At 34.6% G+C, this 113,524-nt stretch overlaps 17 protein-coding genes across 27 annotated transcripts; 9 read left to right on the forward strand and 8 right to left on the reverse strand.

The window, feature by feature from the left end:
• Nucleotides 1–8,312: 8,312 nt before the first annotated feature.
• LOC125212412 (histone-lysine N-methyltransferase ATXR6) lies at nt 8,313–11,203 on the reverse strand. Its single transcript, XM_048112579.1, has 6 exons — nt 10,819–11,203; nt 9,866–9,946; nt 9,549–9,778; nt 9,190–9,290; nt 8,894–9,106; nt 8,313–8,739 (listed from the first exon to the last, which is right to left on the reverse strand). Exons 1-6 carry the CDS (start codon nt 11,090–11,092, stop codon nt 8,580–8,582), a joined length of 1,059 nt encoding a protein of 352 aa, XP_047968536.1. The 5' UTR covers nt 11,093–11,203; the 3' UTR covers nt 8,313–8,579.
• A 1,246-nt stretch (nt 11,204–12,449) lies between these two features.
• Nucleotides 12,450–15,465, forward strand: LOC125211433. The gene is made up of 8 exons (XM_048111223.1): nt 12,450–12,854; nt 13,264–13,395; nt 13,499–13,622; nt 13,920–14,320; nt 14,472–14,548; nt 14,678–14,813; nt 14,880–15,083; nt 15,212–15,465. Exons 1-8 carry the CDS (start codon nt 12,483–12,485, stop codon nt 15,293–15,295), a joined length of 1,530 nt encoding a protein of 509 aa, XP_047967180.1. The 5' UTR covers nt 12,450–12,482; the 3' UTR covers nt 15,296–15,465.
• Nucleotides 15,466–16,304: 839 nt separating this feature from the next.
• LOC125210102 (glutathione S-transferase T3-like) lies at nt 16,305–17,219 on the reverse strand. The gene is made up of 2 exons (XM_048109680.1): nt 17,039–17,219; nt 16,305–16,903 (listed from the first exon to the last, which is right to left on the reverse strand). The coding sequence occupies exons 1-2, from the start codon at nt 17,217–17,219 to the stop codon at nt 16,305–16,307; spliced, it is 780 nt and encodes a 259-aa protein (XP_047965637.1).
• A 12,444-nt stretch (nt 17,220–29,663) lies between these two features.
• Nucleotides 29,664–30,696, forward strand: LOC125212382 (dof zinc finger protein 2-like). Its single transcript, XM_048112543.1, has 2 exons — nt 29,664–29,784; nt 30,016–30,696. The coding sequence occupies exons 1-2, from the start codon at nt 29,761–29,763 to the stop codon at nt 30,520–30,522; spliced, it is 531 nt and encodes a 176-aa protein (XP_047968500.1). The 5' UTR covers nt 29,664–29,760; the 3' UTR covers nt 30,523–30,696.
• Nucleotides 30,697–32,311: 1,615 nt separating this feature from the next.
• Nucleotides 32,312–34,729, reverse strand: LOC125212545. The gene is made up of 5 exons (XM_048112748.1): nt 34,281–34,729; nt 33,286–33,491; nt 33,009–33,107; nt 32,796–32,869; nt 32,312–32,717 (listed from the first exon to the last, which is right to left on the reverse strand). The coding sequence occupies exons 1-5, from the start codon at nt 34,558–34,560 to the stop codon at nt 32,492–32,494; spliced, it is 885 nt and encodes a 294-aa protein (XP_047968705.1). The 5' UTR covers nt 34,561–34,729; the 3' UTR covers nt 32,312–32,491.
• Nucleotides 34,730–36,832: 2,103 nt separating this feature from the next.
• Nucleotides 36,833–38,707, reverse strand: LOC125211699 (protein yippee-like At4g27745). Of its 5 annotated transcripts, none has more exons than XM_048111605.1 (3): nt 38,438–38,696; nt 38,016–38,123; nt 36,833–37,170 (listed from the first exon to the last, which is right to left on the reverse strand). In XM_048111605.1, the coding sequence occupies exons 2-3, from the start codon at nt 38,106–38,108 to the stop codon at nt 36,940–36,942; spliced, it is 324 nt and encodes a 107-aa protein (XP_047967562.1). In that variant the 5' UTR covers nt 38,109–38,123; nt 38,438–38,696; the 3' UTR covers nt 36,833–36,939. The 5 variants fall into 5 exon arrangements, 2 of the variants coding, with proteins under 2 accessions (XP_047967562.1, XP_047967560.1); XM_048111603.1 differs by lacking the exon at nt 38,438–38,696 and adding an exon at nt 38,212–38,430; XR_007174556.1 differs by having other exon boundaries at nt 37,034–37,170; nt 37,969–38,123; nt 38,438–38,707.
• A 2,122-nt stretch (nt 38,708–40,829) lies between these two features.
• LOC125208930 (nuclear speckle RNA-binding protein A-like) lies at nt 40,830–46,324 on the forward strand. 3 transcript variants are annotated; one of them, XR_007174266.1, is made up of 8 exons: nt 40,830–41,069; nt 41,726–41,850; nt 41,937–42,288; nt 42,367–42,428; nt 42,517–42,598; nt 43,018–43,138; nt 43,254–43,379; nt 45,657–46,324. XR_007174266.1 is itself a non-coding variant. In XM_048108462.1 (7 exons), exons 1-6 carry the CDS (start codon nt 40,976–40,978, stop codon nt 43,122–43,124), a joined length of 822 nt encoding a protein of 273 aa, XP_047964419.1. In that variant the 5' UTR covers nt 40,830–40,975; the 3' UTR covers nt 43,125–43,138; nt 45,657–46,324. The 3 variants fall into 3 exon arrangements, 2 of the variants coding, with proteins under 2 accessions (XP_047964419.1, XP_047964418.1); XM_048108462.1 differs by lacking the exon at nt 43,254–43,379; XM_048108461.1 differs by lacking the exon at nt 45,657–46,324 and having other exon boundaries at nt 43,254–43,561.
• A 4,698-nt stretch (nt 46,325–51,022) lies between these two features.
• Nucleotides 51,023–52,573, forward strand: LOC125213474 (F-box/WD repeat-containing protein pof10-like). Of its 2 annotated transcripts, none has more exons than XM_048114042.1 (3): nt 51,023–51,254; nt 51,692–51,851; nt 52,164–52,573. In XM_048114042.1, exons 1-3 carry the CDS (start codon nt 51,176–51,178, stop codon nt 52,366–52,368), a joined length of 444 nt encoding a protein of 147 aa, XP_047969999.1. In that variant the 5' UTR covers nt 51,023–51,175; the 3' UTR covers nt 52,369–52,573. The 2 variants fall into 2 exon arrangements, with proteins under 2 accessions (XP_047969999.1, XP_047970000.1); XM_048114043.1 differs by having other exon boundaries at nt 51,030–51,266.
• Nucleotides 52,574–53,038: 465 nt separating this feature from the next.
• LOC125213473 (molybdate-anion transporter-like) lies at nt 53,039–56,879 on the reverse strand. 2 transcript variants are annotated; one of them, XM_048114041.1, is made up of 8 exons: nt 56,587–56,879; nt 55,266–55,410; nt 55,014–55,182; nt 54,456–54,726; nt 53,921–54,186; nt 53,622–53,840; nt 53,366–53,468; nt 53,039–53,282 (listed from the first exon to the last, which is right to left on the reverse strand). In XM_048114041.1, the coding sequence occupies exons 1-8, from the start codon at nt 56,735–56,737 to the stop codon at nt 53,218–53,220; spliced, it is 1,389 nt and encodes a 462-aa protein (XP_047969998.1). In that variant the 5' UTR covers nt 56,738–56,879; the 3' UTR covers nt 53,039–53,217. The 2 variants fall into 2 exon arrangements, with proteins under 2 accessions (XP_047969998.1, XP_047969996.1); XM_048114039.1 differs by lacking the exon at nt 56,587–56,879 and adding an exon at nt 55,957–56,249.
• Nucleotides 56,880–66,815: 9,936 nt separating this feature from the next.
• On the forward strand, nt 66,816–69,753 carry LOC125214936 (2-hydroxyacyl-CoA lyase-like). Its single transcript, XM_048116173.1, has 2 exons — nt 66,816–68,415; nt 69,285–69,753. The coding sequence occupies exons 1-2, from the start codon at nt 67,012–67,014 to the stop codon at nt 69,597–69,599; spliced, it is 1,719 nt and encodes a 572-aa protein (XP_047972130.1). The 5' UTR covers nt 66,816–67,011; the 3' UTR covers nt 69,600–69,753.
• A 1,214-nt stretch (nt 69,754–70,967) lies between these two features.
• Nucleotides 70,968–74,131, forward strand: LOC125213565 (metal-nicotianamine transporter YSL3-like). The gene is made up of 7 exons (XM_048114186.1): nt 70,968–71,091; nt 71,607–71,966; nt 72,054–72,226; nt 72,302–72,399; nt 72,485–72,619; nt 72,698–72,887; nt 73,004–74,131. The coding sequence occupies exons 2-7, from the start codon at nt 71,609–71,611 to the stop codon at nt 74,033–74,035; spliced, it is 1,986 nt and encodes a 661-aa protein (XP_047970143.1). The 5' UTR covers nt 70,968–71,091; nt 71,607–71,608; the 3' UTR covers nt 74,036–74,131.
• Nucleotides 74,132–76,132: 2,001 nt separating this feature from the next.
• On the reverse strand, nt 76,133–76,942 carry LOC125213567. Its single transcript, XM_048114189.1, has one exon. The coding sequence runs from the start codon at nt 76,883–76,885 to the stop codon at nt 76,268–76,270; it is 618 nt and encodes a 205-aa protein (XP_047970146.1). The 5' UTR covers nt 76,886–76,942; the 3' UTR covers nt 76,133–76,267.
• An 8,490-nt stretch (nt 76,943–85,432) lies between these two features.
• LOC125213568 (cytochrome b5-like) lies at nt 85,433–87,234 on the forward strand. Of its 2 annotated transcripts, none has more exons than XM_048114190.1 (4): nt 85,433–85,538; nt 85,664–85,780; nt 86,688–86,754; nt 86,834–87,234. In XM_048114190.1, exons 1-4 carry the CDS (start codon nt 85,437–85,439, stop codon nt 87,088–87,090), a joined length of 543 nt encoding a protein of 180 aa, XP_047970147.1. In that variant the 5' UTR covers nt 85,433–85,436; the 3' UTR covers nt 87,091–87,234. The 2 variants fall into 2 exon arrangements, with proteins under 2 accessions (XP_047970147.1, XP_047970148.1); XM_048114191.1 differs by having other exon boundaries at nt 85,449–85,538; nt 85,675–85,780.
• Nucleotides 87,235–87,276: 42 nt separating this feature from the next.
• LOC125213566 (rab GTPase-activating protein 22-like) lies at nt 87,277–92,027 on the reverse strand. The gene is made up of 5 exons (XM_048114187.1): nt 91,310–92,027; nt 89,752–89,887; nt 89,546–89,595; nt 89,067–89,120; nt 87,277–88,767 (listed from the first exon to the last, which is right to left on the reverse strand). The coding sequence occupies exons 1-5, from the start codon at nt 91,465–91,467 to the stop codon at nt 87,531–87,533; spliced, it is 1,635 nt and encodes a 544-aa protein (XP_047970144.1). The 5' UTR covers nt 91,468–92,027; the 3' UTR covers nt 87,277–87,530.
• Nucleotides 92,028–104,381: 12,354 nt separating this feature from the next.
• LOC125208902 (F-box protein SKP2A-like) lies at nt 104,382–107,419 on the forward strand. 2 transcript variants are annotated; one of them, XM_048108422.1, is made up of 6 exons: nt 104,382–104,591; nt 104,945–105,000; nt 105,185–105,339; nt 105,630–105,869; nt 106,284–106,368; nt 106,818–107,419. In XM_048108422.1, the coding sequence occupies exons 4-6, from the start codon at nt 105,820–105,822 to the stop codon at nt 107,082–107,084; spliced, it is 402 nt and encodes a 133-aa protein (XP_047964379.1). In that variant the 5' UTR covers nt 104,382–104,591; nt 104,945–105,000; nt 105,185–105,339; nt 105,630–105,819; the 3' UTR covers nt 107,085–107,419. The 2 variants fall into 2 exon arrangements, 1 of the variants encoding a protein (XP_047964379.1); XR_007174265.1 differs by lacking the exons at nt 104,382–104,591; nt 104,945–105,000 and adding an exon at nt 106,484–106,674 and having other exon boundaries at nt 105,191–105,339.
• Nucleotides 107,420–109,111: 1,692 nt separating this feature from the next.
• LOC125212078 (ubiquitin-60S ribosomal protein L40) lies at nt 109,112–110,303 on the forward strand. Its single transcript, XM_048112118.1, has 5 exons — nt 109,112–109,272; nt 109,410–109,496; nt 109,576–109,678; nt 109,957–110,023; nt 110,116–110,303. The coding sequence occupies exons 1-5, from the start codon at nt 109,170–109,172 to the stop codon at nt 110,140–110,142; spliced, it is 387 nt and encodes a 128-aa protein (XP_047968075.1). The 5' UTR covers nt 109,112–109,169; the 3' UTR covers nt 110,143–110,303.
• Nucleotides 110,304–110,610: 307 nt separating this feature from the next.
• LOC125212077 (pyridoxal reductase, chloroplastic) lies at nt 110,611–113,260 on the reverse strand. Its single transcript, XM_048112117.1, has 7 exons — nt 113,069–113,260; nt 112,768–112,996; nt 111,714–111,807; nt 111,488–111,611; nt 111,137–111,390; nt 110,969–111,062; nt 110,611–110,890 (listed from the first exon to the last, which is right to left on the reverse strand). Exons 1-7 carry the CDS (start codon nt 113,186–113,188, stop codon nt 110,705–110,707), a joined length of 1,101 nt encoding a protein of 366 aa, XP_047968074.1. The 5' UTR covers nt 113,189–113,260; the 3' UTR covers nt 110,611–110,704.
• Between the last annotated feature and the right edge of the window lie 264 nt (nt 113,261–113,524).

The following is a 113,524-nucleotide window of genomic DNA, read 5'->3' on the forward strand; positions in this document are numbered from 1 at the left end:
ACTCCTAAACAGTACCCTGATGGGATAAACCTTCTATTCGCTGATCGACGTCCATAGATCAGCGATCGATAAATATCTATTGCGGGCGAGTGCCCGACTTGCCCGTCAAGCAAGACGGTTTTCTCACTTTGGAGAAACCAATGAACGATAAAATAATAATGATATTCTTGATTAATTTCAAATGATTACAATGACTCCTATTTATAATGCTAATAAATAACTTAATGAACAAGAAAACAAAGATACGAAAAAAATACGTGAATCCCTAAAATATCTAAACAAAATAGTAGTATAAAATATGCTCCTATCATACCCTTACATTTATTCAAAAAGAAAAATAAAAACAAATTATTTAATGAACTCAATTTAGAAAACATGAATAAATTTCAAACAGGTGAGACATAATATTTTTTTTTGATAAAAATAGGCTCAAACCAAAAGATGGTGAGCAAGAGTTCAACAACACCACCCAAACAAAAAACAAAAAACAAACCTACCAAGACCAACGAAAAAAAACTAAGCACCAACAAAAACCAAAAGCAAAAACAAACAAACGATCAAAGCTCACACCACCTCAGCTCACACCAAAGCAAAAGCCACCAAGCAACCAAGCAAGCAAGGCCAACAAAGCATTACATCAAACCGAGGGCAAGACGAACCTCATTAGTGGTCTTTGATTGCAACCTTAGCCTTATGTTTGATGTCAGTCCATCTTCTAACCCGGCTCAGCTCCTCATAAATTTGTTCCGGTAAAAAAGGAAACTCTGGACATTATCCCTTAGCCCACGAACCTAGCCTCCACAACAAGAGTCTCTTCTCAGTTTCCCAGCTTGAAACAATCTTCTCGAAAGCAGCTGTCACATAGAAGAGGGAGCACCACTTAATATGATTGAGAAAAACAATAATTGCAACCAGTTACATATAGATAAGTCGTTGTCCAATTTAATTGCATGATAGTGATTTTGCCAACAAAAGTTATTAGTTTTTCCTTCAGGAAGATAAATTTGAAATTATTTACAATTAACCATAAATAGACCAATAATGTTCATTAGATTTATTAATCCGATAAGAATGAGTAATTTGGGCGTCTAATATTCATTTCGTTAATAGTAGTTGGAATCAGTTTGAATTTTATACTACCTAATAATTATTATTGAAACTTGAAAGAAAGTGTATAAATATTTATTTATTTTAACTTTTTATATAAGAAACTCAAATAAATTTATCGAAACCACGCCGTCAAGAGGCGGCAAATAAATTAAGGAATCCAATTTGAAATTTCTTATCTTATTTGTAACTTATGATATTTTATTTTATTTTTACACAAATAACTAGGCATTGTGAACATGCATGGATTTTTTGGTTGCTTATTACGTAACAAATCTTAGATTTGAGAAATGAAATATATATATTATCTTCTATAATTGATGCATGTTAATTATTTCGTTACACGTTGAATTTGTTCTTCTATCTCAAACACATCCACATACTCTTAACTGTTGACCTTTAAAAAAAAAAAAAAAAAAAAAAAAAAAAACCTTTAACTTCATTTAATTACTAAATTTGTCAATTTATATGCATGATTATTGCCTTGGTAGTAGTGTTGTCAAATGGTTGTATATCAGTCTGTCACTTTATGTTATGCCAATGCATCTTATATGTGTAAATTGTAATAATTTTAAAAACGAAATTAGTACACTAGATATTAGAGATGACGTGTCCAATTCTAATACATCTAATTAATCAAATACTACTACTATTAGAAATTTTAGTGGGATTTGATTTAAGATGTCTTAGATTGGACGTGGTCTTGTAGGAATCAACAATTTGCATTTCACTTTTCTTCTCTCACTCTCTTTATGGACTACTTATGCCTAATTAAAAAACAAACAAAATTTGCTGGAATTATATTTTGGGCGAATTGTAAAAATACATCGTCAAAATTGATCAAACTTTGGTCCATTCTATAATCTTGAAAGTAATTCAAAAATATCATCATGTACACGTAATATACTGTTATATTTTTTAACTGAACGATATTATTTTCTTTATAACTAGACACATTATTTAATTCAACGATGATGACATTTACATATGATTTTTTGACCATCTGTCATAGTATAGTTTTACCATAAAAATTCACCATAAAATAATTGAGAACAAATATTCTAAATATAGTGCTTACTAATAGATTTTCTAGCTAGTTTTCAAAGTTTATCGAAAATTTGCCTTTATATTTTTGGGTCAGCATCACAAAAGACTGTTGACTCACAGAAAAAGCAAAAAATAAATAAATCAAATGAGACTGTTTTGTAAACCCCAAAATTGAGAATGTGAAAATCACCTGATATGTTTCTTTTTCTTATTACAGGAAAATAAATTTAGGGGACATTTAATAATCGTGTACGGCCTTTGATGTGACACAAACCCTTTTGTTGTAATGAGCATCGTATGGAGATGACATTTTGTATAAATTTGATGGATAAATTAAATAAATATATAAAGTAAAGTTTAAAGATTGTTATTCAATAAGAAGATTTGAAAAAGATATGAACAGACATCCAATATTGAATTTCAGCCACAAAAAAATTGGACGAGAAAGAATAGTCAATTTTCATGTACACCAACATCTTCTAGTACTATTATGTTCGAGTTATTATTTTTTCAATTAATACTATATAGTATAATATACTTATATCTCACATAGATATAGAGAGTTGCGTGTGTGTAATTAGAAATCTACTTATATAAATAGTAGTATTAAGTCTTATGTCACGAACCTATAACATAAAATAGTTATATATATATTTAGTGTTTTCTCTCTTAATTTTGAGTTATTTCAAAAGGTTTGACTTTATAATGTATAAGTTTTCATTTAAATACCAATTTAGGTCGTTTTAACAACAGTTGTGTGTTATGCTATGGATCGATAACATAACATAGTATATCTATATAATCTCAAAGACCATTTGAGATGTCTCAAATAGGATCACATTCTAAAAATGCAAACCAAATCGATAGTTCGAGAAAAAAAGATTGTTGTGGCGCCTAGAAACGTGGTTGTGGTCTGGATTTTTCATTTTCATCAAAACATTTAATAACTTAGGTAACACCAGGACTGACAAATTCTAATAAATGCAAAACGAATGTAGAGTCTTTCACTTGATTGCTCAAGTATGTGTCTTCGCATTGCTTTCGATTATCTTTCTTTTCTGTGACTTTGTTGGTTGTGTGTCTTATATTTTTTTCGATGGATGTTAAATGTTGCTGCTAGGGCTACCCTTATACTATGACTCTTTGTTGGTATCTTTTTAGTGTGTTATCGATTGTGATGCTATTTTTTGGATGTCTTGTTTATTGTTGTTAATTTAAATTATTTTGGAGAACTTCTATTCATTAGCTCCATGGTAAATTGGTGATTGGAGTATTTTCTTGTTATATAAAATTAACAATCACGGATTTTATAAAAGAAAAAAAAAAGTGTGCCATATAATGTAAACAATCTTGTCACACAAAATCACATTTACGATTCTTCAATGTTAAGTGCATTTCTCAATCACAACCTAACTAGTCATGTTTGGTTATACATATTCTTGTACAAACGAATTATGATGCATTAATTTCAACTTAAATAAATACAAGCAGAAACCATAAATCCATATTTGTGGTTTCTACAAATACACAATTACAAATTGGATAATTATAGACAAATAATTGAAGAAAAAGCAGTTAGTAGGGAATGTCTATTACTATTTAATTCATTTATATTCGCCACCTCTCAAAAAAATAATTCATATTCACCAACTCCTCGATTATGCTAGATCGAATTTCCCCCTCGAATTAGGGGAACAATGCCATTTTTCTGCCCCAAATAATTGAAAATCCCTTTTTAATAATGTATTTTTGCTATATAATTAGAGGTGGATAAATTAAATATATATACGTGGTCACAAAATGGTGATGAACGAACCTAACATATTATAAATGTCCTTATTTATTTTATTACATGATTGCTAGACATAAATTATTTAAAATTAATAAATTAACATAGTATAATAATAGAACGAAATTACTAACTCCATTAAACATGTAGCTTGACAGTCCATATTGTGATAGAAATGAGTTGGAGAATCCAACAATCTACTAATATACTTATTTTAGGATAAGTACAAAATTAAATCGAATTTGAATAGTTATTACTAATTCCATTATTGGATCGACATGCCTTGAAATTACTTTAAATAGCCATGTTCTCTTATGCTGATGTCACAAAATTAGAATAGTTATCAAATGTTAGAAATGAAAAAAAAAAAAAATCAATTATAGAGTTGCAAATTGTCAAAAGAAAGACATTTTTTTTCACAAATCACGAGGAATATAACCTTGTTTGATATTACTAATTTACGATGAACATGATGCAAGAGATTAGGTTGGAATATAACACCAACTCTCTTTTTTATTTTTGAGGCTAAGGAGATTTTATCTTATAATTAGATGAAATTTTATGGAACCAAGTATCAAGTTTTATCCTCAATAAAAAAGGGAGGGTATCCCTTTTTCGTTTTTTTGTAAGCTAGTGGATGGATGTTGGAATAGTCCAATGTAGCACGAGTGGATGGATTTTTTCACAGAGATTTGAATTAATATTATTTGTAAAAAGTAGAAATAATAATTTATGTAGCATAATATGGACAGTGAACACCAAACAAGTTTTAGGGGTGGGCCTTCGATGGTTGCATTTCTATGAAATAGGATTAATTAGGGATGGGTACCCACTAAACTTTTTGTTTTTAAGCTTGGATTGGCCCTTTTCAACATCTACTTTTTAATCCGTCATGTGCACTGTCTCCGTCTTTCGATGCCAACAACAATCATTATAACTGTATTCGATTCCACGAGTTCCATTTTCTGAATCTGTCATTGCATATTATTGTATGTCCGAATCTTTTCAATATCTTCAACTTTTTGTGATTTTTTAGCGAACGCACATGCGGATGGGCGTACTTAGTTGCACTGGATATATGATTGCTATACTCCACATTTTTATTCTATGTTTTGAATCTCTTTGACTCTTAAGTTATATATGGGCATACTACAATGCCATGTCTAAGAGAGATCAATTTAAATACATAATAGTCATTTCCCTTATCATCAATTAATTTTAGAATGAGACCTTACTAGAGTTTGGTTGTGTCCTTTCACATATCAGGTAAGATTCAATAAATGAGATTGTATCTAACTACATTAAAATCTAACATAGTATTTTAGCAGAATCCATGCTCAAATTGAATGTGTGGCGAGGTTGGCCTCATATTGAATCTCATGTTAAATGTGAAGTAAGCGAAATCAACTTATATGGAGTACCTAATAAGTCATTCCATATATCTCATAATACAATCTAACATAGTATAGAAATTGTCGAATGTGTCATCAAATGCTATGAGACATAGGATCAGAGATCGAACATGAAAATAAAATATTTCACCTTAAATGCCTAGTGAATTACTCAGAAATTCGAAAAAAAAGGTAATTGGGCATGCACACATGACACATCTAAAGTTTGGATAATGTTAAATGAAACATACAGTCTCATATTTTCACATAAAATCAGGGACGGATCCAACATGTATCAAGAAGGGGCAAATGCCCCTCCTCCATTTTCCTCACATATATAAAATTTATATAATATAAAATTTATTTAGTTTAATTTCTCACTAATTGCCCCATCTAAAATACTTGAATTTTGCCTATATATATTTTCGCCCCTCCCTGTATAAATTCCTGGCTCCGTCCCTGCCTAAAATAGTTTCTAATATTGTCAATCCATATACATTATTGAGAGATAAAGATAGTATTAAAGGGCAACAAACTTTCGATTGTGGGATTTAATTTTCTATACTATGGATGACTATTTGGGCAATTTGAGTGGATAATTATTGAATGTCCATTGGCTGCCAATGATTTTCAGGATTGGATGAAAGGCAGGGGAGCATTATTCAATTTTATGGTCTATAATGGCTCCATTATTAGATTTCCATTTCAATATAAATCTACACTAATATCTTAATAAAATATGACCAACGTTTTCATTTAACAAGAATGACAAATCTTGAGCAAAATAAAGATAATTATGAGATTTTGCAAAACGAGTTAAAAAAGTAAATGTAACCATTTCAATATAAATCTACACTAATATCTTAATAAAATATGACCAACGTTTTCATTTAACAAGAATGACAAATCTTGAGCAAAATAAAGATAATTATGAGATTTTGCAAAACGAGTTAAAAAAGTAAATGTAATAATTAATGCGGGACGGACGTAGTATTTTATTGTAAAATAGAGGGCAATACATAAATTGTTGAGTAATAAAATATACTACTACTCCATAACGAAAGAAAAAAAAAACTTCAGATCTTTGTAAGTGGGCCGAAATCTTAAATGTGGTACCGATTTCTATAACAATTTCTCAAGAGTCCAATAAAATAAATCATGCACATTTTACTTATAAAAAAATATAAGAAAATATGATGCAAGAAATAAAATTGCTTGAAATGTACTGACAATTAAGTATCAAGAAGATATACTTGAGACCCTAGTGGAAGAAGAAAACATAAACAGTTGATTTAGAAAAACATTAAAAATGGTCTATAAATGAGTTTTAGGGATCTGAGCCCTTGTAAATCCTAAATACGTACAACATCATTAATTTTCCTACCAAAGAGGACCACTATAATTCATTTTCCGAATTAAATTGCATGCTACATTAAAGATTTTAATCATTGTCTTTGGCTGTATAGCATAGCAAAGTCAAAATCGTGATGTTGCAAGTCCCCATTCCCCTATTTATATCCAAAGTGATAAGAAAATCTCAGTTGGGTGACTAAATAGTTGGTTTGATTATAGGGTAAATTGTCAAAAAAAATTTAGAAAATTTGATCAAATTTTAGTTTTGTTTCGCAACTTTAAAAATCAGTTAACAAATCATAAAATTTGAAATTTGTTCTTGATTATCCTATGACAAGAAATTGGGATGAAATTGTATCTTGATTATCATATGCAGACAATGCCGCTAATAAGTTAAATGATGTTGTATCTTCATAAGCAAAACATCCCTGTTTGTTTGAAAAACTGCATCAATATATTAGATGTAGTCAATCATAATTTTTTGCTGTGATATAATTGAGAATAAATTCAAATTTTAAGGTGATTTATAAAGTTGCGGGATGGACTTAAATTTGACCGAATTTCATGATTTTTCTGATAATTTGGCTTTCAATATAATATGGTACAATTGGTGTGTGAGAGAGAGAAAACAAAGGGTTGTGACTAGAGGAAAAAAGACCTTTAAATGGACCACCCTATAGAAATTCAAGATTTGCATAAGGTGGGATTGATGTAGACTAAGAATAGTGTGGTCCTATAATTGATTCATAAATACTAATTAATTGGGTGTTTGATTTTTGTTTATTTTATTGGACTGCCTGCTCCTTCTGTCACCTCTTTACCTTGTTAAAACCATACTACCATTAATTAATTGGACATTTCAAGATTAAGCATTTGGGCTAGATATGGAGTGAATTTTGATACTCCATTAAGGACTTTTCTTGGGCCTTTATTTCTAGCCCAATTATTTCGTGAAAAGCAATGCCTTATGTAGCAGTAGTACTAATATTTTTTGATTAATTCAATTTGATCGAATTAAAGTTATGATACATTGCATTTGTTGAATTACAAAATTAATAAAATAAAAACCATAAGAAAAATGCAATTACTGAATCTCGTGATTCTAAAATATAGGTTTATGTTAGTTGAGAAATTTTATTGGCCAAAATTAGTCAAATTAAATTAGTACTACATTTCAACAAAATATATAGCTATTTATTTGGCTAATTAAATAGATGATTAGGAAAAATCAAATTACTAATTAGCGATGCAATGCAGCGTGACTATTAAATTTATGTTCAGGTGTAAAGGTAAAATTTAATTAGAAATCTACGTGGTAAGAAATGTGATTTATGTGAATAAACTTATAATGAGTTAGAATAAGGAAAAAAAAAAAGAATGATGATATTCTAGACACACCACCACTTCGGAAAGGAAAAATAGAAATAGAATCCCCTAACCTATTATTTATTCTTCAATTTGATCTTATTTTTGACATTTAAGTGCTCAAGATATGTGGTGTGCCACAAAAAATTTCATCTACCAATGTATTTTACTATGATTAGCTTTGAACTAAGTTGATAATCTAATCCATCAAATATTCAAATCATATATTTTGTCAATATACACAAAATGAATCTGTAAACTAAACAAAAAATATGCAGTGTGGTTTCTGCAACAATTTCATTGCCTGTAAATGAAAAAATTATGTTCATCTTCTTTCAATGGCAATAGATAATGTCAAGAATGCTTGTGCCAAATTATAACAAAAACATTACAAAATGGTTATGTCAGCACCAGCTACAGAGCCTCCTTCGTGGAGGTGAGCGCGTTTCAAAATAATTTTAGCTGTTATGCATCCGGAATTTAGACCGGAGAAGGCAAAAGGTGGTAACAGAAATACCACGATGGGGTCAGACAAAATGCTCCGTAGGATACTCATTTTCATATCCATTGTAGTCGTAGTATAGCCTCTCCCCTTTTCTGATGTCACGGCTTGCAATCAAAAGAACACGACACTCACCATTGACATCAAACCTCAAACACTTCACATTTTGCTTCTTCTTCCCACCCCTGAGTCAGAGAGATGTGAATGTCAGCAGAGGTCACTACTATAATGCTTATTATTTCAAGGGATAAAAGAAAATTGACCAAAAACCAGCGAATGAGACAGTTATTCAACTTTTTTCAGTCATATATAGGAATATGCGAATAAGTATTAACGTACTGCACATGGTTGTTGATTCCATTGATGAACCGAGCAATGTTGCTTCGCTTATCCGGACAGATAACGAGACTTTTAGAAATGTCAGCAGCAGTGAGAAGAGTCATCATGCTATCACCATCATCATGCTCTCGATTTTTCAGGAAATCGACATCTCCAATATACTCAGTGATTATTGTCAAATCTCGAATGCATCTATCTGCTTCCACAGTGAATCTATTCCAATCGAGAAAAGAAAAACAGTTAAGGCTTGCAGCATTACCACAATAACACAGGAGTGAGCATGAAAGAATACCCACCCTTCGCGTGGATCAAACACAACCATAAGAGGTGGCCATTCACCTCGTTCCATCATAGTCTTACAGAGATTCAGAGTTTCTGTGTCATCTTTTGACATAACCTAATAATTCAGGAAATGAACAGTGATTAAAATGCCATTACTAAAATTAAAAACTAACAAAGCAGATTGTAATATATCTAGCTAATGACAAAATGAGGTATGAGATTTCGTATGGAAGGGATATCAAGGTCTATAGACCAAGTTGATGATTGCATAGCATCCCATTCTCTTGAGACTAAATCTTGTTTTTCTTGCAACGAATAATCTGACCAACAATCTTAATTCCAGACAAGATAGATAAATAGCATTTGAAAGTACCTGCATTCCATCTCTTTCCAGAGTAGCACAATTTGCTGATCTTGGAGCCATGCCCGGAATATAAGTCAGCTCATTGCTGAATTCCGCCCCAGTTGCATTCAGGGCTGTAGCTAAAGATGCCATCTGTTCCAATCTCCTATCAGAATCCTCCGTTGGAGTAAAAGGCAATAACTTCCTTCTCTTCTTTGACATCACTAAGCCACCAGTTCGCCTTCTTTTTTTTTTACAGTCTAAGGATGATAGACAGAGAACGCATATCATTAAGAGCCAAAAATTCTAACAACTATATGAAGATGTAACCAAGTGATGCCTTTTACCTTGACTGAGCTTTTCGGCAGGTCGTGAAGACCTTTGTATGCGGAAAAAATCAACTATTTTGGTTTGCACAAGAGTCAAATCTGCAAGCCAAACCAGCCTAATTATAATGCATTCTCATGATCTAATACAATCAATAACAACATAACAACCTGGAAATTGGTATTTTTTCCAGCCAAGTCACATAACATGGCCAAGAGAAATAAAATACTACAAGAACAAACCACAAACATGACAAGTTATGACTTGAGAACTGCACAAAATTACATTCGATCATTTCGATGGAGCTTGTTAATGACATGTAAAGCTTTGTACTAATGCCTTCCTGTTGCAAATTCATATTTAGCAGAAGATACTGATCAGTTCCTAGGGACTAAAATCTGTTTAAAGACAAAATCAAGTCCCACTCAGAAGCAAAACATACACTGTCCAATAGAAAAACAGTGATTTCTCATAAACCACATGCCAAAAGTACCAATCATGCCAAGTGTTGAATTCTAGTAAAGTGATGCGACTCTAAAGATGGATAATGTTTCTCAATAGTCAACAGAGAGTGGATAATGTTCAAAAGCACATACTCTAGAACAATATAAATCAAAATCAATAAAATGTAAACAATCTCATTGGAAATAGCACAAAACTAAACTCTAAAATATGCATAAAACATGGCAAAAAGACCTATGAACAGAATTAACACAGTAGTAAATTACACTCCATTTCGCAACAGACCTACAGAAATCAATAAGTACATTGAAAACAGCAATAGCCAAAGGTAGATATGTCACTCAATCTCAATTTCATTGCAAAATGTATACTTCCCCTTGCGAATTAACGATTTTCCGAGCAAAAGGTTGAATCTTTACACAACTGGGAAACTCAATTTTAAGAAATGACGCAAAAAAACACTAAATCAGCCCCAAAATTCATCAAAATAAAACGAGACCAATAAACATACTTGGAGGATTTTGTTGATTGGAGCAAGAGGGGCAGAACCAGCTGCCTCTGGGCACGGCGACCAGAACCGGCCGGAGGCAGAAGAGGTGGAATCCACGGTCACATTCATCGCACAACAGGAGCTCCGACGGGTACTCGCCCGACCCGCATTTCTCGCACTGCGTGTCGCTGTAATCCTCCGATTGTCGCTTCTTCGATCTAGGCCCATTTTTGGGAGCGATCTTGGCGTCATTAGCTGGCTTCGGAGCCTGGGTCCTCTTCCTCAGCGACGCCATTCCAATGGCGTGGAGAATTCAAGGAGGGAGAGAGAAATGGAGAAGAATGAATGAGGGTTTTCGCATTTGGTTTAAGAAATGGGGGAATTTAAGGGAGAGAAAGGGGGAAAAGCTGTGTGCGCGGGTAAATTGATTTTCGCGGTATTACTTGCTATTTTAGCGCCCAATCCACGTGTCGTGACGGACTATTATTTCTAGTAAATTGTGATTTCTCTAAATTTATTATTAAATGTAAATTATGTAATTTGTCTTGTTACGGAAAATGGATATAATTGCTTTTTTCCAATTCGGTCTACTTTACCTTTTCTGAAAAGGTCGAATATCAGGAATATTGCTGGTGGATAAAGTCGTATTTAAGAAATGAGAGAAAATAAATGAACACTATATATTCTTAATTACAATTACTATTTCCATATATTTTCAGACACAAATAAATAGAGATTTCAAAAACAAAGAAAGCCACATTAAATGGATGGTTAGTATTTTAGGTTATAAGTTTTAAAACTATTAAATAGTTCTACTAATTTAATTACGGTGGTGAACATGAATACAATGTATTTGGACAAGTGGAGCATATAGTCTTATTTCATCGACATGAAAATAAATCAATACTCCCACCGTCCCATTTTAAGAATTCCAGTTTACCATTTTTGTTTGTGTTTCACTTTAGGAGTTCCAATTGAAATATTACATAAATGATATTAGGCCTCATATTCCACTAATATTTTTTCACTCACATTTTATTATAAAACTAATATAAAAAGTAGGACTTATATTCCATTATTTTTTTTCACCAACTTTCATTTACATTTTTTAAAATCCAGGTCAAACTCAATCGAAACTCTTAAAGTAGGACGGAGGGAGTATTATTTATTTCTTGAGAATATATGTATACTATAGTACTAACTTTTTAAATGCATTTTCACGATACATTATTTTATCGTTATGGCATTTTTCCAATAATATTTGTGTGCTAACAACTTTGGCGGTTGAAAAGGTGCTTTTGTAACGAATAACAACGTCAATTATAGAGTGGCTTTAATTTATGGGAATCTTTTGTTCTTGGTTGATAAATATTTTTCATAAAACAAAATAAAATGAATTTCGTCACTGGTTAAAAACCCATTCCTAATTATTTTGCCATCATTAATAAAACTTCATTCATTAATAACCCACAACTTATTTTTACTTTATGCGGCTCACTGCGTATAATCCTTTTCTCATCAACTCGATTTCACTAGGACACATGAATAATTTTTTATATAAATAATTTTTTGGTAAAAATTGTTAGTATAGGAATATATTTAAAAAAATAATAAAATAAAAACTTAGACCCAATCAAGCCCATATATCCCAATAATGAGTCAATATTGATATTCAAACTTTATTGATGGAAGTAGAAACACAAGAGCAATCTATCCACCTAGTCACCGCCCATGACTCGCCCGAGTTCGCTCACCTGACTCACGCCTTGACTCACTCCTCCGTCATCGGACTCGACGCCGAATGGAAGCCCAATCGCCAGGCCTCCACCTTCCCCGCCGTCTCCCTCCTCCAAATCGCGTGCCGACTCGTCGACGCGCCCGAGTCGCCGGTCTTCCTCATCGATCTCCAAACCATTGACATTCCCCCGGTTTACGAGCTGCTGAAACAAGTGTTTGTAGCGCCCGATGTTTTAAAGCTGGGGTTTCGATTCAAGCAGGACTTGGTTTACCTTTCGTCCACGTTTTGCGACCGCGCCTGCGCTCCTGGTTTTGATAGGGTGAGTAATTTTTGTTGCATTTTCGGTGAAATCATTGATTTGGTTGTTGATATTTGATTTCGATTTATTAACCATTAATTAGGCAGTAAATGATTTGGTTTTTGTTATAAATTCGCACATTATCCAATTGTATTGTGTATTGAGCTATTCATGTTTGATTTCAAGCTTCCGCTTTGAAAAATTGTGAATTTCTTTGAATAATCATGCATTTGCAGATAGAACTATGACGAATTTGCAAAGAGATTAAGCACTTGTTTTGGTTTTGCCTTATGATAATTCTTTGCTGCATTGAGGAGAAGTGTGTGAGAATTAGCTCAATGAGTGATTTGTCAAATTGAGTTTGTTATCATATAATGTTGCTGGTTACAGTGTTTGTGTTGTTTTGAGGTTAATGGATTATCTTGTACAGGTCGAACCATTTATCGACATCAGTGCAATTTACAATCAATTACAAACGAAGCAACAGGGACGAAGGACACCCAAGCAAACAAAGAGTTTGGCAACAATCTGTGAAGAAGTTTTAGGGATTTCTCTCTCAAAGGTGTATATTGTTGTCGATTGAATTATAAGATACGTTGTGTTGTATTAGCTGGATTATCGGAAGTAGATTTTATAATTTGTATACTTTTCCCACTGTTTTTCAGGAACTTCAGTGTAGTGATTGGTCGCAACGTCCTCTAACAGAAGAGCAGAAGAAATATGCTGCTGCAGATGCTCATTGTTTGGTCGAGATATTTAACGTGTTCCATGCAAAGGTTGTCAGAGAAGGTTAAGGCTCCTCTGATTCATGTAAACATTTGTTTGGAATGCCTTTATGTGATGCTACATGATACTTGTTTTGAAACAAGTTTGATATTTTTTGGTGGACGACTTGCATTCGTCTGTTTAAGTGCTCATCTTTGTTTCTTCTTGAAGTTTGTGAAAGAGTTTTGAACTTATTGTAAAGAAAACTAATTAACTTTGCTAAGTTGAGAGCTGATTATGCATATAGAAAATATTAGTACATCGCTTTCACTCTAATCTGGATGATCTAATATTTTTTATTTTCTTGCATGTTTGGAGCAGGAAAATCATCTCAGCCATCTGAACCGGGGTTGAAGCAGATGTTCCAGACATCAAGTGGGGATAACATTGTAACAAGAGCCACACTTGTTGAAGCTACCAATATGATCCGCCCAACTATGCCTGAATTAGATAGCATACAGACGACTGAGGAGGCTGATTCCATGAAGTCGAACAATCTTAATAAACAAGTAGATGATAGCTTCTTGTGGGTTGTCAGGAAGCATGGTGATAGAATATTGTTAAAGGATTCTGACCGGAAGCCCAAAACTTCCAAAAACAAAGCTAAAAAGAGTGTATCGAAACCCAAAACCAGTGAAATTATAGAAGACTGGCAAGGCCCTCCTCCATGGGATCCATCTGCAGGAGGTGACTCTTGCCCCAAATTTCTGTGTGATGTGATGGTACGTGATTACTTATATTAGTTTAAACACTGTATGATATCCACAGCAATTTTTTCTGGTTATATCATACCCTTATATTCTATATAAATAATACTAGCTGTGTAAGATTTCCGAATGCTCAAAGTGCGAATCTGATATGAAAAACTGTCAGGTTGAAGGTTTAGCAAAGCATTTACGTTGTGTTGGGATAGATGCTGCAATTCCGCATTTAAGGAAGCCTGATACAAGGTGCATTTCTCACTAGTATTTTATAATGCATTTTCTCGAAAAAGCCATAGAAAAAACTATCTTATCTTTTGTTACGTAGAAATCAGAAGATACGTGTACTTGACTAAATCTTCCATTTATTTTCACCAGGGACCTAATTGATCAAGCACAAAAGGAGAAGAGAGTGCTCTTGACTCGAGATGCCAAGATTCTAAGGCATGAATATTTGATAAAGAATCAAATATACAGGCTAAAAAGTCTCCTAAAGAATGACCAGCTACTCGAGGTAACCCTTATGTACGTCCAATGTAGTGGCTTGGTCGTCTTAACATGGTCTTCTTGAGATCTACAGGTGATCGAGACATTCCAGCTTAAGATTTCTGAGGATCAATTAATGTCGAGGTGCACTAAGTGCAATGGGAAGTTCATCCAGAAACCTTTAACAACTCAAGAAGCCGTTGAAGCTGCCAAGGGATTTCAAGTGATTCCAAACTGCTTGTTCAACCGAAATTTGGAGTTCTGGCAGTGCATGGACTGCAATCAACTTTATTGGGAGGTAACATATCAGTCGTTGTTAGTTAATCGTTGGTATCAAGATTGAGGCGTTATGTTCTGCTCTATCAGATATGTCACCAACACTTGTGAGGGCAGCACTTCTAATATTATACGTACTTTATTTTGCAGGGTACGCAGTATCATAATGCAGTCCAGAAATTCATCGATGTATGTAAGCTAAACGAGCAACCTGAAGGTGATGATGCTCTGTAAAGTCGACCATACTCTTTCTTCGTACCAAGCAATTGTTGTCATGTTTGTATGCCATGGTTCATTAGTTCTAGCAAAATTTTAACTTAAACTGCTACGGTGCTCGTCTTTTCTCCTTTGTAAACTTAGAAAAGGGCGTACGAACTAGAAATTTCATGAAACCATCGCTCATACACGTTGATCCTGCTTTCTCTTTACAGAGTTGTGCACATAATTTAGAATTTACACCTTCACTATGTGATATTTGAGCAGAATTGAAAATGCTAAAGCTAGGCATTGTAAGAGTGGTTGATTAACATACTACTTGGAATAACTGCAGATATTTTTTAAGAGCGTCTCCAGTGGGCGGTGGCGCCCCTCCCACTAGCCCCTCCCACTAGGACTTCCCACAAAACTGCCTGCCACGTCATCACTAGCTCCTCTCATTCCACTGCTACATCACTAGCCCTTCCCACTGCACTAGGACTTCCCGCAATTATTCAATTTACGGTTTATAATTTACGGAATTAAAATGTCGACACGGAATACGGGAAAATTCAAAAACTTCATTAAAAAAATTACATAATTTAAAAAAAATTACATATTATCCTTGGCTTTCACTTCTCCTCGTCCTCGTGCCCGTCCTCGTCCCCGTCGCCCGTGCCGCTGCCGCCTCCGACGTGCCCGTCCCCAATCTCGACGCCATAATCATCAATGGGTGGCATTCTTAAATCGCGGCGACATTGATCGACCACATCCTTGCACAGCCTTTTGTACACAGGATCGTGGGTGTTATACTCCCTCCGTTCCATAGTAATGGAGGCAAAACTTTTCGGCACGGAGATTAAGAAAAATTGTGTTAGGTGAATTAAGTAAAGAGAGAATAAAGTGGAAAATGAAAAAGGTAGAGAGATGAAGATAGAAAAAAGTAAGAGAGAGTAAAGTAGATGTGGAAAAATGTGTTGACTTTTACTAAAAAGGGAAATGACTCTATTACTATGGAACAGACGGAAATGGAAAAACGCCCCTATTACTATGGAACGGAGGGAGTACCTTTTCGCTTTGCCCCATCGGGCGACGACGGCGGCGGAGTCTGTTCGTGGTAGCGGGGCCACTTCCTCGGCTTCGGGGAGCTCGTGCGAACCCGGCACTGCTGCTGGTTGTACTCACCGGAAGAGTTGATCTTCGTTCGCTTCCAGCCCGAGTCGACACCCACAGCAAACTTTTGCGAGTCCTTGACCACGAGAAAGGCCTCCCATTGGTCAAACTCTTTGAACTTCAATTCTTTGTCGGGGTAATGGGCCAAGGCTCGTCTCCGGACATCATCCTCAGACATGCCGCTGGTTGCCATGCGCATGTTGTTGTGGTAGATGGCAGCAAAACGACTGAGCTTAGGCCTCAACCGAAGCCACTGTTTCCGGCATTGCTCGGAAGTGCGAGCCTTCGCCCCAGACAATTTGCAGACGCGGTAGGCCTCACTAATGCGATGCCACAATCGATCAACATACTGGTTCGGCCCGACATAGGGATCCTCTACTACACCGACCCAGGCCTTCGCAAGCGCGGCATTTTCCCACACGGTCCAGATCGTCCTCCTCTCCTCCGCCTCATCCTCACCCTCCTCCTCTGCCTCTGCCCCCGTGTGTTCGAGGAAGAGCTCGGGACTTTGCCCTTGCCCCTACCCCCGCCCCTACCTCCGCCCCTGGTCTTGCCCTTGCCTCTGCTCTCTGCTCCTTGCAGCAGGCTCCGCCTCATCGGGAGTCTCACGGATCGGTGATAGCCCCAACTCCGCTCCCAGCTCCTCAAAAGAGAAAGTCTCGATGCCGGCGTACTGAGTCTCCGGAACAGTACTAGGGGAATCGTCGGCCAACAAATCTATATATGGGCGATAGACAGATTCCCTAGGCGTCCTCGGGCTCCTGTGCTGCATCGACCCACCCACCGCCATATTTGGCGGCGTACCGCCCATCCCCACTGCTCCGGGCATCATCCCACCCACCCCGTCATATTTGACGGCATACCGCCAAACCCCCCGCTGCCCCTGGCATCATCCCACCCACCCCCGCCATATTTGACGGCGTACCGCCCATCCCCGCTGCCCCGATCATCATCCCACCCATCTGACTCATCAACTGGAACATATTGTAGAACATTTGGGGATTCATCCCCCCCATCCCCGCCATTTGGGGATTCATCCCCGCCATCTGGGGAGTCATCCCCGCCATTGGATATTCATCCCCGCAAAGTTTCCCTCTGTTCCGGTGGGAATTGGGGGTGTGTTTCCGCCGCTCGTGGTGGGGGAATTCCTATTGTACTCCATTGTAGTAGAAATGAAATTTGTAGATTTAGAGAGAGAAACTTGTCAATACAAGTGGTGTGAATGAAATGAAGTTGGGGGAGCCCTTTTTATAGAGTTTACAAAAAAAAAAAAAAAATTACAAATCTCGGACGTCTGACCTTCGCCACTGTGGCGGACATCCGATCGGACGTGCAAACGAGGGGCGAGCCCATGGGAGGGGCACTCGGGACGGGCGTGGGCAGACGTCCCGCTCCCTACGGCGGACGTCCGGTCGGACGTCGGCGAGGGGCGACCGGGACGTCCGCCGATCGAGACGCTCTAGGTCAGAATGATGCTTAATTAATCTTTTATTTCAACTGTTATTTTATGCATTTTCATAACAAATGATATTTATATCTCCAAGAACTAGATAGATAAATTAAAAAAATGTGACAGTTGTTAATTCATGACATAATTACTCGGTTTCGAATTAAATGAGATATACTAATTGGTGTTTAACTAAAGCATCAACTGAAAATGACTTCATCTTCTTCAACGAACACAAAAAACAACGACGGAAATCACACTACTAGACGAAGCAAACCAAGCAGAACAAAATCCCCATAATCTCATGCACAAATTTCACCTCCCCTGTTCAGATCCACACTTCGGATGCTAAATCCACTCCGGATCCAAGCATCAGAACAAAAATCCAACCGAACACAACTTCAATACCACGATTCTCGAATCTCCTAAAATATTCAGCAACAAATTCAAGAGAACATCTCAAATAAACAAACCAAAATAGCAAGCATCATGAGCTAAAATATTTATATTCCTAAAGAATTAGAGTAATTGGACAAATAGGAGAGCATTAAATCAAAACATGAAAATGACGCAATATAGAAACAAATCTATACAGTGATTAAAAATACTAGGAATAGATGGTAATTTAGAATTAAGGGATAAGAGTTATCCAATATTGGCTCGTGTAAAGGTTAAAACACAACACTCTTTCAAATAATAAATAAAAATATATTCAAACTATCACCTATGAATTTCACTATTCAATAATATTTAAGAATATATTAAAGACATATTTCAACACAATTATATGAGAACCCACACTTCACACCACCACTCTTTTGTAAACAATAGACAAAATAGCCTAATGCTTATATAGAGGAGAAGAAGTCGGTTTATTTTGCCGACTTATGGAAATCCAGAAGCAAGTTTCTAGCTAATTCTAATATTATAATAATTTTAATATCTCCTCTATATTGCTAATTAATTTGATTTCTTTTACTCCACCAATGCTGATTGGTCTAGAAAAGTCTAGAAGTCGGATACAAATTTTAATAAATTTATTGAATATTTTGATTTTGGAATGAATTTGGAAGGAAGTTCGTAAAAAAATAAGGAACCTTTCTTTTGCATCCTACAAATGGAAAAAATGCCAATTATCAGTGTTTTTTTTATGTTGAAAACGCCTAACAACATTGTTGTCTTTATAAACACCAATTTGATTGGCGTATTTAAAATTAACATGGTAGTAAAAAAAATACATGAATATTGAGTTTGCCCATATGATATGGTGGAAGAAGTTAAGGGTTTTGTTGCTTCAGCATGAGTTCAAATTCCACATGGAGCTATTTGAACTCCATTTTGTTCTAAACACGAGTGAGTATCAGACATTGAATAGTGTTCGGAAATTGTTTGAATTATTTTGTATAAGGAAGCCGCGTTTTTTGTTGAGGAGAAAATGTAATATATAAGTATTTAGCAAGTAATAGCAAAAAGAATACAAGTTGGGAAGTAAAACTTAATTTATCCTAGCCCAGTGCCCTTTTAGGTAGGAGCCCAATTTTGATATGATTTGTTAAAACGTGGATGATGCATATTACTTTGAGTAGTAATATGGGGCCACCATTATTTAAATGCATAACTAAGATTAAAATACGTAGTTCACATAAAGGCGTTTTAGTTCATAAAATGGATTTGAAAATACAAAGTGAATCAAGATGTAATCACATTTTTTGTACTTTTCACTAACCATCACAATTTTGTACCAAAAATGCACCTAAGGCATGATTTGAAATCGCTAAATTTATGTGGATAAATTTCAAAATATGGTTGATTTCAGAATCTCTCATTATTTATAGTGGATATGACAGACTATTTATTTTGATGATTCATAATACGTGCAATTCGAAATCACAAAATTTATATTGTTAAGTTCAAGATATCTCATTATTTATTGTGGATATGGTGATTATTTTGCTTTGTAGATTTATCATAATTATGAGTTAAAAATTTAATGATATAGACTAACTACATGGCATGATAATATTGTGTATCTCACTAATTATTAGTATTTCACAAGTGGGAGTTGTAGGAATATAAAGATTTAAACTATATGAGGTATTTTATTTTTATGAATGAAATAAAATCTTGAAATCGAAAAACTTTCCAAATTGTTCTATGATTCATAATAATGTTTAATCTAAGCTATTATACACTCAATAATTTAAAAAAATTTATATTCCGGATGTTCATTAAGGATTTGATGAGACCTAGTATAAATATAAAATATGTACGAGTGATTTATGTCCTTATTAGGAATTGATTTGATTTATTTATGAACATGATATTTTGTTTGTATCCCATGTATTATAAATGTATATGTAGATTATTTTACAATAGAAAATCACTAAAGAAAACACAACATCTCTTTCGAATTTTATTTTCTTTATTTCAAGCTTTGCGTCGTCGTGATAGGCGAGGTCTGCCTTCTCCTACCGACAGGTATCTTCACAACTCATGAAAACTCTCTTGTTCTTTATCTCTAACTAGTATCATACTTGTGCGATACACAGAATATGATATGTTAAAACATTAGTTTTAAATTTTAAATCAATTAACTAAATTTAGAATCGATATTAATAATGAACGAAATAACTGAACAAAATTTTAGTTATATAATAACTGAACATATATAAAAATCAACATTGCAACATAATAAATTTGAAACAAATAACAGAATATAATGTTCCAATATTAAATCATGGAATAGAGATAAAAGCTATCACAAATTCACAATAAATAATTAAACAAATGGGTAATTATTCATAATTTTTTTTAAAAATCTTTGTACACTACATGAACTTTATAATCAAAAGAACCATCAACCTCGTCATTACAAACTAAAACCTTTCATTCTTCACAACTCGTCACTCTCTAGTAGAACTCAAAGGTAAAATAATTCGTTTCCCTTGTTTAAAGTCATTCATCTCACCTGAAACTACAATTAAATACTACCATAACTTTAAAAAGGAACAAAATTATAATCAATCACCAATATGCATAGCAAGTTTTGACAATTTGTATAATTTTCAATAAAATTAAATTAAAACTAAAAACAAATTACATTCAATTTTACCAATAACAGTAATATTTTCGTACAACTCAACCTAGAAATTGGCCGGTTATAGTTTCAACATAAATTTTATAACATGGATCAATTATAAAGTACTAACATAAATAGACTAAAAATCTAATAATTACTATTAAAAATATTATTATGATTAAAATATAAAAGAAAAAAATTGTGGTAACATCATCTAAAAGATATAAACATAGCAATTAATAAATAAAAGCAGAAGGAAGAAACGAAAATATAATTAAAAAGAAAAATTATCAATAAGTTCATATAATATTAAAAATATATATAATGTTTTATCAAAATTGATAAATGAATATGGTGAAAGATACGAAAAATATAGTTAAGAAAATGGAAAGGAATGAAAAACATAATTAAAAAATGAAAAGGAGCGAAAAATGTAATTATAAAGAAAAAATAACAATAAGATCATACTATAATATCAAATATATACATATACAATGCTGTTTCAAGATTGATTTCTACAGAAAATAAAAAGTATATCTATACAATATAAAAATATATTATTAGAGTTGTGATCAATGTCGAACCCTTCTTAAAGACCGAACTAGAGACCAAATTTGGGCCACTCATTTTTCTTTATCTTATGATTATTATTAATTTAGAATTAATTTAATATTTTATTTAAAATTTTTTAAAATTTTAAAAAAAAATTAGAAATTTTTTTTAAATTTTTTTTTTTTCGATAAAAACTTGTTGGAGTAAATAATTAACTATATTCACTACATAATGAACTAAATGAATGTATGTTATGAAGTAATTTTGTCGCATTCATTATATACTGAATTTACTTCAACTAAAAGATAATTATGTCATAACACATTATGAAGTAATAAACTAATAAAATGAAATAATAAACTAATGAAATGAAGTAGTAAACTAATGAAATAAAGTAATAAACTAACGGAATGAAGTAATAGCATGACTGAATGAAGTAATAAACTAACGGCCACGAAGACTAAAATCATTCAAGGTATTCATCCAACAGATTTGGCTCAGTGTTGTGTCGATTTTTGGGGGGTGTACTATTATTCTATAAAATAATCTATAAATACGTAATATTTTTCTGAGACCAAAACTCTGGTCGGTCGTTACAGATTAAACTCATGGTGTGTCACATCAGTTAATAATTATGCTAAATGATTGGCTGACAGTGTCGTCGAGTCGGAAACTGTCAGTTTTGGTTTCGAAGTGGACGTTACTACTCATCGGCCGATAAGAGATATGGTAGTAGCGATTTCTAGATCGAAACTGCATGGTAGTAGTTTCTAATTGAATCCAAATCGAATGACGGTTGTTTCTGTTCAAAATCGATGAATTTTGGCGGTATCGAATAGATTTGAATTTTTTATTTAATAAATAGAACATCAATTAGACAAACGTGATTAAGTTCCGACCAATATTGACAGGTTACCAGATTATTGAGTTAATGGTCGTTTAAGTTGTCGTTTTTTTACCAATCACAACTCTAATTTTAAATTTTCATATGTCATACATTTCTTCATGAAGAATAATAGCTTAAGAGTAAAGATTCATGTACTGAGTAAAATATAAAAGAACATCAATTAGACAAACGTGATTAAGTTCCAACCAATATTGACAGGTTACCAGATTATTGAGTTAATGCTCGTTTAAGTTGTCGTTTTTTTACCAATCACAACTCTAATTTTAAATTTTCATATGTCATACATTTCTTAATGAAGAATAATAGCTTAAGAGTAAAGATTCATGTACTATTATTTATTATTATTTTTAAAATAATATTTTAAAAATATTATTATGATTAAAATATAAAAGAAAAAAATAGTGGTAACATCATCTAAAAGATACTCCCTCCGTCCCCCATTACTTGACACGGTTTGACCCGGCACGGGTTTTAAGAAATGTAATGGAAAGTGTGTTGAACAAGTTGGTGGGATGTGAGTCCTACTTTTAAAGTAATAGTTTTATAATAAATGTGAGTAGGAATGAGTTAGTGAAATATGGGGTCCACTACCAAAAATGGAAAAAGTGAAGTGTGTCAAGTAATGGGACGGACCAAAATGACAAACTGTGTCAAGTAATGGGGGACAGAGGGAGTATAAACATAGCAATTAATAAATAAATGCAGAAGGAAGAAACGAAAATATAACTAAAAAGAAAAATTATCAATAAGTTCATATAATATTAAAAATATATATAATGTTTTATCAAAATTGATAAATGAATATGGTGAAAGAAACGAAAAATATAGTTAAGAAAATGGAAAGGAATGAAAAACATAATTAAAAAATGAAAAGGAAAAGGAGCGAAATATGTAATTATAAAGACAAAATAACAATAAGATCATACTATAATATCAAATATATACATATACAATGCTGTTTCAAGATTGATTTGTACAGAAAATAAAAAGTATATCTATACAATATAAAGATATATTATTAGAGCGGTACTAAACTAATAGTATGAAGTAATAGCATGACTGAATGAAGTAATAAACTAACGGAATGAAGTACTAAACTAATAAAATGAAGTAATAATATGAATGAATGAAGTGATAAACTATCGGAATGAAGTAATAACCATAAATCCAACTGAAAGATTATTATGTCATAACACATTATGTAGTAATAAACTAATGGAATGAAGTAATAACATGACTGAATGAAGTAATAAACTAACGGAATGAAGTAATAAACTAACAGAATGAAGTACTAGCATGAACAAATGAAGTAATAAACTAACAAAATGAAGTACTAGCATGAATAAATGAAGTAATAAACTAACGGAATGAAGTAATAGCACGACTGAATGAAATAATAAGCTCATAATAATAACATGACTGAATGAAGTAATAAACTAACGGAATGAAGTAATAACCCTAAACCCAACTGAGATAATTATGTCATAACACATTATCAAGTAAAAAGTAATGGAATGAAGTAATAGCATGACTGGATGAAGTAATAAACTAACGGAATGAAGTAATAAATTAATAGAATTAAGTAATAAGTTTTTATCGAATAAAAAAAAATTAAAAAAATTAGAAAAAAAATTTAAAAAAATTAAAAAAATCTAAAAAATAAAAAAAAACGTTTTTATTTAATAAAATATTAAATTAATTGTAAATTAATCATAACCATAAGATTAAGAAAAATGAATGGCCCTAATTTAGTCTCTTGTTCGGTCTTTAAGGGTGGATTTGTGGTTATATATATATTTTAAATCCTTTTCAATATTTGAATTTTAAAATATCCAAAATGGACCATATTAAAAATCATACGTATTTTCAAGAATATAACTGTGCTACCTCCTAATACCTCTAATATATGTATCATTTTGGGCTACTAGGCCCAAGGATCTAATGGGCTTTAAATTTCTCTTCTTCCCTATTTTTAATTTTATCATGATATTTTAAATTTATTAGTAATATTATTTGTATTTTTCTAAGTGGTACCAATGGAAGAATTTTTGGACATATATAGTGCTACACTCTTTTTGGCTCTGTCACTAATTGAGAGTTGACATAAATTTGACATCCTATTTTGCCGAATATGTGACCCGGTACACTTTAGTTTCCACTACTAATATTTTACTGATTTTTAAGAAAAAATGAAGACTTATACGCCAATTCATACTTATTAATACAGACACTTCTTCTGCAACGTTGTTATTCTTTTCAATACTTATGTGTGGCAAAAACTCAATTAACCTCACACCGTCACATACTTCTAGTCCAATAATTTTAATTTTATTTTTATAATCATAATCCGCTTAATATCTATGATACTAATTACTAATATTAAATTCTAAATCATGAAATATGGTTGATTTTGGGATAATTTCATTATTTATGATGGGTGTGGTGATTACTTTATTTAGACGAGGGTTTTGATCTATAAAGACTACATTTAAATACAGAAACGCAGAACAAAGTCATACGTAGGGCATTTTTATGTCATAGTTAGTTTATTTTTAGGTCATGCTAACAAAGCATTACCTAAAATATTCTTAACATGATATAAACTCAAATCTTATAATATGACCTAAAAATACTTAATTATGATCTTTCGTGTTTTAGGTTAATTATTGACCATTAGATCATCTAATTCCAGGGCCAAGATTTGGGCTACATTTCTGGATTTAAATACATTCTTATTTTGATCATCTCCCATTGTGATGATACCAAATTACGAAATATGATCAATTTTGGGATATCTAATTATTTGTGGTGGATATGACGATTATTTTCTTTAGATGATTCATAAGAATTTTCAATTCCAAATCAATAAATATGGTCCATTTTGGATATTTCGTTATTTATGGTGCATATGGCAACTGTTTTATTTGATGATCTATAATAATATTCAGTTCCAAATTACGAATTATGGTCGATTTTGGGATACCTCTTTACATGTTGTGGATGTGATGACTAGTTGATTTTGATTTTTGATGACCATAATAATGTTCAGTTCCAAATCACGAGATATGGTTGGTTTTGGAATACATCTTTATTTATGGTGGATATGAGTACTAGTGTAGAGAGTCTAGAGTATGGTCTCTTTTATTTGATTTTGTAGTTTTTTCCACAAAAATTGACAAATAAATCACCATCCATGATCCATATTGTAATTTCATTTTGACAAGAAAAAGTCGATCTTTCTCTTTAAGGAATTCCATTTGCAAATTAAAGGATGTATAAAATATAAATATAAAATGTACATATTAATAGGAGTAACAAACAGTGCTGAATTTGCTTAACGAAACATAAATTATGACTTATTTTACCTGTTTTTCTTATAGTCAACATTAATTAATTGTATTTAACACAAGATGTTGGGATGAGGTGGGATAAAGTAGACATTGATAGTTGTATTAGTATTTATTAAAATAAAACCATATATTAATGTGTGGTCACTGAGATTTTCTTCCAAAACTAGTGGGCCCTCTGCAAATATTTTGTAAATTCCTCATATGTCATGAAATAATCTCTTTTTGAAGCACCATGTAATTTGGTAAAAAGCATTGCTTGTTTTGTAAAAGTGAATACCTGCCCCTCTCTTCATCTTTCCTTCTTTCTATTTTTTAAAAGAATAAACAATGCTTTTTATTTTGTCAAATTAAAAGTTATTGATATTTACTTGTGTTGTATAATTGCATCCTTCATGGATAGAGTCACTTTTTCAGAACGAGAAAATTGTGATATGTTTGGTCATTTTCGGATTCTTTGATTTTAGGACTGAAGTTGATGAAAATGGTTTGTATTTAATGTGCAACATATGACGAAATGAATTTGAATTGTCACAATTACAAAAACTATATATACAAAAATATTGATATTAAATCTAAATTTTAAGTGATGTTTCACATGAACACTTAATATCATCTTTTGAATATATATCTGTGAAATCAGTGCTAGGATATTTCACGTGGTTGGATCCAAAAGATACTGGAGTATTTATAATTTATAGTAATTTTTTATAAAATATTCTTAAAATCAAAACACAAATAAAAGTGAATTAATTTAGTGTCACTTTAACAGGCCTGAAGAATATTATTTCTATTGTAACTCGACAAAAGACTTGGTTATGTGAAAAGTTTTAATAGGAGATAAAAATTCAAATCCTCAAATCTAGCCATTTCAATAATAGTAGTAGTAGTATATTTTTTTCAAAGTACTATATTTATCTCATTAAAATTATTAAACGAATTTTCAAAATTTTTGGGCCCAGACCTCCCAACTTATCATGTAGCTGGGCCAATTAAAAGAGATCGATTATATAACATTTAGTAATGTAATTTAAGTGTCAGTCCATCTATAAATTAACAATTAAGTTTAGAATATAATTTTATTAGTAATATATACTCCAGTTAGTATTTTTTTTTACGTATATACCTTTCAATAAATGTAGCTAGTCTCGCAAAATCTAACAATTGATGCAACATGATGCAAATTCCCGATTCCATTTAAAATTTGGACCAAAATACCTTTGTCTATATGTGCTCTTTATTACTCTGTCTTTTTTTATGGGAGAACCGCTACTTCAACTGTGGTTCATTTATTTCTGTTACAATTCTCCTAATAAAAATCATTAAAGTACTTTGTGATAAAAAGTTATTTGTCACGGCATATATATCTGTGCTATAAAAATCCTTCTAATTATACTATTCCCTCTATTTCATAAAAATAAAAATAATTAGAAAAATATAGATTTTGATACATACTCCTTCCGTCCCGCTCAAGATAGCACGTTTCCTTTTTAGTTTGTCCCAACTAAGATGACAATTTTTTTTTTTTTTAACTTTCTCTCTCCAATTAATACACTCAACCACTTTTTTAGAAAAATATAGATTTTGATAGTAATTAATAAAGTAAAAGAGATCAAGAAAGAAAAAAAAATTACTACTCCCTCCATTCCATACTCCATAGTAGTGAAGCCGTTTCTTTTCGGCATGTGAAATAAGAAAAATTGTGTTAAGTGAGTTAAGTAAATGAAGAATAAAGTAGAAAATGAAAAAGGTAGAGAGATAAAGAGTGAATAAAGTAAGAAAGAATAAAGTAGGTGAGAAGAAATGTGTTGAGTTTTAGAGCATCCACATTGGTGCCCCGTCCGTCCATGCCAGCGGCAGGGACACCGCTCGTCCGCCAATGCAGCTTGTCCGTCCTTGCCAGCGGTAGGGCGGCGCTCTTAGCTAAGAGCACGTCCGTTCCGCTGAGCAGCTCGACGTGGCGGGCTGTGTTTGGCCAACGACTTAGCCATTGGAAAATTCATTTTTTTATTCTTTTTTTTAAATTTGAATTTAATTTAAAAAATTATTTTTAAATAAAAAAAATATTTTCTCACTTCCCAATAAATTATATCCGATTTCTACACACTTTTAATTATTTTTCAATTTTTTCCGCCAAAATTCACTTTTAATTATATTTTAGGATTTTATTTATGTAAATTTTATTTTTTAGGATTTTAATTATGTAACTTTTATTTTTTTAATGTATTTTTATATTGTAGAAATGTTTTTAGTAATTGAAGTATTTAAATTGAATAATAGAATGGTGGGACCTTTGAGCTTGTCCTTGCGGAAGAGCACGAATGTGAGTGTTGTGCTCTTGTCTAAGGACAAGGAGTAAAAGTGGGTCTGGGCCCACCTCCGTGCTCTTATTTAAGAGCACGAATGAGGATGCTCTTACTCCCTCCATCCCTGAAGAGTATGCATTAGTATTTCTTTTTTCATCTTTCCCCAGAAAGTATGAACATTCCCATTTTAGAAAACTCTCTTCTCTTTAATAAAGTGTGACTCATTCTCCACTAAAAATATTTAAAAAACTTTATCTATCTATCTCTCTCTTACTATACCAATAATGTATTAAAACTCGTGTCGAACCAAAGTCCATACTCTTTAGAGCACACGTAACGCGGAGGAAAAATTGGGCCAGACCGCACCTAGGGTCCGGTTAGGCTTGGCGACGTTGGAGCATGGTTCGTTGCGGCCTAGGCCGCGCTCGGTGACGCAGTAGCGTCCCGGGGCCACGCCCAGGGTCCGGCCTGGCCAGCGATGGAGCTTCCGGGGCCGTGACCCAGTGCGTCCCGGCTTGGCGTTGGAGGGGGTTTGAGCCGGTCCCGAACACCAATTTCTGTTTTTTTTTTTTTTTGCCATTTGGAAGATGAAGAAGAGGGAGGGGGAGAGGGGCGATGGTTTTGACCACTTTGATTTTCCAATTTTTAATTCTTTTGCATTTTTATTTTTTTTTTTGCATTTGTTTTATGTTCTACCACCTCCGTCCCACTTAAAATGCAACATTTGGGAATTGACACAAGATTTTATGTAGTGTTGTTTTGTGAGTTAATGGAGAGAGAGTAAAGTAAGAGAGATGAAAAAGTAGAGATAGAGTTGTTTCTATTTTAGGAAACGTTTCATTTTTAATGGAACAACCAAAAAAGGAAAACTTTTCATTTTTAATGGGACAGATGGAGGAATTTTTAACTTTTTTTAGTTTATAATTTATTGTTTTTTTAATTAAAAATAAATTTCTCGTGTTATAATTGTTCAACATTTTCAATTTTTACAAGTAAAATATGTTTGTGAATAATGCACTTTAATAGTTGGGACCTGGATGGGGCTTGCAGGATTAGAGGAGTTGTGGCCTGGAACTCAAATTTAGGAGAATGATGACGTGAATGAGACTTGGGGCCTGAATCTGGACCAAGGTTGTGGATACTCTTAGGGACGGAGGGAGTACTAAAAAAAATGACTTCACTACTATAGAACATACCAAAATGGCAAAATAATTCCACTGCTATAAAACCAATGGAGTACTCCCTCCGTCCCATAAAAGTTGAGTCGTATTCCTTTTTAGTCCGTCCCAACAAAGTTGAGTCATTTCATTTTTTAACTAAAGACAAAACATCTAATCACTCTTATTTTATTCCATCATTTACTTTACTCTCTCTTATCTTTCCTACTTTTTTCATCTCTCCTATTTATTTAATATAAGTTCTTAATCTCCATGCCCAAAAGTTTTGTCTCAACTTTTATGGGACGGAGGAAGTACTAGCTAATGGAGAGTGGAAGTCACCTCGTTATAAATTATGGAAAGTGAAATGACGAAAATAGCCCTCGTTTAGCATTGAAGGTTGCAGAAAGCAAACACACACAACCGCCAAAGGGAAAGACAACCTCTTCAAGTAGCTTTCTTGCTTTTCCACCATCTCCTATCCTCAAAAGTAGTTGCTTTTCTCTCTCTCTCTCTCTCATCTTTTCTTTTCTGCTATGGATACTGCTCAGTGGCCACAGGTAAGGCCATACAACATGTTTTTCTCCCTACCATAATCATCACTTTTTGCCATTTCTTGCTTCTTGTTTTCTTCCTCTCCAATTTTCTTTACTCTCTCACATTCCAAATCTCCCCCTTTTTGACCATTTCTAAAGCTGATGCAAATTCAAACCCCACTAATCTCAATTCATCACTTTTTATCCTTTACATATTCCTCAAATTGAAAAAAAATCAAATCAATTTATTTTCAGGCTATTGGAGTCTCAAAACCTAGCAATGGCGGCGGAGGAGAGAAGGAGAAGAAGCCGCGGCCGGAGAAGGAGCAAGCTCTGAACTGCCCCCGCTGCAACTCCACCAACACCAAATTCTGCTACTACAACAACTACAGCCTCTCCCAGCCTCGCTACTTCTGCAAGACCTGCCGCCGCTACTGGACCGACGGCGGCTCCCTCCGCAACGTCCCCGTCGGCGGCGGCTCCCGCAAGACCAAGCGCCCCGATCCGCCCCAAATCCCTAAGATCGGCGCCCTCAATTTGGCCAATCCCCTGCTGCTGCATCAAACCCTAAGAAACCCTAATTTCGACCCCAATTTGCCGCTGATGGAGCTGCTCATGCCGCCGCCGCCGATCCCCGCCGCCGGATTTCCACCGCAGATGGTTCCTTTTGAGGAATTGAAGGCGGTTTCGAGTCACGGTGGGTTTGAGCCGGAGAGAGGAGGAGTGCAAGGTGATCACAGCAATGTCTACTGGTCTTGGTGAAGATGATGAAGAAATTATGATAAAGTTTGAATCTTTACTCTTAATTATTCCTTTTTTATATATACTATATCATAATATGTATTTAATGTATGTATGCATTAAGTTTGTATGAAAATTTGATTTGAAAAGACTATGATATGAATGATGAGAAGCTAACCCTAATTTGCTTGTTGACGTTGTTGGAAATATTCATATGTGAGCTCATTTTGGTTTAATTTAAGTTTTTTTTTTTTTTATTGATATTGGGTTGGTTGTATTGTATATGTGATTTGTATCTATAAATGGTGATGTAAGATTTGAATCTGTGGCATTGCACATTGGCCTACTGCAAATTATTCATTCCTCCTATGTTTGCAACTGCAAATTTGTCGCCAATAATGCATGTTTGTATCTCTCGTAGTTTGATATTGACATTAATTGTGTGTTTTTGTTGTGTATTGGATTTTGAAATGGAACCGACCAAATGTGGGGAGGTTGTTTTTGTAGCATCCCCAAATTTGTTCCTATTTTCAATGTGTCTTTTTCAATAAACCCTAATTTGTGTATTGTAGTTTTTCAGATTTTGTATTTTTGGCTCAACCAAATATAAATGACCCAGCTATGAAAATCTTGGATTGTAGTTGTCCAAGAATGATTTTTGGGGGTGTACTATTATTCTATAATAATTGAATTAAATCAGTACTAGAGATTTAAGGAGAGGGAGAGGGAATTATGAATGAAAGAGATGTTGTAGTGGGATTGATGATTGATTACACTAATAAATCAAAAATTAAATTAAATGGGTGGCATGCAGTCCTAACTCTAATATAAGGAATAATGAAATTATTATAACTAGTCTTATCAACATGTTATCACCAAAAAACCTGTATCATTAGATTAAAACTGAAAGTATTCAAAACTTAAAATAGGAAAGTGTTTTGGGATGGGCATAAAATAGAAGTATTAGGTGTTTGGAGCACATGGTGAACACTAATTAATAGTGAAGGAAATGGGTACAATATATTTGCATGAGCAGAATTAGATGAGAATATGAATTATATAATCATATATAGTGTTGGGCACTTAATTTGGTCTGAGGTAGTGGGCCCCATGGCCATATCACTATCAAATTGAAATTGCGCATTTATAATTTCGTGGGTGGATTATTAGCTAAGTACTAATTAATGTGCTTATATTATATTTACAGTGGCCACTTATTCAAATTTTGACAAACTTAATAATATATATCTACTCAAAGAGAAGAAAAATATAGAACGAATATTGTAATTTCATCTAAAATACTTAATAGATTAATTTTTAAACTAATGCATAGACTTCAAGACAAACTTAATCATACCATAACAATAACATTGATACATACCTAACATACGATTAAGTTCATATAAAATCTCTTAAATTACTCTAACATAGTCATCAAACACACTTTTAATTTTTATAGAATTAAATAACATAAAAATGTTGAAAATCAGAAGACGATGGGATGGATCATCCTTGTAGAGCACGCATGTCGGAAGAGAATGTTTGTAGTGGGCTCCACTTTTCTCCATTATACAAACTCCAAGTTTTAGTTTTGCCACGTCACCATGTTTGTCGGCAAACGACATTAGCTTTGGCAAAACTTTTGAATAAAATACTCTCTATTTTCCTCTTTAGAATTGATTATAGTTATTACCATAAAATGATGCGTATACAATAAACTGATAAAAATATCATTACCTAAAACTAAGCTGATTAGAAGCCTTGAGTATTTGCAAACAAATGTAAAATACACAAGCAAAGTTTATGCATGTGGATCAATTAACCATATATAAACTACTACCATAAATCAAATGGAATATTTTTCTTTTCCATGTAGACTGATGTAGATGTAGTGGTTTCAGATGATATTACATCATTTTAATGTAAATCATATGGTACAAACTACTAAGTATAATGTAAAAAAAGATGTCCAATTGTTTGAATTTTGTGATCAATGAAGATCGATTGATTCGAGTACCCTTCGGGCTTGATGCTGCAATGCTGTAAGTCTTTGCTCCAGGTCCGGAGTTGTTCCGAGCTGAGTCAGTGCCCATATTAAAGAGGCGGATTTTTCGCCTAGGTATTGCCTTATTTCGTCGTGAATGGTCATCATCGGGGGTGTGTCCCTACCGTTGACATGCCCGATAAGTAGCAACAGAAATTCACCGCATTTCAACCTGATCGTATAACGATAGAAATCATGCAACTGAAACAATATGATCAAATTGGGAGATTGGTGATAGACATAAGGATACCTTAGATTTTCCTCTACTTGTGTATCTTTTATAAGAAGGGCAACTTCCTCTATGCCATTGCATTCTTCAAAATCCTGCCATGTAAATCGTATGAAACACTCGAGGTTCAGAAACGCGCTACCAAATGTATATTACCAAAGACGATGTGAGGCAGAGAGGAAAAGATTTACTGTGATTCACATTCCAAGCTTATATGAGGCAGTAAGAGATTACCATTTGATTAGAAGATGAATCCACCATGATTGCAACCAAGGCGTCAAGGCATGCACCTTGCTCGAGTACTCCACGAGTTGACAAGATATTCATCAGGACCTACCAAACATGAATGGAAGTAGAACTCTGCATTAGCAAAAGCAACAAGAAATATACTCCATACAAGGATCAAAAGTTGCTAGTAGATTGCAGAATCTTTAAATGGCATACAAAAACTGTCAACACGGTGACACTGACAAGTTGGCATTATTTAAAGATGGATTTCCATATAACATACAGCGATTGCCTTGTGTTTATGAGCCAAGATTGTGCTCTCACGATGAAGAAGGCAGCAACCTTCAAGAACTCGTAGTGCAATAGCCACTTCAGCATCCGTAGCCGGGCTACTTATCTTCATGGGTTCCACGGAGAAGATATGATTCAAATTAGCTACCGACTGGTCCTCAACCTCTTTAAGGCTGTGTTGGAACAGAACCGGCACCACTGTTACACGAAAACTCAACTGTCACCATATCTAGTTTACAAGAGAAAGACAGGATCGAGTTGGGATACTTGTACATGGCATTCAGTGAAAACATTGAAGAGATACAAGATGATACTAAGTATAAAGTCCAATGAATGTAAGAAGAAGCAAAATGTTTATGACATATTGCTCCACTGGATATTAAGTTCAAGTTTGCTTAAACACATTAAACAGTGGTTGCTAGCAATAAAAGTGTAAAACATAGAACAGAGCCGAATTCAGCATCAAACTCGATCCTGACTACATTGCTAATCCACATAAACACAGTCTACATGAGTTTGCTTCAACGCATCGAACAATGTTTGCTAACAATTAATGAGTAGAACGCAGATTAGATCATTAAACCTGATAAGTAGATTGCAAATTGACATAAACACAATCTATACGACTACGAGATTGCTTAAAGCCTTAAACACATTGAACATGCTAGCAATCAATGAGTAAAACGCAAAATTGATCATCAAACGCTGATAAGTAGATTGCAAATCCACATAAACACAATCTATACGAGATTGCTTAAATACATTGAACAATGTTTACTGGCAATTAATGAGAAACGCAAAATTGATCATCAAAACCTAATAAGTAGATTGCGAATCCACATAAACACAATCTATACGAGTTTTGCCAGCAATTAATGAGTAAAACACAAAATTGATCATCAAACCCTAATAACTACTCTGGATGGCATATCTAAGCACAGGACAGAGCATCGATGAATTGAAGAGCTAAATCTGTTGGGTAAGAACCTTGGAGTGCGGAAACGGATTGAGAGTGGCAAAAGAGATTGATGGTGTCATCGGAGTGAGCAACGGATCGGAGGAACTTGAGAATGCTGCGGAGACCGCGGATTCGGAGGAAGGAGAACTCAGATCTCGCCTCGCGTAAGCCGGTGCGGAGGGCGAGGGTGATTTCGCGATACAGCCGCTGCTTGTCGAGAGATTTCACCAGCTCTACAACCGGCGACTGCTGCTCCGCCTCCGCCTCCGCCTTCACGGCCTCGCTCCAAAACGGTTTCTTCAGGTACATCGAATGCCAGTAATTTCTACGGCAAATAAATGGCCAGAAATTCAAATAACACAAAATTATGTCACTTTTGAATCAAACAGATTTGCAATCTTCGATTTAATCACAATGAAAGTGTAATCCAACCAAAAAAATTGCAGGAAATGCCTAATTATTTATGAGAAATTTCGGAAAAAGGGTTTAATTTCGCAAGCCTTTCGAAATTTAGGATTAAATTCGCTAACCTTTCGATATATAGGATCGTGACATGCGAATATTTCAGAAGAAAGGATTTTCGATTTTTTATCCATTTTTTCTTCTTATTTTTGCTCTTATAATATTTATAAATAGACTAAATTACCCCTAATATTTTTGCTCCAATTTTCACATTTTTTGCTCCAATAATTTTATTTCCACCAGATTCAAAAAAATCACGGCTAATCACCGCTAGTCCACCATCATCCTCCTCCTCTCATTCTCCCTCCACCCTCCTCCTAGATTATACATTTATACTCATCTTCGCCGTCGCCAGTCCGCCTGAAATACCGATGGTTCACCGCTGCTGCGGCCGCCGTCGTCCTCTCTGTATTCACCAGCCTTCACTTTCCGCCTCTGTCCCTCAAATCCCTAACTGCGATGCAACCATCGTCCAACATTTCAGACTCGCGAATCCACCGACTGGCTGTACTGTGGCGCCGACCAAATCGAGGTTGAGTTGAGCTCGCCCAAGGCCGCCGTTGGTCGCGCTCAAGGCTCTTGCCGAACTTGCATTGTCCCCGCCTAGCTGCTGTTGTGCGTGCTTCGCGCCGCCACTTCCTCCTTCAACAGTCCCATAAATTTCTCCGCCTCTTCTCCACTGTTGGTTGAATGTGGAATGTGATGGGGTTATACTGAATCTCTAATTGGATTTGTGATTTGCCTATCAGTTCCTATTTTTTCCTATTTTTTAAGATGTTATGGATGGCCTGATTTTGTTAAAACATAATTGGAGTTGCTGAGTTCTGCAATCTGATGCAAAATGGAGAAATGGAGGTGTACACAGGAATTCAAAAGAAAATTGGAGTATAAATATTAGGGGTAATTTAGTCTATTTATAAATATTATAAAAGGAAAAATAAGAAATGAGAAGAAAAAATGGATAAAAAATCGAAAATCCCTTCTTCCGAAAAATTTGCATGCCACGATCCCATATATCGAAAGGTTAGTGAATTTAATCCTAAATTTCGAAAGGCTTGCGAAATTAAACCCTTTTTCCGAAATCTCTCATTATTTATGCTGATTAACGGGGGCTAATTACAATCTACATACAAAATGTTTCATCTAATGTTTTAATTGAGTACAAAATATTTTAAGTTAACAAATATCATACAAAAAGTTTGATTAGTGTTACGGAGGAGTACATTGCATCTAAAAATCAATAACACTATTACTTTTTCTTATTTTCCACCAAAATTGTGCCCTAAAAAACATGATATTATTTCTCTAAATAATACCTTATGCATTGTCATATGGGCATTTTATTTAACAATGAATTCACATTTAACTTTCGGCTAATATTTGTAGCTAATTTTAGAGTCGAAAGGATGAAAAATAAGAAAAAGTAACGATGTTAGTGATTTTTAGACGGAATGTACTAATTTGCAACAATAATCAAACTTTTTGTATGATATTTATTAACTTAAAACAATTTGTACTCAATTGAAACATTGGTGAAACATTTCGTATGTAAAGTGTAATTATCCGATTACCGGTCAACTAAAACAATAGGTGAGAGTAGAAATAAATAAACAAATATATTTTAAAGCATTTTTGCGATCCTAATATTAGCTAATATAATGAACTTAAGGTGCTTCGATTTTTCATGTATACTATAAATTTTAATTGCTAAAATTATTAAAAAATATCCTAAATTCAATATTAGAGGCAAGTTCTTTCTTTATTTTTTGAAAATTATTTCAAATTATACCGCAAGCCCGCCAAGTAAATTCACAATTACCAAAGAGGGTAAAAGGTGGTTTCGGTTTCGTTTAAGTGGTTTTTACTTGATTTTAGCATTTTTATTTTTTATTTTCAATGTCTTTCACGATTTCCCAAACTTTTTGCAATTTATTTAAAAAACGACGTTTAATCGCTGATTTGTTCAAAACTGAAATTTAATTGCTAGTCATGGTTTCAAATTGTTCTTGTTTCCTTCTTTGAATTATGATTATTCCCTTTGATAAACCGGGGCAAAAGAAAAGTGGAGGATAAACAAAATGTCAATTTATGACTAAGCTTAAACTCTGCTTACTATAAATCAAAGGAAGACAACTTGTTTATAAACAAATAAAATTATATGTACGGAATGAATTCATGTGAGTTTTTCAGGCACATTGACGTAAGCATCAAACTTACTAAATAGGGCTACCACCAGTTCTCCTTCACAATCTTCGATTTCTCGAATATGAATTTACCCTCCTTGTATAGCTGTGACGCGTGAAAAGCCCGTTCGTATTTCCACCCCAGCACCTCGCTGCAGTCTGCACACGAGATATCAGCAACTGTGTGGAGACCAGTCATGAGATTTCTGTCCTCTTTGGGCCCGACAGCAATGTTCATGGCGTGGGAGATCAGAAAGGCTCGTCCGTGTCTTCCCTGGCATAGAAATTACGAGTGATGTTACATATCCAATGACAAATGCAACACGAGATACAGCCTCATTAATGCGTATTAATTAGTTCGAATTTGCAGATCTTTTTGGATACAAATTTAAGAAATATCTATTTAGGTTTGATACTATCTATATTCTACGGCCTTGTTTTCTTGGTCGTGAAGTGTGCTCGACTCTGCAACTTATGCTGCATAAAAATGCATCGTACAAAAGACCAAAAGGCCAATGGTGACATGACACAGCTTTGCAACTTAGTTCTCTATCAAAATACATCATACACAGACGATGAAGGGCAGCTTAGTTGGTAAGACGCTTCCCCTCAAACTGGGTTCGAGTCACCACGGCCACAGAATGAATGAGGAACCATTATTAATCATCATTTAAAAAGGTGTCATACGAAAACAAAAAAAAAAAAATCGATTCTGGAACTTAGTTCGACTGACTGACTACATCAAAATGCATCAAACCAAGACTAGAAAGTCGTGTGCAACATGATGCAGCTATGCAACTTTGTTATACATCAAAATGCATCGTTCACGACTGAAAAACCCAATGGCAACATGATTCAGAGGCAACGTAGTTCTAAGCCAAAATGCATCACATAAAGACTAAAAAGGATGATGGAAACCAACATATATAGCTCTGTAACGTAGTCCTACGTCCAAATACATCATACAAAGACAAAAAATGATGATGATGCAATTTAGTTCTACATCAAAACGAATCGTAAAACGACTAAGAAAGCAGCTGGAAACATGACACATAGCCAGGAATCAGTATACCTTGACATTTACAAGGGCAAATGTTCACAACAGATCAAATGCTTCACCTGAAATGCCTTTGAGATTATGTCATCGTGGAGGCAGACGTGATTCCGGCATTTGTAGCAGCTGTAGACACGAGGCCCGACTAATTCATCCATTCAACTACACAATTTCTATACCAAATAATCATAATTCACAATTTAAAAGGTTGCAATTTTTTAAAACTACTTAAGTATTTGAATCAATAACAGGAATAACAACCTCAAATTCTTCACCTCAGTAGCAAATAAAGGGATATATGCATCAATAAACACGAATTCCAGATACAAAATCAAGCAATAAGGTGTCAAATTCCAATATAAAACGCATAAACAGATCAATATATTCAAAATCCCCAATTCAAACAGAACAATCGATGAGGTAAAAGTAAAAGCATAATCCAACCAAAATCATACAACGTTTATTATAAAAAAAATAAGATGATTACCCTAAAATCAGTAAGATTAACCGAATCGGATTGCGATACTTTGCAGAACAATAAAAAAAAAAAAAAAAAAAAAAAAACAGAGGAATTATAATCGAAATGGAAAATCAAGCAGCTCCGAAAAAGGCAGTGGTGGATCAAAATTCAAGAGTGAAATACACGCAAAAATCAGAAGAAAAACAGAAAGATGATTGAGAAGAAATCTGTGAGAAGAGTTTGTAACACAAGACAATCCACTTCTGTAGAGAATGTACAGTGTTCACATAAAAAATTTATTTAATTATAGGTGCTAAATTATCAGTTACAAAAATAACTCATAGTGAGACTAACAGGATGAATTTTTACTAACTTTAATCAATTAATTATGATAATTTTTTGGAAAATTTTATGTCAAGAGAGTGAAACAGGTCATCAAACGGTGGAATAGGTGAATCCAGCTATGCTATACACTATAAATGAAAGAAGCCATTTTTTTTTATGAATGACCACTGCATTAAATTGACGCATACTACATCGACGGTAATTTTAGTAAAAAAAAAAATTGATTATAGAGATTAAAAAATTGTGTTAAATAAAAGTAAGAAAGATAAAAAATTAGGAAATACTCAAAAGATTAAAGTATGTGATGAATAAAATAAAAATGATTGGATGTTTTATTTTTTGTCAAAAAATGAAATGACTCAATTTAGTTGGAAAATCGCAAAAATAATATGATTCAACTAATTAGTTGGGAAGGAAGGAGTATATTATAACTATATTCTAGTACAAACTATTAAAAGGCTAGTTAATAAACTTATTACATTCAATTGTATTTTTCAAATTTGATAAGACTAAGCTTAATAATGAATACTATCGTGAAGATTAGGCTTAGTTGATAGTTCGGTAAAAAAATTCCTAACAGCTCAATAAATAATAACATGTGCTGTGTAGAGTACTAGAGTTCACCCAAATTAGGTGAGTTCACGTTAAATAACTTTTAAAATATAGTCGTTTATTTTCTGACACATAAATTAAGAAAGAGAGTTTAGCACGTTAAAAAGAATAAAGTAGAAGAGATAACAAGATAATAAAGTAAAATAGAGACTGAAATACGAAAGAGAAATTTATTACCTTTTGCCAAAAAAAAGAATTGGAAAGATAACTCAATCAACAATTAAGACACTTAATATCTATTTTGACAGACCTTAAGATAATAAAGTAAAATAGAGATCAAAATACAAAAGAGAAAATTTATTTCTTTTTGCCAAAAAAATAGAATTGGAAAGATAACTCAATCAATAATTAAGATCGATATTCATTTTAACAGACCTAGAGATAATAAAGTAAAATAGAGATTGAAACACGAAAGAAAAAATTTATTTCTTTTTGCAAAAAAATAGAATTGGAAAGGTAATTCAATCAACAATTAAAGTTAGGATAAGCAAATTTTCATAAATACAACATGAAAATATATTAGGAATTGGAAAATTATACTCATATTTTACTTTTTTAGTATTTTAATCTAACGCTTTACAATGAATATTTAGATGTAAAAACTAAAAAGCAATAAATATTTAAGAAAAATATAGTAAATTTTATCTCTCCAAGAGCAAAAACTATTAGTAATTTCAAATTCAAACAACAGTCATATAAAAATGTACTATAAATATTAAATTATCAAGAAATATATATTAATTTAAAAAATTCATAATTTTTATGGTCGGATTGGCTGAAGGTTAGTCTGAAATATGAAAATTTAAAATTAGAGTTGTGATTTGTAAAAAATGACAACTTAAACGACCTTTAACTCAATAATTTGGTAACATGATAATATTGCTTTGAACTTAATCACGTTGGTCTCATTTGATATTCTATTTCTTAAATAAAAATTCAAATCTATCCGATACCGCCAAAATTCGCCAATTTTGAACAGAAACAACTGCCATTCGGTTCAAGTTCAAAATAGAAACTGCTACCATGCAGTTTCGATCTAAAATCCGCTACCACCATATCTCTTATCGGCCGATGAATAGTAACATCTACTTCGAAACCAAAATTGACAGTTTCCGACTTGACGACATTGTCAACCAATCATTTAGCATAATTATTAACCGATGCGACACACCATAAGTTTAATCTGTAACGACCGACCAGACAGTTATGATAGAAAATTTGAATATTCATCATCTCACCGAAATATATGCATCGTATGATCGTCTTTTCAATTTATATATCACTTACAAATAAGTGGAACTATGGTCAATATAAATATCAACATTTTAAGTTATTTTTGAATATCATGAAGATTGTTTTTTTTTTCCGCCCAAATAATCCAAATAAAAATTCGAACAAATAAAGTTAGTAAATAAATACAGAGTATGAATGAAAATGATGAAGCAAATGAAAGATTCTGGTTATTCACCATATAAATATACTCGAATTTCACAGTGAAGAAGGCAGCGCTACCTCCTTTGTTTGATAAGAGAGAATCTTTTAGAGCCCTAGTTTTTCAATTGATTTGAATTTGCTTTGCCCCCTTTCCTTCCTCACTACCAATCAACAATGGCGGACGCTTTCTGGAGGTATGGTGACAACAGGCAGCCGGCAGCGTCGGTTCCAGCTCAGCTTGTGGCGAAACGGACTCGTTCCGAGTTTGGTATCTCCCTCTCTCTATCTCAATCGCACGATTCATCATTTTCTCAGCACGTGCACAGTGTGAATTTCTCATGTTTTCCTTTGTTTGCTCGCACGATTTGATCATTTTCTCAGCACGTGCACGGTGTGAATTTCTCATGATTTCTTCTGTTTGCGTTAGGGTTAGATTTTTTACTTTCTGGCTTTAATGTGTATAGTTATGATTAGATTCGGTGAGCGTGAATTTATGATTATGGCGCGTCTATTGAAAATGGTGAAGTTCTGATCCCGGATCTGCATTGGTTGAATGTGTGTTGATTGGCGATGGGGTTTGTGGCTTTAGTTGTGTCTTTGATCTGTTGAAATGTAGGTGCTGGAATCTTAATTTTTGGGTGATTTGTAAATCTCTACTTGTTTTTCCATGATTCATTGTAGCTTATTGAAATTTGACGTGTTGGCTAGCTAAGGAAATCTCTTTAAGGTTCTTGGTGCAAATACCATCTAAAGAATGATCACGAACTGCATCTTCATTTATAGGGGTAGCTTACGTGTAATGGTTTGAGGTATACGGCCTCTGAGTTTGTGGCGTTTTGTGGGTTCTTGCGTGAATTTTAAATGCTTATTTTGATTCCACTGTATTTTCTATATTAGTCTCTTAATTTAAATGTTATTTTGTAGAGATGCCAAGTGAACAAGTCACGACAAGCTACTATGTTCCTAGCAATGAAAGGGCGGGAAGTGCTGTCGCCGCTACAGACATGGACTATGTCAATGCATCGTACGAACGCTACTTGCGTGATTTGGTATTCTTCTTTTTTCTTTTCCTCTTTCTTGTGCAAACTTTGGGCATGTGTATACATTTTTGTAATTTGTTAGCGTCATGTAACAGAAAGTCAGAGTGCAATTATATGGTGGCCAAACTGGAAGACCTGCTACTGCTGGGCTTGATGGTCTTCATGATATAGATGATCAAAGGGTCCTAGGACTGAGGCAATCAGGCCGAGAAGCTGCTGCACGAAGCTGGTTAATGGGAGTAGGTGGGAGACCTGAAATTTCACTCCCTCCTGACACTAGCAGCATGTTGTTTATGGACGGCTTGCCTGCGAACTTTACTCGCACAGAAGTGGAAAGCCAGTTAATGGGAGTGCGAGGGAGACCTGAAATTGCACTACCTCCTGACGCTAGCAGCACGTTGTATGTGGAGGGATTGCCTGCGAACTGTACTCGCCGAGAAGTTTCTCGTATCCTTTACATTATATAATAATTAATAAGTAACCTATTGGCCCGACCTGGTCTATTCCTTTACTTTTGATTATTAGATATATTCCGTCCATTTGTGGGCTATAAGGGAGTGAGGCTTGTGACAAAGGCACCGAGACATGTAAGCGTCCTTTTTTCTTCTTGAAGAAAAATAAGAACAAAAGATTCTATGTGTAGTTTTGCTAATGTTTCTATTCTGATCCATGTAGCCTGGGGGGGATCCTGTGGTTCTTTCCTTTATTGATTTTGTGAGTCCAGCTCATGCGGCAACAGCAATGGATGCCATACAAGGTCAGTGTGCTTTGATGGATTTACTATATAAAATTCTTTGCAGCCGAGGTCTGTATCTTGTTGTTGATTTGTTTTTCTTGTTAGATATGATGTGTATGTGTTTTGAATTGCTGCATGATTGTCATTTTTACCAAAAAATAATATGGCACTTTCGTAACAACTGTGTAAAGATAGAAAGTACATCTAGTTAATAACCGCCACCTGTGCAATGTGTGCGCAGTGTTCGCGCACAGTTTGTGCAATGTGTGTGCTTATTGCGTATGTGTGTGCATTCGTTGTGTGTAGAAAGTGCACAATGTGTGTGCAATATGTGCAGTGTGAGCTAGTTGCGTCATAAAGTCCACTTATGTACGGAACTGGTATTTCATGCTCAACAATGTTAGCTAGTTGTGTCATAAATACTCAAGCTAATCTTGCAGGTTATTTGTTTGATGAGCACGAGCGGGATTCTGCTCACTTAAGGGTTCAGTTTGCTCGCAATCCTCCTAGTACAAGGGTAGGTGGTGGGCATCGTGGCAATCATTGAGATTGATTTGACAGGTGAGATTTATAAATGTTTGACCTCTGTTGTTACTTGTCAATGGACCTGTTGGCATGAAGAGAACGCACGACCGTCATTTAATTGCTCTAAATGTGGACATACGCTTCTGTGTAGGACCCACTGATTGTGCAGGTTTACAGTTTGTGAGTATCACAGCTTCGGAGTGTTGCGACATACTTGCGGAGGCTTTGTTTAGGATCACTGGGTTTATATCAAGTGTGTCTATTGGAGGGAAGACTGGTTGGCCTAACCTCCCTTCTCTCTTAATTCCCTTAACTGGCAGATAATAATCATCAACTGTAATAACATATAGTGACTAGGAATGCTGGTTTCACCAACTCCTGCTGTGAGATTATTGCTTCATTATGCTACAGACACCTTGGTTTATGAATGAAAATTCTGCTACATTACCTTCCTGTTAAGTTTGATTTGATTAAACGTAATAGGCAAAGACCACTACCATTTGTTGCCTTAGCATGTGTTTTGAGATTTTTTTTGAGCAATTTGGATGTGTCAATGGCATCATACTAAAAAATATCATGAAAATTCTAATAAAAGGACCTGCCTTTCTGTGTAGGCTTAGATTACTTATCTTTCCTTAACAAAGCATTAGAGGTTTAAAACTCTGTTTGAACTGTTTCCCTCTGGGCTGCGAAAAAAAAAGAAATCGAAAACAAAATGTGGGTTTTCCATCAGAGCACAAACAAGATGCTCATCCTCAGCCATATCTCTTTCTTAATTGAAACTCCAGTGCTTCCTATAATCTCCTCTTCCTCCACCCCACCCGGAGACAAAAATAAAGTCAAGTTATTGTCCCACTCTTCTTTCTACAGATGTACCAGTATCCTGAACTGGCATCATAACAAACTTACCATTGGTCTAAATAGGGCATGTGGAAAAGCTAATCATTTTACAATGGGCTTTAGGAATTAGGAATTTAGGATTGCAGAATTTGGGGGTATTTTTTTTTCATGGTAGGAGTGGGTGAGAGATTGAGTTTCAGCAACAAACATAAAGACCCGTCTTGCAAAAAGAATAGGGGTGATACATGACAAAATGCATCGATACAAGTTTACAATATAACTCTACCTATAGTTTCAGTTTTGGTAACTACATTTCTTTCAGAAAACGAGTTTAATTTTCAAGTATTATCTGTCAATCTCTAATCATTATATTCAAATTATATGATTTCATCTTTTAGCGCTGTACACATTTATGAACATCATTTATAATAAATGCGGTGTAATAATGTAAAATATATCCTGTCTTTTAACATTATTCGTCATCTACTGTAATAGAGACAAATGCAACTAACCCGAAATAACTTATGTACGTGCTTGCATCCACTGTGCTAATTAAGTCATTATGCACTATTGTCTACTAGTTGATGGTAAGGCTCTAAACAACAGTTGAAAGAGTTGACACTCCCTTTGACTTTGCCTCTTCCATTTGCTCAAGAAACTTCAATATTCTTCACCTTGATGTTTTAGAAAATTTAGGGTGATGGATTGTCCATGAAATATGTTTTAGAATAATTTCATTGGAGATTTCGTTGGTGGTTTCCTTCTGTTAGAATGGCTTACTTCATTTAATTGTATTTTAACTATGTCTTCTCATTTGGTACCTGACTCAAATATTTACATCTACCTGTTAGGTATCAGATTCTCTAAACTAATTCCTACTGCTTGCATTTTTAATTTCTAAGCTCCTCTGCTAATCATCTACATGTATCAGTTTTGTTTCAAATGTAAATGTTGTGTGATAATCCTTATTGAATTTCCACCGCTCTATGATTCTTAAATTAATTTTTACTGACCTGTATTTCCATGTCAAAATGCCCCATTTTTTTTTTCTTTTTGAAGGACACTCTTGTCAAATCTTGTAAAATGGTATAAACATTTAATACAATGATTGAATCAGGAAAAAAAAAAATCTTGAAGATTGCTGATGTGTTGGATTGGCGAATTTTGTCCTTATCTAGGTTTTCTTAGTTGTGTTGATAACGCCTCTTGGCCACTGTTTGGAAATTTCAAATTTTAGTTGCCATTTATGGATAGCCGTTTCATCAGTAAGATTCCATCTTAAGTTAGCAATTGGACCTCAGTGTACTGTATTTCACTATACCTTTCACACGACAGGTCTGAATGTGTAATGCCACTTATTTTTGTTGTCCTTATCAGCATAGATTCTCGTTTGTATGTATATATGCCAGTTTGTTATGATTTACGTGCATTTATTATAATTATAGGCCCCACAATAGGAAAAATTGCCATGCATATACCTTGGCGTCACTATACTTGATGTCAAACTTTGTTTTGTGCTATACCCCGAGATTATGTTTTCTAGTAGTCTACAGATATTGACTCTATCTGTAATGTACCTTCCGTTTTGTTTTATGTTCGGTGCACAGTCAACTGTGTCGCTGTGCATGTGCTATTTGATTGCATATATTGAGTTCCAGCTTTCTTTTTATTTCTCTTGAAAATTGCTTTACTGGAGTAATTTTGGCTTGTGCAGTGTTGTGCATGAAGCGTGCCATTTGGTTGGAGACTATGATGCTTGGCTGTGGCAGAATGATGCGCTCTCCAACGGCATTTCCACCGGAGAAGCTGGTAAACAAAATGGTGTCTCCACTCTTCTCCGCTCGCAGAAAAGATACATTACAAAAGGTTGAAGCTCTAGGTGGATGCAGTCAAATGCAGGTAAAGAAAACAGCTATTTCTGAGCAGATAAATGAGGGGACAAAGTAAGGTGAAAAAGGTTCCTTTTGACTTTTGAGGATCAACACTTGTGCTCTGATACACTTTTCTTTGCTGAAGCGCATTCGATTTATTGATATATACTCCACGAGACTAGTAACTGAATGATGCAATGTTGTCACTAGCACCATTTCTAAAGCCACATTGCTGTTTAAGCTAAAAAGAAGTGGCACGTGTACATAACCAGTGTGTATACGCTTGCTATCTCTTTGTAAGTAGTTTAGAAGGCTTCCGGCTGGCCGCCTCTGTTTTCCGGGAGATGCAGCAATATGTGAAGGTTCTAGTTAGGTAGGTGTAAATTTGTAGCTGACATTTTGTATTGTTGGTGGCTGTAAATAGGTGTCTCGGTTGCTTATTTTGCAATTGATGTGTATACACATGTATGTTTACATTTTGTATTTATTAGTGGATGTAAATTAGCAATTATATCTTGTTTCCTTTTTATACTTACTGTCACGCTGTGTTCCTTTTATTGAGTAGAATTAGCTGTCAACTAATTTATCAGAATATAATGTTTGTTTTTCTCTGGGAAAATAGGGAAGGGAATACTTATATTGGATGTAGTCCATAAGATGGAAAACTGCCTGAAGAATATTGAATTAATTCTCTTTTAATCTGTTGATTTTTTTTTCACAGTTGACTTTTCATGAAAGGTTTGTATTTTTATCAGTTACAAATAATTTATGTGAGTTCAACATAAAAGTTATCAAGAGTGATTGTGTTAAAAGTGACTTTCTAATAAAAAAAAGTGAGTTCTTGAGAATTAAAATGACTCTTTTTATGAATAAATGTAACAACGTGATTAAAATAAAGTGACAATTGATTACTGAATAACTTGTTGCAAAAAAAACTGAATTGAATGTGCATGGGAGGAGTGAAGACCTTTATCAGTTGTCACTTATTATTTTCTTTTAATTTGTGAACTTGTCAATGTGCGTATAATTAATTCTTAAATACAAACCTAATTTCATTTTTGCTCCTTTTATTTTCAATTTTAAATTTATACTATAAATGGGTTTTTCTTATTAGAAAAGATGTTTTAGTAGAGACATCCAGGTTTTCAAACGTTATTTACATCAAATCCAACTTTTAATCAATTAGTTAACCAATTCTCAAAATCAAATCCCAAAATTACAAATTATCAATAGATACATAGTTCATTACAAGAACTCGTATTATATACTACAATTTACGATTTACAAAATATATATGAAATGGTTCCACTACTACTTCTAGACCTGATCTGCACGTCTCTATCATTTTGGTAAACTATTATACTCCATAAAGCATAAACATCCCACCAATTTGATCTCTGTATATAGTTCAGAACGAGTGAAGCAAGGATCCATTAAATTTGAGTGACAGAATCTTCTTGATAGACAATCGAGAAAAACAACATTTGAAGTTTGTATGTTTTGTTTGTTTTTTGTTTTCCTGAATTTTTGAGGTAACAACGTTTAGAGTTTCAAACAACTGTCCTTCCTTAAAATATTAAATGAAACAATAGGTTTGTCTGATTAGAGAAATGAATACACGGAGCTGCTTAAATTAATCTAAGACCAATTTATCAAATATAAGGGTCGTTTAATTTTTATGTTTAATAAATGTTGTTTTGTCAATATCCCTGAATAATGAATTATATGAAACATAAGTATTACTACTATAAAACTTCCAAGTGACAAATGATGCTATATGATTTGAGACCATTTCAACTCATGAAGAAAGAAACAAATTCGCCCTTTCTAAATTAATTATGCTTTCAATAATTTTGTTAATCGTAAGCAAAATAAAAAGTAATTACTATACGTGTAAAGGTGGAGCAAATCCTCTTGGATTATTTGACACAATCGATAGTATCCAATGTTGGAAATTATGACAACACTTTTTGTACACATTTCTCTCACAAATCTCATTTCTTCCTCTACTCACAAATCACTTAGCAACATTTTCAGGGAAATTGTTTGCTCCATTCTCGGAATTTTCATCAACATTTCTAGGGCCATTGTTTGCTCCGTTCTCATAATCCCATCAACTTCGTTAATACATAGAGAGTTTGAGGTACTTCTACACGTTAAGAGAAAATCGTTTTATATTTGGAGAGAATGCGTCAATTGTGTATCTGCATAGTGTTTCGGGTTAGCAACTCTTTTGGTATTAAAAAAAAGTGTGTACATACCTTTGCAAAAAATTTAGATCTGAGCTAGAGACCTGCAAGAAGGTGCATGAGAGAGAGGGAGAGAGTAAAACTAAATTAAAGTAGGGTTTCGAAAAGTAAATGGATTTAATTACCTGAGCATTATAGCAAATCGTCACAGTAATTCATTAGAAAAAAGGTGATTAACTATACATAGACAAAAAATAAAGACACATACATTACCTGAGAGAAAATGATATAAAAAAATTAATATTGTTGATGTTGATGAAAAGTATACAAGAGTGATATTGGTTCGGCTCATCACCAAAAACTTTATTGTTTTGGTGTTGAACCGAAACAATATCACACCATGTCTACTTCTTAAAAAAAAAAAGTGGTGTTTTTAATCTCTATGGATTTATGAAATGGTGAGAGCCCCTCATCTTCATTATATAGGGAGAATTGAGGCTTCTATTACTTTATTAATCTTAAATCTGTGGTAATTGGTTCCTGCAAACAAGGACCCTAGCTAGTCCTATTTGGAGCATTATGGATAAACTAAACAATATTATCATCACGATTTCAAGATCTAATTAATTAAGAATCCACTATATTATTTATGCAAGTGGGATTTCAAATGGAAATGCCACGTGAAAATGGTACAGACCTAAAATAATTGAACAAATTTCTAGCTTTATAGTAATAAGTACAAAATACTATTTTTTGTGTTTATAATAAAATATCAGTTGGCTTAATGATTAAAAGTTGCTCCATATATCAGGATCAATCATCTGATCATTTAATAAAGAATAGATGAATCTTACGTCACTCGACCACGCCTCTTGAATTAAAAATATTTTTCTTTAATGTGACTAAAAAGATCGAGATTAGTGCTAAAATTAAACAATATATATAGTTGATCGTTGTATAATCATGAAACTATAACTTCCATTACAATGTGAAAATATTGCATTCAATGTATGAGTATTAGAAATTAATTACTAAAATAATTGGTCTTCATCAATAGATTTAAAATTATGAAATGATAAAATCATACTACAAAGTTAAGAAGATCAAGATCAAAGTAGAAAACTGCATAATAGGAAATTGTTCTTCCACTAACTACACCTATTTAAAGAAAAGGTCTGAGAAAAGTGGCAGCGAGTGGATGAAAATATAGATTTGCAAAAGGTGATTTAGAGATAATTAATTCCCCCTTAATTCAGTGGATGTCACTAATCATGTTGCTTAATCAAAATTTATCTTGCATCAATACCCCCTTCAAAAATAAATAATATAAATAAAATGTATCCCTGTCTCCAATGTCCAATCTATATATTATAAGTCGGTCAAATAACAATAGTGTAACTAAAAAGGTTGAATATTTATCGAATAATTGGCAAATTGCACAGCACAAATATGAGAGAGTATGTCCCATCACAAAATTCAATATAAGAACTTATATTTTTGGTCTAGCAAATTCAAAATGCATAAGGCAAACTGATACTAAAAGGACTGGGAGGGATCAATTGCTAACTAATTAGCAATCCCAAATTAAAATTAAATTTTAATCATTAGATTAGAAGATCTGGTTGAAATAATGTCACATGAATTATATTTTTAATTAAAAAAATTAATAAATAAAATTAGAGGGTATTAATGTCAATTCTCTCTCATTAAAATCATCTTAAAATTTTAAATTTACGTAACTCTCTCGATTTAAATTATTTTTCCGCAAAAAATTATATCAAATTAAAGATAATTATATAAGGATTCCAACGAGATCTCAATTGCATATATTCCGACGACGTTCGAATGATGAAATTTGATATTTTTTTATTTTAGTTTTCGTAAATGTTGATAACCAGATTTTTATCAACAAATACATCAAAAAATCTTAATAAAACCATGTAAAAATCTCAATAAAACCATGTAAAAATCTCAATAAATATGTGTTGATATTTTCTTATACTAGTGTTGATATTATTATGTCATATTGTTCATATTTGTAATACACTATGTTGATATAAAAAAACATTCACGAAAATTATCATATGATAACATAATGACGATATTACCCTTTTGTTGATATTTTGTCTACTATTTATTGAGATTCGTAAGATTTAATCTCATCCACTCATTTTAAAATCTAAGGGTGGAGATTTGGTCTTGATTTTGGATTAGGGTGCTATAAGTATTAGAATATGACCCTTCAAGGCCATACTAGATGAACTAGTCTAAATATTTAATTTTAGACAGGATTATAATAATAAAGAAGTGATATAATTTTTTTTTATTAAATTATAGGCATGATTTCAAGCTTAGTTCGAATTAATTATACAATATTTAATAAAAAATAATTTTTAAATATATAAATTTTAAAGTTAAATTTTTTTTTTGTAAGTACTGCAATATGATTAGTATGAAATTAATTTTAAATTAATTAATGTATATAAATCGATTTTTAATGTAAAATGTTAAAAAAAGTTTGATTATGTACATGCAATTATGTACATTTATCACTGTCCTAAAGTTTTAGTTTAATAAGGTTAAACAAGATGAAATTCATAAATTATAAGTGGAAAATTAATTTTTACGGTTTTAATTTTATTCATTTTTTTCATTAAGAAAAAAATATGTATCTCCTCTGTTTAAATGGGTATACATTAATACGTGGAGCAATATTTTTAACTAAAAAGATATAAAATCTCATGCCTTTTAAGTTTTAACTTGAATAAGCAACATATATACTCACCTCTTCCTTGATTTTTGTAAATAAATATAAAAACTCTATTTTTCCTTTTTTATCTTTTAATGAATTGTTAATTATGGAGTTTTGAAGGAAATAATTTAGGGTAAATTTATTTCATATTATATCTTTGATTTAGGTTTTATAGTGGGATTAAAATTAAGATTCTCTATTTTGCTCATAAATATAATTGCTCAGTATTATCTGTTTTATTGTGATTGGAATTTCTGTTACAAAAGTTTAGGGATAAGCCGTTGACAAGATGCCAATCTTGATATCACCATGCAAATAATTTCATTTACTCAAAATAGAGAGAGAAATCCTCCAAACTCTCTCATAGATTCAATCAGAATTCTCGATTCTTTTCTTCCCCAGAAGCTGGTGTGATCAAGTTATGGAGAAATTACCAACGGATCTTCATCTCAAGATTTTTTATTTGTTGGATCCTCAAAATCTCGCAGCTGCCCAACTGGGTTAGTAAAAAAGTTGCGTTCTTGATCGTTTCAATTCGAGAATTTTGAATTATTTTGGGAATTTTGTAGGGATCTGATTTGGGTTTCTTGAGATGAACAGTCTTATTTTGTAGGAATACATTCTTTTAATTTTAGCTCGATATATATGTATTCTGTATGTCAAGATTGTGAACATTAAGATTGGATGATGATTAAGAAGATCTCACAATTTTGATTTCTGAGTTAATCTTTTATTCAACTCTGTTTTAAATTGCTAGCTAGGGTTTTGATTTGGGAAATTCTTGAGGATTATGGCTAGAAAAATGTGATCTTTAGGGATTACATTCTATCAAAATTCACAATTGTTGGTTGCAAACTTTGATTTAGATGTAGAGAGTGAAGATGGATGATTCTTTATGTTTGAATAATGCTAAAACATGGTTGGTTTGTGATCCAAGTGTGTAGGAAATGGAGAGACTTGGCCTCGGATGAGGGGCTATGGTCTAATCTCTTTAAGGAGAGATGGGGGATAGACCGAGCCACATTTTACGCGCCTGCAGCTCCTGATTCGTGGAAAGATGTCTACGTTGTTCAAGATCGATGTGATCGTGTTGGATTGTAAGTCAAAACTGCATTATTTTTCTGGAAATTTGAGCGTTTTCTGCAATTAAGTTATTGCAACTTTGCAAGAGATATTTGCAAGTTAGAATCGATAACTCTCATTTTGAAACGCCTGAATTCACATCAGTGATCAGTTTTTCGGGCCAATAGGATTTTTCGTATGTTCTCGAATTGTGATCTTTTGTGTGTTAAAGTGTTGAAGTAGTATGACTATCTGTTTCTGCTTTATCAAAGGCTTCACATGGAAAAAAATCTTGGATCATTCCTAATTCAATGGTTTTGGACTAAGTTATAGCGATTTATATGCAGGGGATTGAAGATAATAAGGGAAGGGGAAGATTATTACTTAGTCCATCAAGGTCGAATTGAACGGGGTCTGGGATCAAAACGAGAAGCTGATATGAGAGGCGTAGATGAAGAGGTACCAAGTGCAGGTATCTTGGACAAAATTCTCTTCTTCGTCGGGGACCTGGAAGTTGCTACTATGAATGCAAAACGCAACCGTCTCATGTAAATGATTCTCCCTCAACTCATACTCATCTTGTTTGCATATATTTTCTTGACAAAAAGGAATAATTCATTGTGCTGTACATGCATATGGAGTAGGCTAATATTTTGACAAACCACATCTCTTTTTTATGTAGTATTATTCATTTCAAGTAGGAATAAGTTGATGTAACTTACCTATGAATTGCAATACAAGTATTGTTTTTGTTTTATTATTATTGACATGGTATTTGGTTGAAGCCTCATTTCTTTTTATCAAACTAATCCATTGTATCTCTAATCTCCTTCAACTTATCTAGATTAAGTTAATTAGGCTTAGAATCAAGTTCACATTAAGATCGGCATACACTAAGCCGTCTTTTCTAGTAACAACCAATAATTCATCAAAGAATAATCGTTGGTATTCATTAAAAATAATTCAGAATGATATGATTTCAAAAGGTTGAATGTTGTGTATTTAAATAAATTTAAAAACCATGTTATAATGGCATTTGGGAGTTGTGCAAAATCAAGACAAAGTTATCAAAGGAAATCAAATTTGCAAGAGAATTGTTCGGTTACATTAGAAACAACAAAGAGAACGGGCTGATACAAAACTGGGGCAATGTGGATTCTTAAAATCGTAGAAAAAAATAATAATAATATAAGTGGAAATTATGGGAGAAGTGACACAAATCTAAAAATTGTAAATCTGCAATTTGTTCCCATTCTCTCTCCTCCTTCCCACAACCATCTTTTTTTATGCAGCTTCTCTGATAGAGCAATAAATTTTTATAATAAGCTCGACTACAAACTATTGTCTGCTATTCATGGCAGAAAATAAATGATCATATCCCAGATTTAACTATTAAGTCAATCAAGCTTCGTTTAGTGGCTCGGCCTCGCTGGTTCTTTCCTTCATCATAGCCCAATCTTCGGTTTCTGCAGAAATTCAAACAGCAAAAATGAGACAATGGCACACAAATCGACACTACAGTGAGTAGTTCCAGGCAACGGTTACTTACTTGGCTTCTCTCCAATTGCTGCAAGTCGTCGCTGCAAGATGGAGGCCACAAAGAGGAAGATGGAGCACATGCCAAACATAACCGTGATGGGGAACGCGTTCACCTGCAATAAAATAGAAGATTAAAAAGTAATCCTTAAACCAGAGATTATGTTCACCTGAGATCTATCATGGCGCAAAATTACTAATCTCTGTAAACATGTGTGTGCCTATTACCAAACATGAATAGCAATTAAGAGGAAGAACTGAAGACTCACATTATATAGAACAATACAGACAAAGATGTTGAGTGGGATCCGGAAGAAGTTCATGATGGTGCTTCGAGCCTCCTCAGGTATGTATTGAGATCTCATCTTCATAATGGACGGCCAGAAAAGACCAACACAGCCTTCAAAAGTGCAAAAGCCAAGAAGCTGGAGACAGCCTGCAAATGAAATGCTGCCGCCTTTCTTCTTTGGATCTGCTGGTACTAAGAACTGTCATAGAGTAAGTAGAAGTTAGACATTGGCCTATCAGCGAAGATATATCAAGCATAAGAACAGAAACTTGGACATACATTTGTCAGTATGGGAAGTAACAGAGAGGCAGAAGAAATGACGAAAACAATCTGCATATAGCTCTCCACTTTAACTGTGTTGCGCGCCAACAAGCGAGATGCAATTGAGCTTCCCAACATTGAAGCCAACATGAAAGTAGCAAAGATAAAACCATGTGGAATATCTTCATCATTCGGGCTCAGGGCAGGTGTCCAGAGGAACACAAATGTATACATCGAACCTTCAAACAGAGATTGTATAGCACCAAGCAATGCTATCTTCTCATCTGACCATGAAAAGTATTTAGTCAGTTTCATGAGAAGGGAGTTGAGAAAATGAAACGTTGAAGAGGTAGTGGTAAAACAAATTCAATTAAATCCATTTTATAGAGGTGTGTAGATTGGCGTATTCTTCCCTTGCATTTCTACTTTCTAGGTGACAAAAGATGTAGATGGGACCTAACACTGAACCTTATACTACAACTTGCTGTGAAAAAGATATCTACAAATTTCATACGGTTGGTGAATATATTTTGGTTAAGAGAACTATAAATACCTGAAGCAATTGCTACAGCTGCACCCTTAAATTGAGTGAGCAAGTCCTTGCTCTCTGAAGGGTCGCCATAGTTCTCACTCCATGATGATAATATTACAGCCATTCCAATAGCTAGAAATATGGCAGCAGCATCGAATGGAGATACAGGCCCCAAATTCATAGAATCAACCAGAAAATTTCCAAACAAGCCTGCTACAATAGCAACAAGACCATTGCCAAGGAATATTGCCTTGGAGAAAGTTACAGAGAGCCATTGCTGTTCAAAGCCTCTCTGAAAGAAATTATAGAAAGCAATCAATACATAATGCATTTGCTGTAATTAAATTTGTATCAAAGGACCATTTGCAGATAGTAGCAATCTTGATCAAATCAAACAATGAAAATGCAAGTTCATCACAGCAAGAACAGAGAGCATAGAACAAAGCAGCTCTAAATCTATTACTACATTATAAGATAAGTTTATGCATGATGAGGTCAATCAAGATAACTGTGAGCTAGCAAACAAAAGCACACTCATAACCAGAAATTCAGCAGGGTTATATCTAAATAACAAATCACCTTGAAGTGTTCTGCCACAAGCCACGACTCAAATGCAGAAAACAAGAGAGATGTGGCAATACCACCCAAAATACGTCCAACCATCAGTATTTTGTACTGAGGAGAATGCTTAGTAATGCAGCTCAGTATATACGTGATGCAGTAAGTCACGCAGGCTCTCTTTCGCCCCCTACAATATCATTACATATGCGTCAAACAGAGAATATATATCACAATAAATCAAATTAGCACCATTTCAGAAGTCTATCTCACTGTTTATCTGCTAGAGATCCAACAATTGTTCCAAACAACATGGAAGAGCCAAATCCAGCAATAAAGAGCTGTCCAATTTCACCCTTCCCAAAACCGTATGTACTGTAGAGGTAGTAAACATACGGTCCCTGCAACCAGTCACCAGCTGTTTCCACATGTAAAGCACATCAGAAAGCAGTCACATCAATCAATGATCCAGCTAAATCAGAGAAGTAGAAACGACAAGTTCAATAAACATTCTCCCTAACCATACTGAACTAACTCAAATTCAAGCAATCTCCAGATCCACAAGATACAACAATCAAATCTCCCTAACACAAAAATCCAATCACATTCACACAAATCAGATCCATGATCAATCGTCAGATCACACATAGATGCTTTCAATGTACAACACAGCATAAACTGATACACTTAGAAATGCACATCCAAAGGCACACGAGTGAAGAACATAACATGATGTTCGCAAACACCCTCCTCTCACTCAAATCGAGCTAGATCAAAACAAATTGCGACCATATGCGATACCGAAAAGGCCTAAGACTCAATCCAAATCATGCAGACTTACTCATCCAAACGCAACATCACAACATTCCGGCTCACTCAAATCGAGCTAGATCGAATCAAATTGCGACCAAATGCGGTATCGAAAAGGCCTAAGATCCGAGATCGGGAAACAGAATCCACTTACCCATCATGAGCGAGTAGACGAGCAGGTAATTGTTTTTGAACGAATTGAAAGCTGAAGACGTATTCACCCGATCCTTGTTGCTCTTGCTCAGCTCCAGCGCCGCCACCACCGCGGCCAGCCCGCCGAACACCATATAGTAAAAAATCTCCATTCTCTCTCACCTCAAACAGAAAAAAAATCGACGAAAAATGGAAGAAGATCGAGGAATTTTTCGAAATTTCCTCAGTGAGGTTAGATGTATATGCACATTCACACACACTAGAGTGTGCTTCTGTGTGAAAAAGTAGCTACGCGGCTTTGCCACTCTATGACGATTTATTCACTATAATCTCATCATCTCCATCTCTCTCGCCACGTGGAGGCACATCCAAAGGCACACGAGTGAAGAACATAACATGATGTTCGCAAACACCCTCCTCTCACTCAAATCGAGCTAGATCAAAACAAATTGCGACCATATGCGATACCGAAAAGGCCTAAGACTCAATCCAAATCATGCAGACTTACTCATCCAAACGCAACATCACAACATTCCGGCTCACTCAAATCGAGCTAGATCGAATCAAATTGCGACCAAATGCGGTATCGAAAAGGCCTAAGATCCGAGATCGGGAAACAGAATCCACTTACCCATCATGAGCGAGTAGACGAGCAGGTAATTGTTTTTGAACGAATTGAAAGCTGAAGACGTATTCACCCGATCCTTGTTGCTCTTGCTCAGCTCCAGCGCCGCCACCACCGCGGCCAGCCCGCCGAACACCATATAGTAAAAAATCTCCATTCTCTCTCACCTCAAACAGAAAAAAAATCGACGAAAAATGGAAGAAGATCGAGGAATTTTTCGAAATTTCCTCAGTGAGGTTAGATGTATATGCACATTCACACACACTAGAGTGTGCTTCTGTGTGAAAAAGTAGCTACGCGGCTTTGCCACTCTATGACGATTTATTCACTATAATCTCATCATCTCCATCTCTCTCGCCACGTGGAGGGATCATGACCGTCGATGAGTGTCGGTAGTTTTTGGCCTGCAAATGACCGAGGATTCTAGGCCGTCGATTTTGAGATCTGTGGATTGTGACCGTCGGATGCGATGTGTGGGGCCCGTCATTTGGCGGGCTTTTTGGGTCTTATCCCTTTCATGGGAGTGGAATTAATACGATTTTCAACGGAATTAATTAGGTGGGAAAATAATTAACACAGGAGTGAAATATTGCGTTACGCTTTACTAAATCAGTGTTTAATTTTTGTGCAATTAAAGGGAACTTCAACTTTAATAATTTCTTCAATTTATGATCATCCATGTGCATCTTTCGACTTGTCGATTCAAATAAATATTTCATTTCTATTGCGTCGTAAACACACCGTCATAGTAGACATAATCTTTAGTTCAAATAAATATTTCATTTCTCATAAAATATTTACAGTAGTGATGAAATAGTTATTTACCAGCTTGTAAATAAATTGCATTGAATTTTGTGAGGAAATCACAAATACATTTGGGGATTGACGACATTTAATTTTAGATCGTAGGTTTGGTAAATAGATGCTAATCTTTATGGTGATTTAATAAACAGAAACAGTATAAAAAACAATAATAGTACTATTAGGACCAGAATCTTAAAAAAATAGTAAAATATAAGTCAAAATAGTGTTCATTTTTTTCATTCCTCATTTTTTCATTACTATAATAAAGTTTTGTGTATCTAAAGAACAAAAATATCAATCCTCATTTATTTTCATTTTGAGAAAAAAATACTTTTGTTAGAATTGCTGATGATTGTGAAAAATATCATCCTTGTTTATAGTAATTAAGTACATGTAATTCAATTTAGTTATAATCACTAGGTTATAGTTGTCACTATATTTAAGTACTGTCAATTTTGACATATCAATTTTTGTCACGCTATAAAAAGTCAATTGATTGTAGTGGCAATAAATAATGTCCCATGAAAAATGGTATGGATTTGCGTACAGTGTCAACAAGTTATAGATCTAGGAATTAATAATTCCCCCTTGGTTGGTTGTATTACTATTTCCTATCATAAACCGACACCACTTTATAATGTTTCCATTTTATAAAAATTAGACCTATCTCCAAAATTTATTCTGATTATGGTAATGTTATTATCAATTTTTATGACTTATTAGAGGACTAACTACTAAGGGAGCAAGTATAATGAGTATTTAGATCCATTCGTATAGACTTCATAACTAGTAAGTTAAAATTTAGGGGTCATTCGACTATTATGATTATTGTGGTTGAAGATCGATCGTTTTTCCTTAAAAGTTCAGTTCGTAACATCTATCTTGATCCATATTCACAATATCGAGATTATTATCAATATAGCTAATTTAATTTCAAATTATTCTAGTTTCAATTTATATTTTCACTATTATTTTATTTAACAAACTAATTTTAAATACATGAAATTTAAATTTATCGAATAAACACACGTAGAGATGGTGGATTATTTTTTAAAAAATCGAATATAAAAAATCTCTTAACCATGTGCGATATGCAACAATATGGTTATCAACCACTATACATGACAAAGTTCATTCAGCTTCAATTATGTAATTAAAATTATTATAAAATGTTTTTATTAATTTATCAAAAATAAATATCTTAACCATGTGCGATAAAACACGAAGTCAAATGTTCATATATCTTTCAGTCAAAGGCCTAATAAACAGTCAATTGGTAGCATGTTCTCTTATAAAATTAGGGGACCCCTAATAAATAAATAAAATATATTTTAGTTCATTAGTGCTAATACGTGACCAAACTTTGAGGTTAAATCGAGTCGACAGATTTTGAATTTAAAACTTTCAATGAAACCACAAATTAGGCCAAATCAGCCTCCTAGTATTATTCTGAGTAATACAAAAACTAGTTTAGTCCAATTTTTGCAAGCTCAAACTCGACTCATAGTATAATTTAATCAAAATTAAATAACATTATAACATCAACTATAAACATAAAGTAAATACCCTTAAATAGAAACTCAGATATAAAGTTTTATTATTCAAAGCTCAAAGCACACACGATTAAGCATGACAAGATCGATCGAACCTTGGGAAGTACAACGGGTTGTTGCAATACCTTAATGCTACTGCAGATTGATCTCATGTTTCTTGAAGTATCGACGATCCTCTTCATCAACGATTAAAAGGTTTAAGCAGTACTCCACTTTTCACACTAAATTTGTTTGGAAATATGTGACAGACACCGATGGTTTCGGCTGATTTGATAGGGAAATTTTGTTTTTATCAAAGGTCGTTTATCTTATAGAGTTATAGATTCAAGAATTTTTATAACTGAAATATCAAAGAGCCTAAATCGGATACTTTTATCAGAAATCTATGCAATCTGGTTGTGGATATCCTTATGATAGGGAAATTTTGTTTTTATCAAAGGTTGTTTAAATTAATCTGGGCCGAGAAATTCCTCCAATATGTGGGTCGATTTTTTTCCAATTATGATGGGCTAAGAATTTATTTATATTTGGGCATGTTTTTCTCGCTTGGGCTGTTTTATTTTAATGTGCTGAGAGTAATATCCAAATATGCTTTAGGATCCTTTGTTTAAATAGTTTGGTTTAAGTTTTAAATAATACTCAACTAATTAAGTTTTTTATTTATTTAGTCCTAGTAACATGCATCACAAACACCTCACTCTAAGTAAATTTTACTTCACTAAAGTGATAAAATAGATCACTAATAACATGCATTACATACACTTCACTTTATGCATTAAATACTTCACTCCTAGCACATTTTACTTCACTGAAATGATAAAATAGTGTACTATAAGCATGGATCACAAACACTTCACTCTAAGCATATTTTACTTCACTTAAATTGAAAAATCAGTGCACTATAAGAATGGATCACAAACACTTCACTCTATGCATGAAATACTTCACTCTAAGCACGTTTTACTTCACTGAAATGATAAAATAGTGCACTATAAGCATGGATCACAAACACTTCATTCTAAGCAAGAAATACTTCACTCTAAGCACATTTTACTTCACTTAAATTAAAAAATCAGTGCACTATAAGAATGGATCACAAACACTTCACTCTATGCATGAAATACTTCACTCTAAGCACGTTTTACTTCACTGAAATGAAAAAACAATGCACTATAAGCATGCATCACAAACACTTCACTCTATGCAATGAATACTTCACTCTAAGCCCATTTTACTTCACTGAAATGATAAAATAGTGCACTATAAGCATGCATCACAAACACTCCACTCTAACCATGAAATACTTCACTCTAAGCACATTTTATTTCACTAAAGTGATAAAACAGATTACTAATAACATGCATCACAAACATTTCGCTCTAACCATGGAATTTCACTTTAAGCACATTTTACTTCACTAAAGTGATAGAACAGATCACTATAGGCATGAATCACAAACACTACACTTAAGCATGAAATACTTCACTCAAAGCACATTTTACTTCATTGAGATGAAAAAATAGTGCACTATAAGCATGGATCACAAACACTTCACTCTAACCATATAATACTTCACTCTAAGCACGTTTACTTCACTGAAATGAAAATATAGTGCACTATAAGCATGCATCACAAACACTTCACTCTAAACATGGAATACTTCACTATAAGCATTGTATACTTCACGATAAATTGCATATACATCACAGTAAACAACATATACATCACTATAGCCATAATTTACTTCACTCAAAGGCCAAAATAGTGAGTGTAAGACCAAAACCGTACAATCACTGTAAGCACAATAGTATAGTTCACTATAAGTATTATATACATCGCTATAATCATAATATGACTCTATGTAGAGTTAATATACTTTACTCATATGTCAAAACAGTACACTTACATTTCTACATTCTAGTTCATTGTAAACTGAAATGAATAGGCATAATGCGATTCCATTGTTAACTGACTACATCACTATAAGCATAATATGACTCCATCGTTAAAGTGAAATGCAATGAAAATCGGTTAAATGAATCGTTCCTCGAAAAAATAAGCCGATGAACTTACGTTTATGAATTGAAGGCATTAGGTATGTTGAATCGAAGGCGGCGACAAAATGAGCAACCAGATGGAGGCGGCGACGGAATGAGCAACCAATGGAAGCGACGGCGGAGTGAATCAAATGAACTTTAGGCACGGTGAAGAAGGCGACGACGGCGGTAGAGAATCACTGCTTATGAGTGAGAATTGGTGGAGAATTCGAGCAAAATAGAAGAACCGGTAGAGAATCGATGAAGAATTTGAGCGAAAGAGGAGAATCGGTAGAGAATCGATGGAGAATTTGAGTAGAAGAGATGACGGGCTGAAGAAAAATTATCTAAATGAGAGAAATTCATGTTTTACCCAGCTTTGTTTGTTACATGACTATTTTACCCCCGTCTACTTATAGTGAACTAATTCTTGTTTATAGTGAAGTAATTTTATGGATCAATTTCAAAATCTTAAACAGAATTTCAGCCTTGATTTTTTAATTCTGTGGTTAAAATTTGTTCTCTAGTTATATACACTTGAATAGTTACCCTATATCACTCCTCAGTCCTAATATAATTAAATTTCTCGATTCAATTAGTCAGTACCAAATAACTAAATTTCAAAATTTAATTGGCGTGAAAGAATGCCATATATCCCTTAAGTAAGACTTAAATTTGATATGCATATCCTAAATAAGAATACCATAAAAATTCGTTACAAGAATAAATCATATATTTACTATGGGTTGTGATCAATTGAGATTATTTAGGCTAATTGAGAAATGAGATGCAATATCAGCCACTCATTTTTATTAAATGAGTGGTCCAGATTTTGCCACACAATAAATATTTTTAGATTAATTTAATATGAAAGGGCAGAATAGTATTTTAACAAAAACAACAAAAATTGAAGAAGAAGCGGCTCGTCAGTTCCTCTCCGCCAACGAAGAGGAAGAGGGGAAACCAATAGCAAGCGTCAACTGCGATCAATTTCCACTCATTGTGGAAACCATATGTTTTTCCCACTGCTTTTTTTTTTCCTATTTATATCAGTAATATTTTCATGAATCTAAGACATTTCAGCTCAATCCATCTGCAGTTATTGTACAAATTTTGCGAGAGGTAACGAAAAACTAATCTTTTTGTTTTATAATCCGAGTATTAAACGCAATTTTTGGTGGCGATTTTGGTTGTTTTTTTGAGGAATCATGCAATCACGCATTCGTATTTGATGAATTATGATAGTTTGCTCTTTTACTAGATTGAGTTTTGCTACGCTAATTGATTTCCTAATTCGTTGAAAATTTATGTTGTGTAATGCGGTGGTGTTCAGAACTCAGTTGCTGTGATGATAAAATGCAATTTGTAATTTGTTGCTCATTACTTGTTTGTTAGAATTCTGATATTAAATTTTTCTGACGTTGGTCATTGTTCTGAGCTCCAAAGTTGTCAAAGAAGTTAGCGAGAGTTTCGTGAAGGAGGGGGCAAGCGTCAGCGTCAATTGGATTAAACTCAAGTACAACAAAAGCAAGTTGTTCCGGAAGATATAGAGAAGAATTTTGCAGGTGGTGTTTCTGATTCGATCGATTTGTTGACTTTTCATTGTGCTATGATTTTGTTGCATTAATCCAAAATTGTGGGGAAATTTTAGTGTAATCATGTGTTAGAATTGAATTCAGATTTGTTTTTGTGAATCATTTGTTTTTATTTGAAGAAAATTGCTTTATTTGAAAAAAAAATGATTATTTTGTAATCTGTTTGCAATCTCGAGAATGTTGATTATTAGGATGGAGTAAATGTAGATCTATTGACATTTTATATAGCTATTGACATGCTATTGACATTTTGCTATAAGTTGTTGACATTTGATGTCAACAACACATATAATGTCAACTATGGATTGAATTGAAAATTTTAGTGTGATTGTGTGAGTACGTGTGTTCAAGAACTGATGTTTTAGTATGGATTGAATTGAAATTATTTTTCTTGGATAGGTTTAGGGGTAAAGGAGCTGATGCTTTGTAGCTTCTTCTAGCAAATAGCTTTTCTGTCTGAATTTGTAGAACATTATTGTGGCAGGTATTAATTTCAAATTTCCTCCCTTAAATAAATGAAAAATGAAATTTTGCTTGATGTATTGATGTGTTGAAGGCGATGATTAAGCTGAGTATTCCAGCGGAAGCAGGACATTACGGTGTTCTAATTGAAAATTGTTGCAAGGCTGGTCAATATGATAGAGGTGTGAAGATGCTTGACCAGATCATTCAGAAGGATATCATATTACAAGGCCTCAGAGTACTTGGCATATGGAATCGAGTGCTTACATGATGAAAGGTCAAAAATTTTCTTCACTTGAGGTGGAAGCTTGTGCACCGGAGTTCAGGAGCGCGTGAACATGTACGCGCCGCTTAGAGTGACGAATTTGAGCGCCAAGAGTAGCTTCTGCTTCATATCTCTCTGATTCAAGCTTCGTGGCTGTGAAATTGAACGATTTTGCTTTTGATTCGGAAATGTGAGATTGTTGGAAAGTTCTAGATTTATTGTTGATAAGCTGTTGACATTTTTCTGTAAGTTGTTGACATTTAATATGCAGGCTATTGACATGTGTTGTATGATCATGATGCCGGAACTTGTGTCAAATAAAAAAATTAAGATAAAATAGTTGTTAGTTTTTAACTGCAAGAATTGTTTTTGAGTTGTTGACACTATATAGAAGTTGTTGACAAGCTGTTAACATTTGATATATAAGTTGTTGACCATTTTGCTATAAATCGTTGATTGCATGAATGGAAGTCGTCGTCAGTGAAAGCTGTTGACATTTTGCTATAAGTTGTTGACATTTGATATTCTGGCTATTGATATGTGAATTATAAGTATTATTTTTTAGTTGTTGACATTTTAATACGAGTTGTTGACATTTGATATTCCGTCATTTTAGAAATGAAATGACGATAATACCCCCTAGTTGACATAATCATGTCAACTATACACATATAATGTCGATTATAAGTTGTTGACATTTGATGCAGCCACTCATTCAAAATTTTCGCGCGATGTCAACAACGTGTAGTTTATGTCAACTAAGGGGTATTATCGTCAATAGCTTGCATCAAATGTTAACAACTTATGGTTGACATTATATGTGTATAGTTGACATAATCCACAACATTTTCGAAATTTCAACCGCGGGTAGATTATGACAACTCAGGGTATTATCGTCAATAGCATGCACATCAAATGTCAATAGTCTGCATCAAATGTCAACAACTTATAGTTGACATTATATGTGTATAGATGGCATGAATTGTATATGTAGTTGACATTATATGTGTGCAGTTGACATGAATTGTATATGTAGTTGACATGAATTGTACACATAGTTGAAATTATATGTGTGTAGTTGACATGAATTGTATATGTAGTTGACATTATATGTGTGTAGTTGACATGAATTGTATATGTAGTTGATATTATATGTGCCTAGTTGACATTAAAAAAGGGAGATGGCTAAATCTTGAATCTAACTCTTAGCAATTAATTCTCAATTGGGGAATATCACCAAATGCCTAGAGTACATTATGATTAAGCTTACTTCTCCAATCGATTACTGCCTCGATTAATGTCAATGATAGAAGCTGCACAAACTAAGAAAATCTAACAAGTTCAATCTAAACATCCAACTGGAGAGAGAGACTCAAATCCTTAACAAAGAAAACCTCAAATCCTGAACAATTTGATCAGTGCAAGCTGAATTAATCCAATAAAATCTCAAAACCTTTGACAATTGGATCAGTGAATATTGAATTATTCAATTGGCAATCGGAGATAGACAGATCTCAATTACTTAGCAAAGAAAATCTCAAATCCTAAACATTTTGATCAGTGCATGCTGAATTAATCCAATTGACAACCATAGAGATAGAGATAGGGATAAAGATAGAGATAGAGATACCGACAGAGAGAACTCAATTTCTTAACAATAAAACTTAAAAACTCAACAATTTGATTAGTGCATACTGAATAAATTCAATTGACAATTGGATAGATAGAAAAACCTCAAATCTCAATACAGAAAACCTAAAAAATCCTTAACAATGTTAGCGCCGCGGTGGAGCAAGCATGACGGTGGATCACGATCTCACGGCATATAGTGACAGCAACGACGTGAGGAAGGCAGCGGCGGAGCAACAATGTTAGTTCAGCAGCAATGAAGCTCTGCCATTGGATCAAACTATCCGTTGTTTTGGGGTGGAATCCACGACTCGGATCCGCCGATTCTCGCGATTAACTGCTTCGTGACTCGGATCCACGACTAGTATCACCTTGTCCAGCATTTCTTTGTTCACAATCTGACTCACTATACCAACAACATTTTGTTTTCTCATCTGAAAACTTCACAGAATATGACCCGATTACCCGATTATGAAACCTACTGTGAATTTAATACCTGCATTCATTCTGCAAATATCTCATTTCCTAAATGTGCTTTCGTTGAGTGCTAAGAGATTATGACCATCCTAAACAAATTGTGATAGAAACTAACAATTTCTTATCACTGTAGACTTGCCTAGAGACCTTTTATCTTGTGAAGATTCAACTTTAGGCTCTACTATCTTCTATTTCAGAGAAATACATTATGTTTACAATTACAATAGAGTTTAGATCACCAATTTCCTTTATTTTACCCTTTACTTTGTAAAAATCAAATTATAAACATGAAATACTATGGAAACATGTTACATTAGTAACTGGAAACAACTTCTCTTTCACGATTAAGCATTTGCATCACAATCGATTTCAACCAAAACATAAAGCATCGCTGCAAACCTAAGAACCACAACTTTTTTTTCAAAAATAATTACGGAATCATGACTCTAGCTTCAAAAATGAAGGATATGAAGTAAAATCTCAAACAAAAACACATTCATGAGTTTTAAAAATTAATATACCTTCCGTGAAGAATTGGAGGCGCGGTGAGAGGTGATGCGAAGGCGGTCGGCCTCCGGATGGTCGCTGAACTCGGCCGGAATTCGGCGAGAGAGCTGTCACTGAACCCACTGATCTCCATTTTTTCCAATTAATCGAAGAACCAGACTCCGATCTGCTCCGCGAGTAGAGACCTTGGATTTGGAATTGAAATCAGAGGTAGAGACGGCGGTGGGGGCAGTGGTGCTGCTGTACTACGTGGTTAGCCGCCGGATTTCGGCGGCTGCTGAAGGGGAGGATTCCGCCGGTGGCGATTGCTCGAAATCGAAGAGCAGATCGGTGAAGAAACGACAGTCGCGGGTTAGGAGATGAATAACAATTTTGATTGATTTTTGAAGATTTGAATTGTTGTATAAGAGTAATTGAAGATTTGCAGAATTGTATAAGAGTAATTGGAAACGTTCGAGAGGGTTTTGAATATAATTTAAACATTTTAGAACTGAAATGACAAAAATACCCACTTGTTGACATAAATTACATGCTATTGACATTGTGCGAAAATTATGAATGAGTAACTGTGATTGCATCTCAATTCTTAATTAGGCTCAAAACAAGACCCTATTTACTATTACCAAAAATATTACCAAAAATTTTGGTATAAATACATATTCATATTCTATTAACTTCTTTTTTACTGCTTTCTTTTATAAAATTAAACAATTTTTAAATTCGACCCGATAAAAAATTGGACATAATGGAACAATTATTTGAGTTTTCATGGACTTGAATTATGTATATTTTCACTTTTTATTTTTAAGAGACATTAGTCCATTTTAGGTCAGCATTTTGTCATACCCCATTCTACTAAAGATATTTTATCAAATCATAAGGTTAGACAAATGAAATTAACATTGAATTCGAAAATCTTCTCCAAATTCTTCAAAATATTTGATGAAAGAGGTAGAGATCAACGTACCAAAATATCATCCAAAAACGTGACCAATGTTTCATTTGCCTTCACGTGCAAGAATCAAAATTGAATCTTGGTGCATATACAATTATTTTTAAACTCGTAGGATTAGTATTTCATTTCATCCCAAATTCTCACTCTAATGGCGGAAGCTGACGTCAAAAAGATGATCGACGGCAACGCGCTGGTGTCGATGTGCCTGTCACGCGCCGGCATCGACAGGATGTTCGGCGTCGTCGGCATCCCCGTCACCTCCCTCGCCAACCGCGCCGTCGCCCTCGGCGTCCGCTTCATCGCCTTCCACAACGAGCAGTCCGCGGGCTACGCCGCCTCCGCCTACGGCTACCTCACCGGCCGCCCCGGCGTCCTCCTCACCGTCTCCGGCCCCGGCTGCGTCCACGCCCTCGCCGGCCTCTCCAACGCCTCCGCCAACGCCTGGCCGATGCTCCTCATCTCCGGTTCCTCCGATCAGAGCCTCGCCGGCCGCGGCGATTTCCAGGAGCTCGATCAAATCGCCGCCGTTAAACCGTTCGCCAAATTCTCCGCTAAAGCCACCGATATCACCGAAATCCCCAAATCCGTCTTCAGCGCCGTCGATTGGGCCGTCGCCGGCCGCCCCGGGGGGACTTATCTCGATCTCCCCACCGATGTGCTTCACCAGAGTGTTGATGAGGCCGAGGCGGAGCGATTGATCGCAGAAGCCCTAAATTCTCGAGATAAATCTCTAATCGGAAACCCTAGAATCGACAATTCGACAATTGAGAAGGCGGTGGAGCTGCTTAGGTCAGCGCAGAGGCCGTTGATCGTGTTTGGAAAGGGGGCGGCTTATGCGAAATCCGAAATTGAGCTGACGAAGCTGGTGGAGAGCACCGGAATTCCATTTCTACCGACCCCGATGGGGAAGGGGCTGATTTCCGATAAGCACGAGCTGGCGGCCACGGCCGCCAGATCACTCGCGATCGGGAAATGCGACGTCGCATTAGTCGTTGGCGCGCGCCTCAACTGGCTGCTGCACTTCGGCCAGCCGCCTAAGTGGTCGAAAGACGTGAAATTCATCATCGTCGACGTGTGTGAGGAGGAGATTGAGCTGAGGAAGCCGTTTTTAGGGATTTTGGGAGATGCTAAAGAGGTTTTGGGATTGATTCATAAGCAAATCAAGGATGATCCCTTCTGTTTGGGGAAGAATCATCCATGGATTGAGGCGGTGAGGAGCAAGGCCAACGACAATGTGGCGAAGATGGAGGTGCAGTTGTCGAAGGTTGTGGTGCCGTTCAATTTCTTGACCCCGATGAAGATCATCAGGGATGCAATTTTGGGGGTGGGGAGTCCCGCGCCTGTGGTGGTCTCGGAAGGGGCTAATACTATGGATGTGGGGCGATCCGTGCTTGTGCAGACAGAGCCGAGGACGAGGTTGGATGCTGGGACGTGGGGGACTATGGGCGTCGGCCTTGGATATTGCATTGCTGCTGCTGTGGCTTCGCCTGATCGCTTAGTGGTGGCTGTTGAAGGGGACTCTGGATTCGGATTCAGTGCTATGGAAGTCGAGGTACATTTTATTTTCATTTCACTTAGTGTTTAATTCAGCTTCAAATTTCTTGATGTGTTTTGAGGTAATGTATAGATATGGCTTATGTTTGAGAATTGAAGAACATAGATATTTAGTGAACTAGTTGAGTGCATTTTTTACTATTCATTTGCTTAACTTGTTATAGTGATGAATTGCTTGTAACTTTTTCTTGAATTGCAATTTCAACATGATCTTAATCTTCTTTGAGTTTAGACTAGACTGAATGCATAAATTTGTGAAATATGTTGCTCCTATGTTTATGATTCTATGTTGCGAATTGGGGGTGTCGATGGATATTAGTCGCGTATATCATGTATGCCCTGTTCTCTAAGTCTCATTCTTGCCACCAATTTCCAAGTAATTTCTTCAAGTTTGAATCTTAGAAACAATTAGCAAGATGCTTTTTCTTTCGTTCGTTCTTCGATGTTTCTGCAATTGCACGAAGGACGAGAATCGTGCACTATGAAGTGATTTTAAGTTGTTCATAATACTGCTAATTGCACTCTAGCAGAGGAAAACTGTTAACACATTAGATCCGGGCGTGTACGATAATTGAAATCTCTAGCTAGATGTAGTATAGCTCAAACAATCAAATCTTTTCATCAGGATTCTAGCCATGAAATTTGACAAAAGGATGCTTTTAGCTCCCACGGAGAAATTTCCAGACACATTTACATACACTTCATGAATTTATGTGACTGTTTATGTTTTGTGGAAACGTGAAAGTTGTCCGTTGTGTGTGATAGCATGGCTATCCGCCTATCCGATTATCATTTTGGCTCCAATAGTCTGAACCTGCAATTTTTCTCGAGTACTAATGCAGTGTACGTTTTATTTGGCCTTGGCAGACGCTTGTTAGATATCAACTGCCCGTGGTGATAATCGTCTTCAACAATGGTGGAGTTTATGGCGGTGACCGGAGAAACCCAGAGGAGATAACAGGGCCTTACAAGGATGATCCTGCCCCAACATCCTTTGTTCCCGGTGCAGCATACCACATCCTCATCGAAGCATTCGGGGGAAAGGGCTATCTTGCTGGAACTCCCGATGAGCTGAAATCTGCGCTTGCTGATACCTTCTCAGCAAGGAAGCCAGCTGTCATAAACGTCACGATCGATCCGTATGCCGGCGCGGAGAGCGGGAGGATGCAGCACATGAACTGAGGTTGATCTGTTGATTCCACTTATCAAGGTCTTCTACTTGTAGTTTTGAATGGTTACTAGAGTTGCTCTTTTTTTAAGTTTTGAACTGAGCCTTTTTACAACGACAATATTTTGGTTTAGAAATATAAATTTGAATAAGAGAGAATTGGTTTCATTGGAAAGAAATTGTATACTAGAATACTAAATGTAATTTTTGTGAGTTCTTTATAAAAACAAATTATTTTGCATTACAAAATACCTAACGCAATCTATTTAGATTATGACAACGGTTTTGCACGTTCTGGTATGTGGATACATCATCTAGATCTGATGATATTTTGTTCACGTGGTAATAAGTAATAATCGAGAAATAAGAAAAGAAAAGAAAATAAAATATAAATCAATATATTAGGCCAAACCCGCAACCAAAGTCCAAAACCAACAATTATGATTTTTTTTGTAAAACTTATGCATGCAATCGATCATTTTTTGTTTTTAGTTATAATGATTTCTTTCAGTTCTTGATTGTGTTGATTACGATAGTTAAAACTAGTCCTTTATTGCAAAATCATTTTTTAATGTTAATCGACATTTGTTGCTATGTCAGATACATCTTCGAAGAATGCCCTGTACACATTTGGCTTGGTCTTGTGTCATGCTTTGCTCATTTGTTTGTTCAAACACTGATTTGGTTTTGGTTCCATATATTTTGCTCTTTCTTGAACAATATATTTTGTTCAAACACTGATTTGGTTTTGATTCAGATTATCCTCCTTTTGCTTTGAACATTTGGTTTATGTGTTATGAACAGTTGATCGAAATGGAATTCGACTCAAGTAGTACGAGACGATTTTAATTATTTCGGAGTCACAATCACATCATTGTATTGTGCTGTTAATCTAAAAAAGGTTTGAAGTTTTCTTTTATCAAATTTCAGTGAGAATTTATTTGTGTTATTTATCTACCTAAAATTTTAAATAAATAATGATTCATGGCCCCCATTCATCTCAAATAAATGTACAATTTTCTAGTCAATTTCCAAATAATAGTAATGTTATAAAGTGTTGGACTATAATTTCAATTAATTCAAACTTCAACTATAATTTCATGATGACATGAATGAATGAAGGAGATTTATAATCTATAAATAGAAATAATGAAATTTAATTTCTTCATTCACGTGGCATTTCCACGTCAACAACAGACGCATTTAGCTCGTGCTTACAAGGGGAATGAAAACGTTTTGCACGCTCCATATATATAAACGACAATTTCGCACCGAAATCTATATGTATTTGAACACAAATATGCATGTTCTCATAACCAATTTTTCCACTATTTGTATCCTCAAAAACTCTTAGAATACCATCATTTTTTATGTCATTATTACAACATAATCCTTAAATATCGAATCCATCAAACTCAATTATCTTTATTTAGAGCTAAGTCTATCTAATATCTATTTCTACTGAATTTGTACTACATTTGTACTACTTGAAAGCTTCAAATTCAGGTTGGTTTCTGGCAATTTGTACAATTTTTACATGAAAATGATCATTTTCGTATTTATTCAGATTGAATTCTTGATTATAGTAGAAGAAGAAAAAGCAGTCTTTTTCTTGCTAAACCAATTTTTATATGCAAATGATCATTTATGTATTTATTCATGTTGAATTCTTGAGTTCTTGATTATTACAGAAGAAAAAAAAACAGTCTTTTTCTTGCAAAACCAATTTTTACATGCAAATGATCATTTTTGTATTTATTCATGTTGAATTCTTGGGTTCTTGATTATGATAGAAGAAAAAAACAATCTTTTTCTTGCAAAACTAATTAAATCATTTTAGCATTCATTCAGGTTGAATTCTTGAATTCTTGATTATGAAAGAAGAAAAAAGACCTGTCTTTTTCTTCCAAAACCATTTTTTTCCCTATAAATCTTCATCTAATGTTGATTGCCATTTGTTGTTAAGTAAAAACTTAACTTAGTTCAGTTTTTGATTGTGATTGTGGTTGAATTCGATATAGAAATGGAGAATGGTGAAAAAGGTGAAAACACAGAGATTGAGACTCTGAGTTTGGATGAGAATGATGAGCTGCCGGATGACATGAAGAGGATTCCGCCGTGGAAGAAACAGATCACTATTCGAGGAATGATTGCTGGTTTATTCATCGGAACAATTTACAGTGTCGTGTTGATGAAACTCAATCTCACAATCGGGATAGTGCCAAACCTCAACGTCTCAGCTGCGCTTCTTGCATTCGTCTTCATGCGAACATGGACTAAACTTCTCGAAAAATCCAATTTCACTACCACACCGTTCACTAGGCAGGAGAACACGGTGATCCAGACGTGTGCAGTCGCTTGCTATGGCCTCTCTTACGGAGGTTTGCAGCATCTTGGAACAATGCCTTTTTTCTTGTGAACATTTGATTTTGTGTTTAATTCATACGCTATGCTTTTTTTGGCATTAGGTGGCTGTGCATCCTTCCTGTTGTCATTAAGTAGGAAGATATACGAGCAGGCGGGAGTCGATACAGAGGGGAATTCGCCTACGAATTTGAAGGAACCCGAGCTCGATTGGATGATGGGATTCTTGTTTGTTGTTAGCTTTGTTGGGCTATTAGCATTGGTTCCTCTGAGAAAGGTATGCTAATTTTTTTAACATTGGAAGAAAAAATAATGATCATCTAAATATTTTGGCATTTTGGTGTTGTGACAGATGATGATCATAGACTACAAATTGCCCTACCCCAGTGGAACTGCAACTGCTCTTCTCATCAATGGATTCCACACTCCAAAAGGAGACAAGATGGCCAAGTAGGCCTTCTCTCCTCTTTTCTTGCCATAGACTACGACCCTTGTGTGTGCGCGTTTTAGATAAATGGCTTTCGATTTCACTCAGGAAACAGGTTCGTGGCTTCGTGAAGTTCTCCTCGTTCAGCTTCGTGTGGAGCTTCTTCCAGTGGTTCTACTCGGGTGGCGAGCACTGCGGATTTGCCAACTTCCCGACGTTTGGGTTGAGAGCGTGGAAGCAAACGTACGGTACAAACTACACCTTTTTCGGTCTCGTGAGTTTACGTTTGGAAGCTAGTTTGAAACGTTGAGATTTCTACAGATTTTTCTTCGACTTCAGCATGACCTATGTTGGGGCCGGAATGATCTGTTCGTACCTAGTGAACGTGTCGTTGCTTCTCGGAGCCGTCCTGTCGTGGGGCGTAATGTGGCCGTTGATAGGCCGACGCAAGGGGGATTGGTTCCCTAAAGACATCAAAGAAAGTAGCATGAAGAGTCTCAATGGTTACAAAGTATGCATCTATGTACTATCTTGTTATTTTTCCGTTTGCTAAGATAGATAACTCTTTTATAGTTTTATGAATGAGTTATCTGACCTAAGATAGCCTAACATGTGTGTTCTTCATAGGTTTTCATTTCAATCTCTCTAATTCTTGGTGATGGCCTCTATAACTTCGTTAAGACACTGTTCTTCACGTTCCGTAGCATGCGGACCGTGATGACAGAGTCGGACGACAAGGACCAATCTGTGGCCGATGTTCGGAGGAACGAGGTATTCAAGAGGGAGAGCATTCCGCTCTGGGTGTCATGTTCCGGCTACATTTTTTTCTCGGTCATCTCGGTCATAATAATCCCAATCATGTTCCCTCAGCTCAAGTGGTACCACATCGCCGTCGTGTACGTCTTCGCGCCGTCTCTGAGCTTTTGCAACGCATACGGGACCGGCCTAACGGACATGAACATGTCGTTTAATTACGGCAAGGTCGCCCTGTTTGTCCTCGCGGCTCTTGGCGGGGAGGAGAATGGCGTCGTTGCCGGGCTGATCGGGTGCGGTTTAGTGAAGTCGATGGTCTCCATATCGTCGGACCTAATGCAAGACATGAAAACCGGGCATTTAACGCTAACCTCCCCGCGCGCGATGCTCCTTAGCCAGGCGGTCGGGACGGCCATCGGGTGCGTTGTCGCGCCACTCACGTTCTTCCTCTTCTACAAGGCGTTCGATGTCGGGAGCCCGGATAGCACCTACAAGGCGCCCTACGCGCTCATATATCGAAACATGGCGATTCTTGGCGTGGAGGGCTTCTCCTCTTTGCCTCGCCATTGCCTGCGGTTGTGCTACGGGTTTTTTGGGTTCGCCGTGTTGGCGAACCTGGTGAGGGACGCGGCACCGGCGCGGCTCGGGAGATTCGTGCCTCTCCCGATGGCCATGGCAGTGCCGTTCCTCGTCGGGGCGTCGTTCGCCATCGACATGTGTATAGGGAGCTTGGGGGTGTATGTTTGGAATAGAATAGATAGGAAGGAGGCTGGATTGATGGTTCCTGCGGTTGCATCAGGTTTGATTTGTGGTGATGGGTTGTGGATTTTGCCTTCTTGTATTCTTGCTTTGGCAAAGATTAATCCACCAATTTGTATGAGTTTCTTTCCTGGGACAACATCATGACTTATTTAGGATTGTTAGGTGATAGTTTTGTAGTTGCAAAATGAGAGTGAGTGTAATAAAAAGAAAATTTTAGAATATGAAGTTCCTTTTTAGTTATCTGCTTTTGTTTCACACAAGCGATATATTTTCATTTTGAGTTACTTGGCTCAAAGTGACATATTTCTAAAAGTAGAAACACCATTCTCTTAGTTTAAGTCGCGCTACAATCTACCATATCATTAAACAATACTGAGTAAAATCACACGCAAAAAAAAGTGTTCTAACTTTGAATGAGACCAAGTGGAGCCAAAAAGTGTTTTACTTTGAATGAGATGGGAGTGGATAAGATTAATTTAACATACATATTCCATGATGCAAAGTGGAAAATTGATATTAAGAAAGCACACTATCAATGGTGAGATACCCACAACCATGTGCAAGCAACAACTCAAAGAGACAGAATCTTTCAATTTCAAAAATCAGGCTACTATTAAGTGCTTCAATTTTGCTCATAGAAAAATATCCTAATAACACATGAGTATTGTATAGTACATAAGAAAATGGAATATAATTTAAACAAATTATTATGACTATGCATTGGTTTTATTTACTATACTCTCACTCAGTCGAATATCCATCGACGGATGATGGATGATGGACGATTCACTCGGTGTAGCATCTCAAAGACCCGGACACCCAACGAGGACACGGCTCCATGACACGTCGTGTCCTCCCGCTCGTGGCATCAACTCACCAATGATGCCTCTCAGTGTAGCACTGAGAATCTCAGATTCATGCATATCCATAAATGTCTTTTTCAACCTAATATTCTTATACATGTTGGAAAGGAGACAAAGAGCGGCTAAGATGTGATGGGAAAAGGCAAATTAGAGTCAAACTCAAGATATCAAAACAGAAAAGCATCTTATTTCATACCTAAGAATAGCAACCACAAATAAATGTTATGTACAACATTTTATCTGTTGAATTGGCTCTTATTTCTCCCCATGAATAAGCTTTACCTCAACTGATTTCGAAATTTGAAGTAAGGAGCCACGAATACACACGATAGAACCCAATTCTCGACAGAATAAACACAGTTCACCTATCTGATTTCAATCATAATCCGAAAATCCAGAAGAGGGGGGACAAATTCTATGATACAGAGAATTCGGAGATACCTTTGAGATCAAGGGTGATGATCTGAACCTTATAGTTCAGACTCGTGCCTTAGTTGGCAGTTGGCACGAACTTGTGCTCTGCTAGGAAAATGAAGAACATGTATAGCAGGACTAGGATAAGACGAGATTTTAATGTGCGTTTCTTTATCCGATCAATGATAACACTGAAACATAAGCTAACTGCACGGAAATGAGATGCCTTCAATCATCATCAAATACCATAGCCAGTCGTGTAATTTACTTTCTCCTTAATGAGAAGCATCGGCCTTCTTTGATAGGCGGAGATATATGCTACAGATGATCAACACAATACCATTTATAATATGAAACCAAATCATCTCCAAAACTAATGAGGAATCGGTTAACGATCCTATTCTATAGAAACCACAGCAAACTTCTTATACAGCGCCTCATCAAGGAAACAAAAAAACCAAAAAAGTCAAAATTAAATTCACTAATCTCAAATAACCATGCTTCTCAAAGTGAAGTGGAGAGCTTACCAGCGCAATCTAAGCTCTTCTTGCAACGACAAACGCACCATGAAACATCTCCACAGCCATAGATCTAACTTCGTATGCATCCATCAGTTTGCTTTCAAGAATTTAGCGCAGGCGTTTCCAATCACAAACATAACAAATATCCATGGATACAACACATTTAAGAGCATTCCAAAACTGCTCAAACCTTCAATACTACTCCAGAATTTAACTATACAAGAGATTTTTCTAATATGAATGATGAATTTCAAGGCTAAGTGGTTAAACATCAAACTAATGGTTAAAGGCTCCTCCTCCTACAAAATCACAATCTGTCTAAACAATAAATCAGTACAATTACAGAGAGAAACAAAAATCCAATAACATGATATGATAATTTAAATAATAATCCAAAAATCTCTCAACAGTAATAAGCTGTATTAGATAAAAAGAGGCTGTAATTGTGTCCCCAACACGAACATGTTCATAGCATTCATAATATATAAATAAATTACAAATTACAACAGAAATTCATCGTCAAAATCGCAGCTAATAATTTATTTTAGCTTATTTTCGTTCAATTTTTCCCCCAATTTTCAATCGATAAAACCTGTTTTCTGAAACACAGCGTTGCGGACGCGGCGCAGATCGCGCCCCTTGAGCGTCCTCCCGGCGCCTTCAAACACCGAGAACGTCACGTGCGACCTCGCCACGATCACGTGCGGAGGCACAATCTCCTCCTCCTGTTCCTCCTCGTCATCGCCGCCGTCGTTGTCCTCCGCCTCGTCGATCCCGTCGAAATCGGTGTTCACGCATCTGCGGCGGAGCTCCTTCGGCCACTGCGGCACGTTCATCGGCGCCGATTGGTGGAGCCTCGACGGAGGATTGGGAATCTCCTCCTTCCTCGATGCCGGCGCGAGCATCACGGTGGATTTGCGGCGGATGAGGTGGCGGTGGTCGTCGGAGAGGGCGGCGGAGAGGCCGGAGGTCGCCGGATTGAAATTGTGGCGGCGGTGGTGGTGGTGCTGCGGCGGCGGAGGAGGGGGAGCGGCGGCGGGGGAGACGGAGAAGGACCAGACGACGTCGCTCTCGTGGAGCTCGAGCGGGTCGGATTCGGGTGGGGCGGAGAAGGCGAGGAAGCGGAGAGTGGAGGGAGAGGAGGGGTTGCCGGTGGACATGGCGGTTGACCGTCTGTCTTCCAACAACTCCTCCATTGCTGCCTCTCAACAATGATTATATCTCTCTCTGCCTCTCTTTTTCAGACTCTTTTCATTTTTAAAATAATGAATCATTTTATTAAATGACAATACACACTGAAAAATAAAATTAAATAAAATAATGATCACTATTTTTTATACGCTTGTGTGTACATTTTTATTTTTTAATAGAATTTCTCATTATTAACTGTTTTCCACTTTTTCTAATACTTTTTTCAATTTTTTTTTTTTCTGTTTTCCTCTTACTTATTCATTTTTAGATGAATAAATATAGAGTAGTTTTTATTTAAGAGAAAATTGTCATTCGAGTCATATTTTTTTCTTGATTTCGAGTCGATCTCATAATTTTTAAACCAAAATATAAAATTGGAACATTTTAATACTCCTATTTCATAATTATCCTGTGATGATTGGAATTGAAACTAATACTATGAAATAATAATAATAATAATAATAATAATAATACTAATAATAATAATAATTAAAAAAAAAAAAATCGCATCGTTTTAGATAGATATATTAGCATAGAGTATGGTGACATTTAATAAAAAAAGCAATGTCATTTTATTGTTAAACTTGATTTTATTATATTAATTTTAAATTTGAATATTATTGGACGATTAAGTAGAATAAAAGTTACTACTCGTATTAATTTATAATTTAATTTAAAGAATTATAGTATAGTTTATCAGATATCAATGAAAAGGTATGATTCTCTTTTATTTATTTAAGTACTAGTAGTACTAAAAAAGTATTGTTACATCCATCTTAAAGTTATGATTCTTTTTATTTATTTAAGTACTGATAAAAAAAAGTATTGTTACATCATCTTGGGCATCATTATATGTATATTATTATATTGGTGCTGAATCACATATTTATAATACGAAGATAGTTGTTGTGTCCATTATATTTTAATCTTGAAATACTACTACTATGTGATTTTGGTTTTGTTTGTGCGAACAATAGTGTGTGAGGCTGTGATTGAAATAGGGGAATCATGAAAGTGATGTGAGGAATTGTTAGGTTGGTTTTTGGCCACCTCAAGAGATCGCAATCTTCTCATATCTTTAATAAATCATTATCATATATTAAAACAAACTTCATAAATAATAGTATGTTCAATTTATACATACAAACATTCGTATATTGATCGACTTAAATTCCCGACCTATTATTCTATTAAAATATGTATATTTTATTGACTAAATTGTATTTTGTGACTTGATCACTGTATGGGCTCGTCTGGTACGCCCGAAACAGCTCGAAACACCCTCCTCCTCACTTTGTTTCCGGTGTTTGGTAGCAAGCAAACTTTTCGAGCGACCCGGTATACTCCAAGCGGATTTCCCACCTACATCTACAACTATCAGCGATGGTGTGTCAACTCCAACAGAGTGTGGAGCTGGTATAAGTGACGGGCATTTCAGGATTTGGCTGAAAACGTAGCAATTGTTCGAATTTGCTCTTCGAAATCTTCAAATTGTTACCGTTGGAGGTCCAATTTTTCATCGAGCGGCTGACCAAATTCCGGGTAAATTCCAATTCAAATGTCTGATTTTTTTTTTTGAATTGTCAATTTCAGACGGTTTTAGGGACCGATTTTCGGCGTTTTATGGGTTCTTGTTCGATTCTATTTTGGTAATTTGGTTTACAAACTCCGATTTCGTTGGTGCATGCTGTGATTGATTTGGGCATTGGGGGAAAAAAATTTGTGAAAATTTTGCTGAAACACGACATGGTTGCCTGGCTTACTTGACTCAGCGAATTTTTTGCGAAATTCGAGTGCATATGCTGAATTATTTGTTTGACAATTTCTACCCGATTGGTGCATCTGCTTAATATGTGCAGTGATTCGATTTTGAACTCTGTTTCTCTAAACATTGATGTTTGTGGTCTTTGATTTTCAATTGTGAATGGAGTAATGTTGTCCATGATATTCTGTTCACATTTTGTACATATACTCCCTTCCCAATTCTGAATCAAGAAACTACCTTCTTGCTTCAGCTCTCACTTTTTGTTGCATTTTGAGTTTAGCTTACTTTGGAATTTGGAAATGAAGAGGGGTATTAAAGTTATGGCCCTTTTATGTTTCAGGCCTACTCCAATTCAGCCAAATAATAGAAATGAACTTAACAAATTGCTTGGGTTGAACCAAACAACATCTAATTCTGCCCATAAAGTCATGAAAGCTTTTTAACCATACATCCATATTAATTATTTGCAATACTACCAGACCGGTGCGGATCACCTCCAACATTTAATAAAACATCACCTAATACACCAACAAGAAATTGACATGTGGATATTATTTATAAATTGATAAAAATACTGCCACTCCAGATTCCTTCTCCAAAGAGCCGACGACCTCCGCCGCGGGAAGCCGATGATGGTGACGAATCTATTCAATTCTCTCTCTACCTCTCATCCCCACTCAAACTTGCATTCTAGCAATTTAAACTGGACAACTTCAAATTCCGGCGTCTTCAATTTCGCCGGCAATGATCTCCGTTGCTGGAATTCAAAGAGTCGACGACCTCCATTGCGGGAAGCCGATGATGGTGACGAATCTGAATTCAAGCAATAAAATTGAATACAAAGAACAGAGGCAGAGAGATTTACAAATTCTATTCAAGATCTCTGCGTAAAACCAAAACTGAAAGTACTGCCACATGCACTCCTGAAGAAGATAATGCAAAAGCTTTGCAAAACAATGTTGAAAATTTTCCGTCTCTTTTCTTTTTACATATTTGTTCTCTTGTTCATTGTATAACCATGAATTTAATCATAAACCATTAATATAGTTTCAGATAGGAAGCAATGCTTGAAAATTAAGAGGGAAAAGAGAGATTTAATGGTGGTTGCCAATTTGTGAGGGAAGGGAGAGATTTACAGTGCAGTAAGGGTGTTTGGCGTGAGTAAATCTGGAGTGGCAGTATTTTTATCAATTTATAAATAATATCCACATGTCAATTTCTTGTTGGTGTATTAGGTGATGTTTTATTAAATGTTGGAGGTGATCCGCACCGCTACCCGACGAGCTCTATATAGTATGCCTCGCAATTTAGATTAACTGGATCATGTAATGGAAACGTTCCCATATTATTTATTTAATTTATGATATTCATTATTTGTAACAAATAATATTGCCCAAGTATAATTACTAAATTTATTTATATTTGAAGAAGGAAGTGATGTTCTCCGGCCCTTAATCGGCCCAACTGTATATGGGCTGGCCCATGTTCACCGGCATATATATAAATTAAGAAAATATTTTATTTGAAATTTCAATTTGTAGCACATTTTTATGTAAGCTAAACTATTTTACAAGAGCGTCTAGTAACCAAGAAAGATGAAACATGTGCATGTGTTTATGATTATAATTGGCCTCTAGTAGCACTAGAGTCGGTCGTTCAAGAATTCTAAAATTGGACCTTGGTTTTTATGATTATTTTGGCTTGGAAGACTCACACTGAATCGGTCATTTGAGAGCTCTAAAATTCTTCCAGTAGCATTGAAAGATAATTCGATCCAGTTTAGCTCTCAAATTCTTCCAGTAGCATTGAAAGATAATTCGATCCAGTTTATAAGTTACATTTGTCTGGTAAAATATAAATGGATAGAACATTTGTGAACCGTAATTTTGATAGATAATGTTGTAGTATTTGTTTATATGATGCATTATATCAAATTTATTTATTTATTTTATGTGCAACACATTTTCTTTTACATTGAATATCGTGAGTCACGATGATTGTTCAATGCCAGAGTTCAGATACGATGCAAAACTAAAAACAAGTTGAATTCAGCAAGCTAAGTAAGTAACACATTTGATTACATATATTTGTGTATCTTTATTGGTCACGTAACGTAAGCTCTTCAAGCTATATTTGTACACGTCTCTTGTTATAGCAGTGGAGTATTTCTTACATTTACGCTATTAAATAATGTCCATATATTATGTAGAAATGGCCTCACAATAAATGAAATTTTAATTGTTGAGCATTTCTGGAGGTTGGAATCAAGATTTCATTCACAATTGGGACAAACTTGACTTTTTTACTAGTAGTATCACACCCGTGCGCCCGTGCGATGCACGATCCATTTTATTTTCATCAGAACAACTAAGAATATATCCTATAAACATATACAAGATCTTCTAATTGTTTCTACTAATCCTAAATGAAACATTAGAAGTAATATGTTTCCCCTAATAATCCACCAACCCAGCAATCCACCTTGCAAAAATACTAATATTAGTGCGTGAATATATATAGCATTGGTACTAAGAGAGAGACAACAAATATAATTATTCAATCGGAATAAAAATGAAAAACGGCTAAAATATGACCATTACTCGATTACATAAATACAAAGACGGACTAATATCAAGGCTAATTATTAGTCCGCATTCAAACACACCACACTATAAATATAAACGATCACCTTTTACTTGACTCTTTACATTGAAATCAAGTTAGGCATTACAAATTACTACATCATTGACGGATTGACCGATGCAATAGGTTGGAGGCAAATCAATTTAGGCATTACAAAGGACTATCATTGAACGATGCAATATGTTATAGGCAAGCCAATGGATGAACCATTTTTTCTAACCTTCACTTCTCTACATTGATTGTGACATAGTTTATAAATATTCAAATTCATCCCATAACTTATAAATATTTCTAAATAAGGCCAAAACTCGTCTTTCATATCTATAAATACAAAAACTGACTAATATCAAGGCTAGTTATTGGTCCGCATTCAAACACACCACACCATAAATATAAACGATCACCTTTTACTTGTCTCTTTACATTGAAATCAAGTTAGGCGTTACAAATTACTATATCATTGACGAATTGACCGATGCAATAGGTTGGAGTCAAATCAAGTTAGGCGTTACAAAGTACTATAATTGAACATGCAATATGAATATGTTATAGGCAAGCCAACCATTTTTTCTAACCTTCACTTCTCTATATTGATTGTGACATAGCTTATAAATATTCAAATTCATCCCATAATTTATAAATATTCTAAATAAGGTCAAAACTCGCCTTTTATACATGTATAGATATAGATTTGATTCGTGAGTTTAATTATCTGCATTTATTTGTTTTGTTCCTAGTATAGAAGAATTCATGTTGGTTTTTTATTTGCAAGAGTTTTTCTTACCAATCAAATTGTTGGATTAAGTTATTGGTATTGAAATTTCAACCCAGTTATTAGTTAACAACATGTCAACATCAATTTACGTATACACCCTCACATTTCTCATTTCCTAGTTAAAAATGGTTTTTAATAAGGTGAATTGTGTTCAATTATAATCTATACTAATATAAAAGGCGAGTTTTAGCCTTATTTTGAAATATTTATAAGTTGTGGGATGAATTTAGATATTTATACTTTTTAAGTAATAGGATTAAAATGGAGGTTACAAATCTTTATGATTATGAGTTATTAAGAATAATAAAGGTAAACATAATATAAAAATAGTGGCATGTTTAATTTTTTTTAATATATTTATAACATGAGAATTATTCTACTTTACATTTACATATTAGTATTAATTATTAATATGGCTCCATATACGGCTTTTAATACATGCCCTCTTATAATCATAAAGATTTATAACCTTCATTTTAATCTTATTTTTTAAAAGTTATAAATATCAATTAATCCCACTAAAGAAAGTAAGGCGTAAAGGCAATAAAAATGACATTTAAACAAATCAATCAGTTTTCAATGTAAATTTAAGGCGGTCAATAATGTTATAATTCCATCAATTTATGATTGTTTCTTCATACTTTTTACCTATAAATACGTATCATTGGTTAGATAAAATTCATTCCTTTTTGTCTTTTCTCATTGCATTACGAATTTTCTGCAAAAAGATATTTTTACTTCCAACATGATTATTACTCTTTATCGATAGTAGTACAAAGATATTTTTACTTCCAATATGATTATTACTCTTTATCGATAGTAGTACATTTATATGAATCTATTATACACATTGTTTATTATTATTATTATTATTATTATTATTATTATTATTATTATTATTATTATTATTATTATTATTATTAACATTGTCTCAACTTTTATTTTTTTTTATACCATTGGTGTTATCATTGACCCTGGCAAGGTTATTATATAATCTAATTTTCGACTCATTGAGATTAAAATTGTGATTCGCAGTGAGTGTTGATCGTCATTTTGTTTTTATTTTCTACTCCAATTTAACGTTTAAGACATTTGAATATATCACGCTGATTGATAATGTAGTTGAGGAGACACTATTTGACATTTTTAAATATTACTCTCAACTATAATATTGTTATTTGTTTTTTTAACATTGTTGCTACTTCTATTTTTTTTAGATATTATTGGCGCAATTGTTGACCCTAGCAAGATTATTAAACGTGATAATTGTTGATTTATGGTGAGTGTTGATTCATCTAAAGTTGTGTCAATATAGTTTGTGTATATTATTTTGCAGAATATCAGAATATTGGTGATGCTTCATGGATAAGTTCTTATTGTTCCTATTGGGATGCATTTTTTTGGCATGAAGAACCGTTGGGGAAATCATCTAGAACAAAAAAATCAAAATTTTCAAATTATTGTTGTATGAGTGGAATATTAAGCTTTCTATGATGTATGCTCCTCATGTTGTCTTTCGAGATTTAATATTCTATAAAGATTTTTAATGTTTTTGTTATTTGAAAAATATTATATTTTATATAGTTCAGTTCACCTCGATGGAAGGTTGGATTGATAATAGGTTGAACACTGGTCAATCACTGTATGTGTACAATTGCATAGTCAATAAACTCTTTTATGTTGTGTCACTATTTAATTTTTATTTCATACATATTATATATTTTATAAATTTTGTATAATTTTATTTGGGATCTATAAACCATGTATAATTTTATATTTTCTCATTTCATTTATTTAATTGACTTTTTAATTTAAAATTCAGTAGGTCGTGCAACGCACGGGTTGATACTAGTTTAAATACATTGCAACTTATGAGGTGTAATCAATTTCAAATCGCACAAACTAAAATCTAGACATTTAGATTTTCATATTTGATGTCAACATATAACAAATATGTCGTATTGTCAAATTGAAAAATCTAATTATCCAGACTTTACAACTTATTGTCTCAAAATGATAAAACACAAAGTTGAGATATCTTCCTCATTTATTTAACAAATCAAACACTAACTTATTTAAAACATACTACATTTTAACTAATCAAACTTATGCGCAACCTAAATATATAGAATATGATGCATGTTTGTATTAAAATGACAATCCCTCTTAAAGTGACACTGTGACACTACTTATACAACAATATTATAAACGTTATACAACAATATTCAATACGTTAGGCAGCAATATAGATTGTTGTTAGACAGCGATATAGATTGTTGTCTAGCGTGTTGGATACCTGTTCAAGAAAAATTATTGTATAATGTACCACATATGATGCAAATATAAATAAATTTATAGATGAAGCCCTCTTAAATGTTGTCTATGTTTACAACTTAAATAATTTTATACACACATGCCTCATTGCATGCCTCCTATCACCACATTGCAGTATTTATTTCACACCATCACAATATAAATATTTGGTGGGAATATGTGCAGTATTCAGTTTGATTTATTCTTTCTTTTATAGGGCGAAGACATAAATTTCCTTATTTAAATTCAAGAGTAAAATATTAAAATTTCAAAAAGTCATCCCATATCCTATTTTCAACAACTCTCGTTCATTCTATGTCTTCCTAGGTGTTTAGCCATAGGAATGTCCTGGCCGATCAATGAAATGGAATGTGTTTATTTATCTACTATATCTTGATTCGAAATGAAGCAAGCTCGACAGTGGAGAATCCTTCTATTTCCATTCACTTGAATTTCTTCCATTTTATCGATTTTGTAACATTTAATCAAATTCAAAATTAGTTGTTCGCATAATATTTTCGATCTCCAACAATTGTATCTCGTCTCATGTGAAGTGATATAATTTGGTTGTGAGGAGGAAGAAATTCATCTCAATTACTATAATCCTCATATTGTCCAACACCAAATTATATAAAATAAAATAGTACAAAATTTTCCAAATTTTCTGCCTACATTTATTGAATAGCATTTGAAAAAAAAAGTAGGCCCGATCAACTCAATTTGTTAATGATACAAACGAGAACTGACATAATTCTGCCTACATTAATTGTTATATTCGCTTATCACTTATTTTAAGAATATTAAAAAAATTTAATTTATTACGTCTTATTTTTATAATAAAATGGAAACCGAAAGAGTTAATCGAATATAGAATTCATTACAAAAATTTATAAAGATAATCAGATAATTATTCACATATTGAGTAAAAAAGAAAATAAGAGATAATTACTCACCGGTAATTCAGTTTTCATAATCAATATTAGAAGTTTCTAGAGAGTAACCTAAATGTGAATTTTCGACAACTTTTGGGGCCAATTGTCAAATTCTTCACAACCATATAATGAATATAAACACCATCGATGATTTCAATACTAAACAGTCATTTCTCAGGCTGCTGTTGGAGAGAGTCAATCCTGCCAGTTGGTCAAACCTTCTCTCTCGAGTAAGCTCCTCTCTTTCGATTTCAATTCTGAGATTCCTTCGTTTTTTCTGCCTAATTGCTTCGGATCTTCGGTTTTCCTTGTCTGCTGTGCGCTGATCGTGGAGAATTTTGATTTTGGTTGCGAGATTTTCTGCAGCTGCGTGAGGAAATTAACAATGGCGTCCGGTGCAAAAGTTCACTTGTTTGAGGAAGTTGTGAAGCATAATAAGACTAAGGATTGTTGGCTCGTTATCAGTGGAAAGGTTCGATTTCGTTTTTTTCAGGAAAAAATGTTGGATTCATTTCCCAAGTTCGTTCTCGTTGTTAATTTTTTCTTAATTTTATCAATGAAACTCTGTTTTCCGAATTTTATAAGTTTTTACCGTTGATTAATTGGGTGATGCTTTCGGTTTTCACCTTTCCTACGGTGAAAGATGCTATTGTGAATAACTACGTAGAGAAATTGGTCAATTGAGCTATTTTTAGTTTGCTCAGGCTGATAATATGTGAAGTTGTGTTGTTGATTTTGTTAATTCAATACTCCCTCCGCTCTATAGTAATGAAAGCTTTCCTTTTCGGCACGAAGATTAAGGAAATTGTGTTAGGTGAATTAAGTAAATGGAGAATAAAGTGGAAAATGAGAAAGGTGGACAAATGAAGAGATAATATAGTAAGAGAGAGTATAGTTGGTGTGGAGAAATGTGTTGAGACTCTATTACTATGTAACGTATCGAAATGGCAAAATGACTCTATTATTATGGAATGGAGGAAGTATAACTCATGTTGGTGAATGGTGAAGGAGTGAAAATTTTGTGAGAGGTGCTCAATTTTTTTCAGGATGATCTGGAAATTTGTGTTGTTACTACTATGTAGATTTAATACTGGATATGCATATCATAACGATCAAACTATACATGCTTAGTTAATTGGTTGTGCTATTTTTAGCTGTCAAGTAAATTTAGAGAGGGAGAGAGAGAGAGAGATAATAATAGTAAGCAAAAGTTGAGTTTTGTTGTGTGTGTGTGTGTGTGAATGAGAGAAGGAGAGGGGGGGTAGGGAGATTGTTCACAGTGATTTCAAGTTTGTAATCTTAATTTTGTGTATACTCTTGAAATCTGATAAATTGTTTGGTTGCATAATTATTCAAGTTAATGCTGATTCGAAATGCAGGTTTATGATGTGACTCCATTCATGGATGATCATCCTGGAGGTGATGAAGTTCTACTAGCAGCTACAGGTAATCTAATCTTTCCACAGCCACGTATCGTTCTCATGAAATACAAAGATCGGTTCTTGAAGTTATTGGCGCATCACAGGTAAAGACGCAACCAATGACTTTGAGGATATTGGGCACAGCGATGAAGCTCACAAGATGATGGACCAGTACTACATCGGGGAGATAGACCCGGCAACAGTTCCCTTGAAACGCACTTACCCCCCTCCGTCACACGTTGCTTACAATGCGAACAAGACATCCGAGTTTGGGATCAAGATCCTGCAGTTCCTCGTGCCTCTCTTGATTTTGGGTCTGGCCTTTGCTGTCCGACATTACACCAAAGAGAAGTTGTCTTAAGCGACACACCGTTGCTTCTTAGCTCCTCTTGCCCAAGGAGGATGTGAACTTTAACATACTCTCTGTATTTCAGTTGAATATTTTTGAGTTTGAATGTGTTTTTTAACAATGAATAAATTCAATCTAATTGAATATATTTTGCAAGTTTGACACTTGTTGCAATAAACGTTTGATATTAGTAATTCATTGTTCACAAAATGAAATAAGCTTCAGCTGAAAATTTTCAAGTGTAGAGGTACAGAATTACAGATGGAATCAAAGATTTCTAATTGGAAACTGCCTATATGAAAAGACCTAAGAACAGTCGTAGCAGCCCCGTTGCTTAGGAGCTTTGCTACCTTCACCCGAAACAAGCACCAAGTTTGCGGTTTTCCAAGAAACCTAATGGAGAAAATTCTTCAATGATAGACTTTGCGATAATTAGGGTGTAAGTTACATACTCAGGAAGTCTTCATCTTGTCATGGAGGTTGACGACCAAGTGGTGCGCATCATCCAGAAGCTTCCACACATCGAGATGCCCGGCCATCGAATTGCACTCCCTTAGAATCTCGTCCATGCTGCTGTATTTCTCTACGATTTGCTTCCTCCTTTGAAGGACAGAGGCTGCTATAGCATAGAGCAAAAGATCATCGGTTGGAGGGGCCCGCTGCCTAATCCTGCTCCAAGCAGACTTCCCGATACCAGCCCTGATGGCAACCTGATCGGCCCACACGACTTCCCAGAGGCATAGAGTTTGCTCAAAAGTTAGTTCCCTTCTAAAGAGCACGACCACCATCCTGTAAACGAAGAAGCAATCCTCGGCCTGGAGCTCCTCGAGATGCCTGTAGAGGTGTGAGTCCTTGTACTTGATGATTTTAGAGACAATGTTCAGCTGCCTTCTGATACCCACTTCATCGAGTCGAAAATTGTGACGAGCCTTCTTCATGAAACCCACAAAGCACCAGAAAGCTTCGTGGTCCTCCGTCATCACAGCTATTATGGGAGAAAGTAGATCACTCATTCCCTGGCAATAGCCGATTTCAGGATCATAAAGTGCATAAGCTTCAAGAATGGCTACCAAACGAGAAGCATGGTAGATCCTGCTAGGAATAAGGTGGTCGTAATCCTTCAGCCTCACTGCCTCAGCAGCACGTCGGGCTTTTGCATCTGTCACTGTGGCCTGTGTCGGGGAGTACGATATCCAATCCTCATTGGCCCGGATAGCATCTAGGCGGATTATTCGCTGCCAGGTGGCATAATCCTCCCTACTGAATGGTTGAGACCGAACATCCATGCTTGAAGGAGATGAATCCTCCTTTAAGGACAGGTCATTTTCAGGGGCCTGGTCCTGTGTGTTTTCTGTAAAGTCGAAAGTTTGACTCAATTCAGGATCATCTGAGGATTCAGAATCTGAGGACTCTGACTCGGAGAGGATGGAATCTACAATTCTTTTTGAACCCTCATACCCATTCATAATTGAGCTGGTGGCACAGAATTCATCCTCATTATCGAATGCTTCCTCACTCGAAAGGGATTGTCTGGCACTCACCACCTCTTCAGAGCCAGGAGAATCAATCCCTTCAGTGATACTTCCATCACCTGTATTACTTGTTTCACCATTTTCACTTAACTTAGAAGGTTCACTAACATGCTTAAGGAGTCGTCGAGACTGCCTCCGCAGTTTTTCATATTCCTTTCTGCATATAGTAACACAGCCACTAAAAGGTTATTTCAAAACAAACGTGAAGCCAAACTTATCAACTTAATATTTAAACATATAGAAGAAGTGGAGATTAGAGAAGAAGAAAAAAAGAAGATAAGAAAGAAAAGGGAAGATTTGAGGATAGATAAGAAAAACCAAAAATAAAGACCATGCTAACTTAACATGGCACGTCTTATCTTCCTTGTCTTATTTCACTGGCATTTGTGAATTTATGCCAAGGTAGTAGTGGTATTTCAAGGGTTAATAAATGAGAGCTCGTGTTTGTGACTCTACCTGTTCTTGGCTTTAGTAGTATCTCTTTCTTCTTTGGTACTTCTCAGGTCATAGCTGCAGAAAGATTTCAAGATCGTTATGACAAAGCCATATGCATATTCTTGAAGTACATGTTGATAACAGAGAAACACTACCTCAACAAGGGGAACTAAGGTTGGTGCGTCTTAAAGACTAAAGTTAAGGACTTGATGATAGAAACATTGTTGGACCAAAAGAGGAAGCTGACGACTTATATTCAGAGACGTGAATAATCAAAATGGCATTATTACAAGCAAACACAAACACCAAGAAGCATATAGGTTTTGTGAAACACTAGCTGTAACCTGACCAATCCTTATTCTTCATTTATTTACTTCATAAGAATTTCTTAGCAAGGTTAAATCTAAGAAACTGAAGAAACTAAACTATTGATGGGGTGTTCATATACAAGAAAGAAATGAAAAAAAAAAATTGACATTCACATAGCATATTCAACTTACACTCCTAGAAGAAATGGCCAAACCTCTCCCCTGATACTAGGATCAACACCCTGCATAACGCAAGGTATGAAATCAAATTCAGGCAGTTCCCAAGTACAACAACAAAGTCATTAAAGGTGAACTTCGGCAAGCAACAATTCAGAAGGAATAATTCAAAGTAAAAGAAGGAAAATGGGAATTTGCAGCTGTATGAAATCACAACTCACTCCGCTTCGAACTTTCTTCAGGAATTTAACTCCATTGTCACGGAGTTTTCCATCAGGAGTGAACAAACTTCTCCACTGCTGAGGTGAGAGTATATGTTTCCTTTTTCTCCGAGACCATGGGGATTTGAGGCGACCACTGAAAATGAGCAATATTGCTATTTATTCATTTGATAAATGAGAGAGACAATGTTAATTAAACCAAAAAAGTAACTTAATAGTCAGCTGATATTTGAACAAAGTAGCTAACTCAAGTAACCACAACTGAATAGCTAGCCAAGCTACCAGAAAGGTTCTTCATCTTGCATCCTAGATTAAACAACCGAAATACATCTCAGGGAACTAATACAGCGGCCATAGTTCGCATTTAGGCATGGAAGAGTCCGAGTAAATATCAACTGGTTCTAATATTCCATAATTCTACTCTTTTGAAGTGCTAATTCCTGGTTCTGTGGAATATCTAAAAAAAGATGTATTATGTTGTCATTAAAGAAAGAAATTGGAACAAATATAGCTACTGAGAAATCAGCAGTGTGAACTAATATTTGAGGTAGCAGAATATTCACTGCTGCTAAGGTCATAACACAGATGAACAACAGAACAAGTGCTAATTATAAGGAGATTGGCCGACTTTGTGATTGAGGTTGTACAATTTGTCATTGACTGCTAATGTAAAAGGCCTATAGACCAGAAATCATTATACAGAATAACATAAGGTTAAAACATAATTGTATGCAGGAAACCGTAACTCATCTAAAATGCACAATGTTAAACAACTCTAGTATATAGCCCAAATGAGAACAAAATGATACTGTATATCTTTTACAGCCATGTAAAAATCAGATAAATCAACACCTTGAAATATGATGAAAGATAGCTAGTGTGTTCAGTTTATTAAGAAATATTCGATATTTATGGCCGCACAGGCGCATACTAAATCTCACACCAGGCATATTGTCCATCTCGTTCAAGACTTCAAAGAAGATTCAGAGAAAATTGATGTACTGCATCAGCAAAAGCAGGTCAATCGACAATTTCTACATCAAGCGAGATTTTATTTCTCATATCATCTATGTCCATTTCATAGATAGACTAAACTATAAATGTAAACATATTTCTCACAAGATCTCAAATTTTCTAATTCCAGAAGTCCAGCGTAGGTGACCTTCAATAGATTACACTTTAATTTCACAAAATCCAATATTAACGGCAAGAATGAGTCTTTCTATATATCAAGCACTAGATATTCAACACCAACGATCTTTCAAAGTATTTTGACTAGCAAATCAAAAAAGAATACCATAGACCAAGTCAAATCAACATTTCTCTTACACATCGATTCCTACCAACTAAACTAACTGAAGCGTACACCTACGGCGGCCAAATGGATAGTTCTGCGCCGAGCTGGAAAGAAACGGCGGATTGAACTCAAAGAGTAAAGGGAACAGATATGATATTTGAAGTAAAAACTCGAGATCTGAACTTAAGATTAGGAAAACAACCAATTACAAAACACTTTCAGAGAGTTTAATTTAGAGAGAGAGAGAGAGAAGAGACTCACCGATCAGAAGAGGAAGAAGAACAAGAGGCTGGTGATGAATTTGAGGAAGCTACTATGTACAAAGCCGATCTCAAATGAATCCACGACGAAGTCGGCGGAGACGACGACGACGGCGACGAAGATTTTGACGAAGTCTGACTTCGTCTTAGAGCTCTCATCTATGAACACTTTATCACTAAATTTTCCCCCAATTTTTCGCCTAACTAATTAAATTAAGTCTCCCTAGGGTTACAACACCGGATTTCTCAGTCCGTCGAAGATTCCTCCGCTATCTCTTCACCTAGTGGTGTAGAACACTGCGGCGGCTAACGCGAGGCCAGCAAACGCCGTGATTGGCGAGGTTCACGCCGCCGTTCGCCGCCGCATCCCTCCAGAATCCGCCGACGGCGACACAGTTGCCGATTCTGCTCCCGATTGATTGGAACGCGGCGGCGGCGGCGATTAGCATGGGGCGGAGGGGGAAAACACGAATCTGACCTTGGGAAGAAGCAAGGAGAAGGAGCCTTGTTGATTATCCAACATCAACCAAATGAATACACCAGCAACTGCTTTAATGTCTCCACTCTGCTCTTTTTTTTTTCTTTTTTTTCTTTTTTGCTTTGCTTTCCTTTTTTTCACTTTTTGTTTGGCCTATTTATTGTTTTTCCTCTTTTTCTCTCTCTAAGATGTCTGTAATATCCATGGATTTTCTCTCTCTAGATTTTTGGGTTAAGAGAAGGGAGTAAACTGATGGAAGACTTTCTCTGCTCCGATATTTATACGAGCTCGGTTTTCGACGAATGAAACGACGTCGTCGCATATTTTTAGTTTAATTATTTCTATCGAATTGCATGAACTTATTTACGGATTCACTGAATAACTATTCAAATTCGATTTTCTATTCTCTTAATTAATTAAAGGATTAAAAGTTGGTAGCAAAATATACGAGTTATAATTGTTTCAGATATGATTAAATACACATTTGCGCAAATTGAAGTTTATCCGATATCAGAATTCAAATAGTTACATGAATTTACATTGGATTGAAAAATTGTCAATTGCCTTAACTTTGACATTTTTCTTAATTTTCTAATTGATTTAAATTTGATAAGAAAATGTGTATAATTTGAAAGCTAAAATAATTTAGTCTAGTCTTATACTCTATTATATTTTTCATAATAAAATTAATGGATTTTAAAATTACAAGATAGAGTAGAATTTGACAAATTGTCCGATAATCTAAAGAATATATAAACATGCGGCTAATTAATTAACTTTACAAAATTTAAAAGATTAGTGTACCGCACTCAATTGACTATTATCATTATAATCTAATCGATGATTAATATATCTCCAAATGTGATTTCATAACTAGCTGTATAAATTACTAAAATTTAATTTAAAAAATATTTAGTGAACAAAATCTGATTCGAACGTCTGCACGCAATTTTCATTTCATATGATTTTTGCATGCGGGATAATAGCAAAATAGCAATTCCCATTTTCTAATCAAATATATATAGCACTGAAATTAAATTAATAAAATTATATCTTCAAAGATTACCAAAATTCTGACTAATTTGTTTGTGACTTTATGGGACAAAATCATTTGGGTAAATTTGCAAATGTTCCACCACACGCAATTAATTACTTGGTATTGACGCAAGTGCATAATAATTTGGTGTATTGATTATTACTTTATTAGTATATATTTTTGGAGGATTTTAAAATTTTTTTGACATTTGAAACGCTAGATTTCTATAGGTATTAATTTTAAAAAGTTGAGAATAATAATTTGTTGGACCAACCAAATTATATTTGTGCACAGCACAATTAACAACCCACTATTTAATAAAGATTGTACTTATAAATTTATTATTTGCAATAAACTTTTGAATGGATATTGAATAGTGAATATTTAATCGGTAAATCGTTGTATATGGATAAAAATAAACTCATTTCATTTTTATCGAAGGCGAGTGGCAAATTAGTGTATTTTACGTTTATTGCTCTTTCTATATAGAGACTACCATAGAAAAATGGTGTTTATAATCACATTCTATTACTAACAAAAGATATATTTGTAAAACTAAGTTACTATATTAAAAAACTCATTTGATTTTTCATGTTTTTTATAATTGCATCTTATTAAAGTATTCCATCAAAAATATACTATAAAATTAATACTCCATATAAGAATATAATTGATAGTAGTATTTTCAAAATTTACGTTTACGCAAAATAAAATATTATAGTGGGGATGGAGGGAGTATTAGTACTCCTTTTAGTAGTATTTTTATTTATTTATATTTGGATAAAGGGTCCTCTCTACTCTACCACCTAAATCAAAAAGTCTTCTTATCTAAACTTACTTTATTCGTTTTATTTCCTACTTTCTTTTTTGAATGCGCCTGATTAAGTTGACCATTCTCTTCAAATTCAGCGATTTAATGATTATTCTTGGCTTTTCTACTATTTCCTGAATTTAGTGTTCTTTGCTGTTTAATCCTCTAATAGTATCAATGTTCTACTAATCTAACCATTAAGTTATGAATTATGATTATGATAGTTTGTTTTGTTATAGATTAAAGTTTAATCGCTTGGATGTCTCAAAAAAGACATGACTATATGATAATTTATTTAGTTAATGATTTGAAAATACATCAGCATAAGGTTAGGGGTTAGCATGTATAAAGACATTAGACATTAACTTAGTACTACTATATAAGTGAAAACATTATGCTAAATAAAAGTTGTTCTAAAAAATGTAATAATTACAATAAGCGCATATGATGAGAGAGAACGCACGTGATATGAGCATGCGATTGGTTGGATTTGAGATATTATATTTAATAATATTATGAAATTGCAACTTGTCATGTTGATTTACTTGTGATATAGTACTATATCAAGTGTTATGAATTAAAACTGTACTCCTATATTTTAGGTATATATTTTGCCCCAGCAACACTTTATGATAATTATATCATTATATGAATGATATTAAATTAAAACAAATTAAGAGAATATGAAGTTATGTATAATTAGTATATGTGTGTGACAATTAATGAGGGAAACTGATTAGGTATAGATATTAAACTTGATGGTGTGTGTAGGTGTTGATCTGTAATGAAGGAAATGTATGTGTGGAAAATGGTCCGAAAAAAATGTCCATTTGCTTAATATTAGATCAAAACTGAGTAATTTCACTCAAACCTAAGTACTAACAACCAAATTAATTATGTCAAAGACTTTAATCATAATACAAATAATTGACAACAATTCACGGCTCAAACCCGCGGCCCGCTAAAAACTTTCAGCTTTATTACGCAGACCCGGTCCACTAAAGACGGATTCGAAACACACATGGTAAAAAAAAACAACAACAACAATTAATCTAATACCACTCCTACTAGATATATCCACAGTGTGTATAACTAAACTTGCACGAGTCAATATAGGTAGTGCATTTAATGCAATTATATAGTAGTACTACAATCATTTAATTGAAATGATAGAACGTGGTGTAAATTTGACAATAATATTGAGAGAGATAGAGAGGTCTGTGATATTTGTCTGCATTTTATTGGTTCGACAAAAGTTTGCTTGAATTAATTAGATCTAATAAAATGGACCCCAATTTTATGAATTTTTTGCAAAATGGCCAAACAACATGAATGATGACAATTTACTTATGGTGGATCACGAAGGCCAGAAATATGGGACTATGTTGTGATGAATATAATTGTGATTTTGCATTATTCCTGTTTGATAATCATTAAAACACACTAATGATGTCCTTAAATATATTTAATTAGAGAAAATCCAAGTAAACAGGTGCCGGCAAACACAATCATTGGAATTTATTTTATTATACTCCATTTACTACACTTTTCAACATGCATCAGAAATTGTTACAGTAAAAATGACAAGTTACCATTAGTTACTATTTTTTAAAACTAATTTAGAAACTAGTATAAAATAAAAGCATAGTACCACATCCATAAATTTCAACATTTGATATTGAAAACACAAACAATACATAAATCAAGATATATATTAAGAAAACAATCATTTCATTTGCACAGTGTAGCTTAATAATTTCACACCATATCATTTACGTATAACATTAAGAAGATTTGAAGTTCGATTACATCAAATTGTACTTGCACTATTTAAAAGTCGATATCCAATTTTGTTAAATGCATATATATCGGATACATATATTTCTTATATCGTTTTATAAATAAAATCCAATAGATCGAAGTGATGTGACCATGATACACACATTTGGATTATAGACAACAAAGACAACCAAAAAAACATATTTCAAGACAATTAATATTGTTGAAGGTGGACAATAAACAATATATACATTTTAAAATTATAATTTATTGATAGGGACACAGAATATATTGGGCAGCATAAAAATGTTATAACTATATTGGAGTCACCAATTGCTTAAGTTATAAGTGAATGTTGAAATGAATATACATTTAGGTACCCTACCACCCAAATGAGACAATCGAGAACTTTAATAAAATGCATGAATTTTGAAGTGTCCAAGATTAAATAAACCTCAAAACTATCAATTTTAGAACAAGTTGTAGAATGGAAAGTTGATAAAGTACCAGCTACACAAGAAGTGGGATGGAGCTATGCAGAATTTTAGGTACACTTCTTTTTAGAAAGCAAAATGAAATCAAAGTAATAATTATTACTCTTAAAGAATTAATAGACGAGTTGTCTTTTAAAATGCTACTCCTTCCATCCCAATTTAGAAGTCCCAGTTTACCATTTTTAGGTGTCCCACTTTAAGAGTCTCGGTTAGAATATTCCATAAATGGTATTAGGCCCCACATTCTACTAACTTTTTTTCACTCACATTTTATTACAAAATTAATATTAAAAGGTAGGACCCACATTCCATTATCTTTTTTCATCAACTTTCCTTTATATTTCTTAATACTCGTGCCGAACTCAACCGGAACTCCTAAAGTGGGACGGAGGGAGTATCAACATAAGCAAACATATTAGTCACTAGACTCGAATTTTGAAAAAAAAAACAAAAAAAGATAGTAGTATGAAGTAGTGTATCTTCGATTGGTCAAAAACTTGGATTATTGAATTTAACTTGGATTATTGAATTTAACTTGGTCGACTTGATCCATTCATGATTCATCAAACCATGCCCTAATAAAATGACTTGATTGTAACTATAATTTGTAGGACTTGATAAAAAAAATTCAAACAAAATTACATTATAGTGTGTAACTCACTTTATTAGTGATTACCAAACTTTGTATTGGTCAACATTATTTATAAAAAGCATTATTTAGGGGATGTGCATAGTTACACGGTCATGTTTAAGCAAATATGTGCATGTCCGAAATCGTTGAATACATCATCGTTTCGAAAATAAGAAATCAGAATAAATATAGCATTAGACACCGTTTTTTTCATAGGTGAACAAAATAAATTTCATATAGCGCGTTACGCTATCGTAGCTATGTAGATATACATACATACAATGATACAAGAATAGCATTTTATTTTATGGTGGTTGGATAGGTTATAAATCAAACATTTATTTAAAAAGGCTAAGAAATTAAAGAAAATTTATTATTCATACACCATGTGACCAGCACGTGGCGGATGATATGCTTACAAATTCAGTAGAATATTGGGCGGTGGTTAGTATTTTGAATGGTAGAATTAAATGAAACAAATAAAAAAACAATATGCGTGAATTTGATCCACCAATTTGTTGGATCATAATTTTCTAGTTGGTTGGAGAATATATTATACATGAGGATTACGTGATTTATATAATAATGTTTTTCTTTATTAAAATTTAAAATAAACTTTCAAAAAGTAATGAAATGGAGTACTATAAATAAACAAATAGTTAGTGCTTCAATTGCTAATGGTTCAATTCTACTTTTATGCAATGCAATATACTCCTACTTATCACTTGTAAGGTGAATTGAAGTAGTTGGTGACTGTATTTACGTAAGAATCGTATGGTATAGAGATTAATCAATATATTATATTTACACACTTTTAATTTTATTTAAAACGGGTTAAAAGAGAGAAATAACAAATGAATATTTTTCAAAATAAATTAGACAGCACGTCCAAATTTAAGGTAATAACCCTAAACCCATTATAATAAGTATAATTATAATTTAGTGCTATTTTGGTTGTATTTTTAATGTTGGTGTAATGCCCGCTTTTATTATTACTTTTTCTTTACGTTAAGATTTTGTTTTGAGAACGAACAAGTGATGGACCTTGAGTAAGATACCGTCTTTGTTTTGTTTTGTTGCGAATGGAAATAGGGAATGCTTGAATTGTTGCTCGTTAATTGTGTGGTGTAAGTAGTCGACGAGAATGACGTGTGATTCGTCGATGAGAAAATTTGGGCGTTCATTTACAAGTATTTGGAATAACACCACTATTTAATCAATGTTCTAAATCAAATATTTGAGCCTATCACTTTTATCTATGTTATGCTAGCCATTTTATTTTTTTTATTTGGGACTATATCAAGAAGACTAAAATATTAATTATTAATTATAATCCTAAAGTCAAATTTTATGGTCAAAATATATCACCATAAGGTTTCTAGTTTCTACCATATCTCTATCTTCCCTTGAAAATCTCCAACGATATTCTTATACTATATATTATTCAACTCCATTCCAAAAATTCCACGTTCAAAATCTTAGAGTCTCAACACATTCCTCTTCTCTTCTGCAGAGGTAATTTTCTCCTCAACCCCATGAATATGAAAATCTCCATGTATTGATTCCATGGCCAATTTCTAAGTGATATCACAGCTTGAACCCGAGAGGATCGCGATTCCATGGTTGGGCGTATATTTAATTTCTTCCTTTTGGGGTTTAAATGAGTGAACCATTTTACTAATTGTTTTGCAATGTGTTGAATTGATGAAGAAGACGTGTATGGTGGTATGTACTGACTCTTTTTTTCTTTTTCTTTTCTTTTCATTAGTTTAATATGTTAGGACTTTTATACTTTTATAATTTGGGCCACTTTAATTCGTTGGGCCGGAAGTACGTTAGGACTTTTATACTTTTATAATTTGGGCCACTTTAATTCGTTGGGCCAGAAGTAATTTAATTGCTAGTGTAACGCCCCAAAAATGACCCTAGACGAAATTCATTGTTTCGGATAAGAAATCGACGAAGCATGGCTTTTTGGTGAATAAAATTGATATTGAAAATAGTAATAATTGGTAAGGACTTTTAGTTGAGGAAAAATAAAGATTATGTACTATTATTGAATCGAAACTAGAAAAGATCGAATAAATTAAAATAAGTGTTATAGTTGACGAGAACTATTGTGGAGTATCTTTGTAAATGATTACTAGAAGTGTAATGTGATTTAAGATCAAGAAAGTAGAATTTAATTAATGTTTGTATAGTGAATTAATAGAAGTGCAGAATGGTAATTTCAGACTATTTGAATTAACCTCTCTATTAGAATGGGTAGTACCGAAATTTGTGCTATATTATGAGTTTATACACTTCAATTTATGTCATGCAATTAGTAGAGAAATCTTGAGAAGTATAGAAAATGGAGGCTAAATAAAATTATGCCATTTGTCTTACCTTTATACCACATATTAAAATATTATTTGGAGACAATCTTATATCCCAAAAACTACATCTTTCTTCCACTATTTCTCCCCTGCATATCTCGAAGGTCTACCGTTATATCCTGATTTTGAAGCATATATTTTAGGTTCAATCCATTTGAGTGTAATTTTTAGATCTCATAACTTGAGCTTTAAAAGATAAAGTAAATCATGAAATAGTTGGTGGAAATGAGTTCTTATGATAAAATATGCATGTTTTTGATACTTGATCCAAGTTTTTGCAATTTCAACTTGGCTACTGAATTAGTTTCGAAACCGAGTCTTGATAGATTCACGAAACATTGTGTAATTAGATATAGGTGTATGTTAAATGAGTGGACTAAACATGAATGGAAATAGACCTTTGATACAAAATTATGAAGAGGATTAAGTCCTCTGTTTTTCAGTCCCATGATCCGAATTCTTTGGCACATTTAGGTAGACAGAAACCTTGTTTTAACAATTTTAAAAACGACCTTAATGAGTCTAGAAGAGACCTGATTTTTATGGAGAATATAGGAGTTCTTTTACTATATGTTAAATTGTTTGAACAATACCTCCATAAACTGTCGAAATTCTGGTAAACTGCCCTATTTTCGTATATTTTATTCGGATTATTCCTGGGTACTTGAGCTAGAGTAAAATCAAATGAATAATTTTTATATTATTCATATGGTGTCTCGGTGTTCTCAGAATCTTATGATGAATTAAAGAGTATAGATACTATTTATAAAAATTGTTTAGAAAATACTGCCAGAAATTGTCTGATTTTTAGTAGTCTGTGGTAAAATGGTTATATCTCTTAAACCATCAGGAATTTTTGAATAAATCTTGTTGGATTGTAAACTAATGGTTATATCTCTTAAACCATTAGGAATTTTTGAATAAATCTTGTTGGATTGTAAACTAGACTTCTTTGGGTATTTAGAAATATTAAAGATAAGTCTCTAAGTCATTCCGAACGAAGGTAGAACGTTAATAATAAATCAGTTCAGTGCAGTAGTTATGTTGAAGTTAGATGAAGAATTATAGAAATACTTCACATTTTACATGTAGAATATAAATTGAGAATAAATGAGAGAGTTTAATTTATATGTAAAATTATATTCCTCTGTGGATTAATGCGTATTATAATGTTATAAGGTAGCTACGCCAAATTATTAGTCATGTCAAGGAGTAAGGGGTCGGAAGAAAAAGAGACGTCGAAAAGAAAGGTTTGGAGTTAGACGCTATCCAAGTAGCATGCTCCGCTCTTAAATGGCCTAATTCTCTTGTGTGCTTTACTGTGATTATTCTGTGACCTATTGTCTTGATAAATTATTATTAAGTATGTGATAAAAGATTTATGAATTAAAATATGAAAATAAGATTAATTGTTGAATAATTTGGTAATGAGCAATGAAAAGAGTAGAATGCAATTGTGAATGTAAATATGACGTGATAAGTATGAAAATGATTTTTAAAGTGAATATGATATACTATTATTGATGTTGATGAGGTGTATATGTCTGATCTGTTTGTGATGACGTCTGATCTATTGTGATAATGTCTGATGTGTCTGAGATATGTCCGATCTGTCTATGATGATGTGTTACGTTGAGACTGTCGGAAATAAAGTATAATTTACTATGTCTGCGCTCCGTGCTTGAGTGTATTATGTGGGTACAATTGGCATGCCATAGGACAGCAGCGCTGCATCATCTGGGATCACTCGTCTTCTGGATAATCGAAGCGAGGTTCATCTGATCTGTCTGCACCCTAAATGGGTGGTCTGTGCGGAGTCCTCTCGAGGACAAAATCCGCGTCTGCATCTGATTCTGATATTCTGATTATCTGGTCCGTGTACCCTAGTCTGTCACTGAGCACTTAATGGGGCTATATGTGTTTGATTTTGTGAAAGTGTTGGTGATCTATATTTGTGTTGGTGTGTGAATAATAATTGGTGATATGCATTTTAGTTTGTATTTTATCCTATTGGTTTACAAAGTGATATATGATTATGAATTTGGTAAATTCCATGAGATAGAGGATGATGTTTGTTGATATGTTTTGAGATTGATATTACTCATTGTTGGTTTCTGGGCATGTGATGGTTATAGGGGAGATACTGTCTGATTCATGTTAGAAATAAATAAAATGGTAATAATATGTTAATATGTTAAGAGTTGATAAATAAGGTCAAGGCTTAATACCTGAGATAAGGATTTTATAAAAATACACTTTCTTTGTAGAGAATTATGGCTGAAGTGTCGGGTGTGCTACAGGTTAATCGGCATTGGAGTGTACCGGTCGATATTTTCTCGTGTTCGTTTCAACGCTGCATCCTTGGCGGGTCACTGAGCTCTGTTAGTGGTATAGATCTTTGAAATTGTTGATTGTGGCATGTTAGCATTAAATTCTATATTAAATAATTTCCGTTGTGACTGTAAATGTTAATAGTTTAAATAATTGGTTTTCGAATGGTTCATAAATATGAAATTTTAATTCACCATAACTGATGGTACCTCTTCATAACGTCACCTATTCGGTGGGGTGTTAGTCGAGTAGGGGGTGTTACAGTTAGGCTACCTTCTTTCTTGTTTAGTTAGGTTTAAGTAATTAATGTTGGGTAGTTTTCTTGATGATGAATTAAATCCGAAAAATACGAGGGCTTAATATATATGTTTTCTTATGAAAGAACGAAGCAAAATTTGAGCATACACGTAGGATACATACATTGTTAACTAAGTATTATTTTGCAAAGTCTAATTTTTGCATACCATGCTATTTTGAAAAGGGTGAACTTTTGCACGTCGTTTGTAGTGGGAGCAGAAAGTTGTTTGAGAAGTTAAGCGGACGAGGTGGGCTTTCTTTTTATATAAGGACTATGCCCTAAATATCTTTTGTTGTGAAAAGGAAGTGAAAATGTTAATCTTGCCATGCTTGTTGACTTGTTGTGTTTTGATGAACCTATCTGAAGTGGCTTTGCCGTGTATGTTTAATCGAATTCCGGTCCCAATAGGGCCACAATGCTGCTCGGATTAGTGTACATCTCGTAGATCGTGTGCTATCTCTTTAGAGTTGGTCGGTCTAGTGACTTGGTTCGTGGTCACGTTCCTTGTCATGTATGTTCAGATATGGTGATGGTGGATGTGGATGGAAAATGGGTGCACAACCGAACTTTACGTGAAATGAATTTTAGTGTACTTGAGTTTTCTTAAAGTAAAAACCCTCAAGGTCACTCGATTATGGCTTAACTAAATTTTGGCATGTATCATTGAGTGCATCAAATACTCAACCCTGCATATTGTTTTTAATGTGCAGATTGAACGGCGACGAACGTGGTAGATGTTCAGCAAGGTCTTTAAGATTAAGTCTTGTTTAGCATTATTGGTGGTGTCGTGTCTTCATACTCGATACTATTTCATGTTTTGAACGCTTCCGCTGAGATTCTATTTTTTTAGGGGTTTGACTATCTTTGAGTATTTGTTCTTCAAATTATTGAGACAACACTTTGTTCTTCAGCCCACATACTATTGATAGAGTTCGTTGCGCACTTCGATACCCTTTGAAAGGATGCTCACGAGTTTGGAGTGACGGAGTATGAGGGTATAGAAAAGCTGGTCGAGCTACTCCCCAACAGTTGGAAGGAATGAGCCTCAAAGACGGCGGAACATTACACTTGGTACCAGTACGCGACCGATGACATGAAGGGTGACATGGATTGTTTCCGAAAGGTGATGTATTGTGGATAAGCAAGTAATCGAGCACGAGGCCGTAGTGAACTAAGGCGCAATACATCGCCTTTCGGAAACAATCCATGTCACGCTCCATGTCATCGGTCGCATACTGGTACCAAGTGTAACGTTCCGCCGTCTTTGAGGTTCATTCCTTCCAACTGTTGGGGAGTAGCTCGACCAGCTTCTCTATACCCTCATGCTCCGTCACTCCAAACTCGTGAGCATCCTTTCAAAGGGTGTCGAAGTGCGCAACGAACTCTATCAATGGTATGTGGACCGAAGAACAAAGTGATGTCTCAATAATTTGAAGAACAAAGACTCAAAGATAGTCAAACCCGTAACAAAAAATAGAATCTCAGCGGAAGCATTCAAGACATGGAATAGTGCCAAGTATGAAGACACGACACCACCAATAATGCTAAACAAGACCTAATCTTTAAAGGCCCAGCTCAACATCCACCACGTCCGTCGCCGCTCAATCTGCACATTAAAAACAATATGTAGGGCTGAGTACTTGATGCACTTTGTCGACACATGCCCAAATTTAGTTTGTTAAGCCATAATTGAGTGACCTTGGGGGTTTTTACTTTAAGAAAACTCAAGTACACTAAAAAAAATTTTCACGTAAAGTTCGGTTGCGCAACCATTTTCCTTCCACATCCACCATCACCATATCTGAACATACATGACAAGGAACGTGGCCACGAACCAAGTCAATAGACCGGCCAATAGCCCACTATCTACGGGGTGTACACTAGTTCGAGCAGATTTGCGGCCCTACTGGGACCCGAATTCGATTAAACATATATGGCAAAGCCACTTCAGATAGGTTCATCAAAACACAAAAGCATGGCAAGATTAACATTTTCACCTTTTTTTCACAACAACATGTATTTAGGACATAGTCCTTATTTAAAAAGAAAGCCCACCTCATTCTCTCAACTTCCCAAACAACTTTCTGCTCCCACTACAAATGACGTGCAAAAGTTCACCCTTTTGAAAATAGCATGGTATGCAAAAATTAGACTTTGCAAAATAATACTTAATTATCAATGCGTCCATCGTACGTGTGTGCTCAAATTATCCTTTGTTCTTTCATAGGAAAACATATATATGTAGCCCTCGTATTTTCTGGATTTAACTCATCGTCAAGAAAATTGCCCAACATTAATTACTTAAACTTAACTAAACAAGAAATAAAATGGCTAGAACAACATAGGTAAAAGTGATAGGCCCAAATATTTGATTTACTATATTGATTAAATTGTGGTGTTTTATTTTAGTACTTTGGTGTCACTACAACAAATAAATCATCTAAGGACGCAATCATTTGTGTTGGAAAATTTTTATAAATATCCAAAATTTGAGACGCAAAATAAAGCGTGCTAAAATTAAAGACGCATTAATTAAATGTGTCCCTAAATATTTAAATTAGAGAGACGTTAAATACATGTGTCCCTAAGTGAGTAAATTAGAAACCTATTAAATACATGTGTCTTTAATTATATAATTAGGGACACTTTTCATAAATGTGTCTCTAAGTATTTAAAATAGAGACACTTTTCATAAATGTGTTTCTAAATTATTAAATTAAATTAAGAAAAAAGAAAAAAATGAAAAGAATTAAATTCATCTCTCTCGTTCAGATTTACGGTGCACATATTCTTTTTCCTTACCAAAACCAATCTTTTCTCTACACACATGTTGTTACTCTCACACACAACTCCTCCCTCCGGCGAGTGCTGCACCTCCGACGACCACCACACTTTAGGCACCTCCTCCTCTCTTTCTCTATCCTCTAACACCATTCTCTACACACCGGGCACACACATAGATCGCCGTCGTTGCCGGATTCTGGCGCCGTCGGCGCTGTTGGTACCGGATTCTGGCGAGAAAAGCAATCTCCTTGCACCTCTTAATTGTACAATTTCAGCTTTAATTGAAAGCTAGGGTTTATATTCAAGTGTTCCCCAATTTCAATTTTAATTGAATGCTAGGGTTCATATCAGCTTTTGTCATTTTGTCGTTATGTTGATGATTGCAAACGTGGTTGCTAATGTAATTGATGCTAATAAGAGTTTCTTGCTAAGGTTAATTACCAGCTTTCTACTCTCTCAATGAATTGTTGATTGTTGATCATTTAAGTGCATTTAATATAATGTGTATAAATGTTAAGCATAGGCTTAATAAGGAAAGTGCTACACTTGTTGAGATTAATGTGAGTGAGTTTTTGATGAAGCTTAATGTGAGTTTTTCTCTATTTCGTGTTAACAGCCGTCTATTTCACATTGATTGCGGCGAACTGATTGATAACTCTCTCAAAATCATTGGTAAAACTTTTGATGTGTTGCGTTCGCTAAACATTTCAAACCTGATTAACTTGAAAGATTTGGAGTTGGAGTAACTTGCCAATGGGTGTAGATCAATTCAGAAGCTCAAACTTTGTCACAATGAATTCAGGTTTCTTTTACCTCTGATTTATGTTTTTAAGTACCTGCTATTGATAATTCTCAGAGACTGGTGGTGCTTTGGGTGGTATGGTCAGACAACTTTCAATTGACCAGTTTGAAAATGAAGGCAGGCGTGTCGGTTATGGAACTCCAGAAAGTGCAATAGCAGCGAGAAAACTTTTGGTTCTGCAAATGTCAATTAACAGTGTACCAAAGAAGGTATATTTTCCGTAACACTGTAAAAATATGCTTTGGTGTATGCTATCTGGCTGATATAAGGAATATACATGGGATGAGTTTTGATGTTAATACAATGGTTATAGTTTCTTGACATGTAACCAAGTGTAACCAAAAAAATACACAAATGTAACAGCATTAGTGACAACATATTTCTTGAACTGTCGAGGTTAACAAGATAAACTAGATATTTACATTTTTTAATTCCTAATAGTTTTATCATATATTCTATTTTGATAAAAGTTTTTTAAAGTTGAAGTCTATTGGACCAGGTGATTGCTTCATCTTTTAAAACCTCGTGGCTAGAAACCTCCGGTTCGTAGATAATTTTTCTTGGATTGCAATGAGATTGCAGATCTTTGTGATAGTGCTGAAAGCATATTTGCAAGTGAACCTAGTGTACTGCAGCTGAAGGCCCCTATTAAAATATTCGGTGATTTACATGGTCAATTTGGGGATCTGATGCGACTTTTCGATGAGTACGGATCACCTTCGACTGCTGGAAACATAGCGTATGATCTTATACTCTATAATTTTAATATTCTGTTTGAGTATCCTGACTGATTTTTGGTCTTGGAACATGTACTTGCGTATCCTGTAAATATGCCTTTTTGATTTGGAACTATTATCATCAGTGTTAACACTCTTCACCATTGTACAACATCTGCTGCATGTACATTCCTTTTGAGTTAATATAAAGATTCCATTTACATTCGAGATGGGAACCTCCACTCCCCCTCTCTCCCTCACACACACACAAAACGCATATATGTGTGTGTATATATAATGCAGCAACCTTGGTTTTTTGCACTAAATGCATAAATTCTGGCATATGCACACTAAACACGTCACTTGCAAATCTTTCATCCGTGTAACTTTTGTACCATCTGATACTAAGCTACTGACTATGTAAAGTCTATTATCAGATATATCGACTATCTGTTTTTGGGAGATTATGTTGATCGTGGCCAACATAGTTTGGAAACTATACCTCTTCTCTTGGCAATGAAGGTACTGGTCAATTTGTCAACTTTCAATTCATCCTATACATATTGACAATTTGCCTCCACAAATATATCGGTTGAGTATCCCAATTAAATACACTTAATTCGTGGCAATCATGAAGCTGCAGACATCAATGCACTGTTTGGCTTTAGGATCGAGTGCATTGAGCGTATGGTAAATCACAGAACTTCAAATACTTGTTTCTTTACATGAGATAAACCCATGGGACTTCTAATGGTTTTCTTGAACATGGTGAGAGAGACGAAATATGGGCATGGCAGCGGGATCTATAGTTCTTATGGACTTGTTATGGTTAGTGCATTTAGCTTCACTAGGGTGATGCTTGAAATTCGTTAGTTAAGATCACGAATTGATGTTGTGAGGTTAAACTCATTGTTTCAGCTGCTTTCTTTGAAGTTATTTCATCTTTGGCTATTATATTTGACTTCTGCCAGAATATTACGGACATGGCAATGTACGCTCTAGCACAAAGCCGGGTGAAGAATAAGCACGATGTTGGGGCATCCATGAAGAGCAGGTACGACGAGGAAGGGCTTACTAACCTCATCAGCCAGTGCACGACCCTCACACCACCTGCTGTACAGGCACTATGCGACTCTTTCCCTGATTCGCACAAGTGCCCCGGCCGACATTCCCTCATAATCAACGGCTGCCTCAACTTAACATTCGTCCACTGTGCCTGTGCCAGTTGTGGCTGCTAGAACTCTTCTTGTAGCCTGATTTGAATATATTGTGTCTCAAAGTTACTTTGCAACACCTTTTTTTTTGTCTCTAAGTGCAACATAGAGACGCTTTTTTAATTATGTCTGAAAGTTGCACTCTGGGACACTTTTTAATTATGTCTCCAAATTGCATTTTGAGACGCTTTTTAGTTGTGTCTCTAAATTGCACTTTGAGACGCTTTCCAATAGTGTCTCTAAATTAGCATATAGGGACGCTTTTTAAAAAGTGTCTCAAGATTAATAGAGATGCTTTTAAAAAGTGTCTCAAGATTAAATAACCGACGCTCTCTCATTGCGTCCTTATTCTAATTTGGTACGCCACGGATTAAGACGCTTTTTAAAGCGTAGGTGATATATTTAGCAACGCAAAATAGCGTCTTTGATTGAATAAAAAAGCGTCTTTGTCTGTAATTTTTTTTGTAGTGTGTTATTTCAAGTACTTGTAAACGAACACCCAAATATTCCGATCGACGAATCACACGTCACTCTCGTCGACAACTTACACCGCACGATTAACCAACAACAATTCAAGCATTCACTGCAATTTAGTTTTATGCTTTAATTTAATGTTTTAAGTTTAACAGTGCGTTGATAAAAATATTAAAATGTGATCAGTTAAGAAATCAAAATTAACATTAATTCTTATTTAAGTGATTTTTGCTCTAAAATGGCATCCATTTCCCTTCGAATGCTAATTAAGTGGACTAATCATGGAGTTATATACGAGTACAATAAATCAAATAGATGTGACTGTACCTGTACGGCCAATCTGCACAAAAAAGGAGAATAATCAAATTAATAAATTGAAAATATAAAATCATATACTAGTAAGAATTAAGATTTCGAATGGCCTGCATTAATGGACTATTAATAAAATTAATACATTTAATAAGAACTACGTATAATTCAATTAATTGGTTGAATTTTTAATGCCGGTCTATATATTGGGTACCTACGTTGAAATATAATAGAAGCTTGAATTTAACAAAGAGTATTTTTTTTCTTTTAATGCAGAATTGTTGGAGTATATAACTAGGTTGAAACAAACGTAATGAATGTAATTAATAACTTTGCTGGATGATTACACTATTCATTAATTTTATCACTCTTTAAATTTTAGCTTTTGAGGCAAGTAAAAATTCATTGCAAAGTGATGAAAATTTATTTGTATATAATCGGCATAATAATTTGGAAACATGCCAATGTTAAAAATATTTTTTTAATTATATCCGAGTGTTTAACTGTTAATTACCATATACAAAGATATTCCGCAATTTTCTCTTTCAGATATTTTAAATCATGGCCATGCAAAAAGTAATAATAATAGTAATAATAAAAAATTAATGGATTTTCAAAATTGATTGGACCACTATTTACAGGCCCAAAATATGAGTATACTTATAGGCCGAAATTGATTGGCCCACTAATGATTCTCTTATTTTGTTATATATTCTGTCAACGAAAAATAGGGCATATGTGAACGATATGTGTTTTAATGAGAATTTAGTAATATAAGAAAAAAATGTAAAATATGAAAAAGAGAAAAAATGAGGAAAGTATGAGAGAATTTTTTTTTCAATTTTAGAAAATGAGTCTATTTTCAATACCTAGAAAAACATGATTATTTTTTAAGAACTGAGAAAGGGAATATATATTATTGGAGTTGAATCTTTAAATTGCGATTTTTTAAGATTAAGATGTAAATGAAAAATTTATCCTCAACTTTTTTATTGCACTCTAAATTTTGGTCAGTTTTAAAAATTCCCGCAAGTGGGAAGGAATCATTTTACGAAATTATATTTAAAAATCGCAATATATACAGTACTCGAAGATGTTGTATGGAAATGTTCAAATATGAAAACAAAATAAATTGAAATTTGAATCGAAGTCAAATTATAATAATAAAAAAATACTAAAAATTAACTAAACCACATAATCAGTAAACCATGTAAACGACGTCGCAGAGAGGCGGAAGAAAACCCTAAACCCTAAATGGATCCTGATATAAAAACAACACAGCAGCGCTTCGCATCACTCTAATTTCGTGTAGTGAGCGGCGGCAAAATGCAGATCTTCGTCAAGACGCTCACCGGCAAAACCATCACGCTCGAGGTCGAATCGAGCGACACCATCGACAATGTCAAGGCCAAGATCCAGGACAAGGAAGGTACTCCGATATCTCGCTTTTTTGGTTTCAGATTGAATCGAGTATTTCTAGGGTTTCCGATTTTAATTTGAATAAAAACAGGGAAAATGATCGAATTCATTGTAAATTGATGTGATATTTTGTGGAATTACGTATAGGAATCCCACCGGATCAGCAGCGTTTGATTTTCGCCGGAAAGCAGCTTGAAGATGGCCGTACCCTCGCTGACTACAACATCCAGAAAGGTAAATTTTTTTCACTAGCTTGATTTAGTTTTGCTTTCAATTTCTGTATTCTATGAGCTGATTATAAATAATTCTGCAGAATCGACTCTGCATTTGGTTCTGAGGCTGAGGGGAGGTATCATTGAGCCGTCGCTTATGGCGTTGGCCAGGAAATACAATCAAGACAAGATGATCTGCCGCAAGTAAGTTTACTGGTTTAGCTCAATTCCTCGATTAATTCAGCTTGACATCGTTGATGATTGTACAATTCGTTTTTTGTTTATATTTGGTTCAGTATTAGCACACAATTTTTGTAGTTTATGTGTTCATACACTTAATTGTATCTTTAGTTTGCTTTTAGACGGTGTATTTGAGTATGGAAATTACTTAGATTAAATGTGTATGCATGATGATGCTAATTTGTAAATGTGATGTAAATTCAGCTTATGGATTTGATATTAAATCTTTAATTATCTTGTAGATGCTACGCCCGTCTGCACCCTCGTGCTGTGAACTGCCGCAAGAAGAAGTGTGGACACAGCAATCAGGTTTGTATTGTGGTTTATGCTTGGCTGAGTTTATGCTATTCAGTTCCAATCTAGCAATGATGTTCAAATGTTTCAAACTTGCTTTTGTGCAGTTGAGGCCGAAGAAGAAGATCAAGTAGACTACTGGATTCGTTGTTTATCTTGTTGCCAATTTGTCCCCTCTACTTTAGTTATTCACAATGAAACTAAAGAGTTTTGATGTTAGACATTGGAGCTTTATGACTCACTGCACTTCATTGATTTGCAGTTTTATATTGTTGAATGAATTTGATTTTTCATACTTATTCCTGTCATTGCTGTTTAAGATTTTTTTCCTTCTTAAATGGTTCGATGGTTTTTTCCTTTCTCGTTACATTACATTTATTATTATGATGTGGTGCCTAGTGATGATTAATGTTTACAAATTTGTTGATAAATTGAAATAACCTCAGTTTCTTCTTTGGAGATCCTATCACTTACTGTGGGAATTAGCATCCAGAAATTGTCATTTCTTCTATATTTGTTGCACAATGCCTAAATTTTCATTCGCATGAGTAAACATGAAATATGTAACCTTTGAAAATCACCTAATTGTTTACAGTCGCAGCTGGTGTCGTATGATTCATCATTATTTCATAAATCAATAGGCTTAACTTCGTTTAACATGTATATTACCATGATGCAAAATGTACAAGATGTATTTTATCTAGTTTGGAAGATGTTCTGTACCATCTTTCTGGGAGATTCTAAAGCTGCAGATTCTAACAGTTGCATTTCATCGGAACTAAGTTTCCAACCGAGAGCGCCTAAGTTTTCCTCCACTTGTTTGATCGACTTAACCCCGGGAATCGGTATTGTACCTTTCGTGATGCACCAATTTATAGCCACCTGCAAGTTCATATCTTTAGTTTCGACAACAAACAAATGCTCGTTTCATTGGTTGGAAATTCACAAGTATAGTACTACCTGGGATACGGTTTTTCGCCTTGTTTGTGCAATCTGTTTAAGAGATTCCAAGAGAGGCTCGAGTCCTGGTAGTATTTGCCGAAATAGGAACCCCCTATAGATTAAGCACCAGTGAGAAAATAGCAGGATGATCAAACGAGAAATACGGAAATGGAAGAAGGTGAGTACCGTGGTCCAGTTGGAAGATTGGAAGTGTTATATTTTCCAGTAAGCATGCCGAGTCCCAAAGGACTGTAAGCAATAACTCGAATCCCGAGAGCATCACACGTGCTCTTCATCTCTAGCTGATCTTCTCCCATACTCAGCAGTGAGAATTGCACCTGAGCTGATACAAGTGGAACCCCACGAGCTTCAAGGTAATCATATATTTTCAGTAACTGCTTTGGTCCGTAATTGCTCACACCAACTGCTCGTACTAAACCCTGTCGAAAAAGTTACCAATCCGAGGGTTAATCGTCTATAGGAAAAGCGGACACATGATTTCTGTTTAGCCAATATCTAAGATGAGTTCGCAGTAACCTTGTCATACATTGCCACTAAACCATCCCAAAGAGCTCGTTCCTGGAGAGGGGCATAATTCGCGGTCGACCAGTGCAGTTGTCCTATTCCGATTTGATCTAGTTGGATCCTATCTAATGAGGACCTGAACATAAATGAATCCTAGTAATAAACATCATTGTAGGTGAGAAATCAAGGCTAATCTCACTCACTCATCTCCTCATTTCAAGAAAATGTAAACGCGCACCTGCAAGCCTCCACGAACTGGTTAGGTGTAAGGCGCCATGGATATGCAGCGAATTTAGTTGCAATCACTATGTTATCCCGCACCTGCTTATTCCCTTGCCATGTACATGCAATTAGATACCGGATCAGCAAAACAGCGAAAATTGTTCCTGCTCTTTGTAATGCCAAGACAAACATCCTCAATTTGTTGGCAAACATGATGTTTATGCACACTGTTTGAACTCAAAACTAAGCTCAAACAACCGCTCTTACATTCGAAAACAAAGGCAACAAAAGACCACATTGCCAATTTAATCGATCCTCAACATACACTTTGGAGAATAGTGTTTGTGCAAACATTCAAGAATCCACAATATTATCATCAAGCATCTGCAAGATTGCATCAACATATGCTCATCCATTTTAAGCACTAAAAAATGAAGTCGACGACTACAATAGCATACCTCCAAAATTTCATGTCTAAAGCTACATAGACAAGAAATTCTATCCATTAACAACAAAATCCATGTTCCCTCACAAACATTCAAGAATCTACAATTATCGTCATCAAGCATTTGCAAGACAACATCAAGATATACTGATCAATTATAAGCACTCTTAAATGATGCATACTACTAGCATACCATACCTCAAGATTCTCATGTAGAACTAAAAAGACAACAAATTTAACCCATTAACAACAAAATCCATCTTCCCTCTCTAAAATTCAAGAATCTACAATATCATCATCAAGCATTTGCAAGACTAAATCAAGAAAATGCTGATCTATTATCAACACCCAAAACTGATCTCCACTACTAGCATAGCACACATCAAGATTTTCATCTATAAAACCAAAGCTACAAGAAATTCTATCCATTCAGATCCCTTTAGCAATTTATAGTTCACCACGTCAACATTCTATAGTCCTACCTATTCTGTATTTTTTTTTTGTGCATAAACCCCCCAAATCCGTGTGCTTGGGGCGTGGCATCGTCCGCCCCATTGCTAATGCTCTTAAAACAACAAAATCCATGTTTCCCCAAAACCCCCAAAATCAGAGTGAAGAAATGAACCTGGAAATTGACGAATAAAGTTGCCAAGAAGCTTCTCGCTCTGCCCATTCAATCTGCCGGTGCCATAGGAATCAGCTGTGTCAAACAGATTGATCCCATTCTCAACAGCAAGATTGAAAACCTGCTGAAGCTCACCATCCATGGATTCTTCATAACCCCACAAAAACTGATTGCCCCAAGCCCACGTCCCAAACCCCATTGGAGATACACTCAAAGATCCCACCTTTACCTGCAAATTAGGTTCAAATTTCGGAATTTAGGCAAAATTCAAGCAAGAGGGAGTTGAATGGCAGCTAGCTACCTTTTGCCATGGCCAGAAACGAGGGAGCTTGAGATTTTTGAGCAGGGGAGGAGGAGAGGGGATTGAGGTGGAGCAGCGAAAATGCGCGGTGGGCGTGGGATATAAAATTGAGAGAGCCATTATTTTATGCAGATCGCTGCTTCTTCTAACAAAAATTTGAAGAAAAGGAAAAGATCTGATTTTTTTTGTCTATGGATAAGACTCTCAACTCCACCACCAAGAGAGCCAAAATAAATTATTAGTACTATTATCATTATGCCAATTTTATTTTTTTCAAAATAGCTCATGTTAGTAAGAACAAATTGTTAAATAGGAGTACTACTGATACTTAACAAAAAGGGTAAAATTCTGTTCCACATTTTTAAAATTTTAAAAATAAATTATAAAAGATGAAATTTTTTGCAATGATCGTGTCATTTCCCTTTAAATTTTTGCAAATGGTTTACAACGCGGTGC

The sequence above is a fragment of the Salvia hispanica genome, chromosome 3, assembly GCF_023119035.1.
Source record: "Salvia hispanica cultivar TCC Black 2014 chromosome 3, UniMelb_Shisp_WGS_1.0, whole genome shotgun sequence".
NCBI lineage: Eukaryota > Viridiplantae > Streptophyta > Magnoliopsida > Lamiales > Lamiaceae > Salvia > Salvia hispanica.

Bases quoted from the DNA above. Each gene is read 5' to 3' on its own strand.
- LOC125211699 (XM_048111605.1), bottom strand. From the start codon at position 38,108: ATGGATGAATTAGTCGGGCCTCGTGTCTACAGCTGCTACAAATGCCGG. The intron at 37,171-38,015 runs GTGAAGCATTTG...TTTCTATGCCAG, and splicing joins TAATCTCAAAGGCATTTCAG to GGAAGACACGGACGAGCCTT.
- LOC125214936 (XM_048116173.1), top strand. From the start codon at position 67,012: ATGGCGGAAGCTGACGTCAAAAAGATGATCGACGGCAACGCGCTGGTG. The intron at 68,416-69,284 runs GTACATTTTATT...TGGCCTTGGCAG, and splicing joins TCAGTGCTATGGAAGTCGAG to ACGCTTGTTAGATATCAACT.
- LOC125210102 (XM_048109680.1), bottom strand. From the start codon at position 17,219: ATGGCGGTGGGTGGGTCGATGCAGCACAGGAGCCCGAGGACGCCTAGG. The intron at 16,904-17,038 runs GTGAGACTCCCG...ACACGGGGGCAG, and splicing joins GTTGGGGCTATCACCGATCC to AGGCAGAGGAGGAGGGTGAG.
- LOC125208930 (XM_048108462.1), top strand. From the start codon at position 40,976: ATGGCGGACGCTTTCTGGAGGTATGGTGACAACAGGCAGCCGGCAGCG. The intron at 41,851-41,936 runs GTATTCTTCTTT...GTCATGTAACAG, and splicing joins AACGCTACTTGCGTGATTTG to AAAGTCAGAGTGCAATTATA. The intron at 42,429-42,516 runs GTAAGCGTCCTT...TGATCCATGTAG, and splicing joins TGACAAAGGCACCGAGACAT to CCTGGGGGGGATCCTGTGGT.
- LOC125211433 (XM_048111223.1), top strand. From the start codon at position 12,483: ATGGAAGTAGAAACACAAGAGCAATCTATCCACCTAGTCACCGCCCAT. The intron at 14,321-14,471 runs GTACGTGATTAC...AAAAACTGTCAG, and splicing joins AATTTCTGTGTGATGTGATG to GTTGAAGGTTTAGCAAAGCA. The intron at 14,549-14,677 runs GTGCATTTCTCA...TATTTTCACCAG, and splicing joins TTAAGGAAGCCTGATACAAG to GGACCTAATTGATCAAGCAC.
- LOC125213567 (XM_048114189.1), bottom strand. From the start codon at position 76,885: ATGGAGGAGTTGTTGGAAGACAGACGGTCAACCGCCATGTCCACCGGC.
- LOC125208902 (XM_048108422.1), top strand. From the start codon at position 105,820: ATGCGACTTTTCGATGAGTACGGATCACCTTCGACTGCTGGAAACATA. The intron at 105,870-106,283 runs GTATGATCTTAT...GTCTATTATCAG, and splicing joins TCGACTGCTGGAAACATAGC to ATATATCGACTATCTGTTTT. The intron at 106,369-106,817 runs GTACTGGTCAAT...GACTTCTGCCAG, and splicing joins CTCTTCTCTTGGCAATGAAG to AATATTACGGACATGGCAAT.
- LOC125213474 (XM_048114042.1), top strand. From the start codon at position 51,176: ATGGAGAAATTACCAACGGATCTTCATCTCAAGATTTTTTATTTGTTG. The intron at 51,255-51,691 runs GTTAGTAAAAAA...TTGTGATCCAAG, and splicing joins TCTCGCAGCTGCCCAACTGG to TGTGTAGGAAATGGAGAGAC. The intron at 51,852-52,163 runs GTAAGTCAAAAC...ATTTATATGCAG, and splicing joins CGATGTGATCGTGTTGGATT to GGGATTGAAGATAATAAGGG.
- LOC125212545 (XM_048112748.1), bottom strand. From the start codon at position 34,560: ATGTACCTGAAGAAACCGTTTTGGAGCGAGGCCGTGAAGGCGGAGGCG. The intron at 33,492-34,280 runs GTTCTTACCCAA...TTCGTGTAACAG, and splicing joins ATCCGTTTCCGCACTCCAAG to TGGTGCCGGTTCTGTTCCAA. The intron at 32,718-32,795 runs GTATCCTTATGT...TTATACGATCAG, and splicing joins CAAGTAGAGGAAAATCTAAG to GTTGAAATGCGGTGAATTTC.
- LOC125212077 (XM_048112117.1), bottom strand. From the start codon at position 113,188: ATGGCTCTCTCAATTTTATATCCCACGCCCACCGCGCATTTTCGCTGC. The intron at 111,612-111,713 runs GTGCGCGTTTAC...ATTTATGTTCAG, and splicing joins CAGTTCGTGGAGGCTTGCAG to GTCCTCATTAGATAGGATCC. The intron at 111,063-111,136 runs GTACTCACCTTC...CTTAATCTATAG, and splicing joins AATCTTCCAACTGGACCACG to GGGGTTCCTATTTCGGCAAA.
- LOC125213565 (XM_048114186.1), top strand. From the start codon at position 71,609: ATGGAGAATGGTGAAAAAGGTGAAAACACAGAGATTGAGACTCTGAGT. The intron at 72,400-72,484 runs GTAGGCCTTCTC...GATTTCACTCAG, and splicing joins AAAGGAGACAAGATGGCCAA to GAAACAGGTTCGTGGCTTCG. The intron at 72,620-72,697 runs GTACGGTACAAA...AGATTTCTACAG, and splicing joins TTGAGAGCGTGGAAGCAAAC to ATTTTTCTTCGACTTCAGCA.
- LOC125213568 (XM_048114190.1), top strand. From the start codon at position 85,437: ATGAATATAAACACCATCGATGATTTCAATACTAAACAGTCATTTCTC. The intron at 85,781-86,687 runs GTTCGATTTCGT...TTCGAAATGCAG, and splicing joins GGCTCGTTATCAGTGGAAAG to GTTTATGATGTGACTCCATT. The intron at 86,755-86,833 runs GTAATCTAATCT...GGCGCATCACAG, and splicing joins AGTTCTACTAGCAGCTACAG to GTAAAGACGCAACCAATGAC.
- LOC125212078 (XM_048112118.1), top strand. From the start codon at position 109,170: ATGCAGATCTTCGTCAAGACGCTCACCGGCAAAACCATCACGCTCGAG. The intron at 109,497-109,575 runs GTAAATTTTTTT...ATAATTCTGCAG, and splicing joins TGACTACAACATCCAGAAAG to AATCGACTCTGCATTTGGTT. The intron at 109,679-109,956 runs GTAAGTTTACTG...ATTATCTTGTAG, and splicing joins GACAAGATGATCTGCCGCAA to ATGCTACGCCCGTCTGCACC.
- LOC125212412 (XM_048112579.1), bottom strand. From the start codon at position 11,092: ATGGCGTCGCTGAGGAAGAGGACCCAGGCTCCGAAGCCAGCTAATGAC. The intron at 9,947-10,818 runs GTATGTTTATTG...TTTGGCTTGCAG, and splicing joins CAATCAACAAAATCCTCCAA to ATTTGACTCTTGTGCAAACC. The intron at 9,291-9,548 runs GTACTTTCAAAT...CTGAATTATTAG, and splicing joins TGGAAAGAGATGGAATGCAG to GTTATGTCAAAAGATGACAC.
- LOC125212382 (XM_048112543.1), top strand. From the start codon at position 29,761: ATGGATACTGCTCAGTGGCCACAG. The intron at 29,785-30,015 runs GTAAGGCCATAC...ATTTATTTTCAG, and splicing joins ATACTGCTCAGTGGCCACAG to GCTATTGGAGTCTCAAAACC.
- LOC125213566 (XM_048114187.1), bottom strand. From the start codon at position 91,467: ATGAGAGCTCTAAGACGAAGTCAGACTTCGTCAAAATCTTCGTCGCCG. The intron at 89,121-89,545 runs GTAAGTTGAATA...ATCTTTCTGCAG, and splicing joins TGGCCATTTCTTCTAGGAGT to CTATGACCTGAGAAGTACCA. The intron at 88,768-89,066 runs GTAGAGTCACAA...TACTATATGCAG, and splicing joins ACTACTAAAGCCAAGAACAG to AAAGGAATATGAAAAACTGC.
- LOC125213473 (XM_048114041.1), bottom strand. From the start codon at position 56,737: ATGGAGATTTTTTACTATATGGTGTTCGGCGGGCTGGCCGCGGTGGTG. The intron at 54,727-55,013 runs GTGATTTGTTAT...AATTTCTTTCAG, and splicing joins TTGTGGCAGAACACTTCAAG to AGAGGCTTTGAACAGCAATG. The intron at 53,841-53,920 runs GTATGTCCAAGT...ACTCTATGACAG, and splicing joins TACTTCCCATACTGACAAAT to TTCTTAGTACCAGCAGATCC.